This window comes from Sarcophilus harrisii, chromosome 2 (assembly GCF_902635505.1).
Source record: "Sarcophilus harrisii chromosome 2, mSarHar1.11, whole genome shotgun sequence".
Lineage (NCBI taxonomy): Eukaryota > Metazoa > Chordata > Mammalia > Dasyuromorphia > Dasyuridae > Sarcophilus > Sarcophilus harrisii.
In genome coordinates, this window is record NC_045427.1 from 57,042,711 (window position 1) to 57,166,713 (window position 124,003).

At 41.8% G+C, this 124,003-nt stretch overlaps 3 protein-coding genes and 1 pseudogene across 6 annotated transcripts; 1 reads left to right on the top strand and 3 right to left on the bottom strand.

Moving 5' to 3' along the window:
• Window positions 1-8,423: 8,423 nt before the first annotated feature.
• Window positions 8,424-56,058, bottom strand: LRRC36 (leucine rich repeat containing 36). Its single transcript, XM_003758397.3, has 15 exons — window positions 55,915-56,058; window positions 53,545-53,672; window positions 42,682-42,874; window positions 41,767-41,866; window positions 35,746-35,828; window positions 31,173-31,300; window positions 29,211-29,262; window positions 27,503-27,952; window positions 26,692-26,978; window positions 22,940-23,105; window positions 20,657-20,808; window positions 19,897-20,020; window positions 18,891-19,005; window positions 11,302-11,468; window positions 8,424-8,599 (listed from the first exon to the last, which is right to left on the bottom strand). Exons 1-15 carry the CDS (start codon window positions 55,982-55,984, stop codon window positions 8,544-8,546), a joined length of 2,271 nt encoding a protein of 756 aa, XP_003758445.2. The 5' UTR covers window positions 55,985-56,058; the 3' UTR covers window positions 8,424-8,543.
• On the bottom strand, window positions 44,601-47,959 carry LOC105749107 (annotated as a pseudogene).
• Window positions 56,059-56,809: 751 nt separating the features above from the next.
• On the top strand, window positions 56,810-102,599 carry KCTD19 (potassium channel tetramerization domain containing 19). 4 transcript variants are annotated; one of them, XM_031950284.1, is made up of 17 exons: window positions 56,810-56,986; window positions 58,308-58,604; window positions 73,749-73,899; window positions 74,676-74,867; window positions 76,756-76,887; window positions 87,546-87,756; window positions 88,267-88,424; window positions 90,772-90,875; window positions 91,606-91,748; window positions 92,428-92,511; window positions 93,666-93,774; window positions 95,186-95,804; window positions 97,288-97,479; window positions 98,039-98,193; window positions 98,674-98,775; window positions 101,776-101,934; window positions 102,342-102,360. In XM_031950284.1, the coding sequence occupies exons 1-16, from the start codon at window positions 56,912-56,914 to the stop codon at window positions 101,899-101,901; spliced, it is 2,850 nt and encodes a 949-aa protein (XP_031806144.1). In that variant the 5' UTR covers window positions 56,810-56,911; the 3' UTR covers window positions 101,902-101,934; window positions 102,342-102,360. The 4 variants fall into 4 exon arrangements, with proteins under 4 accessions (XP_031806144.1, XP_031806146.1, XP_031806145.1 ...); XM_031950286.1 differs by having other exon boundaries at window positions 56,810-56,914; XM_031950287.1 differs by lacking the exon at window positions 56,810-56,986 and adding an exon at window positions 57,440-57,458.
• A 50-nt stretch (window positions 102,600-102,649) lies between these two features.
• On the bottom strand, window positions 102,650-113,064 carry PLEKHG4 (pleckstrin homology and RhoGEF domain containing G4). Its single transcript, XM_031949236.1, has 22 exons — window positions 113,023-113,064; window positions 111,860-112,673; window positions 111,565-111,684; window positions 111,238-111,361; window positions 111,059-111,152; window positions 110,815-110,889; window positions 110,446-110,562; window positions 110,211-110,309; window positions 109,945-110,093; window positions 109,718-109,856; window positions 109,389-109,505; window positions 108,998-109,180; window positions 107,310-107,971; window positions 106,757-107,003; window positions 106,217-106,306; window positions 105,584-105,826; window positions 105,213-105,383; window positions 104,868-105,045; window positions 104,478-104,594; window positions 104,085-104,318; window positions 103,821-103,984; window positions 102,650-103,696 (listed from the first exon to the last, which is right to left on the bottom strand). The coding sequence occupies exons 1-22, from the start codon at window positions 113,062-113,064 to the stop codon at window positions 103,691-103,693; spliced, it is 4,185 nt and encodes a 1,394-aa protein (XP_031805096.1). The 3' UTR covers window positions 102,650-103,690.
• Between the last annotated feature and the right edge of the window lie 10,939 nt (window positions 113,065-124,003).

Consider the following 124,003-nt stretch of genomic DNA (forward strand, 5'->3'; position numbering starts at 1 on the left):
TTTTTTTTAATTTAATAGCCTTTTATTTACAGGTTATATGCATGGGTAACTTTACAGCATTAACAATTGCCAAACCTCTTGTTCCAATTTTTCACCTCTTAGCCCCCACCCCCTTCCCTAGATGACAGGATGACCAGTAGATGTTAAATACATTAAAATATCAATTAGATACACAATAAGTATACATGACCAAAACATTATTTTGCTGTATAAAAAAGAATCAAACTCTGAAATATTGTACAATTAGCTTGTGAAGGAAATCAAAAATGCAGGTGGGCATAAATATAGGGATTGGGAATTCAATGTAATGGTTTTTAGTCATCACCTAGAGTTCTTTCTCTGGGCGTAGCTAGTTCAGTTCATTACTGCTCCATTAGAAATGATTTGGTTGATCTCGTTGCTGAGGATGGCCTGATCCATCAGAACTGGTCATCATCTAGTATTGTTGTTGAAGTATATAATGATCTCCTGGTCCTGCTCATTTCACTCAGCATCAGTTCGTGTAAGTCTCTCCAGGCCTTTCTGAAATCATCCTGTTGGTCATTTCTTACAGAACAGTAATATTCCATAATTTTCATATACCACAATTTATTCAGCCATTCTCCAACTGATGGGCATCCATTCAGTTTCCAGTTTCTAGCCACTACAAAAAGAGCTGCCACAAACATTCGATCACAAAGTTCTAATGAGGAAGCATGTTATCTGCCTCATTTTTTGTCTTATTGAAATTCTGTTAAATGTGATGTGGTATCTCATTAAAACTTATTATTATAGAGGATAATGTGGCAAACATGGAGAAGTGGAAATGACAGTCTGAGTGGGGATTGTAGTAGTTCCATTTTATGGCAGCCATTCTTTTCCTCTGAAAGTCCATATGGGCAATTATTTCCTTCTTTCCTTCCTTCCTTTTTTTTCCTTTCTTCCTTCCTTCTTTCCTTCCTTCCTTCCTTCCTTCCTTCCTTCCTTCCTTCCTTCCTTCCTTCTTCCTTCCTTCTTTCTTCCCTCCCTCCCTCCCTCCTTTCTCTTACTTCCTTTTCTTTCTTTTTTCCTTTCTCTGTTGTTAAACACTTCATTTGAATTTCGGTGTTCCATTCAAACAGGGTGGATGTGCTATGAGCAGTCTATTTTTTGAATGCTAAACTGGTCAAAAATCAACTCTATTATTATTCCTAGTTTATGAATAGAGACAGAAGGTTTAACTGCATTTTTTTCATTGTCAAAATGTCTCATTGCAATAATCTCTTTAAGGTGTCCACAGAAGTGTCATTGGTCATTTTTGCAAGTATTTTTCTATTGAGTAAAGACACAATCTTTTTTTTTTTTTTGTCAATCAGTTACTGTTTATTAAGTGCCTACTAGGTGCGAGATCATTTTGGAATGTGATTACTCTTGAGGAAATTGCCACACATTTTGCTATTATATAATCACACTTTAGAGCATATTGACTAGATTTATAAACCTTTCTCAAAAATGTCAGCTTTTTTCCCCCACTATGAATCCCAGATGGTCTCCACCTTTGGCCAAATACAGAACAATGTTAATCAGTGACTTCATTGCACTCGTGATATGGCACCATTCTCGTGTAGACAAAAATATTTCCTTACCTTATCTAGCAATACATTTCCCTTTATTAACAGTTCAGTATGAAAAAGATCTCAGCACATGAAATTTTGGCAATATCATCTTAATTTGTTTCTTTTCTAAACTAAATTTTATTTTTTCCAATTAACAAGCACAAGCATTTGTTCTCTTTCCCACTCCCACTGTTATAAACAAAAAGTCATTTTTTGTTAATAATTTGCACAGTAAAGCAAAACAAATTCCCATCTTATGTCCAGAAATGCGTCTGTTTCCTCAATCACCTCTCTGCCAGGAGGAAGAGAATGTCTTGTCAACCCTCTGTAATTATGGTTGGCACCTACATTGATCAGTTATTAAATCTTTCAAAAATCTTTAAAAAATAATGATGCTGTTACAGTACAAATTTTTCCTAGTTCTGCTCACTTCATTCTGCATTATTGCATGCCAGTCTTACTGAAACTATCCTTTTTATTTCTTACAGCATAATGGTGTTCCATTACATTTATATACCACAATTTGTTCTAGGTAGCCCAGTGGAAAGAATGCTGGGCTTGGACTCCCCAGACCCTGACTAGCTATGTGATCCTGGGCAAATCACCTGTTTGCCTGAACTTTCTCATCTGTTTCCAGAGTAATGGTACCAAGCAATATGGCTAAAGAGAGCTTAGATTCTTCCCTTTGGAATTTTCATGGAATTTCTTAACGGAGGCATCTGAGATATCTGTACATATGTACTACCATGAACACAATGATTCTAATCCATCTGTTTCTTTTTTTTTTAATTATAGTAACTTTTTATTGACAGAATCCATGCCAGGGTAATTTTTTACAACATTATCCCTTGCACTCACTTCTGTTCTGATTTTTCCCTCCCACCCTCCACCCCCTCCCCTAGATGGCAAGCAGTCCTATATATGCTGAGTATGTCGTAGTATATCCTAGATACAATGTATGTGTGCAGATCCAAACAGTTTTCTTGTTGCACAGGGAGAATTGGATTCAGAAGGTAAAAATAACCTGGGAAGAAAAACAAAAATGCAAACAGTTTACATTCATTTCCCAGTGTTTTTTTCTTTGGGTGTAGCCAAAGAAATCCACTTCCATCAGAATACATCTTCATTCAGTATTGTTGTTGACGTATATAATGATCTCTTGGTTCTGCTCATTTCACTTAGCATCAGTTCATGTAATTCTCTCCAAGCCTCTCTTTATTCATCCTGCTGGTCATTTCTTACAGAAGAATAATATTCCATAACATTCATATACCACAATTTACCCAACCATTCTCCAATTGATGGGCATCCACTCAGTTTCCAGTTTCTAGCCACTACAAAAAGGGCTGCCACAAACATTTTGGCACATACTGGTCCCTTTCCCTTCTTAGTATCTCCTTGGGTAAAGCCAGTAGAAACACTGCTGGATCAAGGGTATACACAGTTTGATAACTTTTTGGCATAATTCAGTTGCTCTCCAGAATAGTTGGATTTGTTCACAACTCCACCAACAGTGTATCAGTGTCCCAGTTTTCCGCATCCCCTCTAACAATCATCATTATTTTTTCCTGTCATCTTAGCCAATCTGACAGGTGTGTAGTGGTATCTCAGAGTTGTCTTAATTTGCATTTCTCTGATTAATAATGATTTGGAACACTGTTTCATATGAGTGGTAATAATTTCAATTTCATCATCTGAAAATTGTCTGTTCATATCCTTTGACCATTTGTCAATTGGAGAATGGCTTGGTTTCTTATAAATTAGAGTAATTCTCTATATATTTTGGAAATGAGTCCTTTATAAGAACCTTTAACTGTGAAGATGTTTTCCCAGTTTGTTGCTTCCCTGCTAATCTTTTTGCATTAGTTTTTTTGTACAGAAGCTTTTTAATTTGATGTAATCAAAATTTTCTATTTTGTGATCAATAATGGTCTCTAGTTCGTCTTTAGTCACAAATTTCTTCCTCTTCACAAGTCTGAGAATAAAACTATCCTATGTTCCTCCGATTTATTTATGATCTCGTTCTTTATGTCTAAATCCATGGACCATTTTGATCTTATCTTGGTATACGATTATTAAATTGGGTCCATGCCTAATTTCTATATACTAATTTCCATTTCCCAGGTTTTGTCAAATAATGAATTCTTATCCAAAGTTAGGATCTTTGGTTTGTCAAACACTAGATTGCTGTAGTTGACTATTCTGTCTTGTAACCTAACCTGTTCCACTGATCAACTATTTCTTAGCCAATCCAAATGGTTTTGGTGATTGCTGCTTTATAATATAGTTTTAGGTCCAGGTACAGCTAGGCCACCTTCATTTGATTTTTTCATTAATTCTTTTGAGATTCTTTGACCTTTTATTATTCCATATGACTTTTGTTTTATTTTTCTAGATCATTAAAATATTTTCTTGGAAGTCTGGTTTTTAACAAAATAAATAGATTAGTTTAGGGTATTGTCATCTTTATTATATTAAGCCTATCCAGGACACTTAATATTTTCAATTATTTAAGTCTGACTTTATTTGTGTGGAAAATTTTTTGTAATTTTGCTCATATAATTCCTGACTTTCCTTTGGAGATGATTCCAAATATTTTATGCTATTGACAGTTATTCTGAATGGAATTTCTCTTTGTATCTCTTGCTGTTGGATTTTGTTGGTAATGTATAAAAATGCTGAGGATTTATGGGGATTTATTTTGTAAGCTGCAACTTTGCTAAAGTTATGGATTATTTCTAATAGCTTTTTAGTAGAATCTCTGGGGTTCTCGAAGTATACCATGGTGTCATCTGCAAAGAGTGATAGTTTGGTTTCCTCACTGCCTATTCTGATTCCTTTAATCTCTTTCTCGACTCTTATTGACAGGCTAGTGTTTCTAATACAATATTGAATAATAATGGTGACAGTGGGCAACCCTTCCTCCAGATCTTACTGGGAAAGATTCAGTTTTCCCATTGCATATGATGTTTACTGATGGTTTTAAATATATCTCCTGACTATTTTAAGAAAAGATCCATTTATTCCTATACTCTCAAGTGTTTTTATTTGGAATGAATGTTGGATTTTATCAAATGCTTTTTCTGCATCTATTGAGATGATCATATGGTTTTTGTTAATTTGCTTATTGATATAATCAATTATGCTAATAGTTTTCCTAATATTAACCAACCTGCATTCCTGGTATAAATCCTACTTGGTCATAGTGTATTATCCTGGGAATAATTTTCTTAATCTTTTTGCTAATATTTTAGTTAAGTTTTAGCATCGATATTCATTAGAGATTGGTCTATAATTTTCTTTCTCTGTTTTCAGCCTACCTGGTTTAGGTATCAGTACCATGTCTGTGTCATAAAAGGAGTTTGGTGGGACTCCTTTAATCCTATTTTTCAAATAGTTTATATAATTAGGGTTAATTGTTCTTTAAATGTTTGGTAAATTCCATTAAATCCATCTGGTCTTGGGGATTTTTTTCTTAGGGATTAGTTAATAGCTTGTTCTATTTCTTTTTCTAAGATGGGATTATTTAGGATATTTACTTCTTCCTCTTTAATCTGGGCAAGCTATATTTTTGAAGGTATTCTTCCATTTCATTTAAGTTGTCAATTATTGCCATAAAGTTGGGCAAAGTAATTCCTAATTATTGCTCTAATTTCTTCTTCATTAGTGGTGAGTTCTCCCTTTTCATTTTTAAGACTAACAATTTGATTTTCCTCTTTCCTTTTTAAAATCAGATTTACTAAGGGTTTGTCTATTTTGTTGGTTTCATCAGACCAACTCTTAGTTTTATTAATTAATTCAATGGTTTTTACTTTCAATATTTTTGATCTCTCCTTTATTTTTAGAATTTCAAGTTTAGTGTTTGACTGGGGGTTTTTAATTTGTTCCTTTTTAGCATTTTAGTTACCAATTCGTTGACCTTCTCTTTCTCTATTTTATGCCAATTGAGCCTCTAGAGATATACAGTTTCCTTATTACCCTTTGGCTGCATCCACACATTTTGGTATGATGTCTCATTATTGTCATTTCTTGGGTGAAGTTATTAATTATGTCTATGATTTGCTGTTTCACCCAATCATTCTTTAGTATGAGGATTATTTAGTTTCCAATTATTTTTTGGTCTATTTTCCTGGCTTTTTGTTGAGTGTAATTTTTATTGCATTGTGGTCTGAAAAGGATGCATTTACTATTTCTGCCTTACTGCATTTGAGTTTGAGGTTTTTATGTCCTAATATATGGTCTATTTTTGTATAGGTTCCATGAACTAATGAAAAGAAAGTGTACTCCTTTCTGTCTCCATTTCGTTTTCTCCAGAGGGCTATCATATCTAACTTTTCTAGTCTATTTATCTCTTTGACTTCTTTCTTATTTTGTGGTTTGATTTATCTAATTCTGAGAGTGCAAGGTTGAGATCTCCCACTATTATAGTTTTGCTTCTATTTCTTCTTGCAGCTCTCTTAATTTCTCTTTTAAAATTTAGATGCTACACCACTTGGTGGATATATTTTAATGATATTGCTTCATTATCTATGACCATTTAGCAAGATATAGTGCCCTTCCTTATCTCTTTTAATTGAATCAATTTTTGTTTTTGTTGATCTGAGATCAGGATGGCTACCCTGCTTTTGACCCACCTGGCATAGTAGATTTTGCTCCATCCTTTTACCTTTATTCTGCATGTAGCTCCCTGCTTCAGGTGTGTTTCCTGTAATGGGGCTAAGTTTTGAAGAGTGCCTTTTCTCACCGCCCCGCCCCCCTTTAAACAGGCTCCCCTGAGGCTCCACTTTTGAATGCTTGTAGCCTGAGCTGTCATTAGGGACTCTGTCTCAGGGCTCATTTTCGATGAACCCCCTTTGGTGTGACCATGGCTCTCATGATTCCCTTCCTTACTCTTGTTCCCCTCCTCATTCTCTCCTCCCTTTTCCCTCTCCCCCTCCTTCCTCTTCCTCCTCCCGCTCCTTCCTCTTCCTCCCTTCTCCCTCTTCCTCCTCCTCCTCTCTCTCTCTTCCTCTTCCCCCCCCCCCTTTTTCCTCCTCCTCCGGCTCCTGATCCTCCTTCTCCTCTTTGTAGTCAGAGAGGGAGCTTGTGAGAACAGGGACTCCTCCAGCTTGGGTCCGAGTGTTTAGCAGGCAGCCGGCTCATAGCGCTTCTCCGGTCCTCGGGGTTATGCTATTTTGCTGGGGGACCTCATTGGCTCGTGGGGATTCTCCAATCTCTTAACTTCAGCCTCAGTATTTCTCTCCAATGGTGCTTCTCCAACAAGAACCTGTCTCCACCGTCCTTTCACTTCTCCTTCTCAGAGCCTGGTTTTTCTCTACAGCTCAGCTCCGGCAGGCCTCCCTGCCCTGGCAGCCCACTCACTGCCTTGAATTTATTTTCCATATGGCTATTTGGGTACATGCTACATCCCCCAAGACTATACGCTCCTAGGAAGCAGACTCATTTTGCTCTACATATTCCCGGGGCCTAGCACAATGCCAGGCACAAGGTGAGTGCTGCATAAAGGCTGGGCAGCCGGTGCAAAAGGGAAATGGGAATCTACACAGTTGGAGGGAGGGGAATGAGCTGAGAGATTTGGAGGCCTCATTATCCCCTTTCCCCGCTGCCCCCGCCTTCCCGGCAAAGGGCTGCCGCAAAATCCCACCCCTACAAGTGGTGACCCATCAGATCGTGGGCAAAGCTCCTTTCCCATTCACATTGGTCTCCACATATCTGGGTGCTATTCATACCATAAAAAGAGTTCAACGATTTAAAAACTGGATGGACCCTTAGAGATCCCCTGTCAATCCATCTTTCTCCTCTTTGGAGGAGAGGACACTGGAGTCGGGAGAAGAGTGGCACTGGTAATAGGTAGGGGAGTTAGGCCAGGAACAAGTCTTCTTACTATCAATCCACTGCTCCCTTCTGAGCATTCCTGGGAGGGAAGAATGCTCTTCTCCAAGGAAACAGTCTGGTATTGCTCTCATGGTTCCTCCTGAAGCCATTAATCAATCTGCTTGGAAATTCTCACAGAAAAATCTAGAAAACAGATTCTTAGAGCTGGCAGGAAGCCACAAGCTCACAGTAGGACTAAGCCATTTCACCCACTGCCAAAGCTCCCAGGTGGTGTTTAGAAACTCATAAAATCACAGGACAGGAAGAGGCAGCAGGAAGGAGAGAAGCTGGCCAGAGCTTGGACCAAGGACATTGAGACATCTCTAAAATGGAAGGTACGGATAGGAGGCATTGTAGTACAGGGAAAATAGCGGTGAACTGAGCATCAGGGAGCTAAGTGCAGATTCCAGCTCTGCTACTCATTAACTACTTGACCAAGTGCAAATCCCTGAACTTCCCCAGGCCTGTTTTTCAAATATAAAATGAGTGGGGTTAGTAGCTTTTCTAAGGTCCCTTGCAACCAGTGTCTACTACAAGACCAATGTCAATCTTATGGGCACGAGTCTATCCTCAACTGGACCACATGACAGTATACAAAGAGTTGTAGATGGATGGGTCTCCTAATTTCGTTTAGATTTCCAATCAACCACAGAATCACAAAATTCCAAAGCTAGATGGGACTTCAGAAGCCATCAAGTGCAACCCATATTTGAAGCACAACTTCCTTCTACAACATACTCCACAATGGTCATCTAGTCTCTGCCTGATGCCCTCCACTGGCAGTAAACTCCTTATGTCTCATCACAGTGTATTTATTCCTCTTCAGGTCAGCTCTCATTAGGGGAAAGGTTTTCCTAATAGAGTCCAAATCTCCATGGTTAGGAGACCTTACTGAAGACTCAGTTGTGGCTGGTACCAGATAGCTTTTGGCTTCTGTCCTAAAGCACTCTGGGAACTCAAGTGACATTCCAATTCAGCATAACGCCCAAAGTGGTCCATGGATTTATTTATAATTCAAATACATTGTATCTGGGGTATGGTCTTCTTCTTTACTGCCACTGCTTTCCTTTCTCTTCCACACAGGCTGCCTCCAAATCAGCGAAGCATATAAGTTTCTAATCCTTCGCTGAGCCTTTCTCTTTGACTTGACTCTGAAGATTAAGGAAAAGACAATGAAAACCATGTTAAACTAAAACAACTCCTTAGCCCCAGAACCTTTGAAGCAAGCGCCTCTTCTGGCCCTGGCCCTGCCCCTGCCTGGCTAAAGCACAATGGGCCCTACAGAGTTAGAGGCTTTAGCAGCTGGGATGGGGCAGCCAGGCCATGGGGGCTGTGATCCCTCCTTCTTTTGTTTTCCTGAATGCTTGATTGATGTTCTTTCCCCACCCCACCCCCCAGTTCTGTCATTCTCCATTAATTTTCCCTTCATTATTCAAAGCTAGCGAAGTGTCAAATTAATTCAGGAGCTGAGAGAGAGAATGTTTCCTGTATTTTCAATAGAGGATCCAGCCCATAAGACAGTCAGAGCCCAAAATGAGCATCCTCAGGTAAAAATTCAACCCCCTCAAACACTCCTGACACTTTGTAAATAATTTTTCCCTCAAAGATTACTCAGCATCAACCCAAAGGGAGACCAGCTAGCCTTAGTCATTTTTTCCTTCCTTCACATTTCAAATGACCTCCTTTTGGCCATGCGAGACACTTCATCTTCCTGGCCATTGCCCATTACTCTGCACCTCCTGCTTGGTTTCTCCTTCCTCGTTTCCTTTGCCCATCCTCCATCTTCTCTCCATCTCCTTGGGTCCACCAGGTTCTGCTCTTAATTCCTTCCTCTCTATATTCTTTCCCTTAATGATTTCATCTGCTCACAGGCTTCAAGATTATCTTCAGTTATCTTTATATAGGGGACTTCCTAATCTCTCTTCTAAACTTTAGTCCCACTCTGGAGAGTGGACAAGTCGAATCAGCTCTTATTGTCCCATACCCCCAATCCGCCCAGCTCCACATCCCCTTATTTCTGCCCAGCTCATGCTCAGTATCTTCTCAAGTCATGTAGGGTACCCTGGATTTTTCTACTCTCCTTCACCTCTCACATCCAACTAACTGCCATGTCATCAATTCTACTTCTATATCATTTTTTTCATCTATATTATCATTTGGGCCCTCATCACTACTCACCTGGATTATTTTAATAGCTTCCTAACAGGTCCCCTAAGCGCTAGTCTTTTTTTTTTTTAAATCATTACTCTATCCTCCATAATACAGCCAAAGTATTTATGGCACTGGTTTGACTCATGTTCCTAGACTGTTTAAAAACTTTCCATTACTTCTACGGGAAAATATTAACTTCTTGATTTGGCATGTAAGACCAGATGTCTACAATGCTGATGATACTCCTCTTCAAGTACCTTTCTGTCCAGCCAAACTGAACTACCAACTATTACCCAAAATTGAGAACATATCATTTCCCACCTCCATGCTTTTGTGCAAGCCATTCCTATGTCTGGAATACACATTCTCCTCATCTCTGCCTTTCACAATTTCTTCTCTTAGTTCAAGGTTCAGATAAGGTGCTCCTCTATGAATCCTGGAATGCTTCTCCCCCCCCCCCCCCCTTTCCTTCACATCTGCCTCTCAGAATCCTCAGTTTTCTCCAAGATTCAGTACAAGTACCACTTTCTTCTACATGAAGTCTTTCCTTGTATCCTTATTTCCCCTCCAAGGTGATATATAATTGTTTTGTTATGTTTTTTGTCTGTACACAGATATAGATCATTATGTATGTATATATCCTTATATGTACATTAAAATGTATTTTGTCTCCTCTATCAGAATATAAGCTGGAGGACAATGAGAAAAATGATTGTTTCTTTCTTATATTTATTAACTAATTACTGCATTACAAACAAGTTTGGGTTTTTGTTTTTGTTTTTTTTGCTTAAAATTCTCTAAGGCTAATGGGTGGATTCCTGCTCATTTTTTTTCCTCAAGTTTGCTCAAGTTTTTGCTCAAATAGATCTGGGAAAATGTGCCTTTGTCAAACAGGTGATATGGAAATGATAAGTCTCTTTGACCAAGGTGATCCAAGTTCCCCTCAAGACCTTCAAGGGAATATAGCCCATCTCTCATTATAATATTCATTCTTTCATTAAATGTTAATTAATCAGAACTGATTGATAATCTCAGGAATATCCACTCTTCTAACATGAGGGATTTTTGGCATCTGACAGTACTGCTGATCTCTTTTATTAAAATGCCGGCATTATTATTAAAATGACTAATAACCCAGAAATTATGTCTTCCTAACCTTTTAATTGTTACATGTACTGTTTTGTTTTTGTCTTGATACCCAGCATATGGTCTGACAACTTGGTTTCCCAGAGGTCCCTGTTCTCTCTCCACTTCAAATATTCCTAAGCCTCTCTGTCTAACATTGGTCTCCTTCACTTGATGCCTTTACTATGCACATCTGTACCCTCTTGGTAGAATGTAAACTCACCAAAGGAAGGGGATTTTTCTTTTTTATTTTCTTTACCCAGCCCCTGGCACAACACCTTATACATAGAAACTTCTTAATGTTTGTTAAATTAAGTTGAATTTCTAGGGGCAGAACTTGACTTGTTGGAAGAAAGTGAAAGACATAGAAATACAATTGTTTAAAAAAAAAAACTAGTCTTTAAAAAAAAATCATCACAATACATCCCAACTATAATCCCAACTAGTTTAATCAACTATAAAAAGCAATGGTGGTGCTGTTATTGACAGTAGTACAGGAACACAGCTGAGCAGCCCTGCTGGAACTACCAGCCCTGAGGAAGCCATCTACCAGGTCATTTGGGGTTACAGTACTGACCACCATCATGAGTTGTCTGAGATAAGGAAGGCTGTAAGGTTTTCCCAAAGGGTGATGTTCTCCCTACTCGATGACTCTTCTCAGGAGGCAGGACTGCTTTTCCCGGATAATTTTTTTGTTCTTTATTCAATTGTTGTAGCAGATACTCATTGGTTGTAACCAGGGACCTAAATTATAAGGGAAAGTCATCATCAATTACATAATTAGGCCAGCAAAAGCTAAAGTCCTCCTCTTGTGCTTTGTGGTATCCTGAAGGTACCTCATGGGTGTGCCCTAATGGCTAAGGAAAATAATTTAAGCTTTCAGATCCTCTCAAACTAGAAAAACTTTTGAGTATGGGTTAAATTATAGATTTAGATCTGGGTTTACCATTGCTTCAAGGCCACTGAGCCCAAGTCTCTTATTTTATAGTGCAAAAGGAAGCCCAAAGAGGTTAAGTGATTTGAAATCAGATTTTCTAACACAAATTCAGTATTCCTGCTAAACCATAATGCCGTTCCACTGGCTAATCTGCCCCTAGAATTCATGCCAGTGAAATATGATGAGGAAATGTCCTGATAATTTTTATGGTACTCTCACCTGGCCCATTAAAATCCAACCAGAACTGGAATGTAGCTCTGAGTTTGCAGATTTCCCATTAATAGGAAATACAAGATTAAGTTTTGGAGTCTTGGGAGTGTAGTTCTAACATGTCAAAGAAAAAAAATCTTTATTCTGCATTTAAAACCTAAGTCTGATAAACATATTTATTAATTAAATTATTCTAATTCTTAACATCTCTGCAGAAATCTTGCCTTTGAAGAACTCTGACCAATCCACTTTTAAATTATGATAGCAATATTCCCAAATAACAGGCAAAATTCTACAGTCAGATAAAAATATAATAACAAAATTCAAGTAATATTTTTATACATCAAACAGAACAATAGATATTCAGAGAATTGACATACTTTGGGGAATAATTTCCTTCTATCATTCAAACCTTCTTTAATCACTACTTCTAAGAATTCTCTTTTCTTCCTGGTCAAGGTAAATGTGAGAGAGAACCCTATTAAAAACTAATTAATCAAAGACTCTTCCTTTTTGTATGATCATCACCTTAATTCTATCAAAGAATGGGGAAAGAGAGGTCTGCTTGAAAGTGGATTAGCCAAGATTTCCCTGGCCTTCTCATGTCCCTGACATAATTTTTGTCTTTTGGGAGAACAGAATTTCTCTTTCAACTTGAATTTAGTTTCTTTTTAGAGAGTAGTTAGTTTACATGGATATATGTTTTGCATAACTGTATACTTATAATCTACATAGAATTGCTTTTTCTCAATGAAAGGAGGAAGGAAGGAGGAAGGGAGAAAATCTGGAACTCAAACATTTTAGAAAACCAATGTTAAAAATTGTTTTTACATGTAATTGGGGAAAAAGTAAAATATTGAATTTAAAAACAAAGAAAATAGTTTAGAAATAGCTAGGGTAGATTGTGAATAGAGTGTTACATTTGAATTCAGAAGAGGCCTAAGTTCACATGTGGCCTGAGACATTTCCTAGCTGTGAGATCCTGGGCAAGTCACTTAATCTCTGTCTGATTTGATTTCTTCAACTGCCAGACAGCACCTACCTCACAGAGTTGTCATAAGGATCAAGTGAGATAATACTTATGTTTTTAAAATTTTTTATTATTTATTTTTTTAAAAAATTTGAGTTCCAAATTCTCTCCATTCCTTATTTTCTCCCCAGCCCATTGATAAAGTAAGCAATATGTTACCAATTATACATATTAATCCATCCAAAATATATTTCCATATTAGTCACATTACAAAAAAACCCAAGAAAATTAAAGTGAAAAATGACACTTCATCTACATCCAGTTTGCCTGTTCTCTTTCTGGAGGTAGACAACATTTAGCATTGTCTTACATCATTTTCCCGATTAGAATGGCTAAGGCTTTCACAGATGATAATTATTACAATATTGCTTTTACTGTGTATAGTGTTTTCTTGGGCTCACTTCATTTTGCATTGGTTCACAAAAGTCTTTGGGTTTTGCTGAAGCCATCTTGCTTGTAATTTCTTAGAGCATAACAGTATTCCATCACTATCATATGCCACAACTTGTTCAGTTGTTATCCCCTCAATTCCCAATCTTTGCCACTACAAATATATTTGTACATATATTTTCCTTTTTTCTTTTTTCTTGTATCTCCCCTTTGGGGAGAGTTTGAATTGTTCTCCAATTTGGTTAGACAAGTTCACAACTTCATTAATAGTGTATTGGTGTCCCTATTTTTTCACATCCCCTCCAGCACTTGGCATTTCTGATAGGTATGAGATGGTACCTCAGAGTTGTTTTAATTTGTATTTCTCTACTCAGCAGTGATTTAGAGCATTTTTATGTGACTATTGATAACTTTGATTTCTTCTTCTGAAAACTATCTGTATATCCTTGCTATAACTTATTACTTGCTATTACTTAACCTCCCCCTACCCACAGATCCTTCTCTTGTCTTCTTCCCTCACCCTCTGCTTTCCTGTCCACCCATTATTTCTTTATAGATTTTGGAGAGTGCTATTTAACCCATTCCCAATGTGAGGAGGTTTTCAGAACTATGAGCCCTCTTCCCCTCTCTAATATCTGTCTATTCTTCCTCTGCATCTCATTTGTAGAATATAATTATTTTTTTAAACTTTTTTTTCTTAACTCTTTCTTTTGAACTGTCCTATTTTATGTCAGTCTTCCATCCCTTAATATCTTTTTCTTTGATGTCATCACATCAGAGTCCATTCACAACCATACCCTCAGTCCATATAATGGAACTCCCACCCCCCAAGTCTGCCCCACTTGACAGATACAGTTCTCAAGAGTTACACATATAGTTTTCCTATCTAGGGATGTAACCAGCTTAACCTTTAAATATTATATATATATTTTTCCCCCTTCTCTTGAGTACTGTGATCTGTGATTTAGGATTAAAGTTTTCGATTTAGTTTTGCTTTTTCAATAAAAATGATTGAAAATCTCTTACTTTATTGAAGCTCCATCACCTCTCCCAAAAGATGCTGAGTCTCTCTGGGTGGTTAATTCTTGGCTGTAACCTCAGAAGTTGGTTGTAACCTCCAATGCCTTCTGAAATATGGTATTGTAGGCCCTCCAATCCTTTACTGTAGAAGTTGCCAGATCTTGATCCTGATTGTTGCTCCTTGATATTTGAATTGTTTTTGTCCAACAGTTTGCAGTATGTTTCCCTTAGGATTAATAGTTTTGGATGGTTTTTATTTTTTTTCCCTCTATGACTCTCATTTGATTTTAAAATTCTTTTTTGAGTTCTATAAATTCTCTCTAAGCAGGAAGCCATTTCACATTACTCTTTGGGGTAGAAGCTTTTTTTTTTTTTTTTTTTTTTTTTTAACTTCATTCAGTGTATTCCTCTGAAGATGAACTCCTCGGTCTTCCTTGTTCCCATAGTAAGTTTCTATGGTGGGGTTCTTTCTTCTTTGCCAGTTCGTTTTTTAAATAAGGGCTAATAAGCACCTCTAATCCTGGGGTGGAGGGTTGGTACCTTTGATTTCTTTCATCTCTCCCCTGATTGGGAACCTCAAACCAAGAGCTCCACCCTCCCACAAGTGCCCACAGCCAGCAGCATTTCTGCCCCCCTGCTTCTGCACTCACAGGTGTGATGGCTTCTTCTTACCCAGGACTGAGTCCCTGTAGCACAGCTGGGCCTGGGTTTCCAATCAGCCAAGGTTCACCCAGTCTTCCCACACTGAGATCCCAACTTCACACTGTCCAGGAGGTGAAAATTTCTGTGGTTCCTGCTGAGGCTACAACCAAGCCCTGCTTAGCCTCCTGGCCTCCCCATTTGATATTTCTGCAGAGCTAGCCTGGAGGTGTTTGCACTTCTCTTGGATTAATTCCCAGCTCAGGGTCTTTCTCCCAATTTTCTTCAGTTGTCCCAGCAAGATCCCTGTTCTGCCCCAAGTCTACTTGATTTTTCACCTATGTTAAGCAGAAATTTGTTCTATTTGTAAGGGAAAACTTGAAATTTACCAACCTGCTCCCCATCTTCCCAGAATCCTCCAAGATTCTTATTGTTGATATTTGAATATAAACATTATATATTTGAAGAATAAGAGTAAGTTGCTATAAATTTTCCCCCATTTTCTACTTTTCTTCTAATCCTTTACCCATAGATCTGACAGGTAAGATTTTCTATGGTCTTTTAATTAGCTTATACCATCCTTTCTGTGTAAATCACATAATTATTTTGACCTTATCTTGTTGTAAAATGTGAGATATTGTTTTATATCTAGTTCCTGCCACACCAATTTTCAGTTTTTCCAGTAATTTTTGTCAAATAGTGAGTTCTTGCCTCACAAATGTGGATCTTTGAATTTATCATTTACTACTATGTATTATGTACTTAATCTATTCCACTGATCCACCACTCTGTTTCTTGGCTAGTGCCAGATTCTTCTTTTTTTTTTTTAATTTAATAGCCTTTTATTTACAGATTATATGTATGGGTGACTTTACAGCATTAACAATTGCCCTCTTGTTCCAATTTTTCCCCTCCTTCTCCCCACCCCCTCCCCCAGATGGCAGGATGACCAGTAGATGTTAAATATATTAAAATATAAATTAGATACACAATAAGCATACATGACCAAACCGTTATTTTGCTGTACAAAAAGAATCGGACTCTGAAATATTGTACAATTAGCCTGTGAAGAAAATCCAAAATGCAGGTGGGCAAAAATATAGGGATTGGGAATTTAATGAAATGGTTTTCAGTCATCTCCCAGAATTCTTTTGCTGGGCATGGCTGGTTCAGTTCATTACTGCTCCATTGGCATTGATTTGATTGATCTCATTGCTGAGGATGGCCAGGTCCATCAGAATTGGTCATCATATAGTATTATTGTTGAAGTATATAATGATCTCCTGGCCCTGCTCATTTCACTCAGCATCAGCTTGTGTAAGTCTCTCCAGGCCTTTTTGAAATCATCCTGTTGGTCATTTCTTACAGAACAATAATATTCCATAATATTCATATACCACAATTTATTCAGCCATTCTTCAATTGATGGGCATCCACTCAGTTTCCAGTTTCTGTAGTGCCAGATTCTTTTAATGATTATCACTTTGTATCATAACTTGAAATCTGGTACTATCAGGCTTCTTTCTTTTACATTTTATTCATCAATTCCCTTGATATTCTTGATCTTTTGTTCAACCAGATGAATTTTGTGAGTTTTTTTCCCATATGTGAGCTTTTTTTTAGTTCCATAAAATAATTATTTGAATAAATTAATTTAGGTAGAAATGTCATTTATATTGGCTCAACCTACTCATGATTTCTCTGGTTGTTTTATGTCTTCATATGTGTGAAGAGTATTTTGTAATTTTGTTCGTATAGTTCCTCAGTATGCCTTGGTAGACAGACTCAGTTTTCTGCAGTTGGTTTAAATGGAATTTCTTTATATCTTTCTCCTGCATGTTATTGACAATATATAAAAATGCTAATGATTTATATGGATTTATTTTATATCCTGCAACTTTGTTCTTTTATAAATTTTCTCTGGGCAGAGAGCCATTTAACATTACTTTTTGGAGTAGCTGCAACTTTGCTAAACTTAATTGTTTTAACTAGTTTTTTTAGTTGATTTTCTAAGTATACCATAATATTATCTGCAGAGTGATAATATTGTTTCCTCAATATGTCTATTCTTATTCCTTTGATTTCTTTTTCTTTGTCTTATTGCTACAGCTAGCATTTCCAGCACAATTACCTGAATAACAGATAATAATGGACTTCCTTGCTTCACTACTGATCTTATTGGGAAGGCTTCAAGTTTATTCCCACTATTGATAATGCTTACTCTTGATTTTAGGTAGACACTATCATTTTAAGGAAAGCTCCATTTATTCCTATGCTTTCTAGTGATTTTAATAGCAATTAGTATTGTGTTTTGCCAAAAGACTTTTCTATTCTATTATACATATTTCTATTATCTATTGAGATAATCATATGATTTTTATTGATTTTATTATTGATATGATCAATAATCAGTTCTTTATTCCTGAGAAAAATCCCACCTGGTCATAGTATATGATCTTTCTAATATATTTCTATAATCTCCTTGTATTTTATTTTAGAATTTTTCTATCAATATTCAATATGGAAATTGATTTATAGTTTTCTTTCCCTGTTTTTGTTCTTCCTGGTTTAGGTATCAAATCTGTTATTTATATCACAGAAAGAATTTGATAGGACTCTTTCTTTACCTGTTTTCCCAAATAGCTTATATAGTATTGAAATTGTTTTTAAATGTTTTATAGAATTCACTTATAAATCCATCTGGTGTTGGAGATTTTTTCACTTATAGTTTAATTTTTTTTCTATGATAGGATTTACTTAAGTATTCTATTCCCTCTTCTATTAATGAGTAATTTATATTTTTTAAAATATTCATCAATTTAACTCACATTATCATATTTACTGACATGTAATTGGGGTAGTTCCTAATAAATGTTTTGATATAATCTTTTTCAATTTCACTAATGGTATATTCATCTCTTTCATTTTAGATACTATAACTGTGTTTTCCTCTTTCTTTTTCTTAATCAATTTAACCCATGGTTTATTTTATTGATTTTTAAAAATAAAATCATCTCCTTTATTAATTCAATGACTTTTTAGAACTTTCAATTTTATTAATCTTTCCTTTGATATTTTGATTTTCCATTTTGATATTTGACGAGTTTTAATTTGTTCTTTTCCTGGTTTTTTTAATTGCCCAATTCATTAATTTGTTCTTTTTCTTTTTCACTGATGTGTTTAGAGATATAAATTTTCCCCTATGTTGGTATGTTGTCTCATTGTTGTTATTTATCTTTAACAAAATAACTGTTTCTATAATTAGTTCTTTGATCCACTCATTCTTTAGAATTAGATTATTTAGTTTCCAATTAATTTTTAGTCTACACTGCCAAGGCTTTTTATTGAATATAGTTTTTATTGCATTATGGTTGAGATAATATTTGTAAAGTACTTAACTCAGTAACCTGGCACATAGAGGGTACTTAATATTTGTTCCCTTACCCTTTGGTAAGGGTAGGGGAAAAGATTTGGTGCAGGACATTTTTCTTCCTACAAATCTGATTAAGTACTGATAAATTTTTCTTCATTCAGATAAGATAATTCAGATAAGACTAGAAAGAACTTCAGACAGGTGAAATATTTATTAATATTTGTAAGAGAGGGTGCAAGAAAGACCTTATAGTGTGCTGCCACACAGCTGTTACCCTTTACATTCTCACCAAAGTTATTTTGTAAATCATAATCACGAGAACTTATTTTGAAATATGACAATGATCTTAGGATATCCTCATTTATTCTTTCAACTAAGCACCTTCTTCTAGGTTGAAAAGCTTGTGATGCTAGATGCTAGAGATCTATAGATGGACAAAGACTCAGTTCCTGCCTTTAGTGTGCTCTAGTGTAGGCGTGTTCTTTACAATATACTGTGCTGTTTCACTAAAAGACAGTAAAAGGTCTTCCTCCCTCTCCCTTCAGAAGACATGGAGCCCTCCTTTACCTTTGACTTTCCTGAAGAAGGTGCACTGTCTCCTCTACTTTCTTCAGCTGGTTAAGTTCCTGATTTAGACAAGCCACCTGTAAATTCAGCTGTTGATTTTTACGAAGTAATTCATCTATAAGGGACATAATATTTCTAGGTTAGCAGCATTCCACCAAAAATGACAAATGAGTACTTGCTTTTCCTTTAACTAAGATGATAGATCTTAGAAAGCCAGAAAGGAACTGTTCTCTCTCACCTGTCCTTCCTTTTCATTCATAGGGGTAAGTAGGTCTCTGGCCACCTACCATTCAGTTCTGTGGCCCATGTACTCACTGCTAACATCCTAGAGTTAGTCTATCTTAGTATTTTTCTGCTGCTTACCAACACAGATATGAAAAAAAATTATAAGGCATCAGTTTAGAAGGGGTCAATATTTTAGTTGAGACACACTCTATCTGGCCCCAAAGTAGATGAGTGACAAAATGTGAATGTTAGGTAGAACCTTTTCATTTTCATGACAAATAAGCAGGACCCTGAGTCCCTATATTATATTGATTTTGTGATTATGTAGTTCCAAGATTACCTTTGAAAAAGTAACTGTTGGGTTAGTTGGTGGAGTGGATAGCACCAACCTTGAAGTCAGATGGACCTGAGTTCAAATTTGACCTCAGACACTTAGCACTTCCTGGCTGTGTGATTCTGGGAAAGTCACTTAACCCCAATTGCCTCAGCAAAAAATAGAATAAAAAAAGATAAGAAAAGAAAAAAGTAACTGTCTCCTGAAATCAAAGGACCTTACACAGAGAAGGTACTGGGCCTTCCGGATTAAGATAAATGAAAAGCTCTATGAAAAATACTAGTTGATGAATTCTCTAAGAAATAAAATGTGTATGGTGGTAGGGGAAGACAATGCTTGCTTTGACTCCTAAATGCTAGGGCTTATTAAGAGTTAAAGTAGCTGGGGAGGGGGAGAGGCTTCTAGACATATACATCTGAATCTGTATAAACATATGGATGGACTTACCATAACTGTGAGACTGGTGCCCACCCACACCAGAATTGGAAGCATTTTCCTCCAACAGCTGTACTTTTTCAGACAAAAAGAGATTTTCCTCCAGTACCCTGACCATCTTCTGCTTTAATGCTTCCTTAGGTTAAAAAACAAAAACAGAAACAAAGAGTTACCACTGTCCTTTACAACATCCTTGACAAATAGTTATTCAGTTTCTTGCTTGACCATTTCTGGTTATAGGCAAGAGCTGGCAAAGAACAAATGAGTTTCCATTTCCTTCCTTTGTCTGGAAACATGATAATCTGAAGCACTTCTCTGAAGTTTTTACAGTTAAAACCCTTAAAAAAACCCTATGACGACTGAATTTTCCTTGACATGATAGAATTCTCAATGGAGAAAACCCTAGGAAGAGTTAGAAATGGTTCTTAACCAAACCTACAGATGAGAGCTTAAGGCCTTAATAACTTCCATCAGGATTCCTGGATCCAACAGAAGGAGAAACAATTTAGAGAAGATCTTCCTCTTCTCATCAGACATCAACCTCTTCTGAACAGCATCTCACTTTGTCCACTGGAGGATTTTTCTGCCCTGCTTCAGGGTTGTTGTGCTTTTAAACAAGTCCCAAAGTCAAATGTACCTTATCTACCAGGTAGCTTTGGGAAAGGTTAGTATCAGAAATTTGGTCTGACTTTTCTCTTTGGTTATAAAGCTGTTCCATGTTCTATACTATAGCCTTCACTACCAAGGCCCAAAAGAGAGATGGGAAGTATACCAGATCATTCGGGATACCAGGGAACTGCCCTACATCCTTTAATTCAAGGTCTCTTCTTCGTGAGGCTTTCAGGCTTTCTTCAGGCAGTGAGCGGGTCCACTGTGGAGAAGGATTGGGAACCACCAAACTCAGAAGCATATCTCGGGCAGGACCTACAGAAAATTGAGTAGGGAAGAAAGATTAAGGTCTACAAGCAGCAGCAGCACTGACTTACAATTTGTTTTATAAAATCATCAAATACATATTCCTCTTTAAAGACTTAATCCCATGATTTCAACAAGTCTTAGTGGGATATTGGTAAATAATAAATTGTCTCCTTTTTCCAACTAACAGGAACAAAAAAACTCTTTGAAGAATGTTCTAGCGCTTCTATTTTTCACAAACTATAGTGTTTTGTAAGATATCCCAGATTTATGGTACTATTGGGAACAGGATATTACTTGTTCTTTGTACTTTTTTAAAGGTCCTGAGAATAGCTAACAAGTATACTAGTTAACATCTGCATAATGCTGTAATACATTTATGCAAATTATCTTTTGACTCCCATAATCAACTTTCTCCATTTTGTAAACTTGATGATTTCCTATATAAACTAAGCATTAGGAATGAAAAATAATGTTGTTTTATGAATAACAACCCTATCAGTAGGAAAGAATGCACTATCTAGATATCTGAGGAAAATCCTGATAATAATAATAACTGATAATTACATGGCATCTTGGATTTTACAAAGTACTTTCATATATATTATTTGATTTTTTCAATCATCCTATGCGGTAGATGTAGTATATTATATATTATGTAATATATTACAGCATAACATAGATGAAGAAAGTCAGAAAGTAAAATAAATAATTCACATTTATATAATACCTTTTTAAGGTTTACAAAGCACTTATACCAAAACAACCTGTGTGGTAAATGGTACAGACATTATTTTCTCCCCTAAAAAGAGAACTGAGTGGTAGTAATAGTAACAACAATGACTATAGTAATAATGGCCAGCATTTATATAGAACTTCAAAGTTATCTGTTATCTGATTTACTACAACAACAGTGCAAAGTAGGTCCTATTATTATTGCCATTTTATAGATGAAAAGACTGAGGCATGGACATGTTGATTGGATCATACAGCTATCACATGTAAGGCAGGATTTGAAACTGAGTTTTTCACACTGGTACTTTAAGCACTCTCTCCATTACACCAGATAGCTCTTATGATTCATCCATCCATCATCATACTATCTATTAAATAGTAGGGCTGGTGTTGCATCTAATTTTTTCTGATTTTTAATTCATTTGTTTCTATTATACCACTATGATCTAGTAAAATTCATATAAAAAATCAACTCAGAGATTTGTTAACAATAGTGTTCCAGAAGAGGACTGGTTAAAAAATTGTGAAAACAGCTTTCTCTAGGTTGAAACAGATTTGAGTTCATTGAATGCTCCGAAATTTACAGTTTTCCTCCTCTTCACTGGAGATCAGGCACAGACTGAGCAGGGTACCCTCTCCCATCCCTCCCAACTTTTGAATTCTATGAACAAGAGTTCTATCTATAATTTAACCCACCATTGGTCATCCAACCTTTTCTTTAAGTAAGTGAAGAGGAGCCCAACCCTTCTAAGAAATGCACATCCTTCCTTCTTTTGGACAGCCCTCCTTGTCAGAAAGCGGGCCTCTACAGGATTAAACTATACCAAAGCTTTTAGGATGCCTGCACATTTGCCTTGATGAAATCTTCACCGACTCAGCCCAGCTTTGATCTCTAGAAATAAAGGAATGCAATTCCTTTTCTACAGGACAGTTCTCACATCCCCCTTCCTAAGTCTTCTCTTCTCTAAATTGAACAACCTGGGTTTCCCCTTAAACCATCCTCCATTAATGCAGCATGACATCTGAGGCCTTTCACCACTCTGGTTGCCCTTCTAGCTTCTTTCAGAAAGGAACATATTTCCTAAGATATGACACCCAGAATGAAATATAAGGTCCCTAATACACTCTTACTAGGCTATGTCAAGCAGCACCATCAGCTCTCTAGTCCTCGGCCTACCTCAAAGCATCTGAAGCTGCATCCTGTAGACTTTGAAGGCTACCATATTCCACCATGACCCACACTGGGTTTGTAGTTCATTTATCCCCCTAGAGTTTTTCAAACCCTCTGCTGAAGTGGAATGGGGAAAAGAGAGCCTGTGGTATCTGAGCATATAGATTCTATTGGGAAGGGCTCAGATGACAGAGTAGAGCCATTCTTGGACTGAGAGGAGAAATGGTCACTCACCCAGGAACTTCTTGTTGATAATCAGAGACCCTGAGCCGTTCCAGTGCTTGTCTACTAGTTCCAACAGCTGCCGGAGCACCCTGGCCACATGGGAAGTCCTGGCAATGGGTGGGGGACTATGGTTTCCTTGCAAACCATGCAAACTGCCCAGGTCACTAGAGAGAGGCTCAAGAAAGGAAGAAAGCATACCAACCAATGTCATTCTTACTCAGAAAGGGCAGCAAAGATCCAGAGGCTAAAGAAGCACCATCACAGAATCTGTGGCCTTATTTTTCAAGTCAAGATCCAATATATTACATTATCAATAACTCAGATATAAGAATCAACTGTTCTAGGAGAGATGCAAAGATAAAATTCACTATCTGCTATACTGATATCTTTGGATAGTTTTCAGGGGGAAAAAATCTACTTTTTTAGTTCAATATTCTGCTGACCACTCCCATAAATTTTTCAGTCTATAATACTTTTTTAAACTATAGATCATAAGCTCTAAACCTATTATACCTAAAAAAAAAATTAAGGAGAACAACAATGACTGTATAAGACAAAAACTACAATTTATAGCAATTGAAATTTACAAAGCACTTTTATTATGATAACCATGCTTAGGAAGTTAATGTCAGTATCATTATCCTCAGGGCAAGGAAGAAGTAGAACCTGAGAAGTTACTGACTTGGAAAGAATGTCACCCACTTAGTGTCAGAGCTAGCCCTCCCACCCCTAATTCCAGGGCTCTTTCTATATCCTGTGCCTTCCACATTGTTTTGCATCTGTGACCTAGACTATATATATATATATATATATATATACCTAGAGTGATAGGTACAAGAAAAACTGACATTATTAATTATTTCAGTAATAATCCTTGAGCAACATTTCTATAGAAAGTGCACCATGCTAGGAACTGAGGAGATACAAGGAAATAGAAGTTACAGTTCCTGTTCTTGAGGAGTGCATGGAAGTTATAGAAATAGTAATAGGAATAGAAAATCAATAGGAAGTCAAGGCAAAACACATATGAAAAATTGAACTGATACAGAACAGTATGTGACTGAGTCTAAAATCAGTGTCAATGAGAAGGGATTCAGAAATAGGGAGCAATTTCTGTGGGATGGAGCACTCAAGAGAAAACTGGAGGAGATAGGACTAAAAATCAGCCTTGAAGAATGTGAAGAAGGTCAAAGATATGAGAAACTGAGGTGCAAGCAAAGTCAAGAGCACAAAAATGTAAGAAAAGTACATTACGGGAAAAGACAGACCCGATGAAAAACAGTGTGACATAACATTGGAGACTGTGGAGATAGTAGGGAGCTTGGAGGACCAAATTCAGATGTGTGGTGATAGGAGAGGTTTAAGAATGAAGAAAAAGTGAGAAAGGCCTTTGGAAGAGAAGGAAAACAGAAGCCAAGCAATTCAGGAGGTGAGCTCCAGAGAGCTAGTGACACTCTATATTCAAATGGCGTAGTATTCAGGAGTAGCAGAAATGGAAATGGGAAGAAAAAAAAAAAACAACCCAAAAGCACATGATGACATGTTTCTCCCTTTCTCACAAAATCCAGCCCCCAATCTATCATCCTGTAGCTCCTTTCATTGAAATCCCTCAACCTTTCATGGCTCAGCTCCTTGATTAAGCTGTCTATACCAATGCCTCCATTTCCTTTCTTTCAGTTTTTAATTCTCTATAATCTGGTCTCTGATCTCATCGTGCACCAAATCTGCTCTCTCCAAAGTTACCAGTGATCTCTTGCTTGAAACATATTCTCCAGGGTTCTGTCCTAGGTCATCTTCTCTTCTCTTCCTATTTAGCTGGGTGCTTTCATCAGCTTTCTGCAACTGATCTCAATTCTATCTGTCCAGTCCTAACCTTGCATCAGATCTCCAGTCTTGCATCTCCAATTGCTGATTGCACATTTTAAATTAAATGAACAGTAAACATCTTAAACTCAACATGTCCAAAACTGAACTCATTATCTTTCCCTTTAGTATCTCTTCTCTCTCTAATTCCCCCTAATACTGGGGAGAAAACCATCATGCTGCCAGGTACCAGGTTCACAGCTGAGATTTCAGACTTAACTTCTCACTCTCCATTTAATTTGTTGCCAGATTCTGCCAATTCTATCTTTCTATCATCTTCTAAACAGCACCCTGTGTTTCCTTTGACACTACCACTACCCTGATACAGGTCCTGCTCACTTTATACCTGGGTGATGGTTTTCTGGGTAGTCACCTGTGTCCATCCTCCACTCACCTATAAAAGTACAGGCCTGACCACATAAGTCCTCCAGTAGCTTCCTAGGATAGGAAGCTATCACATACAGGATCACATACATGATTTTTTTTCATTCAGTTTTTAAAGTTCTTCATTATTTTCTTCTTTTCCAGTCTTTTTTTTACCTTACCCCCCACATTGTCCTTGAAATGCAAGATATTCCAAAACTCTCTAATGCACAGGTTTTTTTTTTCCTGACTCTCCCCCATATCTAGGATACTCTTCCTCATCTCTGCCTCCTGGCTGCCTTTTATGTCACTTTTTATCTCTTGTATGCGCCTATCACAGTGGCCTACATATTTATTCAATAGATATTTATCAAGGGTGCCTGGCACTACTGAAAAAAAGATGAAAATTACCCAGTGCCTGCCCTTACAGAGGTTCCAGTCTCAATCTACATGCAGAATATGACTCATCAACAGATTAAGCACAAGGGAGAGTAGAAAGTGATGAATGCAAAGAAGTGACAAGAAAAGCTCCAAGGGAAATGTGAACAGGGAGAAAAAGCAGCTGGCAAGAATCAATGACAATTTATAAGGAGAGTGGCATCTGACCTAGGTCTGGAAGATAAGAGTTCTGAAAGGCAGAGGTAGAGGGAACAGCCATACCTGGCACTGAGGGTGTCATGAACAAATACATAAGTGCAGAGGATTATAGAGTTAGAGGTAGAATCCAGTCAAGCCCCTCATTGTACAGATAAAGAAACTGAGACAGACTTGTCCAAGGTGGTCTCGGAGGTATAAGTGACAGAGACTGAATTTGAACCCATTTAAAGGTAGAGAAGGCATATTTTAAATTCGGCTATGTCAAATTCCACTTTTAAAGGAACAAAAAAATGAAAGCAATGTGAAATAAACTATAGATTTAAAATAAGTTGGGACTTAGGCTTGCAAGGCCTTAAATACAAAGCTAAAAAGTTTATATTTTACCCATTAAAGACTTCTGAGAAAAGGAGTGGTAGGGCACAACCATAGAAAGATTAGTCTGGAGATAAACAAGACTAGAGCCAAAAAGACTCAATTCAATGGGGACTTAATTAAACTCCAATCCAATGCCTTCATTTTATGTCAAAGGAAACAAGTATGGGAGAGAAAAGTGCTTTGCCTAAATTAACACAAGGAGGAAGTTAGTAGCAAAACTGAGAGTTGAATCCACTCAGCTATAACTTCAAATCTAGTGTTCTCCCCTTTATACTACATTAACAAGTCTAGCCCCAGAGTAGCTTCTGCACCATGTTTCCTGTTTTTTTCACTCACATTTGTAGTGGAAGAATCAGTAGAATTCACTCCACTATAGGGATGAAGGAATTACATGAGACACAGAGAGATCACAGGAAAATTCACCAACTTTGGCCTTTCCTTTTTAACTTCTGATATCAAAGTCACCTGTATGTTTCTGGTTACACTATTTAAGAATTTATCCCTATAAAAAGGAACATGGTCCTAATGAAGAGTTTTTATTAAGAGCACAAACAAACACTTGCCTCATTGTTGGTAACATCTTTAAGACTATGATTTGGCACCATGCTTGAAAGAAGATTGTCCTTCCTCTTAAATCCCCGTCTAGTTGGGCTTATGGACCTTTTTGCCAAAAGTCCCCTGTCTTCTTGAGTCCCTTGAGACAGAAATGTCCGTAGAGAATTTCCCATAGCAGCATTACTTGTAAAGGAACCATGTGTTTGTGTTAAATCAGCAAGGCCCACAGATAACTGCTGTTCAATGCTGGCCAACAGAGATGACTCATTGCTAAAATGGCTTGTGTTGTATAGATCTGTGGAAGGAACATACCAGAAAATGAAAACTTTCAGGAGCAGGATCCAACACTTATTCAACAATCAGCTGCTTCTTGAACTTGGGGTCTATTGATATGGACAATTTGTTGGTGATGATCCTCACCCTCAGCCAATGTATGTGTGTGTGTGTGTGTGTGTGTGTGTGTGTGTGTGTATACACCCATACATATAGCTTGACAAACCCAACTAGAACTTGTCAGTTATATCTTTGAAGGTTTAGGATTACCAGAAAGCTCCTGGCATTATTTCTACTAGATTTTAATTGGTGAATTACAAAATTATATGGTCTGGAACCCCAAATTTCAACAATGAAAACTACTTTTTTTTAACCATATTATGTACCAATTCATAATCATTCTAAGCTAGAGATTCTATAGATCACTGATGATCCCTGAATCACAACTCAAGATACACTGTTCTAGATGCTCAAAATTTCCTTGATGTAGACCACTACTCTCCCTGCTTTGAAAAGGGCCCTTACACAAATCAAAAGGTTTGTTACCTGAACTAAGCTTCAGCAGTCTTCCAGTGGTAGAATCTGAATCACTCAAAGAAGTCATTATATCTCCACAGGAATAGGATGAAGGGGACTTTGTGTCATTCAAAGATTTTGTACTATAGTCTTGGTAATTCTTGCTTCTATGATGAGTCTGGGATTTCTTGCTATAACTTCCATGTGAGGTTATGGAGTGAGGATAGTGACTATTATAATTATCTAGACTAATATCTTTAGGTAATTGGTAGGGATGGATCTGGCTTGAATCACCCACATCCAAGCGTTTACTTGATAAGGCTTCATGGCTAAGCTGATAAACATCAGTCTTTGATATCAACTCTTTCTCTGGAGAAGAACCTATAGATTTATCATCTGAAAAGGTTAGTCGGTATGCTTCTTTAGCCATCTTGTCTGGAGATCGAACTGAAGACTGGAGAGATGGGTAGCATCTGAATTCTAACAACACAACCATGGCAAAGAAAAGAAAAACAAGAATGAGAATTTCTCATGGACCAGAGGAGTTATCACTGTGACCAGGGCACATTTCCTCTTAGCAGAGAAGGCTGTTAAATTAAGGAGATTTAGATGAAAGGGAACACCGAATCAAAGGACTCAAAAATTAGAGGATCATAAGATTAAGAGCTGAAAGGGACCTTAGGGATTCTCTAGAATGACCACTCTCATTTCACAGATGAGGAAACTGAGGTTTTTAGCAAAAGGAATTATAATAATAGAATATTAATAGATGGAAAGGAATGTAGTGGTTATCTTATCCAGTCTTTATTTCTTTATTCCATTTTACTGATAAGGAAATAGAGACAGAGAAGAGAGCAGTAACTCACTCAGTGACAGAAATAAAACTCACACACAAGTCTTCTGACCCCAAGTTTGTTGTGTTTGTCCCTCCACTATAGTGCCATCAAACCATGCTGAGTGCCTGTGAAAAGAATTTGCCATAGGCCAGATGGGAACCAACTTCTATTTGATTTATCAGGGACTTCCTTGGATAGCACCAATGGTATTATCCTCATTTTATGGGTGAGACTACTGATACTCATACAGATCAAGTGATTTGCCCATAATCCCACATAAAATGTGTGATAGTCAAGATTCAGGCTCAGGTCTTCTGATTCCAAATTGTGGAATTCCTCCTACATCATCATCATATCTACTCTCTCATCTCTGGTGAGACGGCCAGGCTTGAATTATCCCATTTGCTCAGCCTTAGAGAAATTCTTTGCTAAGAGAACTGTGGCTCTCCTCTAGAAATAAAAGCTAGGACCAAAGTGGGAACAACTTTAATGGAACTCAAACCACTGGGAGTATATCCTTTGAGGCAAATATTATTAAGTAGATATTGTATTTGTACTTATTCATAAGTTTTAAGCATAGAATAATACAGGCAAGTCATGACATTATGGCACATTTCAATAAAAAAGGGAATTTTTTCTTATTTATCTTTGTGTCTTCCTAGTTTCAAACATGATGTATTTATTACATATAAGAGATAACATTTTTGAATGAACATAACAAAAATCTAAGCATAACCAAAGAGATTAGAAATATTCTATCTTAAAGAAGGAAACCACAGAGGTCACTACCCCAAGTACTAATAAGAATCCCCCACAAAAGGATTTCCAATGTAGGCATCTAGGATTGAGAACCATCATCCAATTCTTCTGAAACCTGTGGACTCTGAATGCAAAATATTTACCATCTTCCTGGTGACCATCACCCGGTAGCTCCCTTCTTGCCACCTCTTGTAACTGAAAAATATTTGAAAAGGTAAATGTGAGACATGGAAGGATATAGAAAGCAAAAGAATATAAAGTGCATATATTAGTTAAGTACCCTTTGTTAAAGAAGAAATTCTTGAAAAAAAAAACAGACATCTAAGTAAAGGTCCAGTTTTAAGTCTACAAGAAATTCAAAGAACTGTTTCAGTGAAGACAAAAGTCAAATAAGTATTAATAAGTTAAAAAGTATTAGAAAAGGTAAGAATGTGTTAAGAAAGCTGCGAAAAACATATATTCTTTGCTTTGAATACTTTAGCATAGAGATGTGGCATGAAATGCTTCTCTTGACAAAAAAAAAAGGTGTGTGTGTGGGGGGAAGTACATAAATTTTATCATCTTCCAAAGTGACTTGAAATCTACTGAGGTAGACTGAAGTGAGGCAAGATAAGGTTGGGATATCTTATTTCTTTTTGGGAGAATCTGAAACCACACAGCTTCCTTTCAAGGATGAATGTTGGATAAACTTAACATAATCTATTTATCAATTTGAAGTAATATTACATGCTATTTAATTCCTTCCTGTTCCCTTAATTCTAATTCAAATTCTAACTCTGACTTCAAAATTGAAATTAAATTCTAAAGTGAAAATTTTGAAGTCCTTTAAGTCAATTTCTTAAAACAAAGTCAATTCAAAGGTAAAACAAAAGTTAAAGACATTTCCCAGAGTTTCCAATTAAAATCTTCAAAGATTTCCTCAGAGATGATACCAAATATGTGCTTTTCTATCCATCACCACTAAGAAAGTCATTTGTTATTGTAGAAAGGACCTTAGGCTTTCAAGTCAAAGGTCTTGGGTTTGAATCTAAGTCCTGCTACCTGCTACCCATGTGATTGTGGGCAAGCCTCTGTTTCCTCATCTAAAAAATAAATTGAACTAGATGATCTTTAAGGTTTTGTCCAGCTCTAAGTCTAATGAGATGCCATCCCCAAACTGAGAAAAAATATTATTACAATCCATTTTGATTCATCAGGAGTTGATGAATCCTCCTAATTTCTCTGCTCCATTACAGAAAGACCTAGAATAGTTTTTTACCATAAGGACACAGAAGATTGGAATTGAAAAGAATTGGGAGATGAGGTTTAGAACTAACTTACAAAAGTACTAGTTATGTTCATGAAGCTTGTGGCTCTAGTGCCAGGTTAGGTGGGTGAAAGGTTGAGATGAATAGATGTGATACTATCTTTTCCATCTACAAGAATCATAGAATCAATCTTAAAAGTTGGAAACATCTGTTGGAATCTGTTGGAATATTTTTCTATAAGTATCTTCTACAGCCAGCCTTATAGTCTTCTAAGGAAGTAACTATCTCAGAAAGCAACGTATTTCACTTTGAGATAGTTCTAAATATTGGGAAGTTCTTATACTAAATCAGTCTCAGATTCTTGTGTCTTCTTGCATCATTCTGTATACATCATAGTCCTACAACTACATAAAGAAAACTAACATGCTCCCAACTTAACACTATTATGCCTTTCCTAGATTATATACCCCAAGTTTTTCCCAGAGTCCCTCTTAAGCCATGGTTTTGAGTCCCCAATGTCCTGGTTGCAGTACAACTTAACAACATCCCCCTTCCAGTGTGGTGCTCAGAGCTAAACCTTAGAATGATCTGACTAGGGTAGCATACTGGTGGGAGAATCACCTCTCTTGTCTTGGATATCAGATTTCTATTATGGTAGTTTATGATCATGTTATCTTTCTTGGCAGCTGCATCACAATGCTGACTCAGTTTCACATGAACTGCTTTCAGAAATAAATACCAGATAAAAATGATTCATTTATTCAAATTCTCTCAGCTCCTTCATAGATATTTGAGATATTTGATATTTGAGTTTGCAGTGATTGATTTATTAGAACAGAAAGAAAGTGAACACATTACCTGGGTCCCCAGTGGGAAAGTGTCTAGCTTCGGATCATCTTGATCACTGGCTTGGATTGAAGAAACACTTGTTAGTGAATCCTTTATTTCCCGGTTGGGGAGAGGAAGAAAAAGTCCTTTGCTTAATTCTGTGTTAAAAGGAAAGGCACCCAGTGAAGCACTGACCACACTTCAGAAGCACCATTCCCAAGAAAATATACTATAAATTTTGACCGCCAAGTAGGAGGCCTCCAGACACAAAATAGTGGTTAGGTGAGAAACATGGAAATAATCTATAACATTATACATATATATATATGTATATACGTATGTATGTATATATCTATGACCCTGATTCACCTAACAATCCTGGGTCACTAACATTAAGAATAATCAAGATCTATTTTTATAGGGAGGAGAACTAAACCTTTCAGTTGCCTGACATTTTAGTTCAAGATTAGGGAAACAGCCAAAGAAAAAAATGAATTGTTTCCTTGTCCTGTCTATCAATATAAACTGTCACTAAGGAAAGAAATAAAGGGAAAAAAAGCAGGACAGCAACCACTGGTTATTCTAAGTATTTAGAAACTTACAAATAGTGTTTCATATATATATATATATATATATATATATATATATATATATATATATATATATATATATATATATATATATCAAGGGAAAATATACAAACTATAGAAGAAGGCATTTAGATTTCATAATAAAGGAATAATTCTCTGATAAAAAAGGTCAGACTTGGGAATGAGTTACTGAGTAAGCATGTAGGGCATCTTTCTTTGTTTTCTAAGATGGCTGATGTGGTAATATCTAGAAATGGGGAAATAAGAACCACCCAAATTCCTTTTAAACTCAAGAGATTACACTAAAACATTGGTTAACTTTTCATCATCTTTACAAACTCTTGTTCCACACTCCTTAGCTTGGTGTTTGAGACATCCCAAGACCCTGACTCCAGTCAATATTTCTCATTTCCTAATCATTTCTTACAAGAATTATTATATGTTACTTCTAGGTATCTGTAAAACTTTGCCCTTGACCTTCTGGACTCCTTTCTCCTATATCCTTTGTTCATCCCTCCTTTCTGTCCAAGATCTGCCTGTCAGCCTTCCAATACCCAGCTCCAGTCTCACCACCTCTTAGAGACCTTTTCCAACCATTTAAATTTCTCAACCACTCTTGACATCTGTGTCATTCAAATGACTCAAGCTTGTGCATATTGTTCTGCTGCTTTTTTTCCCCATAATGGTTTGGTGTTCAATATAAATAACATTAATTATCTACTATGTTCAGGGCACTGTGCATCAGGGATGCAAAGAAACAGGAGGTAACTAGCAGCAGAATCTGGAAGAATATTATAGACATCCCAGTACAAGAAAGTGGCCAGGAAAAGGAGGCCGCTGGCCTCAACAATGCCAAGGGCCAATAAGACAGGGCCTTTGTATTTAGCAATAGAGGTCTTTGGTTGCTTTTCAGACTTTATAATGGAGAAAAGCGGTAAGGCAGTTTGCATGAAGTTAAGAAGGAAGTAGGTAATGGGTAAGTGAAGGCAGAGAGATAGCCTACTTCTAAAAATAAATAATGATGAAAGAGAAAGGACAATAGCTTGAGAGGACAGCAGGCTCAGATGAAGTGGTCTGTCTTTTTTAAAGGATGTAGAAGACTTAAGTATGTTCACAGGCTAGAGGGAAAAAACCAGAAGACAGAAAGAGACGGAAGATGAGACGGGAATGATCAATTAGAAAAACTCTCAAAGGTGACAAGAGAAGGAAAGGGCCTGGCAGCAACCCAAGGACATCTCTGAGGCTGCAGTTGAGTTACAGTGTGTCTGACTGTGGCTGATTAGACCAATACTAGCTTGGAATGCTCTGCCTCAGGTTGGACACAAATAGATCCTTTGAACATTTGGGGTAACTTCTTTAATTTTGCACATTTCACTTTTCTTTTGGGCTAATTCAATTCTGCTTTGTTCATAGAGCACAGCATCTTCTCTGATGAGAGTACACCATATTGGGTGTCTCCCATGTCATACAACTGATTCTAAAATTCTTAAGAGAGACCTTGAAAGTGTCCTTATATTGCTTTTTCTGACCATCTTGTGAGTGCTTGCCCTGTGTGAGTTCTTCATAAAATAATTTTTTGACAAATGTACATTTGGCATTTGAAAAATGTGGCCAGTCCAACAGAGTTGTGCTCTCTGCAGTAGAGTTGGAATGCTTGGTAGTTTAATTAGGTTTAATCAGAGAAAGGACCTCAGTGTCTGGTAACTTATCCTGCCAGGTGATAGATAGTAGATACTCAGTAAATAACATTAATTTTCATAGTGTTTTAATGTTTACAAAGTGCTTTCCTCACAGCCTTGTGAGAGAACGGGTCAATATTCTCACCCAGTTCCAAAGTATTTATTAATTGCCTATTGTTTGTGAAGTACTATGCTAGGTGCTGGGAATTCAACAACAAAACTGAGGAACAGTCCCTGACCTGAAAAGGCTTGCATTCTACATAATTCAAGTAAACAGACAAAAAGTTTATACTGGATTAATTGAGAAGTGATAGAGTATTGATAACTAGGGGATCAAGAAAGATTTCCTGTAGCTAGTAGAATTGAGCAGAACTTTAAAGAAGCAAGTACATTCTAGGCATGGTGGGCCGTCTGTCCAGATGTGCAGATGAAAGATCACTGTAATGATGCCAAGTCTGGAAAACAACCAATAGATCAGTTTGACTGGAACCCAGAATGTGTAAAAAGGAGTGAGTGAAATAAGCCTGGAAAAGCAGCCAAGTGTCAGACTGTGAAGATAATGAGATGTGTTTAGGGATAAAAACCAAGAGTGAGACCTTGTATAGAGAAAATTCCAGAAGACTCCCAAGCTTCAGTATTCATCTCCCTCCCAAATACCAATCCTCCCAGGAGCAATGGGGATTGGAAAAGAAGCCTGGGGGAAATGCAGAGGGAGGAAGAGGAGCATTAAGGAGGGACTTCTGTTTGGGAAGACAGGAAGGTGACAGAACAAAAATGGTTACTGGGGGCTTGAAATCAAAGACAAGTAAAGGAACAATAAGAGAATGACTGAGGGTCCCAATCACCTGCTGAGCTGCATTTCTGAACACTGAATTACTTCCAAGAATGCCTAAAAGATCCTAGAACATGGGAGAGGTACCACAAGGTCAAAGGAGGAAAAACATCCAGAGTCTTCAATAACAACAAAAAAAGGGAAACGAATAGTTCTAAGTAGTATTAACTGGCCAGTGAACAAAACTTTGATTCTAGTAGTTCAAACACTTTTTAGCTCTGTGACCATAAGCAAGTCACTAAACTCACCCTGTGCTCCCTCATTTTTGGAAGAGAGTTGTACTAGATGGTGCTTACTTAAGTAAGATCCCTTCCAGCTCTAATTTATATCAAATTTATGTTTCTATAATGAACAGGATTGTTGATGAGAATGTAGAAAGTGATTACAAAGAGTCAGCAAAATTTTTTTAATAATAGGTCATCTCAGGGTAAACTTCTTATAGTGCTGATTGGAAAAAATTGATTGGATTTTATGTACATTGAACACCAAAGTGCTGACAGGATGTTGAACTGGAGTTGTGCAGCAGGAATAGGGGAAAATTCCACTAGGAATATGGCACTAAAGTTCAGGAGAGATCAGGGCTTGGGAGATTTGGCTATCATTCACACAGAAATCACAGTTGAAGTTACAAGAATGGAGAGAGAAGAGATCTGAAAACCAGTTCCTATGAAGTGTGTACACTAAAACATTAGGAGAAAGGATAGGATTAGCAACAGATATAAAAATAAGTGAGTCTTTAAGAAAAGCACGAAATAAATCAGGATCACAGTGCTTTCTTATGCAGTGTAGGGGGAAATAAAACTCTATAGAAACAGCCAGACTAACAAGAACCATTCTCCAGACAATACTGTTAACTCTATGACATGGCAGTAATAGTTTATAACTTTGTTAGCCATGTCTGATTACCAATAGTGCTTGCAGTGAGCCTACTCCAGGGATTTGGCACAAATATGATTTTCAGCAGAAAGAAAACCTTTCAAAGCAGCAATGTGAATTCATTTAAAAGAAGTAAAACCCAGTCAACAACTAAAGCTTCTCAGGGCTTCCAGAAATGGCACTTTGTCCAGTAAAGCAATTACTTCCCAATCGCTTGAGCACTTTGGAATGCTTCATTAGTTCATGGAGGAAATTTCTGAGAGCAGCAGTTTAGCTCAGCCAAGTAAATGCAATTATAATATGTCTTAATATGTATAGAAATCTAATTTCCAGGATTGGAATATGCACTAAATTTTTTTCCACATATCAACCTAAAAGCAGAAGGGGAGATCAGAATATAGTTTATCTTGCATTAAATATTCATAAAATATTATGAACTTGAAATCAAAACTATACAATAAGATTTTCACTGACTTCAATTCATGGCCACTTTCCTAGACAAATAGGCAGCAAGAAATATTAAAAATATGTTACAGGCTGAGAATTGAAATTCTATTCAAACTAAATTCCAAACCTATTCAAACTAAATAAGATTTATTACTTTTTAACTTCAGAGAGAAACATACCTGTTTCAATCCGGTTATCAACATCTGTTTCAAGTTTTGTTGGTGACCTTTCATCCATCACACAGTTTTTCAAGGTTTTCTCCCTAGAGTTGCCATATTACAATGCTTTAAAAATCCAAAAGAGGTTTCTAAAGTAAAAAAGAATTTCTAACAAAAATACATATGAATTCATGATGATCAAACTTTTGAAAACTCACTCTCATTTCACATATGCAGTCATCAGATATTTCTATTTCCCTACAGGGCTTATCTTTCACAGATAGTCTTTTTGCTCTCCTCCCCTTCCCACTATTATAATTTTGACTCTTATCAGTTTCTCCCCTCTCTAATCTATCTTCCACCCAGCTGCCAGTGTTTTTGAAAAACCCAGATCCACTTATGTTATATTCCTTACTCAAGAAACTCCACTGGCTCTTTACTACCTCTTATATAGACCTATGTTATATAGACCAGAAGTTTATTGACCTCTTTGTTGTTTTTGAGCCATTTTTCAGATACGTACAACTTTTCATGACCCCATTTGGAGTTTTCTTGGCAAAGATACTGAAGTGGATTGCCATTGCCTTCTCTAGTTCATTTAACAGATGAGGAAACAGAAGCAAACAGGGTTAACCAGTCAAATAGCTTGGCACTCTAAGGCGCCACCTAGTACCCCTATTGATTTCTAAGATCAAACATAAACATTTATTTGGCCTTTAAAACTTCATTACCTGGCCTCTCCACTTTGGACACATTTCAGTTATCCTTTTCCCACCAAGACTTTCCCTATCATAGTTTTGATATATTGTGAGTCAACATAGAAAATTAAATGAGAATGGCGGGGGGGGGAGGGTTGCAGAAGCCGCAGATAGCACTAAAAGGTCAGCAGATGACACAGAAAAAATTTAGAAATTCAAAAATACATAAAAAATAAATATAGTACTATATCATATCAACATATTCATCTTTAATAATTCAGATTTCTTCTCTGGTACAAAGGGAGAGTCAAAATTTTTTACATGGACTTTCCCCACCTTGATATGAAAGGGATAACTGTATTCTTTCTCCCTCCTTCCCAGAAATTCTATAGTCTGGCCAAACCCATGTTCTTACTGTTACACTTCATGTTCTGTCACCATGCTTGGACACGGGCTATTTTCCAAATCTGGAATGCCCTCCTTCCACATCTCAACTTTTTGGAATCCCTGATTACCGTCAAAATATATTTTATGCACACACACACACACCCACACACAAAACTTTGCTGTGGAGGTAGAAACAACAAGAGATGATGAGGGCATGAACTAGAATGGTGTTCTAATAGCTGGAGAAGAGGGGAATGGATGGATGGATGGATGGATGGGAGAAAGGCTGTACAGGTGAAAGTAATAAGGCTTGGCAACTGTCTAGATTGGCAGAATGTGGAAGTATGAGGAGTGGAGGAAGGCTCTAATATGGCAAACCTGAAGGACCAGGTACCACCCTTGACAGAAATAGGGAAGTTAAGAAGCAGGCAGTTATCCTATGTGGTATGTAATACAAATAATTAGCAGAATCAGGTTCAAAACCTCAAAGTTTCCAAGCCTCTTTCCATTCCACCATGGTTCTGTTATAGAGACAAAGGTCCTAAAAGAGTGTATATAGTTAGAATATAAACAAACACTCAATTTACAGAAAGAAAAAGAGTTGATGTCTAAAAACTGATATACTATCCAAAGAAAAGACAATGTGTAGCTAACAGTTTAAAGAAATAAAGAAAATATTTTCTTTTTCATGAAATTGTACTTAAAAGCATGGGGGAATGCTAGAAACCTAATATTAGCATTAATACTAAATATCTGGCCAAGCATGTACTCAGGTTGGGGTTTTGGAGGAGCACTATCTATTTGGGGACACTAAGGTTTGGGGGAAAAATACCCTACCTCCAGTTACATTTTTATGTATACTATGAATATTTCTTAAGTCCATTAATAAAATATTTCTAAATATAACCCTATACCTGGATAATATTTTCCCTCATGATAAATGTTTTGTAATCATTTATGATATTGGAATGAAGGTGATTTTTTATAATGCATAGGTTTCCCCGCTTCACATAAATCCCAGATATGAAAATCTGAATCCACAAAAGAGATAAATTTAAAAGATGATAAATCATTTTACAAAAACATTCATCAAAGGGATTTTATTTACAAAAATATAATACATAAAACTTTTCAGGAACAAACCTATCAAATTCTAAAAAATAAAAATTACTGGTTTCAGAAATAGACAAAGAAGCATGTGTTATTCAGAATGTTTTTTTAAATTGCAATGCCCCAAATCCCAAGACAAAGCAGGAGAGAGTGAAGTAGGAGAGGAGTGAACTTAATGTCCACAACTTGTAGAAAACTGACAAATGCTTAGAACATGCACAAGCCAAAAAACCTCGAGAGTTTAGCTGTCTGAACAAAACTTTGCAAACATACCCAAGGCAAAGGATTGATATGTATATGTGTCATGTGTTGGCCCCTCCCAGAAATGTGGTTGACAATCTTTTTGATATTCATTTTATTCACTGATACATTTCTGCTCAGTTATTCTTAATTTTTAATTGGCAGTGCAAAATTTTTCCCAGAGAAGTAAAGCTGACAACAATTGTTCTCTTGGGATTTATTATGCCATTACAAAGCTGCATATTTAAAAGCCCAAAACAATGAATAGTGTTTTTTGTCTATGGACTTGTTATAGGGTGAAGCCATTAGAATCTGGTCAACAAACAGAAATCTGGGAATTGTGACTATTCTGCTATTTCAATGGATCCTTCATTTCATCAGTCTAGGGATTCCCTCTTACCAGGGTGTGTTACAGCCCTTCCTCACATCTTCTCAACTTGTGCAAAACCATAAATCCTCTGTGGAGAATCTACTCAAATGCTGAAAGCCTTCAGCCTTCTACCATTTCATGGATACCTTTGAACATGGCAGCCATTCCATCAATTATCTCTCATTACTTCTATATTCAACTCCCTGCTTTGAGGTTTACATGTCCTTGGTAATAATGTCTATGACATTTCTTATGCACCACTAGCAATTGTTGACAATATGCTATATAACCTTAGGACAAAAATATGATCACTGCCTTCTGCATCATTTACAATTAGTATACTTCAAAGACTTGTATTCCACATGACACAACTAATGCCATACAATATCACCAAGATAATAGGGAAATTTTTTAAAAGAAAGGCAGTAGGAGGGAGTGTAGCTTTGATAACAAACAAGCAGCATGGAATCACTGAAAAGTACCTCAATTTCCCAAGTAACCCAGTTCCTAGCATAGTAACTGGCATCTAAGAAGTACTTTTAAATGCTTGTTAACTTATTAATTGATAGAAAGCTATTTAGACTTTTCTGATTATTTCATTCTGAGCCCAGTTTATCACCATCTATCATGCCTATCCAAGGTATATTTTCCAGTATAATAAAACTAAATGAATTGTCCATTATCAATTCCATATTATTATCTGGACAATATGAATTCTCTGTCCAGTTAGTTTCCCTACTGGGATTGTTAGATCAATTGCATTTTAATGACAATAGTTATGGGATGGAATAAAGCTTATAAAAATAGTTTCACATGACAACATTTAGCGAAAAGTGTTAGAAAAGTGGCAGGATTATCAGTGAAAAATGGTGAGTATGAAAATACAAATGTAAAAATGTATTGTCTTGTTTTAAATAATTTAGAACTTTTAAGATAATTATCTTACTGCCACAAGAAGCAGGATGAAAAGAAAATAACAGTTTTTTGGATGTCACCTGCTTATAAACACTTCAAGTACTAAAACTTCTACATTTTACAGTCAGAAAGACAGTCTCATTCAAATAAGAATTCCTATTTTCTAATCCCAAACTTTTCATAATATACAGTAAAATACAGCTTTGGTAACTATTTCATTAATTTTTTTGTTATTTGAAATGAATCTGAATGAAGGAATAGATGATTTGGGCCCCAAAAGTCCATTTTAGACATATTACTAATTTGATTATCTACAATGATCTCTATTTCATTTTGTGCCATGTACAACACAGGATAAACAGAAACTTGCTATAATTGTGACACTTTATTATTTTTCCCTAATCCATAATTAATCTCATGGTCAAAACATTTTATAGCGTTGCTTTAAAAAATTGCTAAGTTTGGTCAAACATAATTTTTAAAGTTATATGATAGTAAGCTTAAATTGTCTAACTCTAAATTCTCTCAGATGGCAATTTATATCAGTTGGGAGAGGGTAGTAGGGTCATATATTTACTAAGAAATATAAATTGTATTTTACTTAATGATCAAGGTGGTAAGGATTCAGCAGATTAGTGAAATATATGTAAAATTTCCTTTGGAAAAAGCCAGCACAGAGGTTTGCCTTGACAAAAGTATATGTGTGTGTGGAAGGGGAGAGACAGAGACAGAAAGAAGAATTTGACCTAGCAAGCTGTTCCATTTCTTTTGGTTATTTACTCCTATGGGAACCTAGGCATTAGATGATCTAGACTTGATCGAAAAACCACTGTTTTCCTGGCAGAAGCATATCCTATTACCAAAAAAAAATATCTGAGAGAAAAGAAAATTGTATTTTGAATCCTGACCTTATAGTCTCCTAATATTTTTTTAAAGCCACTCTAAAGATTGAGTTCTTGGGCTTCATATTGGGATGCAAAATGTACAAGACCTATTTGAATATCAACATTAACTAAAAAAAGAAGATTGATTGGACCATTTAGACTTCACAACTTTGGTACTTTGTTATTTGCTTCATGGAGAAATAATTCTTCCTTTGTTTTTTTTTCTTTAATACCAAACTAGACAGAAAAGTTTACTTATATCCCTGCCTGACTAAATAGTAGTTATCAGCTACACAGATTCACAGCCACAAAAAGATTATTACTAAGAAGAAAGAGAAGAAAGAAATATGGCCATTATGTTCTCTTCATGGAGATAATAGAGATGATAGACTATCAAAACTGATTCTAAAATAATAGTCACTTTATGTAACATTTTAAAAAATTTACAAAGAGCTTTTACAACTCTATATAAGAGATAGGGCAAATGTTTTTTTCTTTTGTTGTTATCTTTTGTTTTTATACTAGTCATTTTCTCATAAAAAATTGTTAAACAATACTAAATATTGGTTGGCAGTTATTGAAGTGAGACTATTCATCTTTGTCCTTATAAAGTTTTATTTCTTTTTATTCATTATTATGACTCCAAATGATTGAAGCATTTCTACATTTCTAGCCCATCAATATACCATGAAATGATCCTGGGTTTTGTTTTTCCCTCACAGAAGCATATGCAACTTTCCAAACCTACTTTTTCCCTATTGAGAGAAAGGAAATGTTTCATTAGGTTTCTACTGGTTAATGCAAAATTTTTTCCACTTTTCAATGATTTTTTATTTTTAACACAGCTTTTTATTTTCCAAAATACATGCAAAGATAGTTTTCAACACTAATCTTTGCAAAACCTTGTGTTCCATATTTTTCTCCCACAGCAGGTAATCTAAGTTAAATATGTGCAAATCATCTAAACATTTCCACATTTATCACATTGCACAAGAAAAATCATATCAAAAAGGGAAAGAATGAGAAAAAAGCAAGCAAGCAAACAATAAAAAGGGGAAAATACTATGTTGTGATCCATATTCAGTCCCCATAATATTCTTTCTGGATGCAGATAGTTCTCTCCATCACAAATCAGTTAATTTGCAAATATTATCCCCATTTTATGGATGATGGACGGAGGTCATATAGCAAGTAAGTTCCAGAACTTAGATTCAAACTCAAGCCTATCACTCTTTCCATGACAATATATTACACATGGGACACAAATGTTCAAGATGACAGTAATGTTCACATGGAGGGGTCAGATACTCATGTGAGATCACTCTTTAGCTACTTATGCCAATAACATGATTTCGGGATTGTGATATCTGCTGGAAAGTAAAGAACTTTGATTGGAAGCACAATCAAGAACCAAATAAAATAAGATAAAACTCCTTACCTCTTATTTTCAACATCAAAGAGGAAATTTTCATTGCTGCCCAGTTGACTAAAATGAAGTTTGGCAGCTTTCCGCTCACTGTCCCGGACTACTCGGTCATCTAAAGACAAAAAAGATGGTCTGAGCATACTAATTGTTTCCTATGACATCAAAACAAATTCACACAGTGAATACCAGGAAGAGATTTCATATTCTTTTGTGCTGTGGGCAGAGACAGGTGACAGAATAGCGCTATTATGTTGTCACTGGGACTAGCAGAAACTCTTAGAGACGCTAAGAATATCATAGCAACAACAATTAGTACACAAGTGCAACCAAATCTAAGGAAAGGAAGTTTGGATGGTGAATAGCTAAAGTATTCTGTCCTCAGTTAAAACATGCGCTTAATGTCTAGAGGTCCAAAGAGCCAAGTCTAAGGGTTGAAAATAGTGGGCCCTGTTTGGAAAGAACTGTCTCAAATAGGTTTATTTTGCCCATGTTACTGATTCAAAAATTCCTTTCCCACAAAAAGACAAGATAATTAACTCATCAATTAAAGGATAAGGATGTACAATATTGGAAGAGATATATTTTTTCTTGATACTGATTTCTAAAAGTCCCAGAGGCCTTATCAGCCTGGAAGCATTTTTAAAAATGTGTTGGGGTTTTCTCTGAATAATCAAATAAGGCCAAACTAGAGAGAACTAAAATGAAGTAACAGATAAAAATGAAAGATTATCATTAAAAACACTAAAAAAAAAAAAAGCTCATATACTGCCAAAAAAAGATCTATATAAATACAACAAATAATGCACTCTTGACAGTTTTATACCTTGAATCAGTTTCTGAGATAGTAAAAGGCAATAAATTAACAATAAACTTTGCTGTTAAGCAAGGTCTTTGAAAGGATGGGATGTGGGAGGGGGAAGCTCTCACCCAACTTTTCCAGATTTTGTAGTACATGTACAGCAAAGAGTCTATAGTCTGTATCTTTCCTGACAACAGGATTGAGTCTCAAATCTAGCTCTTTTAGACAAGGTAAAGCCTGTAGGCGGGACACCTCTGCTAATGAAGGAATGTTGTTGTAATATAAATTCAGATCTTGGAGTGAAGATAAATATTCGATACCCTATTAAGGAAAAAAACTGTTAAAAGATGCCTATTGGAAGAGCTCAGTCCCACAGCTAAAAGTGGGAATATACTTGCTACATATCATATAGTAGAGGGCAGGGCTAGAATGCCATTCAGTTGTATGATGAAGCAAAAAAAGCAGCCTTTCAGAAGGAGCTAAACTGTCCTAACCACTTGAGGCTGTAGCAGAACACTAAATTTGGAATCAAAGGCCCTCGTTTCAAACAAATCACTCATCTAGGTCTCAGTTTTCTCCTTTATAAAACAAGGAGCTTGGGCAAGGTGTTCTCTAAGGTTCTTCCTAGTTCTAAGTCACGATCACAGATTTCAGAATTGAAATAGCTGTCCATGATCATCTAATCCAATACACAATACGACTCCAACATGCCTAGCAATTGGTCATCCAGCCTTAGCCTGAAGACCTTTAAGGACAGGGTAGAAGCCCCTCCCTCATATGGCAGCCCATCCCACTTTTGCACAGCTGTCACAGGTAGAGAGTTTTCCCTTAGATGACACTTCAATTATCTACTTCTATTTATTGCTCTAGTCAACCAGAACAAGTCTCACATATTTATCTTGCAGTAACCTTTTAATACCTAAATACAAACAACAGACTGCCCTTAAATTTTTAACATCTTAAACATTCCCAGGTCTTACATGAGCAGCTTCTTCCTATGGCATAAACTTAAAACAGTTTATCTTCTGGAGCATCTTCTAGATGCTTACTTCTCAGTGTTCTTCCTAAAATGAGGCATCTAGAACTGTATACAACACTCCAGCTATACCTTGACTAGACATGCAAAGGCAGAGAGCAAAGAAGCTCCTATCTGGCCTCTTAATGCAGCCTATAATTCATGTGTTCTCGTCTAGTATAACAGACATCTGCCACACTCATTAAAAGCCCTCCATTCAAACCCTCAGATCTTTTCCAAGTAAATTTGTCCAGCCACATACTTGTGAAGTTGATTTTTTGAAGTCATGTGCAAGGATTTACATTTAATTTTTATTAAATTTTGTTTAATTTGATTTGATGCAAATTGTAAAGATGTTTTTGAATTCTGTTATCCAATATGTAATTTAGTTTTGTGTCATCTGCAAACTAGATAAGTACACTTTCCCTGCCTTCATCTAAATCATTGATTAAACTGGGATGTCTCAGTAACGAACCCCCTTCTGGGCTATTAAACTGATTATATTGATCTTTTAGGTCCCCTCATTGAATCAGTTCTGACTCTAATTGCCTAGCCTGAATCTCTTCATCTTTGCCACAAGAACAATATAAAATACTTCATCAAATGCTTTGCTAAATAAAATCTAGATCAAAGGCTCTTGACCTTTCTCTGGTCCTGAATCTCACTGGCAATTTGTTGACACAAGTGTGTGAACTTCTTAAAATAATGTTTTTTTTTTAACTTCTTAAAGGAAATGCCAAATTTTAGTTTAGAGATTTGTTAAAATCTCTCTATGGACACATATGTAGCCCCCAGGTTAAGAATCTTGATCTCTTTTCACCTTTTGTTATTATTTACTTATTTTTTTTCATGTTTTTTTCCTTTTGATCTGATTTTTCTTGTGCAGCATGATGAATGTGGAAATATCTTTAGAAGAACTGCACATTAAACATTAAACCTATATTGGATTACTTGCTGTCTTGGGCAGATAGGAGGGGAAGAGGGAGAAAAATCTGGAACAGAAGGCTTGGCAAAAGTGAATGTTGAAAACTATCTTTGCATTTATTTGGAAGAAAAAAATATTATTAAAAAGAATCTTAATCTTCATAAACTATATTTACAGCATTGCTCTCATCTACTTTAGTAATCCTGTCAAAAAAAAAAAGAAATAACTTTTAGTCTCACCTGACCTATTCTTAATGAACTCAATGCTGGTTACTTTCCTGATGCCCACTAACTATCCCTTTAATAATGTTTCAGGATTTTGCCAGATAGTAAAATCAAGCTACCTGACCTAAGGTCTACAGATTTCATTCTCTTTCCCTTTTAGATACCATAACACATTTGTCCTTCTTTAAAATGCAATCTCCCTTTCTCATTCTCTAAAAATTTTCAAGGGTCTTGGGCAGTTTCTTCACAATCATCTTGCCTACTCTTCCATTACCCAAGGATGTAGATCATCTGAGCCAAATGATCCGAATTCACCAGGAACTCTTATTTCCTTACTTATTTTAGCTATCAATTCCCAATTAGATATATTTATTCTGTTCCTTCCAGTCCAAAAATAATCCTCATAGGCAGAGAAAACAGAAACAAAATGATAATTAAGCATCTTTGTCTTTTGTTGATCATCAATTATCATGTTTTGCTTATATATGTGCTTTCCAGGCCTGGAACATACTTCCTTTCCCTGTCTCCCTAATTCTCTAGTTTCCTTCAGAGTTCAATTCAAATTCCACCTCCTATTTTTTTTTTATTATTTGACATTTTTCTTATAGCTCAATTACTAGTGCCTCCCTTCTCCCAATTACTTTATATTAACTTGAATATATTTTGCTTCTCAATATAGGTCTACATGTCGTTTTCCCCCAATAAAATGAAAGTTCCTTGAAAGTGGAGAAAATATTTCATTTTTTCCTTTGTATCCCCAGTGTCTAGAATGTCACATGTGCTGAAATATTTGTTGACTGATTTCTAATTCTTGACTGTCAGCTGCACTTTGCACATTTATGTGCAGATACCTGAGGTTGTGGATTTTTAACACTTGCTTTTTTCTTGGATTTTGTTTTCTGGGAACTTCTAGATCCATTCTTCTATATTACTGCTATGTATGGTATCTAACTCATTGTTTCTTGCTTTCTTTCAGGTTAAAAGCTTTGAATAGAAATAAAAAGATACCAGGCAAAGGCAATTCTAAGACTCCACTCCATCTATGGAGTGCCTGTCATAAGCTATAGCACAAAACAAAACAAATTTCATTCTTAGATACCATCTTCTTTTTCATATGGTGCCAATTTTAAACAATTTTATTCTACAGGGCAAGAATTATATTTTCACTTGTTTATTACAATACCGATAAAGTACAATGTTGTTTACTTTTCTCTCTCTGCACACATTCAAGTATTCAGAATGCCCACATTTACATAGTAGCTTAAATGTTACTTTTGAACTGCTACTGCCTCAGCTACAAATTTGAATCCTTCAGTTTTTGGAAGGCTGTGTGGAATGCTCTTTCTTCAGGTGCATTTAATCAATCTCTTCAATGGTGGGTCCAGAATCACCTCCAGTTCCTTTACCACCTAGGAACCCACTGGATAAAAACTCATGGCATACCCCCTGAACTCTGATATAACAGTAATGATAGGGTTGTAGCCTTTCTCCAATTCTTTTTGCTGATGTTCAAATTCTTCCTTTTCAGCAGTCTGGTTCTTATTTGTCAAGGATCTTTTGTCTATACCACCAATTTTGCCCTGCAGTTTTTCATCCTCCACAGTAGCCTTCATGTTGAAAGATTAAGATTCTGCCTTGTATTTCTCAGCCTCTTGGACCATACATTGAATATCTTTGATCAAATGAACTTTGTCATTGGTGATGATGATTTTTTTTCTCCTTGCCTGTGCTCTTATGTATAGCAAAAACATTGAGGATGCCATTTGCATCAATGTCAAATGTTACTTTAATTTGAGGAACATCTCTAGGTGCTGGGGGAGATTCCTATTAGGTCAAACTTGCCAAGCAGGTTATCTTTTGTCATTGCTCTCTCATCTTCATAAATCTGGATAAGCATACCAGACTTGTCATCAGATTAATTGTTTTGTAAAGGTCTGTGTCTGCTTGATGGGGATGGTGGTATTATACTTGAACAAAACTATCATAACTCCTCCAGCAGTTTTGATTCCAAGAAAAAGAGGAGTAACATCCAACAGCAGCAGCAAGTCCTGCACATTTTTAGATTTATCTCCAGACAAAATGGCAGCCTGGAAGGTGCACCCTAAGCAACAGCCTCATCAGGATTGATGCTCTTGTTGAGTTCCTTGCCATGGAAGAAATCTTGCAGAAGCTTCTAGATTTTGGGGATGCGAGTTGACCTACCTACCAAGATGATGTCATGAATCTGTGAATTATGTAGGTTGCCATCTCTTAAGACCTTTTCCACAGGATCCAGTCTGCTATGGAAGAGATCACCATTCAGCTCTTCAAAATAGGCTCAAGTGATTGATGTATAGAAGTCAACATCTTCATAAAGGGAGTCAATTTCAATACTGGTCAGGGTCCTGGAAGAAAAGGTACACTTTGCACATTCACAAGCAGTGCACAGACAGCGAACAGATCTCTTGTTTTCACTGATGTCCTTTTTGTGCTTTCACTTGAACTTAGCAGTGAAACGAATGGTTGACCATGCGATTGTCAAAAGTTCTTCCCACCCAAGTGGGTGTCCCCAGCATGGACCTGACCTCAAAAATACCAACTTCAATAGTAAAAACGGGAACTCAGAAGTACCATTTCCAAGATCAAATATGAACATATTTCCCTCTTTTTGTCCAAGGCATTAGCAATGGCAACAGCCGTTGCTCATTGATGATTAGAACACATTGAGACCAGCTATGGTGTCAGCATCTTTTGTGGTCTGTCATTGGAAATCATTAAAATAGACTGATACTGTGACCACAGCATTTATAACTTTGTTCCCAAGGTAAGATTCAGAAATTTCTTTAATTTTTGTAAAGACCATAGAAGATACTTCTTTGGGATAGAAACTTTTGGTCTCCCTTTTGTAGGGAGGCCTGCCATAAAATGCTAATGCTTCCTATATGACTATACAACTGCATCATCAAATCTTTGACCAATCAGACATTTGGCATCAAAAACTGTGTTGGTAGGGTCCATTGCAACTTGATTCTTTGCAACATCATGGGTTAATCGTTCTGTGTCAATGAAGACATCGTAGCTGAGGGTGGTCCTATTTCCTTGTTCATTAGCAAAGATCTCCACTTTTCCATGTTGGAAGATTCCCACACAGGAATAAGTGGTGCCAAGATCAATGCCAACTGTGGGTCCTTTCAATGTGACTGCTGAGGAATCAGGAGTCATAGCTGACAACTGTGGAGAAGAAAGGGCTGCTGTTGCACTGAGTAGAACTTTTTTTTTTTTTTTTTGCTGAGGCAAGTTGGGTGAAGAGACTTGCTCAGGGTCACACAGTTAGGAAGTGTTATGTCTGAGATCAAATTTGAACTTAGGCCCTCCTGAATTCAGGGGTGGTGCTCTATCCACTGTGCCACCTAGCTGCCCCATAGAATACCATCTTCTTAAACAGCTTCATTTCCCAAATTTTTCTCTTCTCGTCCTTGCCCTTGATGGGTAGCAGTGATGAAAACACCCTTGTTTATGCTTCTAAGATCTTCAGGTTCTTGCCTAATACTTCCAAATCTTTGGGAATGCTTTCTAAATTCCTTCTGGCAGTATCATTTGTACTTTGTGAAATCACCAGAAGTTGGTATTAATCATCCATTTAGAAAACTTTTGGAAGATTCACTGCCACAGCTTAGATACACGTGGCAGGAAGACAATAGACCTCTCTGTTACCATTATCAAGTTGACAAATGGCTTCATTCAAGCAACAAGTATTCATTAAATACTTACCATGGGCCAGGCACAGTGCTACAAATATAAAGAAAAACAATTCCTGCTCTCAAGAATTTAACACATCAACAAAGGAAGCCACTATATTAAGGAAGGAAGATGAAAGTGAAAAAGGGGGAAGACTAGACAAAGTAATAGAACAGAAATACTGAAGTGCAACCTTGGGAAGAAAGACAACTAGGCTGGCCTATGTACCCTTCATAAATGGAGGCATCCACGTCATCCCTCCAGAAGGAGGGGCAGCAACAGTGGAGGATATTTTCAGTGTATAAATTCTAAGTCTGGAGTGAGGTTTGAGAATGAAGGCATGGTCAAAGAAGTCTGGAGTGCAGTTTGGTGAGCAAACGCCAACCACCATGACTTTCCTCTCTTTTCTTTTAATCCTTAATGGATAAATTTTCACCAGAGTTCTGATGGATCTACTATTTCATTCCCCTGAAGACATGCAGATGGTGCTTCTTCAGAGTATCCATGTACCCCTCTTCAAAAACAGCCTCATTTTTCTCTTAGTTCCAAGTGTTCAATGGGCCTCCCTTCCCTTCCTCCTCTTTGTAACATTCTTTTACCTTCCAATCTCCTGACACAGTTCAGGCTTCATTTTTGCTTCTTTGGATCCTTCTTGGTTTTTACACTGGAGGTTTACTTGTTTTTCTTGTTCTACTTTTAAAGGAATGTTTCACTAAGCTAGATGACCTGGGATGTGGAGAGGTATCACTTTCTCTCCTAGAAAGGAGCTCTGCCTTATAGTAAAAATAGCATGATTTGCACCATTTGCAGTGTAAATAGTATGTCTGTGGCAAAAATTACAAATTTTGGGTACTTGATGCAAATCACTGCAAAATTCACCATGCCCTTCTTAGTTATTAGCAATGAGCACCTCAAGTTTAGATGATTATTAATTCAAGTTGTCACTCTCAACTCTTTAGTAAACCTTAATATCTTGACTTCTATCATAAACTTTTTTTCCTTTTCTCACCAATTTCTTGTCTTTTGTCTTTTCTTTAACTTTTCTTACTGCTTTCTCCTTTTTCTCTCCTCCTACTTCTTCAGTTCATTTCTTATGCCCCATCTTTTGTTCTTCCTTCTGCTCCTTTATGGGTCCTTTTCACTGAATCCTTCTCTTTAAAAATGAACTTTCCCCCTTTTTTTTCTTTAAATTGAGTTCTCCTCTAGCTTTCAAATTCTCAAATCTTCCTAACTCAGTCTCTGGCCTTCTCCACAATTCTAAAGCCCTCCAAATCATCTTCATGATTATTTCATCTTATTTAGCTCAAGTCTTTCTCATTCTTTCTCTCACACTATTTTCTCCTTGAAAAGCTACAGGTAGAGTCTTATAAGATTTTAAGCATATAATAATTCATGTACAGATTTTGTTTCTTTCAAGAAACTCAAAGCAATTTATAAAATCTGACATTTAAATTGGGATAACTAATTGCCAATGGTGGCTGTCAATTTCTCTTTTTCAGTTATGCCCAATATCTATGTTTCCATTCCAACACTGCCTTGTGGAAGGGAAACAAATTACCTTTAGCACACCTTCTACCATGATTTAGTCCCAACCACATTCCTGAATTTTAACTGCTACTCCATTTTTAGTGTAAAGGTACATTTAAAAAAAATTCTTAATGGATATATGGCTGTATACCCTAGGAAACTGGGAAAGTTTTTACACACACACATATATACACACAAACTCCTTTTTTTTTTCTGAGGTAAATGGGGTTAAGTGACTTGCCCCCAGAGTCACACAGCCAGGAAGTGTTAAATGTCTGAGACCAGATTTGAACTCAGGTCCTCCTGACTTCAGGGCTGAAATTCTCCTGTCTTTTGAAATAAAGTTTTATTCACTTGGTTCATGCTTTTTCTGCTATCCTTTCTCTATCCCACATAACAAAAAAAATTTTTTTTGCTGAGGCAATTGGGGTTAAGTGACTTGCCTAGGACCATACAGTACAAAGAATATTTTTAAAAGAAAGAAATAGAAAAAGAAGAAAAGAAAGCAGCACAACTGATCTTTACAATTATCTCAATTCTTTTTTGTGGTGGTGATACTGGTAAAATGGTACAAAATTATTACTACATTATTACTGTGCATTTTAAAGCATATAATATAAAATAACCTTCATCTCTAATATGGTCATTCAGTCCTTATGTTACGCCTTCAATATCTTTCAACTTCCATTGCATCTAATATGAATAGTACCTGGGTCATCCTTTTAATTTACAGGGCTAATAGCTATAAGGTTATTATCATTTATAAATTTAATAGTTCACTAAAATGAAAAGATACAAATGAATTTCCTAAGTCAGGACCTAAATTTTTTTCCTCTATTGTTGTTCCTTTACCTTTTAGAATTGTTACTGCCATTTATCAGAATGGCATTATTCCTGAAGCTATAACTCTTTAGACATGGCTTATCACTGCCACTTTCTCATTACTACTATTTCTGCTGGTAAACTCTTTAATATACAGTGTGAAGCACAAAGTTGAAAGGGACCTTAGAGACCACTCAGTTTAAACTTCTTCATTTTATAGATGGAGAAATTGAGGCACAGAGAGGTTAAATCAATTCTAAAAACCAAAGTTATGCATCTAGGAGAGAGCAGAGCCAAGCCTAGAAAATAGAACTACTACCTTCTAGGTCAATTCTCATGAGTAGCTTTAATATCTATCTATCTAGAATGGAGATCATAAGAACTGTGGAATTTCAATGTAGGAGAACATCTATACCATTTTACAATTAAGAAAACAAAGTTACCCAAGTAGTATTTGGCAGAATTGGAATTTGAACCTATATCTTCTGAATGCAATAGTTCTCTCCTCTGTAGACAATTGACTGTAGCTGCTTTCAATTTTTCATAGCTATTTTATTAGAGTGTCAGGTTTGGTAGGTGCTTAATATAGGTTTGTTGAATAAATCAGGCATTTTTGCCCCATTTGTGTACAATTTTTCAAGATCTATATAAAAGCCCTCTACAATCGGGTATTAATATACCTTTTCAGACTTGTTTCAAATCCAAGCAAACTAGAATGATGTTTTTCACCGGCCTCCCTGCCTTAGCTCATGCTATTCCCTACAACTAGAATTGCTCTCTCCTGTTCATCTATTTTATTCCTATTCTTCCTGTAAAACTTATCTTAAATCCTGTCTTCTGCCCTAAAACTTTCCCTGATTTTCCTTACTAGTAATATCCTTTTCTCTTTGACCTCAAATAATAAATTTACTATAAAAAGGTATTTTTTGGAAGTAAAATCATTTTTTATTGACTAACATTGAATGATCCCAAAATCACAACTGCTGAGTTTATTTTCAATATCTTTTGGGTATTACAATCACTTGGTAAGTTTTATGCTCAATCTCAGGTAACTTTTAATTCCTTATGTTGTGAATGTCAAGTGAATAGTTTCCATCTTCTTTCTACTTATCTATCTCTTAATGGTTCATGTATTCCCTAAAGATGCATTTGCAATTATCACATCATTTTGTTTTCCCTAAAGCAATTAAGTAAAGTGCTTCTTGGTACTGAAGAGATGAATATATACAGAACAATAATATTAAGTATCATGATTGCAAAGTAAATAAGAACAATGAGAAATCTAATCCAACAGTTTTCTGACATCAAAGGAGCAAGATTCCTGCTAGAAAATTAGTCTTTCTTTTCAGAAGGTTTCCTTGGATATCCTCCAACAGGAGGTTAGAAAATTAAGCTGGTAAGCTTCAGATTGACTAGATCCTATGTAAGCTTTGTTTTAGGGGGTAACAGAGAGATGTACTAAGGATGCAGCCTGGAAATTATTTAGACCTCTGATCAAAATTATGATTTGTTTAGGTAAGCAGATATGCCCTGAAATATTAAAATGAGAAGACAATCTGAAACCTTTAGTTCATCTGGGGAGTATCTGGAAAAGTACAGAGAAAAGGCTTTTTGCATTGGAAATATGTGGGGCAAATGTTACCTTTTATGTGGCATTTGGGACACAAAGGGAAAGAACAGAAATTCTATATGTGTGTGTATTTAGAGAACTCTTGTGTTTATTAGTTAATCCTTACTTCCTTTGCTCTGTCCAGGTCTGCTCCTTTTTGCTTTCATGCCCAGGCTTTTTTCCTACACTGCCAGGTCTGGAATGTTTTCTTGATTTCCAGTCTGTCACCTTTTTCAAATCCCCCTAGAAATTCATCTTTTAGGGGGAACCTGTAGGCCTCAATGTACTTTCCCCCCTAATTAGGAAGAGACATTAATAAATGCCAGTAAATCCAAGATCTAAATGACAAAAATGAAAAGGCCTTCTCTTCTTTTAGCAGGCATTCTCTATGCTTTATTTCCTCTCAAAAACACTTCTAAAAATAAATTTGATGCTCAATATTTGCTATATTTTCCTCATTTGCCACAGAATATCATAAAATCAGATCTCAGAGTTGCATAGGTCTTTCGAGCTCTAACTTCAAATCTGATCAAGAATCTTTTTTTTTTCCAGAATCTTCAGATATCCATCCTCTATTTGAATACTTCCAATGATGAGGAATCCACAGCTTCATGAAGCAGCTCATTGTACTTTTAGGCATCTCTATTAATTAGGAGGCTTTTACCTACAATAAATTAAAATCTGCTACTCTGCAACTTCCTGATAATGCTCTTATTTCTGGCCCTAGACACAATACATCAAAACCTTCTTCCATATGCCAGTCCTTTAAATATTTGAAGACAACCATATCTCTCCTTAAGTTTTTTGTGCCTTCAGAGAAAATTAGGTATAGATTAGTCTTACGTCTGGAGTCAGGAAGATCTAAATTTGAATTTGGCCTCAAAAAGTGACCCTGGGCAAGTCATTTAACCTGCTTGCCTCAGTTTCCTCAAGTGTCAAAATATGGATAATAGTACCTACCTTGTAGAGCTGTTGTGAGGGCATAAAAAATATTTGTAGTAAAGCCCCTACTTAGCAAAATACCTGTGGCACATAATAGATGCTCTATAAATGCTTATTTCCTTCCTTTTTTTCTCAAGGTTAACCATCCCCAGGTCTTTCAAGCAATTCTACAGCATGGTCTACTGTCATCTCTCATCACATAGAACTTACCTGTAGACTAGAGATTAAATTTCTTGATAGATCTAAGGATCGGAGATTTTTAAATTTTTTGAAGGTCTCACCAATGGAATGAATTTTTCCTACATAGGATCCCTGCAATGAAAGAGACTCCACCAATTCTGAAAAGAGATCATTAGCAAATGTATTATATTCTTTCTCAGTAAATGTTCAGATGAATAGCTGAGTTAGTGAAAATGGACCTTCCTTCCTCCCCCAGCTCTTAGCCATGGTTTTGAGTGTTCCCTGAGAACTTCAAGAAAGGAAGCTGGGAATAATGCAGCAATTATCAAAATGTAGAAAGAGGACCCCTGGGAATCCCTGAGACAATGCCAAAGTGCATGTGAGGTCAAATTATTTTTATAATAATACTAAGACATCATTTAACTATTAAAATAGTTTTCTGCTTTCCAACTATACATCTGTGTGAAGCTGGATTTGCTTTATATACTTCAAAACAACATAATTCAACATATTGAATGTAGATATAGATAAGGAGAAACTAGCTATCTTCTGTTAGCCAGATATTAAACATACGTAGAAAATTGTGCAAAAGGACCATAAGATCATTATATACTTCAACAACAATCCTATATGATGATCAATTCTGATGGACATGCCCCTCTTCAACAATAAGATGAACCAAATCAGTTCCAATAGAGCAGTAATGAACTGAACCAGCTACACCCAGCAAAAGAACTCTGGGAGATGACTATGAACCACTACATAGAATTCCCAATCCCTCTATTTTTGTCCTCCTGTATTTTTGATTTCCATCACAGGCTAATTGTACACTATTTCAAAGTCCGACTCTTTTTGTACAGCAAAATAACTGTATGGACATGTATACATATATTGTATTTAACTTATACTTTATTTAACATGTATTGGTCAACCTGCCATCTGGGGGAAAGGATTGGGGGGAAGGAGAGAAAAAGTTGGAACAAAAGGATTTGCAACTGTCAATGCTGAAAAATTACCCATGCATATATCTTGTAAATAAAAAGCTATAATACAAAAATGTTTAAAAAAAAAGAAAAATATGCAAAAACAGCATGTCTTCTAAATTTTTTTGTTTTGAAAAAATTCTCTTTCAAACATTTGTTATATGTTATTGTAATTTTAAAATACAATTTTTTAATCTTATCAGTTTTAATTTCAAATATGGTAATTATTGAGAAGGTAATTCACACAAAGAAAACTCTTTGAAATCCCCAATAATTTTTAAGTATATAGAGAGATCCCAAGAGCAAAAAAGTTTGAGAAATGTTGCTATAATGGAAAAGGTACTAAATTGGAGCTGGAGGGTTCGAATTTCAGCTTTTTTGATTAAGATGTAACTTTTAGCAAATAATTTCTTCTCTTGGGCTTCCATTTTCCCATCTGTAAAATAATTGGATTGAACCAAATAATCTCTAAGTTCCCTTCCAATCAAGTCTCTAAAGCCCAAAGAGAGAAGCCCACCAAAGTGAAGTGGCTATTTGAAAAGTTCAACATCAAAAGATCATGTACAATTTTTCAAAAATTCTAAAAACAAAATCTTAATTGATTTCAACTATTTTAAAAAAGCAGACTACACTTTAGGAGTGCATTACAAAATTCCACCAATAATAATGTCATCTTTCAGAAAAAAGCAAGAAAGTTATTCCTATAAAATGGGGAGGGAGGATGGTGACGAAGGAGGGGAAATAACAGTAAAGTGATTCGGGATCTCTAAATTGTTATCAGATATCCAAGAGAGCTGGATTAGTTCTGAGCTGCTACGTATTATAATTTGTATAATTTGAGCCTCATCTATAAAAACGAAGAAGATGCACAATTCTGTGATCCCAGGATCCCTTGCACAACTCATTTCTAAAGCAACACTCAATGGAGCAGTGGAAACTCAAGCAAGTAGTAACTTTGTATTTTCCCCGCCAAAAAGAGGTGCTGCGGTCACTATCTCCGATCCCCCTCTCCCCCCCATTAACGCCCCCTCCGCGTCTGGCAAATTAAGAAAACCGATGACGTTTAAGAGGAGCCCGCCCCACGGTCGGCGGGACTGGTCAGCACTTTAATTCACGCCTCACCCCAAGCGGCGGCTCGGGCTAGCAGGCCAGCCCTGGCTCAATGGGAAGAACCCAAGCTTCAAACCCCAATGCCCACTCCAGGTGGGGGAGCAGCAGCAAGCCTCCGTCTGTCGCTAGAAAAATCGGCGTCCTTCCCGCCATGTCCCTGGGCCTTAAAGGAACCCCCAGAAGGAAACATTGGAGGCTGATGAGGGACCGCGCCTACGTGCCTGCTGCTCCCCCGGGGGCTGCCGTTTTCTCCTACCCGAGCCTCCCCCTCCACCTCCCGTCGGCCCCGCCCTTCCTCGGGCCGCACCCGGCTCCTCCTGGGTCAGCGCCCCCATGCGGCGGAGCACTTCCTCGTCCAGGCTCCACTGCTCCGCCATCCCAGGGCGGTCCAGCCTGGCCCCGGCCTGGCTGTAGAGGCCGAGGAGACAGCCTCGGGGGATGCCGGGAAACCGGCGCGGTCTCCCCTAGCCCCTCCCCCCGCCCCGACGCCCGGACTCCTGTGCCCCCTCCCCCTCCCGAGGCCCACCCCCGTGCCTCGAGCTCCGCTCCCCGCTCCCCTCCCTACTCTCAGGAGCCGCCCTTTCCCTCAATCCCTCACCTTACACCTTTGTGTCTCAGCACTCACGTCCTCGGTCTCCCCGCATCCAATCTGGACCTTCCCCCACACCCCCAAGCCCATCACTTGGAGCTCCTCCTCTAATCTTCCCCCCACTTTCCTCGTATCTCAAGCCCCTGCAAAGACCCCCACTGGTCGATCTCCTCTAACACCTTGTCTGCTTCTGGCGCCCCCTTGCGTGCTCTCCTCTATCCTCTCACCCCAGCTCATCACCTCGAACACCCTCCCGGGCCACGTGCTACTCTCCCCTAACATCGCACCTTCATCACCTCGAGCACCCTCCGTGAACTCCACGTGCTGCTCTCCTTTAATCTCATCCACCAGGCTCCCTCCCCCATCACCTCGTGCCCCCTCCCAGACTTGAGCACTTTAGGTTCCCCTCCCCCATCACCTCGTGCCTCTTCCTACACCTGCACGCGCTGCACGCTAGGTTCCCCTCCCCCATCACCTCGTGCCCCCTGCCGGACCTGCCGGCGCTGCTCTCCTTTGATCTCACACATTCTCCCCGCCACTTCAGCGCCCCCTCCCGGGCCGGCACGCGTCGCTCTCCCCTAGCTCCGCTCCCTCACCTCCCCGGATCTTGTTCACCTGCCACCCCATTCGACCCAACCCCCCAACCCCCACCGCTCCGCGTGCTCTCGCGGACCGTTAGTCGTAGGCAGCCCCTCGCCCCGAGGCCGCCGCGACCATGGTATGGAGCCAGCCCTGGCGGGGGGCGCCCCGTGACTGGAAGATCCGTGTGGAGAAAGGCCCGACCCTCTGGGTGGGAAGCATCTCCGCGACGGCAGGACCCCCGAAGGGAGGGGGGCTGGATGAGGACCGGGTGCCCTGGGGCGGGGTGTGTGGGAGGAGTGGCCTCGCGCCCCCGGGCCTCAGTTTCCCCATTGCAGCTAACAGCGAGGTGCTGACGGTGAAGGCCCGGAGGGGGGCGCCCCGCCCACCGGACCCTCTGGTGGTGCTCTCGCCCTTCGAGGGAAGGAGGGCAGCAATAAGGAACACCCCAGCCCCCTCGAGTGGGGGGGGGGGCATTGCTCCTGGGCCCCGCCCCCTCACTGCAGAGCGGGGAAGGGAAGAAGATGGAAAGTGTCCATGTTATGGTTCCTGATATCTGGGGCAGATGATGGAACGGTCTCCACTTTGGACACTCTCTTTTCTAAAATTGAGATCTCCCTTGTGAACCATCTTAGTCCCCGTGTTTGGACGTCTTCTCGTAACCTAAGGCTGTTCTGGACGAGGTCTGACCAAAATTTCAGAGATGGAAGGCGCTTCCCCCCCAAAGCAGAAGGCCCTTATCGGCCATTTAAATCTGAGCTTGCTCTCCAGGGCTCTGAGCCCTTAAATGGCTCAGTTGTGAAATAGAACAGTTTTGCGACATGATTTCTTCACAGCCCTGCGATGACGCAGTAAAGACTCAACCCATGCGTTTTACACATGGGAAAAAAAAAAAAAAAAAAAAAAAAAAAAGCTGCGGAGATTTGCCTGTGGTCTTACAGGAAACGTCAGAATCGGGATTCAGACTCAGGTTGCCCGCTTCAGGGTCAAGACTCTTGCCACTACAGATACTGTGTGTGGCAGTAGCCCCGGACTCCCCTTGGTTTCCCATGGATTGGTTTCCCCTTGGTTTCCCCATGCTAAGAGATGTCCTAAGCCCCTGGAAGAAAAGTGACAGGTCTGAGTAATTAGTTTTGATGGTGAGACTTGGGAACGACGGTTTTTCTTCTTTCACCTTGTTTTATATGAATGGTCGATTGTTTTTTTTAGTTGAACATTTGCCTTTGTAGATGCCCTACTTTTCCATCTCGTTCCTTTGCTGCGTCAGTCCAAGGTTTAATAAAGCAAAAAGTGGGTTAGATAGGAAATTGAATTATGACTAAGTGAACTTATGTTCTCAATGGTAGGGTTATTAACTGAATGGGCTCATGGCTTAGTGTTCTTTGGTCCACATTAATAACCACCAATGGGACTGAAAGAGTGCAGAACAAACAATGAACTCATTTCTTTATAGATAGGATCTCCAGAGAGGCTTGCATTAATGTAATGTATTCCAGTGCTCCAGGTCATAAATCTCTTCATTTTCCATTTAGGAGGAGCCTGGGATGTCTCATGAATCAGCAGAGGATTTGTTTCATTTTAATGTAGGGGGTTGGCACTTTTCAGTTCCTAGAAGCAAACTCGCTCAGTTCCCAGACTCCCTCCTGTGGAAAGAAGCATCTGCTTTGACACCCTCGGACAGCCAACGGTTATTCATCGACAGAGATGGATTCACATTTCGGCATGTGCATTATTACCTCCATACCTCCAAACTCTCCTTTTCCAGTTGTGCAGAATTAAATTTGCTATATGAGCAAGCACTGGGTTTGCAGTTGACGCCTTTATTACAGGTAAGTCCCTTTAGACACCAGCATTCAATTAACATATGGGTTTCCATCTAGATGTGTTTATGTGTATTATTTTTACATAGAACAGAGCAGAAGTCAGTGATTTGACATGTCTCAATGGGAGAATGCGATGAATAATTCATTGCATAAAATTAATTTAGAAGATGTAGGATTTTTTTCTTACAAGTTGCTTGTTCCATGAATACAGTCAGTAAAGGCCTTAAGGCAAGCATTGTGTCTCCTCCATTCTAATGTCTCAGAAGGCACTGATAGCTCCCTCAAATGCTATATTAGACTTTTTCCTGAAACTAAAATTGTTTTTTTTTTTTTAAATGAAAAGTTTGGGGTTAGTAAAACTTACTAACAGTGTTTTATGCTGTGTAATGTTGCACAGCTAAAGCTGTGTAAATTAAACCCCTTGAACATAGTTGGAACTTAATTTTTATTGAATTGGATCATACACACATCTAGTATTTTTTTCTTTGATAGTTGTGCTGAGAATTCACCTATTTTCCTCCAATAAATCCTTTCTACCCCTATAATCTTCTCCAATTTTCATTAGGCTCAAGAATTTTCAAAGATTATGCCGATAAGATCAAAATTCTGCTATATTTTATCAAACTAGAAAGTCCTCAACTGTGCACCATAACTCAGTCATCCAAGAACCAACCTACTTAGCTTGGAAAGGCTTATTACCAGGTTGACTGCAGGGAAGTGGGATTTTATTTTATTTTATTTTGCTACAGAAACTCATAAAGATTGTCTGCTTGGGACATGAAGATGATATAAAACCAAAAGATAATATTTTTTAAAAGATAGAGGCAGTACAGATAGATAGAGGATTACAGTTAGATAGATAGACAGACAGACAGACCGACAGACAGATAGAGGATTACAATTTGCTTTGGTGACTGGAAGTGTCCATTCTGATGAAATCACAGGTCTTTGAAAGTATTAAGTCCTTTAGAAAAACAATCACAAGTAAGAACAGAAAAAAAAAACCAGAAGCTTTGCTTTGTCTTTGCTCTGAGAGAAGATAGAATGATTTCGTAGAGTAGTGGTGCCAAAGAAATTACGGATCTGAATACCCACATGTACCTTCCTTGGGCTTCTTTTTCTTTGTATAAAATGAGAGGGTTGGTTTATATCAGAAGTTCTTTACCTTTTTGTGTCATGAATCCCTTGGGCAATCTAGTCTAGTGAAGCCTATGGGACGCTTATCAAAAGAATGTTTTTAAATATATAAAACAAAATACATGGAATTACAATGGAAGCCAATGATAATATTAAATTTTTTATTTATTTAAAACTGAAATACAAAATAAGAAAAGAAATAAAAAGAACCATTGTCATGTGCACAGCAGAATATGAGAGAATTCAAGATATGAAATAATAAATTTCCATTTCAAGAAAACCTATATAAAGAATACTACACATTGTGTTCAGAGCTATCCATCTTTTCTTTGCTTCCTCACAGGTTTTCTTTTGTTCACTGCTGTAGACTTTTCACTTTTTTTCCCCTTTCTCCTCACTTCCACCAAAAACCTACAATTAATCATGTATGTATATACACACACCATATATACATACACATGCATATACATAAATATCTATAATCACTGTATAATTGTGTAATCATATATCATATACAAATATGTAAGACCATACTATCTATGCTTAACCCATTTCTCTGAACATGGTAGTAACATCCTCTTTCAGAAGTTCAAGTCTTTTCATGTTTTTCTAAATCCAAAACCTCATCATTTATTATACCACCGCAGTATTCCAACCTTATATTGTCTAGTTCTTTTAAATAGTCTAAGACAATATTGACTAATATGTGACATAATGTACTTTCCCTAATTTTCCCTTTTGATTAAATCTATTTTAGCTTGAATTTTGTCAAAGATTATGATTACCACTCCTGCTTTTTTTTAACCTAATACTACTCCTGATCTTTATTTTATATTTGTGTATTCTTATTTCCTATTTCTCTTGCCTTCTCTATTTCACTTCTGCCTGTTACCTTTACCACCCTTATTTAGCCTTACCTTCCAGAATCCTTTCCTTATCCTTCTTCCCCACTCTTTCCCATTGCCCTTTTGTTTTATAGTCTTCCAAATACACACACACACACACACACATATACATACGTATATGTTGTTTCTTCTTTATTCTCTTCCCATTAACCTAAACACTCTTCATAATATTTTAAACAAGATTGTGGATTCCAAATTAAAATAATCTATGAATTCTGTTCCACTTATGGTAAAATGTAATTCTAATTATATGCTACAAAATATCAGAGAATGCTGCTTTCAATTTTTTATTGAAATTTAACAACTATTGAGTTCCGTGCACAGTACATATAATATCCTTTAAAATAATAAGGGGATACTATGAAGGGTATAGCACCCTCCAGAATCTATAATGAAATAAAAGGGGCAGTTTGGACAGAGAGGGAAGCAAAGGGTAGGGGCAGAAGATAAGAAGAGATCCATGGGTATGGGGAGGTTTAGTATTAGCAAGGCAAGTTAAGGAGCAGAATTAAAGTAGAAGAATTAGCAGAAATAATAGAGATATATACAAACACTACAAGGATTAGGAGTTGAATTTATTAGGAAAAAAAGTATGGCTAGTAATCACAGATCCTAGACAAAATCAAACTTAAAATATTCAATCAAGAGACAAATCTACATTATATGTCAGGCATAGTAAATGTTATTTTAGATGAATGTTTACATATGGGTAAATATGTGTATGTGGATGTGGATGTTTATATGTATTTGTGTGTGCATGTTTATATGTGGGTATATATATATGTGTGTATATATATATATACATATATATATAAATCTGTGCTTAACTATAGCCTACTTAGGGGAAAAGGGGAATAAAATAATAATAATAATAATAATGAGACAGCATGCATAGCACAGGAGAAAGTGCAAGATTTGGAATTTTCGAAGATCTAAGTTCAAATTCTGCCTCTGCCCTTCCCTGCTTGTGTGACTTTGGTCAAGTCACAACCCATGTAGGCCTCAGTTTCCTCATTTGCAAAATGGGGAGATTGGATTAAGATCACCTCTAAAGTTTCTTCCAATTCTGTATCTAGGGTACAAAGTCAGAATGGTTTATGAGAAGAAGCATGTTTGTCCATTTTGCCCAGGTACAACAATCTAGAAAATGTGCCAGCACAAATTCTGATCAGGAAAGCCAAGGAAAACTCAGTCATCTTTCCACTCTAGGGCAGCGTAGGAAGACTGAGAAATCTGTGGACAGTAGCACCAGTGAGGTAGCAGCAGTTGGAATGGAGAGCATTCTAACACTCAGGAAAAGAGTCAAGACAGAGCACTAGGGCAGGAAGCACCAGGACAGAAAGAGATCTTGGGAAATTCTTGGACTAGCACTGGGTTCAGGAACAGGTCCCGTATTTTGCCTATTATCCAATTCTGGGTCATAGATGCAAAGTAGAGAAGAGAGGTCATGAGGAAGCACAAAGCCTACCTGAATACTGAGCAAGAAAGAAACAAGTTCTAGAACTATATCTGTATGACTGAAGCCAAGAGCAGGGGAGAGATTCAATTCCAAACTTTAACTCAGCACATAAACATTCAATAGAATAACTAGGGCAGAATATTGCAATTCATTCAGAACCAAAACTTCCCAGTTGGCTAATAGCGACTGAGTACACTAATCTACAGAAATTCAGCTATATACAAGCCAACAGACCCAACTTGCAGAGCTCAGACTAGGGAGGTAATAAGCAGACCTCTCCCCAGATCACATCACTTAAAAAATAACTAAAATTTGCAGACCCCTACCCTGAGCTATGAGAGCTGCAAAAGGGCATAAAAGACAAAAATCCAGGCCAAATATCCTTCTTTTCCCCCAGAAGTGAGCAGATCCTAACACTAAAGTCCAAAGTCAAGAAATGGGCTGAAAAAATGAGCAAATAAAAAAAAAAATAATCCATCCATAAAGAACTACTATGATGACAGGGAAGCTCAAGACTTAAACACAAAAGAAGAAAATGACTTGAAAACATCTGCAAGGAAAGCCTCAAAAGAAAAATGCAGATTGGGAAAAGCCCCCCAGAAAGGATAATCAGAATTAAATAAGAAGCTAAAAATAATTTCAAAAACCAGGAGTGAACTATGGAAGAAAAATACAAACAAAGAATGAATAACTTGGTAAAAGAGGTAGAAAACCTTATTTAAAGAAAATAATCCTTTGAAAATTAGAATTGGCCAAATAGAAGGTAATTACTCCAAAGACAACAAAAAAGTCATAAAACAAGGTCAAAAACTAAAAAAAAAAAAAAAAAAAAAAGGAAAAGGAAAAATGTAAAATATAGGAAAAACAATTGATCTGGAAAACAGATCAAGGAGAGATATTTTAAAAATCATTGGACTACTTGTAACTCATGAACAACAACAAAAAGAGTCTAAATATCATATTTCAATACTTTATAAAGGAAAATAGCCCAAATATCTTGGAACCAGAGGGCAAAGTAGAAATTTAAAGAACCCACTGATCACATCTAAGAAATTTGCCAAGAAAATTCTCAGGAATGTTATAGGCAAAATTCAGAGTTCTCAAGTCAAGGAGAAAATACTGCAAGCTACTAGAAAGAATTCAAGTTCTAAAGAGCCACTATCAGGATCATACAAGCTCTTAACAGGCACCATCCTAAAAGAAATGGAGGAATTGGAATTTGATATTTCAATTCTAAATTTATAACACCATTATTTCATAAGATGGGGTCACTGTCATCACTTGATTACAGTCTCATAAGGGAAAAAAAACACAAATAGAGACAATATATTGTAATGCAAGGTACTATATCTGAAATCAGAGGACCGGCTTCAAATCTTGGCCTTAGATTTATTAAGTGACCTTAGTGGCAGCATGACACTTTGTGGCTCAAAGCCCATTTGCATGAAGTTGTCCATACAAGTGGAGCTAGATTACTCAGTGTTTCTCACTGCATAAGGGGCAGAGATAGCAAGAACCTGGAAGAAGTAAGATACTAATCTTCAGACTTCTAGTTTCAAGATAAAAGACACATAGTTTCAGATTATTTTTAGGTCCTTAAAGGGAAATCAAGACTCTAGGAAGCTGACATATCGAGGAATCAGCACTTAATACACTAGAGACTTCAGGGAATTATTCCTTGTGTAAGATTTGCAACTCTCTTCTTTGAGCAAAGATATCTGGATCCCAATGGGAGAAGTTATTCATTCAGTATTATCAGTATTGCTAATCTCTGAAACTTCTCTGATTTTTCTTTGCTATCAGTTTGGATAAATGAGTGTATTTGCATATGTTCTTTGTAGAACTGGTCTTTGGTGGGAATAGAATCATATATAAGGATATGGATATGGATATGTATGTATATATATGTATACTATATATATACATATATATATATATATATATATATATATATATACACTTATATATGATATATGTAGCTTGAGGCCCTAATTCCCTTATTAAAGGATAGTAATCAGAGCAGCTAGATGGGCAGAACACTGGCCTTGGAGTCAGGAGGATCTGAGTTCAAATCCAGCCTCAGCCACTTACTACTTCCTAGCTGGTTGATCCTGGGCAAGTCATTTAACCTCAACTGCCTCAGTCAAAAAAAATGATAGTGATCAGGAGCTCAGCTTTAATCTAAACTGTTTGTCATAAACATGATTATATTCTGAGGAGCAGATAAATATAAGTCTAATTCCTTTTTTCTAAGAAAAGCAGTCCATTCTCAGGTCTCATCCTCCCAATTTTCCTTTTGGCAGGAATCAGTCTCCCTGATGAGATGAGAATCTAGAGTCTCTATTTTAAAAACAGTGAATTTCCCTCAAATTCAGCAAATAACAATTTTTTTTGCTTCTAGTTAAAGAAATTCCACCCCTACCCCACCCCATGGTTAAAATCTTCCATCTTTCAGGATCATTTCATTCTTTAAAGATCCTAGTTTCTCAGGATATAGTAGTATGTCAAATCAAGAGTATATGCAATGTAGAGAAATCTTTCACAAAGATATGTAGAATGAAAGAATGGGTAGATACTAGATTGTAAACTCCATGAGAATGGAAACTTTTTTTTCATTTCTTTCAACAACTACCATAAGAATGGCATCCAACAACATTTGCTTATTTAATTCTTTTTAATCTCATAAAATCCACATACTTTTCCTCATTCCCTCATCTGTCTGTGAGGGACACACTTAGTTAGTTTAAACCCCATTTCCAATCTAGGTTTGATAATCTATTTCTAGATATCAGTCTTTCCATAGCATTTATTAACTACTATTTCCAGGTACTATGCTAAGAACTGGTAATAAAAAGGCAAAAACAGTTCCTACTCCTAAGAAGTTTCTGCTCTAATGGAGAAGACAGCATTAAATAAATGAAAACAAGATATATACAGAGTAGATGGAAAATAATCTCTTTTTAGGAAAGAAATTCATACCTGGAGGGGGGGGGGGGGACACCAGAAAACACTTCCTACAGAAGGTAGGATTTGAACTGAATCAGAAAGAACACCAAGGAAACTAAGAGAGAGAAATGAGGGGCAAGAAGCATGAAAGAGATGACAGTATGAAGATGTAGAGACAGGAAATGGAGTTTCCTGTCAGTGGGCCAGGATAGTCAAATCACAGGATATGTGGGAAAGAATTAAGTATAAGAAGACTGAGAAGGTAGGAAAGGCCCAGGTTACAAAGAGCTTTAAATACCAAACATAGTTTATAGTTGATCCTAGAGATAATAGGCAGCCTCCAGAGATCTAGAGATCAGGACAGCAACATTAAATTTACATTTTAGAAAAATCACTGTGGCAACTGAATTGAAAATGAATTTGAATGGAAGAGACTTGAGGCAGGGAGATCAATTAGAAGGCTATTGCAATATTCCAGGAGAAGAGTGATAAGGAACTATATGGGGTGGTGGCTGTATAGGTCAAGAAATGGGAGATGTATCTAAGATATTTTGTAAAGGAACAAATGACAGGATTTGGATTGGATTAAATGTGAGAAGAGTGAGAATGGAAGTTGAGGATGACACTGGAGTGGGTTTTGAGCCAGGATGACTGAGAGAATGATAATGTTTTCAATACCAGTAGAGAAATTCAGAAAAGGGAAAGTTTGGGGAGTTTTTTGGGGGGAGGGAAAGATGAGTTCTGTTTCAAATATGTTGAATTTAAAATGCCTATGAAATATCCCGTTTAAGGTGTCAAAAAGGTAATTGTTGATACGAAATTACACCTCAAGATAGAGACTAGCAGCTGGATATATAGAGTTGAAAATTATCAGCATTGAGATAATAATTGAATTCAGAAAACTACAGTTCTAAAGAGAAAACATTGCAGAATAGATCTCTATAAGGATTCCCACGTTTAGTGGAAATGTGGGATATTAGGATGAAGAATTTGAAAAGAGAATTGAGGAGGAATGGTCAGATAGGAAGAACTAGGAAAGAGAAATGTGACAAAAGCCTAAAGAGGAGAAAGTATCCATGAGGAGAAGGAACCAACAGTGTCAAATGTTGCAGAGGTTGAAAAGGCTAAGAACTGAAAAAGGGCCATAAGATTTGACAATTAAGAACTCATTTGTAATTTTGGAAAGAACTATTTCAATTGGGATTATAGCCAGATTGGAAAAGATTTAGAAGCAAGTGACAGGAGAGGAAGTGAAGGATTAAATATAGGTGTTTTTCTCAAGGAGTTTAATGCTGAAGGAGAAGAGAGATGTGAAATTATAATATTGGGAGATTTTTGTTTGTTTTTTAAGAATGGGGGAGATAGGTATGTTTGTAGAAAGCAAGGGGAAAAAACAGTGGATAAGGACAATTAAAGATAAGAAAGAGAAAGAGTGAGCATAATCGTGAGGGCAATCTGCTGAGAAGGGAATGGATGGGAAGAAGGGGGCAATACTTTATAAGTTGGAGAGGTACCAAGTCATAATAGATGGAGAGCCAGTTTTGGAATTGGGAAAACGGGTATGAGTTATGCCTCAAGACCACATGCTACATGACCTCAGGAAAGTCACTTCATTTCCTAGTACCCCAAGCAATTCTCCAAGGCCAGAAACCATCCCACAAGTTCCAGACTGACTTAATAGAAGGCATTCCTAATACTGAGGAAATCTCAGCCACAGTTCAAAAATATCTTAAAAGTTGTATGTGTGCATGTCTGTATATTATTACTACTATTGGCCATTTTGCATTCATTTTCTCTGAGTTCATTGGGCTAAGAAAAACTAATACTATGGTCTTGGCATATCATGTGTAAGCTAAAATTTAGTTACTTAGATACTCTACATTGTAATCCCAAAATTTCTTAAACTTGAATATATTCATGGAAAAATCCCTTAGCTACTTCTTTTCTGTCTTCAATTGAATCTCTCAGCATCACTACTATCAAAAATATTTGGGACAATCCATGTGACATGATGAAAATAGTTGTGGATTTGGAGTCAGAGGACACGGCTTGGAATCTTGGTTTTGCTACGTTGTGCCTATGTGATCTTGGGCAATTCACTTCTCTCTGGGCCTGAACAATGACCACTAAAACTAACTGCAAAACAGCTTTAGCCTCCAACAAAGAGTCACAGCAGAGGAACTCTTGTGCCATCCTGTGAAATCCACAGGGAAAGTGTATTTATAATACATATAGAGCTTATATTTCCTTTCTTGCTGCCTCCTAAGGAGTGCCAAGCTTGGAGTCTGTCACTGCTGCACTTGTGAGCAAGCAATCCGCTATCAGCCAGCTGCCCAAATACGCCTGCTTTCCATGTGCTCATTGGAGCCTGTTCTTGTGTTTATCACAAAGGATGCCAGCATGGGAAAAGATGAGCAGCAGTCTCTCATCCTTCATGGTGTTGGAACCGAGGTTTTCTTAGAAATGAAGCAGCATGACATGGTGCCGCGAGCAAAGGATTTGCAATCTAAAGATTTGGCTTTGCTGCTCCAATTCCTCTGTAAAATGAAGGGTGGGGGAGAGTAAATAACCTCCAAGATTCTTTGCAACTCCCATTGTGACCTACATTTGAGTATTCTCTCTGCTATTGACTACTATGATTTACTACTCATTGTGATTTTGGATCAGTCATTTTCCCACTTAGATTTTAATTCTTTAAACTCTAATATAAGAAACTGATTTCAAAGATCCCTTCCCTCTCTGTTCCACAATTTCTTCATCTGTAAAATGAGATCATTTCAAGCCCTCTTTTAGCTCTTAAATACAATGAGATTTCATGAATAAAGCCAAAATAAATCTTTTCCCCTCTGGCATAACTTGTTTGTGAATTTTGATAAATTCATAACTGCTCAAGATAATGATTCTGGCCTGCTGGAATCATAAAGGATAATTCCACTCAGAACTATCTAGTAAGTCTTCAGGCTAACATTTAGCTGCATCAACTCAAATTTGCAATTTCTTGCGGAATTCCCCCTCTAGCAGTTTTAAAGAATCAATCTGCAACGTGCACACAAAGCCAGTTTGTTAGTCCTGAGTATGGCTAAGAATTCACTATTTTGATTGGTACATTCCAACAGACAAGGACTGAAATGTGTCTTATTTTGTTTTATTTTAAATATAGTATGGTAACCAAGCATCTTTTTCTTAGAGGACAAAGTCCAAGACAAATGTTGCAGCATAATGTGGGGTGTGGGGGGGGGGGGGGGGGAGAGCATGGACTAGGAGTTAGAAAATTTAGGCTCAAATCCCTGCTCTTCCACTTGGGTGACTTAGAAGAAGTCATTTCACACCTGTGGACCTCAGTTTCTTCATCAGTATATAGTACCTCCTCTGCAGCGCCTCTCCACTTCATACTTGTGCTTGAACATTGGCTCCCTCAGAGAGTGGCTATTCTTACAAGTTCAGAGAGGTCACTTGATAATTTTCCCATCAGGGAGATTTCCTTTAACAGATAGCCAGACACAATTAGTTCAAAAGCATGACAAAAACATGAGAAATTAGTTAACAAATGGTCCCAGATTTATACATAAACTCAGGGCACACTCATGTGAAAAGAGTGGAATACAATAGCACATATGTAGAGAGTATACATAGCTAAGACAGCTCCCAACTAAACTTTTTTTCCTCCATTGGATGCAACATTTATGTTGGACTCCTTGGTTATGTTTCTGTTTTTCACCTCAACTCTGTCTGGGCCAATGCTTTCTTGAAATCATGGTTCTTTTCTCTGTTGCCAGAGAGTTACTTCTGACTTGAATGTTGTTCCTCTCTGTCTGTGCCTCCATAGAGTTTGTGCATCTGCTCCTAGGTGAAGACAATTATATCTTGAATTTGATTTGCCTGATCCTTTCACCCACTTTCCCAAACATCAATAGATGTAATATATTTACCTAGTAGTGTGGCTTCACAGTTCAGATGCCATGGGTGATGGAGGAAGGAGGCAGAAAAATGTGGAGTGATTCCTCTCAGAAGCTAGCTTTTTCCTTAACTTTTAGCTTCTGCCTGAGGAACTCCAGAATCTACAAGCTAGCTTTTGAAGAGTCATTCATGATGGCAAATCTTTTCCCAGATAATGGCCAAGCTTCTCTTCCAATTCAATCAGAGCTTTTTCACCCTTTGAGAAGGGATAACATTGTGTTAACACATTTTTGTATTTTGTTAACATGGTACTATCTAGTTATATTCATGACATCCCATTAAAAATGAGAATTCCTTAAAAGCAGAGAATGTGACATCGAGGCTAAGGGAAATAAATTTTAGGGACACAGTTTTCCCTTTCATGTAAAATTCAGGTTGAGCTAGATCACTTAAAAGTTTTCTTCCAATTCTAAATCTCAGATCCCATGAACCTTAAGTATTTGGTGTAAAGCAGAATGCTGTAGTAGAAAGAACATTGAATTTGGAGTCCAAAGACCTGAGATTAAAAATAGTTTCTGTCACTTATCAGGGGAACAAGAGAACAAAGATTTATTAAGCACCTATTATGTGCCAGGCACTTTATGAATATTCTCATTCGATCTTCACAAAAAAACTAGAAGATAGGGGCTATTATTATCTCCATTTTCCTGTTAAGGAAGCTAGTATCCAAGGCTGGATTTGAACTCAAGCTGCCCTGACTCAAGCCCAAGGTTCTATCATATCCTTAATTGGTCTTACCAGCTATGGGCCATTGAAAAAGTCACTTAACTTCTCTAGCTCTCAGTTTCTTCATCTATAATATGAATATATTGGACTGGATGATCTGTAAAATTCCCTCCATCCCTTCATGCTTTGATTCTGCTTCTGCTTTTCAGTTCAACAAATTGTCATTGGGATCTGGAAATACAGAAACTAACAGGTCTGCCCTGGAGGAGGAGCTCAGGTGCCACAGAGAAGACAAGGTGGAGAGGGACCAGGTGGATCCCAAGATAGCTAGGGAGGGCTTTATTGTGGAAGCAGCCCTTGAGCCTTCACCTTGGGCCTCCTAGTACTCAGTCTCCTTGAGTCTCATAATCTTCACAAGGATTGTCACATCTTAAATCCCATCATGATGTGTATTAGTATTTTAATAATCTGTCCCTATGTGACTCTGAGGCCTCAGCTTCGTTCTTTCCAGCTCCACCTCCATGATTCTTAAAACCCTAGCATCATGAAATCTGAAAACCCTCCATTTGAATCTTCTACATCCTTTCTAAGATTATTCTTTGTCTCATTGTGACCTACATTCCCTCCACAATTCCCTGTTCTCCCACATTACTGAAGCTTCACTTTTTTCCTTCACAGTCTTAACTATGATTGATCAGTTCAACTATAAATTGTTCTGTACCTTTGAATCTCTTGTTCCTTGACATCACTATTCACAGATTACCAGTCTGTAACCCTGGGTTACTCATCTTCTCTAATCCTACCCAAATGCTACTGATTTGCTGCTGGAAAAAGGCATGCTACAGTGCCAGCTAGTTCTAACACCAAGTTATGTTATCAAATGTCTACTAATCCCTCATTATCACATCAGAATCCTTTCATTCTTAACTAACTCCCTATCACAATCTCTACAATAGCTGTTGCAAACCTTTTCATTTTCCCCTAAAAACCTCCTCCTTCTCAACAAAGGACTTTCTCTTATTCTTATCTGAGAAAACAGAAACCATCAGTTGGGAACTCCTCCTTTGCAGTTTGTACCTCAAAAAATTTCCAGTCTTTAATTCTCCTTTCTCTTCTCTCAGGTTCCAGTCTCCTTAGAAAGAGAATGCCCCTCTCTATACCAAAGCAAAGATTACTCTCCTCTACCCCTTTCTCCCCTCCTCAATTTCTCAGAATACAAAACAAGACCAACAAAAAGTCCTTCGAGGATCTCACAGAGCTCTTCTAATGGGAGAGCCAATGGGCAGCTATGTGTAAACAAGCCTTATACAGGATACATTGCAGATAATCAACAAAAGACAAGGACTAACATTAAGGGAAAATCAAGAAAAGCTTTCCCATAGAAAGGGAGATTTTATCTGGGATTTGGAGGAAGCTGGTGATAGCGAATTCTAGGCACAGTCAGTAAAAAGGCAGGCAGTTGGAAGATTGGATGTCTTGTGCTGCTTGTGTGAAGAACAGCAGGAGACCAGTGTCACCAGAGCACAGAGGATGGAGTTGAGGAAGGCTGAGAAAATGGAGAAGGTCAATGGGATCATGGTGTGAAGGGCGTTGAATCCAAAGGAATTTATATTTGATCCTGGAGGGGATAGGGAGCCACTGGAATCTTTGAATAGGTGGAGATCATGGTCAGACTTAAGCCCTAGAAAGATAAACTTGACAGCCCAGAGGGGCACAGATCGAAATAGGGTGAGACTTGAGGCAGGCAGACCTACTACCAGGTTCCTACAGTAAGACAGGCAGGAGGTGATGGGGTTCTGCCCCAGAGGAGGAGTGGTATCAGAGAAGAGAAAGGGAATATTCAAAAGATGTGGTAAAGGTGAGATCTCTGGGCCTTGGCAACAGATATGAAGTATGAGAGAGAGTGAGAGGTGGAAGGTGACACCTTAGCAGTAATAAGAAAGTTCAGAAATGGGGGAGGGTTTGATTTTGTGTTTTCTCTACCTTTTAGTCAACTGTGTAACTATAAGGATGTGATCTACTATTCTTTACATGATTTGTGATAAATTTGTTTTATGTTCAGATTTTGGGGGGAAGATTATTATTTACTAGAAAGCATTACATGTTCTCAGGGAGCAAATTTCCCTGGTGGGGAAAATAAAACCTTTCAAGAGTTACCCATGATTTCATAATTGGTAAGTCAAATAGTCTATTTTTAACTATAGCATCACTGTCATAGATTTAGAAATAGAAGGGGTCTGAGAAGTTATCTAATTCATCTCCTTCATTTTGTCCTTGAGGAAATTGATACCCAGAGAATTGACCCCCACAAAACTCATAATCTTGTTGAGCCTTAATTTCCATATTTGTAAAATGGGGACAACAGTATCAATTCTGACTATCTTAGAACTGTCATAAAGACCAAATGACATATGAAAAATGTTCTAAACCATTATTAATTAGACAAATACAAATTAAAAACAACTCTTGAGGTACAACCTCTCATACCTCTTAGATGACAGAAAAAATGATAAATGTTAAAGGATAAATGTGGGAAAACTGAGACACTGGTACATCATTGATAAGAGTTGTGGACTGATTCAGCCATTCTGGAGAGCATTTGGAATTATATTTCAAACTATGTAGCCCAAAAGGCTATAAAATTCTGCATACCCTTTGATCCAGCAATACCAATACTGGGTCTGTGTCCCAAAGAGGGAAAGGGAAAGGACCTATATGTACAAAAATGTTTATAGCAGCTCTTTTTATGGTGGCAAAAAAAATTGGAAATTGAAGAGATGCCTATCAATTAGGGAATGATTGAACAAATTGTTACATAAGAATGTAATGGAATAATATTGTTCTGTAAGAAATAATGAGCAGGCTGATTTGACAAAAATCTGCAAAGATTTACATGAACTGATGCTGAGTGAAGTTAGCAGAACCAGGAGAACTGTACATAGTAATAGCAACATTGTCAGCATTGTATAATGCCATTTACATCCACAGAACTATGGAAACTGAATGCAGATTAAAGCATATTATTTTCTCTTCTTGCTTGTGGTTTTTCCCTTTGGTTCTGATTTTTCTCTTATAATGTGATTAATATGGAAATATTTTCAACATGATTAATACCTGTGTCAGATTACTTGTTCTCTTGGGGAGAGGGGAATGAAGGGAGAGAGGGAGAAAAATCTGGAATTCAAAATCTTACAAAAAAAATGTTGAAAATAATCTTTACATATAATTAGAAAAAATAAAAAACTATAAAGTAAAAAAATAAAATAACTGTATATAATACGAAAAAAAGGTTTTCTATACCAGTGAAATCACAGATAGCTAAAAAGTAAATCACTAACATTCAAATAAAAATGATTAAATAACATTACTGTATTTGAAAGAACTTTGAAAAAATAGTATAAATCACTTAATAGATTCAAATTAAGTTAGAAATGTTATTTTGGATATAATGTGGACTATATCTCAGGACTCTCATGTACTCTTTGGGGAAAAATGAGAAGATGCCAAACCTTTTTATTTTTTATTTTTTTATTCTGAACTTAGAAATAAAACACACATTTCCATGACAAAGTAGAATAGAAAAAAGAAGATTGCACATAAAATTGCAAATTAATTATATTTAACTTGCTTTTCCTTTTAAATACATAATGTTATATTTCCTTTCTTTTTTCTCTTTCCCACTCTAGAAATGTCTACCATTAGACACAAATATGTATATGCGTATATACATGCATACACACTTATGTAAATAACCAGTCAAATTTTTTTAGTGAGGCTACAAATCAACCTCCAATTAGTAAGAATACTTTGTAAATGTATGACTGTTATTCCTCAATAATATATTACTTAGTAGGAAATAGCATAAAATTGTTTTACAAATCAAAAGTAAAGAGATGAAAAGGTATTTTAGAATGACTGTCATCATGGTATGTTATATTCCTGGAAATGATTACTTTTTGATGACATAATTATCAAAACACTTTTCCCAATAAGTTGGATGTTATTTATTTTATTTTTTTTATATTAGGGGAGCTCAGATGCTTAAATATTACCAAATCAATAATCTTTTCTTTCCAACAGACTCTAGATAATTTGAAGGAAGGGAAACACCATTTACGTGTAAGGCCTGCAGATATCCCTGTTGCTGAGAGAGCGTCTCTCAACTACTGGAGGACTTGGAAGTGCATCAGCAAACCTTCAGAGTTTCCAATGAAAAGCCCAGCTTTCACTGGTATACCCCCCTTGGAAGCAACTGACTGTTTTGCTGTTCAGTCATATTCTCCCCAGCTGTTACCTTGATCAGTTTCTGTGCAATCTTCAACTGTCCCCATTCCTGTGTTAATCCTATAGGTTTTCTTTGCTTCACATTTCTTTGATTTCTAAGTTATCAATCTTCTAGGATCTTAACAATTCCACCTCCATAACATTTCTTGCGTCTGTCCCCCTTTTTTCTATTCATTTCTTCTTACTGCTCTAAGCTTCAGTTTCCTCATCTGTAAAATTACCTCATCTGTAAAAATCCCTACAACAATACTTGTAATATCCTACTTCTCATAGTTGCTCAAAGTAAAATGTTTCACAAACCTTAAAAGTGTATAAAACTATAGAAATTTGAGTAGTTATTATCAGTTAGTAATATTACAACTACACTAATGGCTAAGAGTCTCTATGTCACAAGTTATTTTGACAGCTTAAAAAAATGCTAAGCCCAAAACTTACCTGAAAACTCACAACAGTAACTGGGGTCCAAGGATGTCCTATCATCTTTCATTGATTGCTAAGTAAAGACAATTCTATTGCTGAGCTTTGCCACATTACACTTCTATTAATGAGCTACTTATTGACAGGTTTTATCTGCAGAGAGAAAAAAGTTCCCTTGCAGGGATTGGTTCCCTTGAGTTCCCAAGCTTTGCAAGGACTTCTGGTATAGGAGTAAGAGCAATGCTAGAAACTTAATAGTCTTTTCTTAACTTCTGTTCCAATTCTTCTTTGCGTTTTCTACTCCAGGGCTACATGATAAAGCTCCCCTGGGACTCATGGACACCCCACTCCTGGACACTGAAGAGGAAGTACATTACTGCTTCCTGCCACTGGACTTGATTGCAAAGTACCCTACACTGGTGACAGAAGACAATTTGCTGTGGCTGGCTGAAAATGTGGCTCTGATAGAGTGCGAATGTAGCGAGTTCCGTTTCATAGGTGATTGGAAAGATTTTTAGGCAGTGCCAAAAAGGGCTGGGCTGGGCTGCACTCCTCCAGATTTCAAACACATTTGCATACTTTTTCATATATGTCACTTGTATTTTGTTTTTAAAATTCTTTGCTTCTTTCCCTCCTTATTAGACCCCTAACCTTAGAAACCCCACAAATGAAAGAGAGGGCACATAGTAGCTATTTTCAAATAATGGCCCTTGAGCGCAGAATAGGGAACAATAAGTCTAACTTTCAGAAAGGAAATTCTGGTAGAATTTCAGGTAGAATAAAAGAATAACTTCCTAAAAGTGAAATATAGTTCTTCAGGATTTGAGATATTCAAAAGGGTGACCAAGTATCTGAGATTATGCAGAAGGAATTCCTATTCAAATTCACTTAGACAAGATGACTTCTGAAGTCCCTTCTGATTCCTGAGATTTCTATAATTCTGATCCTACCTAATGTTCATTATGAAAATATGGCAGCCAGACTTATACAATATCCTTATTCAGTGGAAGTGAGCACGTAAATCATGGCAGAACCCAGTGACTTGGAAATGATTCAGTATTGGGCTCCCTATGTGTCATCCTAAAGACTCTCTTTGCATCTTTATTTTGTGATTGCCTTTATTGCTTTATTTCATGAACAAAGGTTGCAGCTCTTGAGTTTTGTTGTCAAGTGTTTCTAGAGAGGGAGCACAGTTTAGTAAGAAACAATTTACTCTGAATGTCAAGAACTATCACTTTTGCAGTGGTCTTACTGTCATCTTGGAAGTAGAACTTGAAAAAGTTTTTTGCTGCTCAATTTTTCTCACTGAGATGAGTCTCAAATGATTATGTGGAATCTGTTCTCAACCTCTGCTGATGATTGAGTGAGAAAAAGAGGCTTTAAATTAAAATGAGTTAAATAGAATCATAGAACATAAAGGCTAGGGGGCATCTTTAGAATCATGGAACATAAGGGCTGGGAGGAACCTTACCAAATAGGAATTGATTTAAAGAGCTCACTGAATGATCAGTGACTCCTCTGATCATTCAGGTCCTATCCCACCTCCTCAGAACAGAGAATATTAGAGCTGCAAGATGCCTTAGAAATTATCTCGTCCAGCTCTTCTTATTTTCCAGAGAAGAGAAAAGAAGGATTGCCTATGAAATTAGCTGGCAGAAGATGAATTCACCTTCCCATGGGTTTTAAAAAAGAATATCCCCTCCTATCTGACAGGAATCTTATCTTTCCCCATTCTACTCAGCATTCTTAGAAAATATAAACAAGTGAAATACTCATCAAGCTTCTTGATTGTATATAGCTAGATGAAATAATAGTTGAGCTGGGCTTGTAGTATAAGGTATGATTACAATTCCAGTTATTATTCAATATAGCAATTACAGAGCCAATCAGTCATATGTTTCAAACTTCCTGATTAATTCATATGGGATTTTAGAGTTGACTCCATTTCTGCCAAACATATTCCAGTCCAGGCAGGGGCAACCTGCAAGTACAACATGCCAACCAAGGCTTCTCATCCAGCCAACTCTTCTCTAACTGGCAAGAGAACTGCCTCTTTCTGGAATGATCCAACCTTTTGCCAAGGGATTAAAATGGTAAGTGCCAGGGCAGGGTATGTTAATGCCCTGTTAGGCATAGGCTTGGGAGCCCCAAACCTGACCAAACTAGACCTAGCCCATCATACTTTTGCACAGGAAAAGAAAGTAATTTGAACATTTATCTCATTTAAAACTTCAAAATTAAAATACGATCAAAGTAATCACAAATTGGTTCATCTAGGAGAATCATCAACATTAGAAAATTGGGGAAAAGTATAGAAGATGAAAAGAACAAACACAAGATTAAAAACAAGTTCATTAACTCACTATATTTTCTTTTGCTTTTCAAGTGAACTTTCTCCGCTCACAGAAGATTTTGTTACCTGATAATTTTGCCAACATTGATATTTTGGAAGCAGAAGTGGACATTTTGGAAATTCCCGAGCTCACGGAGGCAGTGAGGGTACACAGGATGAACATGGGTATGTCCTCCAGGGGAAATTCCAACATTTCCCCACTCTCATTCTAGGATGGCAATGGCTTGGGCATTTTTTTAAATCTTCAAGTGTTATATAGCTGGGAGTTGCGAATGTTACATGAGAGACACCATGTGTTTGGAAAGAGTGCTAGCCTTAAAAATGAGAAGATAAACCTTCAGCTCTACAAGCTATAGATCTAGAGACAAGCTCAATGACTTCCTTGAGCCTCAGGTTTTTTATCTATAAAATAGGGGATAAAGTTATTTTCATTTCTTACTTTACATATTGTGAGAAAAGTGTTTCATAAACCTTAAAGCATTAAAAATGAATTGTTATTAATTAGAAGAGAAAAAAAGAACTAAAAAGTTTGCCTTACTCCCACATGCCAGATAGCCATCTGGCACTTTGCTTTAAGCAAGAGTGAAAAGAAGAAAATAGGTAATGGGAAACTGGATTCTAATGTGGACTTGGACTCAAATGAAGAAGTCAGATTTAAACAACCAAAAACTTTCTTGGAACCCTCCTCTTCTCTCCTTTCTACCTTACTCAACATAATGTGCTATCCATGTTTCTGGCCATGTGTTAGGATACAGGAAATGCCCACAGTGCTATACAGAGCATGTTAAGCGCCATCCTGGGACTCTTCCTTGGGAGAGTTTGTAGTGGATGGATGTTAACATGAGCATAGAGTGTGTTTAATAAAATTATTTGTTAAATGCATGGATGAATGAATGAGGAATGGAAATAAGACAAAAGATCCAGAGATTGAAGAAAATCTAGCAGAAACAGAGCTAAATGTTTTTAGGGAACGAGTGACAAATCAGGAAAAGCTGTCTAGAAAAAGTGTGTTGTGAAAGGAAACTTGCCCCCTTCTTTCTTTGTGACTCGGAGAGAAGCCAGTTTGATGAGTACACTTGTGCCTCTCCCCCTAGGTCTAGGAACATGACTGGGGACAGATCCTCCCACATCTTCTGTCTACCCTCCTGTGCTCTGGCTCTGGCCTTTCCCTCATTTGCTTGCCTGATCTGGTCCCAACTCTTATGTAGTTCGAGCCCCACTATCACCTTCTCAGACTCCTCCCATTCCAGGTTGCTGCTGCTCTGAAGCTCTCTACCTTCAGTATACCAGCTCCCAGGTGCTGTGGGTCTATTGGAACTACTTATTGTCTTTATTCTTAAGGAGTTTATGATATAAAAAGCCATCTAATTTGGAAATGATGTAAACATCCCATCTTTATAAGGTTTTGCATACAATACCCTTTTAAAAATAGTATTTCATTTTTTCCAGCTTTATGTAAAAGCAATTTTAAATATTTTTACATAAAATTTTGAATTCTAGATTTTCTCCCTTCATCCCTCTTCCTTACCCTTCTCTAAGATGGAAAGCAGTTTGATATAGGTTATATATATACAATGAATACACATATACTTAATAGAAATAAAGGTTGCCAGGATGTCAGATCATGGGTTTGAGGCTGGAACTTTAGACACTGTCTCATTCTTCCCCTTCATTTTATAAATAAGGAAACCAAGGCCCAGAGGGAAAGTGATTGCCCAAACTTCCATAGGTAGTAGGGAGCAAAACTGAGATTCTAACCCTGGTCCCCCAGTCTAGTGCTCTTTCTACCACACCACTATCCATTCTAAGCTGAGCAAACATATTTCTATTCGTTGTGTCTCCCTCTTGAAGATGTTTGGCAAAGATGATTTGCCTTCTCCTCCAGATACCTATAGCAGCATTTCCCAGCCTATAAATGCACAAAACAAATCCCACTTGGCTAGCGTCATTCCAGATGATAAGCACTCTCCCACTGTCTCTCTTCCACCAATTGATATCTTACCCCTTCTGGTCTATTGCCCTGTTCAAAGGCTACCTCCTTCATTAAGCCATCTCTCATCTCTGGCTGTCACCAAAGATGTCCTAATCTCAGTTGGGGTAACTTCGAGTGTGTACCAATCATTCGGTAGATAGTTATTTGACCACCAGAGGGTGTTACAACTCAGTGAGATTCACCCTTTTTAGCAATGAAGACCTACATGTGGGCAGTCTCATCTTTACTCTAGCAGTTATGTACTTCACCCAACACCAGAGAGAACTCAGGAAAAATGCTAAACCAAATAATTCTCAAAGAGAAAATGACCTCTATACCTATCTCCACCCTTTTGTAAGTGTTTGGGCTTCTTCATTAGTATAGAACAGAGGTTCTTAAACATTTTTGGTCTCAGAACAACTTTACCATTGTTTAAAATTATTGAGAATGCTAAAGAGCTTTTGTTTATGTGGCTTATAATATTTTCCTTATTGGAAATTATAAATGATAACTTTAAAAATATTAATTCATTTTAAAGTAATAAAAGCCCATTATCTTAATATAAATAAGATGGTTTAAAAAAAAAAAAAAGCTGTTTTCCAAAACAAAAAAAAAAAATTTGATGAGATGATTGGCATTGTTTTACATATTTTATAAATCTCTTTAGTCTCTGATTTAATAGAAGACAAATTCTCATCTCTCTTTCTGCTTTTAATCTGTTGAAGTATATTGTTTTGGTTTAAGTATATGGAGGAAATCTAGCCTTATATAGAAAAAGCTAAAGATACAGTTGAGAAAGAAAGAGAATAGGCAGATAACATTTTTGTAAATTTAAAAAACTTTTGGATCCTTTGAAAAGAATCTCTGAACCCCTTCAAGAACCCCTGGTTGAGGAGTATGGTTTATGTGGATATATGCAATTAAACTCTTGTCTCAATTGGACACTAATTGGAAAAATCCACCCTTCAGTCTTCAGTGTCTTTATATTTATAGGCTTCTTCCTCACTGTGTACAAACAGGCCCATGTCTCTCTCATCATTAAGAAAAACACAATAAAACAAAAACTCTTGAATCTATTGTCCTTGCTAGCTCCTATACTGATTTTCACCTTCTTGACTAAACTCTTGAAAAAACCATCCCTGGCTTCTACTTTCTGTTCCCATTCAATTTTAGGCCCTCTCCAAACTAGCTTTTGACCTTATTCAAATGAAAATAGTTATCATTGCAAACTCTGATGGCCCTTTCTTGATCCTTATCCCTCTTGACTTCTCTGTAACCTTTGTGACTTTTGATTACCTCCTTTTTGGCCCTTCATTACATTCATATACCATTTCACTTTCTGATCTCATCAGCTCCCATGCATTCAGTTATCTTATACAACCCGAAAGTCTCTGCTAAACTCCCAATCTCATGTTTTCAATTGTTCGTCAGACACCTCGAGTTGGTTATCCAGTAGATATCTTAAATTCTGCATATCCAAAACTGAACTAATTCTTTTTCTCTCCAAAACCTCTCTTCATCCTAACTCCACATTATCATCAAGGGTACCAACATCTTCTCAGTTTTCCAAACTTACAACCTAGACATTGTCCTCAATTTCTCATTCTTTCACCTCCCACATCCAATTTGCTGCCAAAACTGTTGGTTTACCTCTGGAACATGTCACAAATGTCTCCTTCTCTCCTCACACATTGCCAGCATTCTGGTACAGGTCCTTATGACTTCCTACTTAGAGTATTAGAATAGTCTACTGGTGAATCTCTCTACCACTGGTCTCTCCTCACTCCAACTCATCCTTCATTTATCTGTGAAATTACTCTTCCTAAAGCACAGGTCTGGACATGTCATCACCCTAATTCCCCTTTCCCTCATTCAATAAATTATAGTGACTCCCTATCACTTTTAGGATCAAATTTAAGATCCCCTGACCCTCACAATATGCCCCTTTTTATCTTTCTGGTCTTCTTACATTTTACTCCCCTCTAAATGTTTTACAATTTAGTCACACTGATTTTGCTGTTTCACACAATACTCCTCCAACAGCCTTTTCACTAGCAGCTCCCCACCTCCCAATTCCTGGAATGCTGTCCCTCTCTCCTTTTGCCTCCTAGTATCCTTTGCTTCTATCAAGAGACAAGTCAAATCTCAGTTTCTGCAGGAAATCTTTTCTAACCTTCTCTCCCACTCCTCTACTTCCCCATATTCCTCCAGGACCTTCCTTCTGAAGTTACCTATATATGTCTTATATATTCATAGATATTTACATGTTGTCTCCTCCATTAGAATGTGAACTCCATGAAGGCAGTAATCATGTGTGTTCTTTTCTTTGTATCTCCAGAGATTAGAGATTAATGTAATATCTGACATATAACAATAATAAATGCTTGTTTTCTAGCTCTTTTCCTTTATACTATATTTCAAAGGATTCAAAGCTTATGAATATGACAAAATAGAATTGATTGTACGATCAGATTTGACTATATATACATTTATGTATATATTACACATATATACATGTATGCATATATAAAAATATATACATACATATAGTCAAAACATTACGATGCGGCATTTTACATATATGTATATATATATATATTACAGTGTTTTACTTATTACCATAGAATCAAAAGGAATAAAACAATATATATCAAATAAGTACTACAATATTTCCGTGTATTTTTCTGAGATTTAATCAGCCCACAATTTATAGGTATGCTCCCAACCAGGAATTCCGTTTCTATTCTAAGTGCTTAAGACCAAGATCTACTAGTGTCTTCCATTGATTTGAGTTTCCCAAAATAAGTCCACTTGGGGAAGTTAAGAATCAAGGTTCCTTAGCTGGAGTTTATCTTCTCTTCAAGGGCAGCCTGGTCATCTGATTTTTCCTCTGATGACTCTCCTTCAGTTTTTCCCACATCACTGCTCAACTCATAATTCTCTTTACCAGAGGCATAACTTTGGCATCCTAATCTCCTAATAGAAAAGCAAGACCAAAAGCAGCTGTTCTTTGTGTCAGATAGCTTCCTTTTCTCTCTCTCCTTCGCCTCTTCAAGGTTGTGTCTAGGCTACACCTTTTGGTTTTTTCCATATCAGTCAGCACTGGATGGGCATGGCCACTTTTGGAAGCTTTACAAGAAAGACTGATTTTAAAAATATGGAGTTAAGTCCTTGACAGTTAGTGCATAGATATAATCCCTGTTACAGTTATTTTTGTATGTCTTGTATTCTAATATATCATGAGCTCCACAACAGTGAGTACTGAATCTTATTTTATCTTTGAATCATTACGTAAATAGATTGTTGCTGTTAATAAATATTCCACAAAGTTCACCTCTAAATACTGAGCAGCAATCCCACAAATATTTTCTATTACCTTACTTAGAGCATTAACTCTAATAATGGGTCTCAAGATTCAATAAAGTTCTACTCCAATACTAATAATGGTATGGAGTATGCCAGTTGAGATACTTTAAGTATAGTCCAGACAATAGACTATGTCCACTAGCTAAGAACTTAGCTAAATAAGGGAAAGCTCATCACTAGTAGGCTCGTTGGTTGGTAATGAATTCTTTGATCACGACAATATTCGAAATAAAGAAAAAATTTAAATGGCCTTCAGATCTACCCAACCAGCCCTCTTTCACTTCTACAGTAATGAGGACAGAGTAGTAGAGAAGCAAATAATTTGAATCACAGAGTTTTTGGACTGTCTATACTCAAGAACTTAACTCTTAATACCCTATATGTGACATCTTTGTCCAGTGGCCCAAAAATGGACAAATGGACCTAGAGGAAATGATTCATGTTGACCTTGACATTCTCACTATAAATGAAACCAGAAAAGAAAAAAGAAGGTCCAGCTACATAGAAAGATGATCTTCATAGAGCTTCTTCTTGGATAGGCAAATAAAGAAATTGATTTTGTCATGTTTCCGAAGGCAAGAAGAAATATCATTCATTCCATGGAATCCTTGGTCTTCTTTTATTGCAGTGCTTATGGTAAGTCCTTACAAAAAGATCATTGCAACTTATGTATCAACATCTGTTGCAGAATATGAGAAGTTAGAAAATTCCATGAAGAACTCGACATGATCTTCCAAATCATACTTTAATATTTTATGCCTTTAATGCTAAGGTGGGGCCCAAGGAGAGTAAAAAAAAAAAAAAAACCCACGATAAAAACGTGATTCATAAGTTTAAAAAAATGAGTCAGGCCAAAGACTTATAAATCCATATGTATATATGTGTGCATACATATATAATATGTTTGTATGTATGTGTATATATGTATGCATATACATATGAATCGGGTTGGGCACTGGACATAGCAAGGACTTCAATAACATCACAAAAAAGGAAAGTAATTACAATCTATCAGACAGGAAACAACTGGTTAACAGTATAGGAGCCATTTTCAAATTAACTATGTATAGTCAGTACAACAACTTGTTAAAGCAAAGATAATACCATAAAAATGAGGATCGAAATTGAGGAAATTCCAACTCTTTGTATTATTTAAGCTGTTGACACTAAAAATGGTTAAAAGAACAGACATAACTCAGGCTATTACTATTTTCTTGAGATGCTTAATCACTATAAATCAATTACCACAAAGTGGAGTTTTTAAAAAACCCAAAAATTGTCTTGGGCAACAAGCCCATGATTTTTTGGCAAAAGAAAGACAACTGACAACTAAAGAAAACTGTGATTTAGAATATAACTTCATTTATAAAATCTTATGGAAGAAGATGGTAAAAGTTATAAGCTGTATCACCTTATAAAACTGAGCTAGTAAAAGAAAAAAACCAGGTTTACAGAAAGCTTGACAAGAGGCCCAATTAAGCCAGATCACCCCCAAGAGCATTGAAGGATAAAAAATGCCAAGAGGACAACATGAAAAATGAAAAGTATCTGTTATGATCTCTACAAAAAATTAAGTTTTCCATTAATGAACAGTGGAATTACTTGTCCTAATTGCATTCTTAACATACCCCCTGGTATGCTGCATTAGGAAATGGAAATTTTGCTAAAGAAAATAAATATGGGAAAAATAGCTGGACTAGGCCAAGAATACACAAATGAGCCCTATGCTGTAGGCAATCAATTTTTTTAGGTCATTAAGGGATCAATTTTAAAGATATCTGAAAAGTAATGATAACAGGTATTGGAAGAAAAAATAATGGTTCATTACAAAAAGATCAAGAAAATTCAATAACTGTTAACCTGTAGAATAATTGACATTTTTGTATTACTTTTAAAGATTTGCAAAGTACTTTTCATAAATTATCTAATTTGAGCTTTCCAACAATGCTTTGGCAGAACTGTGTACTGCCAAGTATTATTCTCCCCATTTTACAGAAGAGGAAACTGAGGCTCAAAAAGATTAATTTACCCAGAGTTACACAGTTACTAAGTGTATTCTCAGATTTTCCTTGTTCTATTTATCATTTCACGTTACCTGCTTTCCCATCTACAAATCCTTGTGAAAATAATTTACACACGAATAGAGGCTGTCACTAAAATGGCTTTAGAAAGTTATAGCCTTTCATAAACAGTATTCTATAATAAACTATGTCTTTAAGACATGCAATTAAAAGGGGCAGCAAATGCAAGACTCCTCTGTGTTTAGTTTTGTACTATGACATTTTTTGATTCAATACAGCTAAATACTACCTTAAATGCTCTCCTCCAAGGAGATATCTTCCATGTCTCCCATCTGTTATAATTATAGATGATTCCTGGAAAGATGTCACAACTAAAAGATGACCACAACTACAGAACTTTGTTCTGTAACAATGATATTAACAAGGAAAGCATAAAATAGGTATGTCTGAAAAAGGTGCTTGTCACTGTCATGAATGATTCCCACAAAGTCCAAATAGAAGAGACATTGCTGATGTGATATTCCACATATGCTTTTGTTTCTATATGGATATGCTGATGGCACCAAGCCTAAAACACTGCAGAGCTTGCTAAATGAGATAATTATGCAAGAGAATTCAGTCTTAACTATCCACTCAGGGGAAAAGTGCAGGAAGAATACCTGTTGTTCAGGCTGTAATATATAATTGAATGGATAGTCATTAGAACTGATCCACCAGTACATCCATCTTGGACAGACATTACAGATAGATAATGAGTTGGGTGAAGAATTGAATAGGAAGAAATGAGACTGGGTTGTATGTGGAAAGTTGTGTAGCACTTTTATTGACTCCAAGCTTTTTCTTGAAATATAGGTCCATCATTTTAAAAAGTCAGTATTCTAATAATGAGGTACCACAGTTTCAAAAAGTTTCAGGTCACAGAAAAGAAAATGGAAAGGCACAAAGTGGATATGAACGGACTATAAAATATTACTAACAAAAAAAATTGCACAAAAATGGTATAAAATCAAATGCATCACTGGAGATAGGTGGATTGGTCATGGTTCAAGCTTGAAGGATAGATAGTCCACCTGCTTCACTGGGATCCAAGCAATATCAAGAGACCCAAAGAAAGGCCCCAGGCACATTTGGTGACCCCATTGTGGAAGATTTAGGGAAGGATATGGACAAATATTGGACTAAATAAAAAAGGGGGGAATAGATTTTATTTTATTTTATTTTATTTTTTTATTATAGTAACTTTTTATTGACAGAACCCATGCCAGGGTAATTTTTTTTTACAACATTATCCCTTGCACTCACTTCTGTTCCGATTTTTCCCTCCCACCCTCCACCCCCTCCCCTAGATGGCAAGCAGTCCTATATATGTTGAATGTGTCCTAGTATATATATCCTAGATACAATGTATGTGTGCAGATCCAAACAGTTTTCTTGTTGCACAGAGAGAATTGGATTCAGAAGGTAGAAATAACCCGGGAAGAAAAACAAAAATGGCAAACAGTTTACATTCATTTCCCAGTGTTTTTTCTCTGGGTGTAGCTGCTTCTGTCCATCATTGATCAACTGAAACTGAATTAAGTCTCTTTGTCAAAGAAATCCACTTCCATCAGATTACATCTTCATACAGTATCATTGTTGACGTATATAATAATCTCTTGGTTCTGCTCATTTCACTTAGCATCAGTTCATGTAATTCTCTCCAAGCTTCTCTGTATTCATCTTGCTGGTCATTTCTTACAGAACAATAATATTCCATAACATTCATATACCACAATTTACCCAACCATTCTCCAATTGATGGACAGCCATTCATTTTCCAGTTTCTAGCCACTACAAACAGGGCTGCCACAAACATTTTGGCACATACTGGTCCCTTTCCCTTCTTTAGTATCTCCTTGGGGTATAAGCCCAGTAGAAACACTGCTGGATCAAAGGGTATGCACAGTTTGCTAACTTTTTGGGCATAATTCCAGATTGCTCTCCAGAATGGTTGGATTCATTCACAGCTCCACCAACAATGTATCAGTGTCCCAGTTTTCCCGCATCCCCTCCAACAATCATCATTATTTTTTCCTGTCTTCTTAGCCAATCTGACAGGTGTGTAGTGGTATTTCAGAGTTGTCTTAATTTGCATTTCTCTGATTAATAATGATTTGGAACACTTTTTCATATGAGTGGTAATGATTTCAATTTCATCATCTGAAAATTGTCTGTTCATATCCTTTGACCATTTATCAATTGGAGAATGGCTTGGTTTCTTATAAATTAGAGTCAGTTCTCTATATGTTTTGGAAATGAGGCCTTTATCAGAACCTTTAACTGTAAAGATGTTTTGGGGGAATAGATTTTAACTACCACCCTGGAGAAATTATCCATATCATATTGATCATAGATTCGCCATCAAAGTATAGAGCTGAAAAAACAGATAATCTCTACCCCTTCTTTTACATTTGAGGAAACTTACAGCCCAGAGAGGTTGTCATTATCCCAATCACATAATTATTAAATAGCAGTATGCAAGTGGGATCTATGTGCCCCAGAAAGAAGTTTAACCCAAATAACCATATTGATCTTTATCACAGAAGAGCATCATGTTCCACTGGAACTTTCTACCTGTGTCTCTGATAGATCATATGAATCCAGAGAGCTCCCGTTTTTCATAGTGGCTGCTTGTGAGTTAGGAGTCAACTGATAATATTGGTATCCAGCTTTGCTTAGGAAACTGTTGAATTCAAGCTCTGAGTTGAATCTGGAAACAGAAGGCACAAAGTACACTGCAGTGTTGAAACTAGGTGTTTTCTGTGGTCATTTCTGAGTAAAAAACACAATTGACATAATAAGTTGTAAAAAAAAGTTTTGGTCTCTAATTTCAAATAATATGCTATCTATAGTGATAGGTGAGCTAAAATATGAACCCTTTATGAACTTCTATCTCATTCTTCTAATTGATCCATCTTATCTCAGAACTGATCCTTCCTTAATGAATTTGTCATATTCTAATTTGTTTGCTTACATGTCTTTCTTCCTTTCATTAGATTGTAACTTGCTTGAGGATAGGGAAAATGTCTTATTTAATTCTGTATTTCCTCTAGCCTTAGACACAATGAATTGTACTTAGTAGCTGTAGAACCATTGACAAATGACATCACTTCTATAAGCCTCATTCTTCATCTGTAAAATCTGACAATTATTCTTTTTTGACCTGTGTGATTTTACATGGTTATTATAAGGGAAATGCACTGTTTTTATATGTGGTAAACATTTGGTAAATATTGAGTGACTAAACAAATTGGGGTTTATAGCAGGAAACAGCATCTCTCCAATAACATTTTGTCAACAAGTAATACTTGATTAGAGTCCTCTGGCAAGTAAAAAATGGCAGAACTAAACTCAATTCATGGAAGCTTCAGTAAGCTGCTATTAGCTACTTAGGGATGTTTCCCTTACATTTTTCTTCCATGCAGGTAACTGTTCCCGAACCACCTGTCACCTTCCAAGTCCTGGAAAGGGGGGAAGAGCAGCCAACCTGGAATCTGTAAAGCCCCTATATATGATGGCCCTTGGCCTGCTGGTCAAATATCCTGATTCAGCACTGGGACAGCTCCACATTGAAAGCACTTTAGATGGAAGCAAACTGTATATTACAGGGAATGGTGTTCTCTTTCAGCATGTCAGGTAAATCCCTGAAGATTTCCCTTTGAGAAAGGTATACCATTGAAAATCTGATTTTAGCTTTTAGTTTTACTAAAAATAAAACCCTAAGCTGTCCAGAAAGGGTCCCTAAACTGCAGAGGAATGAGATAACTTCCATTTTCTTGCTTTTAACAAGTTTGGCCTATGTAACATTAGAATCATGGAAAGGACCTCTGTTTAACATGGGTTCTAATGTTGTCTTTCTAGCTCCCTAATCTCTTGTAAGGATAATAGCCAGAATAGCAGCACAAGAGAGTCAGGAATTGGAAGGAATGGGAAGGAGATCCTGAAATTTCTAGAGTATTTTTATAGAAAAACATAACCAGAATTTCTTAAATTTTAACCAGGGAAGAATATTTGGAGACAATAGATTAGAATTAGTGCTATGTTCTTAGTACTATTTGTTTAAAGAATCAATATCCTCAAAATTGAGGGTTTGGGGGAGAGGGGAAAGGATCAAGCTCTCCATGACAAAGTTTCTCTTTTGGATAGGAATTGGCTGGGAACCTGCAGACTGCCCCTAACAGAGACAATTTCAGAGGTATATGAGCTCTGTGCCTTCTTAGACAAGAGAGACATCACCTATGAACCTATGAAAGTTGCTCTGAAAACACATCTTGAACCCAAAACTCCAACTCATAAGTTGCTTGGTAAATGAGTATATTAATGAATCTGTAATTTAACATCAAGGGTAAGGGTGTTAATGATTGTAAAGATGTGATAAGTAATATGAAATACAGATGGGCCTAGGACAGTATATGAAAGAAATAAAAACCCCTTGGTGTTTTGATCAGAAATAAAAATTTCTGTGTAGCTTGAGGTCAGAGCTCCCTATGTTACCCAAACAACTACAGGTAGCAAACAGTTGATATTATTATAAAATAACATCTGTCAAGCAATCATAAGGTCCTGGCCACTATAGGACATGGGAAGCAACCATATCTGCTCTTAGCCTCATATTATTTTTCCTCATATTATTGAGCACTTAACCACAATGACCTCAAATGAAAAGTAAATAATTTAGTTTGGGTGCAGTTGTATTAAATGTATGTATCAATTTATTTTACACATCTAGTGAAATCTATTCCTCAATTAAAGCTGGAGATTCTGTTGAAACTAGTTTCCAAACATGCAAATGGAAGCTTAATACATTTATCCCAAGAACTAGGGGTTATACATTCATTTTTATGGAATAAACTTCTGGTTGTTGTTTAGTTGACCAGTTGTGTCCAACTCTTTTATGACCCCATTTGGGGTTGTCTCAGCAAAGATACTGGAATAGTTTGTCATTTCCTTCTCCAGCTCATTTTATAGATGAGGAAACTGAGGCTAACAGGGTGAAATGACTTGCCTAGGTCACACAGCTAGCACATATCTGAAGTCAGATTCGAACTTAGGATCTTCTGACTCTTAAGGTCTGTACCCTATCTATTGTACCAACTAGCTCCCTATAAAGAATTTACTATTCTCCATATATCTTCTCTCTGTAGAAATTATAGTGGCTCTAGCTTGATGATTCTACAAACATATGCATAACTGTTACTACAACCACAAATCCTCAGACAATGCTTATTCCTTTAAAAAAAACTTTTTAATTTTAAAAAATTTAATATTTTAGTTAATCCCAATTATATGCAAAAACAATTTTTAACATCTTTAAAAATTTTTGAGTTCCAAATTCTCTCTCTTCTCTTTTCCCTCTATCCTTTCCCTGCCTTTTCATTGGTAAGTCAAGCTATTTGATATAGGTTTTGTAAGTACAGTCATGCGAAAAATGTATTTTCATATAGAGTCATGTTGTGAAAGAAACATAGACCAAAAAAAGGAAAAATTAAAGGTTTTATTTAAAAGAATGCTTTGATCTGCATTCATAATCCATCAGTTCTTTCTCTAGAGGTGGATAGCATTTTTCATCATAAGTTCTGCTGAACTGTCTTGAATCATAATATTACTGAGAATACTCTTAAATGATTCACAGTTAGATTCCTTTTTACCAAGTCCTATGAAATGTCCCAAACACTTAAAGTAGCCACTTAAAAAAACAGACTCAGCCCCTGAGATGAAGTTGGAAAATCATTTACCTTAAATGTCTACTTGAATAAAGTAGATTGCTTTACAGACAATGTTTTCTGAAGGGACCAGGCTCCTTAGTTCCTGGCCACTTTCTCCAAAACAATACTAAATCACATTTATTTGATGTTTATTACTTATAGAGCACTTTTTTTTTTCACAGAAACCCTATGAAATATGAAGATATCCCTATTTTACACATTAGAAATGACCAAATGTCCACTATGTTGATATGTCCAAATCTTATTCACTGAAAGAAATCTGTAGAGAGAAATGTGGCTGGATCATTGTCTGTGAGGAGTATCAAAGGTCACTTTAATGGATAAGGAAACCAAAGTACAGAGAGATGAAATGACTTATGTGAGATCACACTTGTGTAAGATAGTGTGGACTGGGTTTGTGTGCAGGTCCTCAGAGTCTTAGCTTCTGTGCCCTCTCCATGGCATCTGTTAGAAAGCAGAAAAGGTGGTATGTGATGACCGTGCTAGCACCCTGGATGCCTTAGAATCAGCCGGAGTCAGGATAAGCAAAAGTCCTCAGTCTTTATTCTTGGTCTTTCAGGGTAGAAGTGAAGGGTATGGAGGCAGAATCTCTGCGACCTCCTTCTTCCTCGCTATCGTGACTCTGGCACATCTTATTCCACCCCTCCTACAATCCTCTGAATATACCAGTCATTGAGCCAGCACAGGATAGTGGGAAGGGCCATTTTCCAAGCATATGCTTATAGAGTTTTGTCCAATCAGTAGTTAGCCTCAAGTGCTAGGCTGTCCTGACCTCAGTGCATTGAATCAAGAGTTTCAACCCTCTACAATGGTGACTGATTCTGTGGGCTGTATCTCAGGGTATTCACTGTATAGGTTCTAGAAATTCCTGACCTCATTCCCCTTCAGGTTCCATGATATCTCCATTTTAATTGGTTTTCCTTAGATGAAGCTTGGACAGCAGAAATCACAGTCTATTCACCTCATCAGATTGTGAAGGTTTATGTAGGAAGTCACTGGTATGCAACCTCCCTACAGACCCTTCTGAAGGTACCACTCTCTATGGGTTTGTCTTTCTCTTCTTCCTTTCTGATTTGTTTTCATAAAGAACCAATCACTATGTTTCATAATAATGACAGTTTAAATTTTACAAAGGGCTTTAAGGTTCATAAAATATATTATTTCATTTGATTTCTACAACACTGAAATAGATACTGTAAATATTATTATTATTCCCATTTTCTAGACAAGGCTTAGAGGCTAACAATTTTCCCACCTTTCATAAGGGTAGTAATTGTGATCCAAACTGAAGTTTTCTGACCCTAAGTACACTGCTTATCACATTATGCCATTCATGGACAATTATAAAAAATTTTTAACAAGAGTCTACCTACATGCTTTTTCTGCCAAAATCCAGTGGCACTGAGGAGTAGGATGGGGGACTGAGTAGGGAGGATCCCTCTGTGTTTGGTTTAGGATTTAGAACACTGGGTCAAGTGTGATTTTCAGGTACCATCAAATAAGAGCTGATCTAGGGAACAGGGAGAAAGTAAGAAGCCCCACAGAGACAACACATTGAGATGTTAGTAGGAAAGATCTCCTGATGCTTTGGCTTCCTGCCAATCCAGTCTGGCTGAAAGGGCAGGTAGAAGATCTTAAAGTTTATCTTCTAGTAGAGGATGATGCAGGAACATGACATGGGAAACTAGGGAGCCCAGAAAAGATCTGTGTCTTACTAAGAGAACTAACTCTTGGAACTAAGGTTGGTTTCCTTCTCCAGTATCCAGAACTGCTGTCTAACCCACAAAGAGCATATTGGATTACATATGGACAGACACTTCTAATTCATGGAGATGGACAAATATTCAGACATATTCTCAACTTCCTTAGACTTGGCAAACTGTTTTTACCAACTGAATTTAAGTAAGTGAAATAAAAGGAAAGGCACCCAGAGAAGATTGTTTAGAGTGATATCAGCTCTCTCCAAAGGCAATCAATCTCTTAGAGGACATTGGGAAGGATAAATTTTTTCTCAGATGTGAACTGAGGTAGTCTCCAAAAGAGATGAAACAAGCATTCTGGTTTCATTACAGTAGGAAAATGTAAACTTTTAGAACTAAAAGGGGCTAAAGAGACAATCAAATCTCTATTTTATAGATGAAGGCTTCTGAGCCCAATAGATACTGAGAGACTTACTTACCTAAGGCCACATAATAAGATGCTCAGAAGTGAGATTAGAAATGAGATTTTCTGGCATTTGGTCCCTATTGGGTTTATTACAAGATGTTACTGATGCTGTAGCATTGATACTATAGAGTAGGGGTGGGAAATGTCTGGATGGGAAGCCATAGTGGAATATGGAACCCCAAGAGCAAAGTTGTATCAAAGACCAGGGAGATAGAATATCTACCTGTTCCAAATTTGACTAAAGCCTATGTGTGGACCTTACCTTTAATCCCTGGGCACTTACTGCTTCTTTGATTGTCATATCAGGATCTTAGTGTCACAGGTACCAAACGGAACTCAGAATTCATAAGCACAGTCCCTGTCCAGCCTAGGATTGGAACCATCGCCAAACTGACATGCCTATTATTATTTTCAGAGAATGGCCTCTCTTCTGTCAGGAGGTTGAGGAGTACCGAATCCCCTCTCTATCAGAAGCCCTTTCTCAGTGTGAGGCTTACAGGTAAAGAAAATCTTTTCAGGAAATAGAAGCAAGGGATTTCCATTGTGTCCCTTTAGGCAGAGTTCCCTAATCTCCAAAATATACTTGCTCTATATGATATAGACCTAGAACCAATGCAGAAAAATATCTAAAGGGGAACAATACTGCTGAGATACTAATAAATTCTTCTATAACATGTTTAAAAATAATAACTCATATTCCTTTGGCATTTTATGGTTTACAAAGCACTTTCTTCAAAGAAACCCTGTGAGGTAGGTGGTAAATCACTTATGTTGATGAGAACTTAGAGACAATCTATTTCATTTGACTGATATGGAAACTGAGTCCCAGTCAGAGTAAATCTTGTGCCCAGATTTACCCAGTGAGACTTCAGGCAAAGGTAGGACCAGAACCTTTGTTTTCACATTCTTAATTCAATGCCCTTTAGGCTATTTTGTGCTATAAAGTCCTATGTGTGACCAGAGCAGGTAGTACAAGGAGCATCACTACCACATTATGGACGAGGAAAATGACGGTGAGAGGGGAGGCAACTTGCTTAGGGTTATCTATGGGACATCTGAGTCCAGGTCTGAGCCCAAGGCTTGGGATTCCAAGTCAGGGTTGGTTCTCTTACACTGTTCAAATGCCCATTGAGTAAGCAAACATCCTGGAAAAGAGGAACTGCAATTCCCACTTAGGGAAAAGGAGATGAGATCCCAAACACACACACACACACACACACACACACACACACACACACACAAAAGCAAAACTGGGATAAAACCTTAAGGGATTCCCTCCCACAAGTGCCTCAGCCCTGGGATTCTCGTGCTTTGAAGATACTTGGGTAGTCAGCAATTAGACTAGATCAGGAAATCAAGAGTGTAGGACATACCATGGAAGAAATGGTTTGTCTGAATCAGTCAAGTCTAGATCAGATTCATTCTTGTTAAGATTTCTTGAGTTCCCTGCCTCACAGGGTTCTGTCCAAGTGCTGCAATAGTGGGTGAGGTCTGCCACGCCTCCCACAGCCTCACTAGCAGCCAGCTCTAGGCTCATATATGGCCTCTGCCATCCCTGCTTCTCACCTTCTTGAATGCCATGGACATTCTCACCTGTGGGGTGATGGGGGATGTCTGTCTGCTCACTAACTGGGCCCTAGTTGGGTTTTGCAGATCCTGGACCCAGGAGAAGGAGTCAGAGAATGAAGCAGCTTTTCCCATCCGGAGACTGCATGTAGTGACTGAAGGTCCACCTGTTGAGCTCAACCGTGGCTCTAAGGAAGTAAGTACTGGAGGCACACAGAGTTCCTTCCTGCCTTCCGCTCAGATTCTGGGTCGGTCACTTAATTTCTGAGTTTCAGTGTCCTTATGTGTGAAATAAAGATATGTGCACCACAGATTTCACAGGTGCTAGAAGCAAAGTACTTTGTTTGGATTAAGATATTCACTATTATCATCATAGCAGGTAGAATTTATATAGCACTTTAAGGTTGGCAAAATACTATCACAACAACAACAATAGCTAGCATTTATACAGCACTTACTATGTATGTTCCAGGCATTATATTAAGTGATTTACAATTATCTGCTCGTTTGTTCCAGAAGCCCTGGAGATAAATATTATTATTATCCCCATTTTACTGAAGAGAAAACTGAGGCAAAGAAAGATTAAGTGGCATGTCCCAGAGCTAGTAAGTAGCCAAGGCCAGGTTTGGACTCAAGGCCTTCCTGAATCTAGGCCCAAAGCTCTGTCCACTTAAATGCCTCAGTAACACCTCTTCTTTGGCAGGTCCCTCCAGCTTTGACTAAATTGTGATTTGTGATTAATTAGAGACTTCAGAAAACTCTGTCTCTTATGGACAGGGATCATTTCTGGGTAAAGACCCTTTTAGATTTGCTCTGTGCTTTCTTTCAGAGGAGCTCAAACTTTTTAAATAGGAAGCCAGTTCATTGTCTCTCAGACTGCTGGAGGGCCGGACTATAGTAAAAATAAAAACTTTGTTTTGTGGGCCTTTAAATAAAGAAACTTCATAGCCCTGCGTGAAGGGGATAATTGTCCTAAGCTATTGCATCTGGCCCGTGGGCCATAGTTTGAGGACTCCTGTGATAATACCTATTAATATCACTGCCGCTGTTGGAGAAAACCTACCTTTGTTTCAACCTTCCCTGGCTCCCCAGATGACTGATCACAGCCTAGATTAGAGTAATTTATCAAGTATGAGCTCCTTGGGGGACTGGACCAACTCATTAGTCTTTGGATTGAGAGGTAATGTGGAATAATAATGGCTCAAATGGCTCACTTCTAGAATGCTCTGTGAGCACTGGATTTGAAGTCAGAGGACCCAGTTTCAAATCCTCACTTTGCTTTTTCCCCCTCTTACCCTGAATAAGTCATGTAAAGTCTCAGGGCCTCAGCTTTCTCCTCTGTGAAATGAGGGGAGTTCTGCATTACCTTCAAAGTTTCCTGATACACCCCTTGAAGCAGGTAGTACAAGGAGCATCACTACCACATTATGGACGAGGAAAATGATGGTGAGAGGGGAGCTAACTTGCTTAGGGTTATCTACGGGACATCTGAGTCCAGGTCTGAGCCCAAGGCTTGGGATTCCAAGTCAGGGCTCGTTCTCTTACACTGTTCAAGCCCTGGTGAACTTGGGAATAGACCAAGACTAGTCTGCTTTCTCCTTTTCCAGACTGCCCCCTGTGTGCCTGTGGAATTTAGAGACTGCTGTGGGACTCCATGGAGCAAAATGAAGGGCGTGCCAACCAGGCCAGCCCTGACAGAGGAGAATGAGCAGTACACCCGAACGATCCACTTGTCCCTGTGCAGAGGCGTCAAGAGAGCCAGCAACCCCGGGGTGTATCCTCAGTGTCCCGGCCTGTTTGCTAACCCCAGGCACTGGAGCCATCCTGAGAGCCCTCCGAAGAAGAAGTGCTCCACAGTCAATATCATCCCCAAACCAGAAACTACAGAACCTCCTGTCACTCCCATGCAGAAATTGATTTCCCTGGTTCGAGAATGGGACATGGTCAACTGCAAGCAATGGGAATTCCCACCCGTGGCACCTTCAAGAAGTACAAGTCTAGAGGAACCCACTCCTCGGCCCCTCTCAGGGAGTGAGGCAGCTTGTCAGCTCAGTCCGGCCATTGCTTCTTGGAAAACTCGACCAACTTCCACAGAGAAGACTCCGAGTCCCCAAGCAGTGACCATTGCCAAGGAAAAGGGCTCCGAGCAAATATTCAGGCCATATCTCCCAATAAAAAGAGCAGTTGCCTTGAAAGACTGGGCAAGGCAGGGAGCAAAGGAGAAAGGCAAGTACCAACAAAAGCACAATTTATAAAGAGTCTGTTGTAGATAGAACACTCAGTAAGCATTGGTAGAGACACAAAATGTACATGAGCCCTCAAGAAGCTTACAGTTAGTAAGGTCCTCAGGCACACTTTTCTTGTAAAACCTAGGAAATAGAATGAGAGTAACCAAGGAATTCTCTCAGTTAAGTTTTCAGAAAGTTAGAGCCCAAAGGAACTTTAGTAATCATTTTGTTCAGGCATTACTCAGAGTACGCTGTGTGGATCTCCAGGGTTCTGGGAGATGGGAGATGGAGAGGGAGTCCTTGAGGAAGCTGGAACATCAGCAATATCACCCCCAAAGAATGAAATGTGAAATTCTACATCTGAAGGCTGACACATGTGGCATGAAAATAGCTTTACTTCTATATTGGTCCAAATACCCCCCAAATTCCTCTATATTCACAATGTGTTTCCCTGGACCAATATTTCTGGTTCTTACCCATATATTTTAAACTTTAAAAGAGTTCCATGACTATATAGCTTTTTTATAGCCTTTATAGCCTGTCTTCTGCAGAGGAAGAATAAGGGCCCAGGGGCAAGAAGTGACTTAAATAAAATTATATAACAAGTTAATGGAAATATCAAGATAATCTAATCAAGATTAGAACCCAAGTGTCTTGATCCCCAATTCAATATTCTTGTTTTCTACCACATTATCCTGTTAGATGGTCAGATGGACCCTGCAGTATAGACACAGAGTAGCCAGAAATCACAGGAAGAAAAGTTAAGTTCACCCCAACCCAGATGTCTCCATAACAAAAAGCTCTCCATCCATTAATTCCCTAATTTTTAATGAGATTTGCTGTTCCCTCTTCCCTCCCCACCCACGTTCCAGTGCCTCCCATGTTTCCAAATAATTTTCCCCTCCCTCTATTCAATTCTTGCTTCTGCTCCACTTTACCCAGCCTCTAAATTCATGTCTCCAAGACAGCCAGAGTTTCAACCAGACATCCACCATAGTGCTCTGGCCATCTGTGGAAGCAAAAGTGCATCTAAGAGTCCCATGTTTTGGTGTCTATGAAGAAATGTTGGCCCTAGAATCCAGGGGAGGGAAACTGGTGCCAGCCATAGCACTGGGAGCATATTGACAGTGTCTGTCCCCTTGAGGCTGCCTCTCTGGAGGAGAGTCTCCACTTCAAAAACACAGATTAAATGTTAGAGCTAATAGGAACCTGTGTGAATAGAGCAGTAGGATATGTTGACATAATAAAAAAGGTGGCGGAACCTTAAAAATCTCCTAGTTCAACATACTCATTGTACAGGTGAAAGAACTGAAGCTCCAAGAAGGGAAGGGATTAACCAGGAAGAGAACCCTGGCTTCCTAGACACTCTGTCCATTTATTTTCCCTTGGAAAACAGGACTAGCTCCCACAAAGACTGTTGAGTCTTCAAGCAGTGATACTTCACTTCCCTATGGAAACTAAGGCCTCTGTTTCCTCCACAGAAACCTCCCTCTCTGAGCCGCCTGCCCTGGAAGCTGATGAGCTGGACGACGTGGGGATTATTCTCCAAGTGACCCACCCCCCCGTGGTCGGGAGTGACGGCTCCTGCACCTTCTTTGAGGACAGCGTGGTGTACACCACCCAGCTCGAGGATGTCAGACTGGCCCCCTCCAAGACCAGCACTCTGTCCAGAGGTGAGGAGAGGACTCCCGGGGCCCTTCCCATGTCCTCTCCCAGGCAGGGAGACCAGCCTCATCCTAGGATTGCATTAGGAGGGGATCAGAGCTGAAAAGTAGAAATGACTCAGAGCCCCCTCCCCATTTTGTAGAGGAGGACACCGGGCAATTACAAGTCCAGTGACTTGTCCTGGGTTGCACAGATAGGACTGAGCAGAAGCAGGGTTCGCATCCAGCTTATTCTACTCTAAGTCCAGTGCTCTTCTTCTCCTCCCATACCAGGTTTCTTCTTGGAGACCAAGAACTTTCAGGACAAAGAATGGCCTTTAGAGATGGAGACTTGTAGAGAGGGCTAAGTATAGCCTGTGACTTGGGGAGGCATGTTTAGGAACTTTGTTCCATTATATAAAGTAGAAGCAGCAGGCAGAAGACTCGGGCTGGGATACATGGCCACAGTCTTTTCTAACTGGTCCTCCTTAAAAGAGCCTTATTCCAGGCTTCCATATGGAGACTGGGACTGCATAAGAATCTGTTGGTTATCATATGATATAACACTGGCCTTACCCTTTTTCTGTAGAGGTGACTTTCCTGAGTTTCTCTCTGTCCCGAGAGGAGATGTTTTATGCCCGAAAATGCCACTGTTTCCTGACCGATATCATCCTGGATTCCATTAGACAGAAGGATCCCAAAGCAGTGACGGCCAAGGTGGTATCCCTGGCCAACAGGCTGTGGGTATGTGTGACCTGCCTTCTGTCCTTGGACCTTGGGCTAGGGCTAGAGGCGAGCCTAGGATCTCTATTAGCTTTAGTCTAGGAATGTTACCCGTGGTCCTGTGAGAAGTGTCTGGGGAGATCTCACTTGGGTTGAGAATTCTCTAATTTTTCTATCCCCTTTACCCAGAAACAGTAAGAGAATCCAAACCAGGAGTGGACACCACATTTGGGCCTGGGAGAAATATGTGACACGAAATAGGGGAATAGGAGAACAAGTGGAGCGTTTATTAGGCAGGAGATTCCTTGGCAAGGAGGAAAAGGGAAAAAGCAGAGTGTCTGTGAGCTGGGAAGAGTATGCCTTGGAAGATGGAACATTAGCTCTAAAAGGAAGTGAAAGGCAGACCTCGGGGTGGTAGCCTAGGGCTTCCTCCCCCTCTGAATGGCGCCCTGATGGTATTGGGGAGTGAGGGACAGATGTTGAGCTGTGCTTTTCTTGCAGACTCTCCACATCACTCCCAAACAGTTTGTGGCAGATTTGCTGACCATCACAGGCTTTAAGGACGACAGGCATACCCAAGAGCGGCTGCACAGCTGGGTAGAGGTAAGATTCTCCCAGAGTTGGGCCAGGCCGGGCTAGGAGCTCCCCAAGGAGGCTTTGAAAAACCATTGAAGGGGCAGGTAGGCAAAGGGGGGACCCATCAACATCTGTGTGAGAGAGTTCTCTGGGGCTTAAGAGGAAACCCTGCATTCCCTGCCCCTCATCTGCTGAGGGGAAATGCCCAAGCAGGCAGGAATCCACATCCTGCCATTTCTACCGGCTTGCGGAGTTGAGCTCCACACAGGATAGAAACCTAAGTGAGAGAGTCTGGGATGTCCACAAACATGAATCCTGGGCCTTCCTCCCACACTCGCTCATCTCCCGTGCCATTCCAGGGAGACAGGCCTCTAGATGTGTATTAGTCAGACAAATTAAGGGCCTACAATGGACAGGCAGCCTCACAAGGTGGAAAGATAGCTGGATGTGGAAGGGGAGAACCAGGCCTATTCACTTGTCCACTTCAGGCATGAAGTCACTGTCCCTCACTTTCTTCCTCTGCAAACTGAGGTGGTTGGACAAGGTTGTTCTAAAGATCCCTTCCACCTCCAGCATTTTCTTTGCAATGCCCCATCCTGGGGCAAAGCCAGAAGTCCTGGACTAAGGGGCCCCGGCCATTGCTCATTCTGAAGCCACAACAGCACTTATTTATATGGCACCTTCTCTAGGTCAGGTATGATCCCTCTAAGTTACAGGTGAGTGCTTGCACAAGATATCGAAGTCTGGTAGTTCTGGGCCAGGCTTCAGACTCCAGCTTTGGTACCATGGGTACAAGACAGGGTCATGGGCCTCAGGAGTTCATAATCTAGTAGGATGGCCTGGCTGGCAAATACATTTCTCTCTGGCTTAGAGCCCAGGGGGTTCTTGTTGATTGCTGGGCTGAGCTTCCCATAGGGTCAGCAAAACTAACACTAAACATCTCCACAGGGATTGGGGAGGCGGGGACTGTATGGAGAAGAGAAAGGAAATGGAGGGGGAACAGAAGGAGTAAAGGCCCAGGTTATATTTCCTGTGCAGTACAGCCACTTGAGTACCTGGGCTTAAAAGAACCTAGCACAGGAGAGTGTACGTTCAATAAAAAATGCCCAAAGTTTTTTGAGTAGACTGTTAAGGATGGAAGAGATTAGAGTTGATTCTCCTCACCTGACAGAAAAGCCTTCAAAATTGACTTAAATGGTCACCTCAGAAAAAGGCAGCAAAAAGCTGCAATAACCAATATATTGAACAATAGTCAAAATTCCTAAACATCTCAGTGAACTAAAATGATGGGCCAAACATAAGAAAATAAGTTATTGTCCTACACTGGGTCAAAAAAGAGTTGCACAAGTATTGCATCTAGGGGTGGCCCAATAGGGAAATTGGGGGAAGAGAGGCACAGAAAGCTTGATAGTAGGCATGGAAACTCAGAAAGCTAATGTGGTCTTTGACTCAATAGAAAAACTGTCCAGCATGAGATGATAGCATTTATTAAGCATCTTCTATATAGCAGACCTGGGCTAAATGAGTCCTGGGGATGCCTAGAGACAATGGACAAGCCCTGCCTCAGGGAGTTACAATCTAATGGAGGAGACAACAGACACACAAATATGTACCAGCAAGCCATATATAAGACAAATAGGAAACAATGACATAGGGAAGGCATTGGAATTGACAGGTTGATGAAGGCTTCCTGAAGGAAGTGAAATTTTAGTTGTGATGTGAAGGAAACCAAGTATTGCAGAAGGTAGACTTGAGGAAAGAGCTTTCTAGGCACGGACAACAGCCAAAGAAAATAGCCTCGGGTGGAAAGATGGAGCAGCCAAGAGACCAGTTATCATTGGATGGTAGAGTATATGGTAAAGAATAAGGTACAAAAAAACTGAAAAGGTAGGGTGAGATTAAGTCAGTATTTAGTATTTGATCCTGGAGGCAATAGGGAATCACTGGAGTTTACAGAGGAGGGGGTAACACGGTCAGACTTATGCTTTAGGAAAATCACTTCGGTGACTGACTGGAAGACAAGTTGGAGTGAGGAGAGACCTGAGACAGGTACATGAGTGTGAGGTAAGGAGACTGTGCCAGAGGAGAGAAGGGGCAGATGTTGCAGTGGTAGAATCATTAGGTCTTGGCAACAGCTTGGAAAAGGAATGAGAAATAACTCCTAAGTTATGAGCCTGAGAAACTGAGAGGCTAGTGTTACTCTGTAGAGTAACATGGGAGGTAGGAAGTAGGGAGGATTTAGGTGGGAAAATGATGAGTTCTGCTCTAAACATATTTGAGGGTTTGAGATAAACATATAAACATATTTGGTTTGAGATGTTTATAGGATATCCAGTTGATATTTGTAAATCAATTGAAAATTTGAGATTGGAGATCTGCAGAGAGGTTGCAGTGGGGCAGGACAGGTAGATCACTAGCACAGAGATGGTAACTAAATCCAGTCGATATCACCAAGTGAAGTTGTAGAGAGGGAGAAGGGCAGAGAGCCCCTGACAGAACCACAAGGGACACCGTGGTTAGAGGGCATAATCTGGAGCAAAGGAGATTAAGAAGGAGGTGCCAGACAGAAGAAACAGGAGAAAAAGTCATAAATGCTAGAAAGAAGAGTATTGAGAGAGTGGTTAAGGGCCAAAGGCTGCAGAGTTCAAGGAGCATGAAGTGAGAGAAAGCCCATGTCTCTCTGTGCATTGCCCGGGTCACATCACACTAGGGAACTGGGCCATGTTCTGGGCACCATATCTTGGGGGGGTGTTGGCAAGTTGTCTTGTGATGATCAGGATGGTGGGAGGCCTCACAGGGCCATTCCTTGTGACTTTTGGCTCAAGAAAGTAGGAAAGGTCAGCCTGGAGGAGAGGTGGCGTGGGGAAGGACAATTCGGTGGGTGCCCACATAGGAGAAGTTGCAAACAAGGGAAAGGGGCAGAAAGGCGAGTTTGAGGGTTGGTGTGAGCAGGCTGCAGCACGTGACAGATGAGGAATTAACAAAAAGCAATGGGAAGGAGATGTCAGCCTAGACGTGTTTGATCAGGAAGAAGCTGGGCCAGGCAGGTGTGAACAGCAGACAGCCCGGGTGCTCCTGCAATGTCCACACAACATCAAAAGGAGGAAGACCTGCAGTCGGGAGCAGAATTGTCATCTGTGGCCAGTTCTTTAGAAAAGCAGACAAGAGTTCCAAAGGATAGTTGTGGTTGGTATCACAGGAGAGAAGACCTACTTTAGGAGATCATGGACCAATTAGGAAAAAGCTCTCCCCATGAGTGACCTTAGAATGAAATGGCTTTCCCATCGCAGGAGGCCTTCAACGAAAGTCAAGGAAACCTGTAGTCAGGAGTCTGAGAGTGGTCATTCCTCTTTAAGTAGGGCCTGTCCAAGACGAGTTTCCCACCAATGCTGGGGTTCTGCGGCACCCTAGCTCCTCTGTCCTCCCCTATTAGCCTTGAAGAAGTACTCCTAAGGGAGGGGCAGCAAGTCCAAGCCCTAGGTGAGAAGGGGCCAGTCCAGTTCTGTCCCCAGCTCAGAGCCTCCTGGGGACTAGCACCCATGGCCTCAAAAGGGCCTGCACTGAGGGCAGCACTGGCCTGGCTTGCGTTTCAGCTCACACTGCCGTTTGCCAGAAAATACAGCCGCTGTGTGGACTTGCTCATCAAGAAAGGTTTGTCCAGGTCTGTCTCCTACTCAGTCCTGGGGAAGTACCTGCAGGAGTGTTGAGAGCAGCAGCCAGCCACGGCCGGAGCTCGTGGGCATAGGTCCTTGTGCGTGAGAGTGCCCGAGAACCTGTGGGCCCACATGGGCGTGCTTGTGTATGTGCGCAGCAGAGCCTGTCCTTTTGTAAACAAATAAAGTTCTAAAGCAGAGCAAGGTGGTAAGCTTCCCTCTCCAAGAAGGCAAAAGGCTAAGTAACATCCAAATAGATAAACCTTTATTAGAGAAACAGTTCAAAAAAAGCCATCAGGTCAATGTTACAATGTGAATCCAGGGAAGAAGGCTAGGGTGGGATCCTGGTGAGCTTGGTACCTGGCTGGTGGAGGGCAATCTGCAGCAGGCTTGGGGCAGGGTGGGCAGATGACAGCTTCCTGCTGCATCCACCATGCCCTAGTCTTGTCCATTCCACCCTGCCTCTATCTCCCCAAATGCCCAGGGGTTGTAGAAACAAAAATGGTATTGAGATCCCAAAGGGGAACTCGGAAATATAGAAAAGGGCAGGTAAGCCACAGGACCACGTTGGGGGTCTTTGTCCCTGAGATTGGAGGAGACTTTAAGGCTAAGGATCCAGGCCAGTCCTAGAATGATGGTGGGACTCTAGCTAAAGGAGGAAGCACATCTTCGGAAATCCTTTCCCCAAGTCACAGGAGACTGATGGACTGCCACCTTTGTCACTGACTGCTGCAGGCGAGACACTAGTTCTGTGCCCAATAACGCCCTCCACCCCACCACCTACTCCTGCACATCTCCAAGTTCTGTCAGCCTGGCTAAAATAAAACATGAGAAACAACACACTTCCCTCTAGTCTAATTTTAACTTAAAAGCTGGGCCCAGCTGGCTGTCCAACTGTCCCTTAGTCTCCACCCAGATGGCCAGGGGAGAGGCAGGGAGCCCTTCAGACTACACGGCCATTTTTGGCCACCCTGGGACAGGCCCTTTGTCGAAAGCAACCATGGGGATTAGGCATCTCTTTGCCCCTCCCCAGCTCTTCCCCCTTAGCAGGAGCAAATAGAGCTAACCCAGACATTCCAAATGGTTAAGATAGCGATGTGTGGCTGACAGAACGTCAGGATGCAGGACGTCAGCTTGGATAACTGGAACAACTACATGGGGGCCTCCTACCCCAGACCAGGGTAGGAACTCCCCAAGCTCTAGGCCTCCGACTGAGGGGAAGGAGAGAGGCAGAGAAGAGGCTTCAGCCCCCCCGGGCCCAGCGGCCAGCATCCACCGCGCCCCTGTGCTCAGACCTGTGGAAGCCCGAGAGAGGTCAGGCCCAGGCTCCCCAAGTTCCCCAAGCCAGAGTATCTAAATGAGGACCAACCCCCCCCGCCCGGGAACGGGCAAGGCCTGAGTGCACTCCAGGATACTCACTGAGGAGACGTACTGACTCTGGCCACAGTGGGGCTTGTCCTCCAGTGGGGGTACGGGCTGGTCTTCGCAGCCACCGGCCGGGTTGGGACTGGGCACACAGCCGCTATCCGAACCACTGGAGCTAGCTGATGGGCACTGGGAGGAGGCCTCGGAGCTCTCGGGGGCTGAGGGAGCCACAGGGAAGCAGCCGTGAGCCACCCTCCTCCAGGGCCCCCACACTCCCCCTCTTAGTCCCCCTGTGCCCAGCCCTCGGGGCAGACATACTCAGCGAAGGCTGGCTTCCTGTTTCAGCCTCTGGATCCGGCTCCTCCTCCAAGTAAGCAGTGGGGTACAGGGGCCAGCAGAGTCCCACTCGAGCTGGGTCTCCACACAGGTGCAGGTTGAGAGGCCCCAGCAAGGAACAGGAGGAAGGACTAGTGGACAGAGTTGCTGGAGGCCCGGGAAAGGGGTTGGTGTGATCAAACAGAGACACTGCAATGGAGGCCCGAGTGCGAGCTCCTGTCCCGGACACAGAACTTGAGATCAGCCTTGTGAGGGGAAGACACAACAGCACCCGACCACCGGCCCGCGTATGCGGTGGACTTCTGTCCTCTCTGATGCTTCCCCACCTCTCTCCCTCTCCCCTTCCCAATAAGGACCCCCTGTGCCCCCCAGTACCTCGCCCCTTCATGATATAGTTGATGGCGCGGTCATTGATGGCTGCTTCACTGGGAGTAATGTCCAGGAAGGGTTTGCTCCCTACACCCATAGATACCATCTCAGCCATCCGGAGCTCTGGGGAGAGAGGCCCGGGGTAACCAAAGGTACCCCCCCACATACTGCCCCTTCCCAGCCCCCCCTAGAATTTCAGAGCCATAGTCCCCGTGGACAGGGGGCCCGCTGACAGGCTAATGGATGTGCTACCAGAGGGTGGGGAGGCCACAAAGGGCGGCAGGCACTTGAGAGACCGGCTCAAGCCCACTGGCTTTTACAGCTGGGAAAGGCCCCACGGGGCCCTCAAGTCCGGGGCCCCCCGATGCTCGGCGCGGGTGCTGGGGCAGAGGGTACCCTTATTGCGGGTGGCCTGTCTCCAGAGCAGGCTGGCGATGTCAGCCGTCCAGGCCTGCTTATTCTCAGGGGTGAGGGCCTGCAGCACAAACGTGTCGCCGGCCTTGCGGCGCCGGAACCAGATCTCGAAGCGCAGCCCGCTCTCTCCGCAGTTCTCCGTGAGACCGATGTCTGCCGTCTGCCCAGAGACAGGTGGGTGCCGGGTGAGTAAGGATGTGCGGCGGGGCAAAGGCTGGGAGCTGGCAGACTCCGCAGAGCCAGGGTCAGAGGTGGGACCAGGGATGGGGCAAGGACTCGGCTGTGGTGGCCCAGCCTGGCTGAGCCCCCGGGGAGGAGGGGGCCTACCTTAAAGGAGTGCTTGTAGACGAAAGAGTCAACGCCCCTGGGCCCGTGCCGAGATTTACTGAAGAGGATGAGCTCCTCGAATAGGAAGACGCGGCGCTGGCACTTCTTCCGCCCAGACCACACTGTGAACTCGTCCTGGCGAACCAGCTGGCCCTGCTCCTTGAGGTTCACCTGGCACGGATTTCTCGGCTTTAGTGAGGGATACCTGACAGACACCTTCCCAGGCCCAGCGGACTCTCTGTGCCCAGAGAGCCAGCCCCAAGCCAGGAGAAACCCTGTGCCACACGGGCACTGGCCCAAGGCCACAAGCCTGCCTGTGCCATGCAGGTGCTAGCTCAGAGCCACCAGACCCCACCCCCATGCCCACTCACATCACAGCCGCGGATGGCATCCATAGCTAGCAGGTCGTTGCCGTGTCTCAGCTGGAAGCGAACAAGGTGACAGGCAGCGCGCAGGGCAGCTAGGTCAGGCTCTCGGGTCCAGCCCGGCCCCAGCCCTTCCTCGCAGGTGCGGGACAGTTCCTGCAGCAGTAGCGCGTACTTGCTCATCCGCTGAATGGGCTTTAGCAGGTAAGAAGCCAGGTCCAGGTGGTCCCCCAGCCGCCGCTGTTTGTCCTGGGCCCCACCGGGGCAGAGAAGAGCAAGGTGGGCCTCCTCCGCCCAGGTCCCTCGTTCCCAGGTGAGGGGGATCCCAAGGCAGGCCCGGGCGGAGGTTACTGGCCTGGGTCCCACAGGGAGGAAGAGGCAGCGAGCAGGTTGGCGCTGCACCTCCAGGGCCGCCCTGCCCTTGGCCACTTGGAGTCTGGGAGGGGGTGGGCCGAAAAAGGCCTTTGATACTTGTCTTTCAGGCCTTCCCTTTAAAGGCTGGGAAACTAAGGGCCGCGGGCAGGACGTTGTCGGCCCAGCACAGCGAGCGCCAGCCCAGGCTCCCAAGGGGGGAGAGCCAGGGCCCCCCCCCCCCCGCCTTGGGCCCCTAACAAATGTGTGGGACTGACGGGCGCCCACCTTAAAGAAGGTGTTCCCGTGACTGGCCAACAGCGCGTCCGACCTGGGCTTGTTCTTGCTGTAGAGGGCGTACATCGCAAACTGCTCCCTCTGTGGGGGTAAAAGGCTCACCCAGGGCTGGCAGTGCCCGGCCCCACGCCAGCCTCACCCTCTGCTGCCCCCATAGGCCAGACTGTCTGAGGAAGACAAAGGGCCCTTCTCCCAGAACGCCTCCCCTGAGGAGACTCATGGGCAACAGCCCCTCAAGGAGCACTTGTGGACAGGGACACGCTTAAACCCACATTAAGCAAAAGGCCCAGGTTCCAGACTCAGTTAAACAGGGGACGGGCTGCACACAGTCCCCAGGGGCCCACCCAGAGCCGGCTCCCAAGGATTCACGTGGCAAAGCGGTGGCTTGTCCCTGAGAAAAGGAAGGGGCTCCCTGAGCTCGCCCTCCCCGTGCCCGGGCACCCCAGCTGTGATTGTGGCTGAGTAGGCTCCGTGCGGCCTGTAGCAGCGGAGAGGGGGTGTCAAGGCCAAGGGAGGGGGGGCGGGCCTCACGTGGCGCAGGAAAGCGTGGGCGACTCGGAGCGGGTGCTGGCTGCAGCTCTCTAGCTCCCGCAGGAAAAAGTGGCGGTGGAAGTCGCGGAGCTTCTCCAGATTGCCGAAGAGCCGGGCCCTCTGTCCCCGCAGGCCCTGGGGCACATCCGCCCGCTCCAGCTCGGGGAAGTAGCTCTCCACCACGTAGTCCAGGGCCCGCACGTACTCCTGCTCCGTGGCCACCATCTCGCCTAGTATCAGGTGCAACCTGCCCGGTGGGCGGGGCTCAGGGCCAGCCCCACACCGGGACCCTCTGGTCTCTGCCTTGACCCGCTGGCTCACCCTCCCACCTCCACCTCGCCTGGCAACCTGAGAGTCCTGCAACAATCCTGTCAGTTAGGGGGCTAGGAGTTATCCTCCCAGTTACAGATAAGGGAAACCAAGGCTGAGCCCGGGGGTCCTGGAACGTGAGCCCTCTGCCTCCAAGCTCTGACCCGCCAAACAGTTGTCTGCCCGTCCCACTCTTCGGCACCCCCCGGCCAGGATTTCTGCCCAGCTCTAAATGTCCCTTTACCTGTTCTGGGTGCTGGCCTCCAGGGTGGGACTGCTGGGCGATGCCTTTGGGGCCCCCAGAGCTCTCTGGGTGGGGGGCCCCGCCTGCTGGCTGCCTGCAGCCCCCACGGAACCACCCGAGGGGCGGCGGGGCGGGGACAGGGGGGAGGCCACGGCCAAGGGCTCACCCAGGCTGAGCCGGCACACAGAGCCCCACAGGCTCTGCTTTACCCTTGGCTCTGCGGGGTGCGTCCTCTTTGGGGGCTGGGAGGTGATGGAGCCCAAGGAGACGCTGTGCCGGCTTCTCTCTCTGACCTTCCTGCTGGAGGCCTGGGAGGCCTGCTCAGAGGAGCTGCTGCTGCTGCTGCCGCCACCTGGAGAGCTCTGAGGGCCCGCCACGAAGGCGGGCAGCACCTGCTGGGCCCTGAGCGCGGCCTCCAGCTTCCTGTCCAGCGCCAGCTGGGTGTCCTGGCACTGGGCCCACACCAGGTGGCACTGCTGGACTGGGAGCCTGGAGCCCAGCCCCGCAGCCAGCGCCCGCATCTCCTGGAAGTGGGATGGTGCCAGGTCGGGATGCAGGGCTCGGTGCCCCTCCAGGTGGCGCAGCACCCCCTCTGGGGACTCGCACTCCTCCTCCGCCAGCATGGCCAGGGCCTTCTGCCCGTCCCGTGCCCATAGCAGGGCCTGCAATGGAGGGAGAACACCCACTTGCTTTCTGAAGGAAACTCCCCTCCCCAGACCTGGGCTAAGGAGGGCCAAGAGGACGCTCTTCTCCGCGGGCATCCCCCTCCCCCAGCCTGCTCAGGGACAGGAGGGGGTGGTCCCCACTGGCCCCCGCCCACAGATGGCGGAGCTGAGAGGCCCCGGGTCACAGGCTCCCCACCCTGCCCCTGGACTTGCTCCCAGGCAGCAGAGCGGTTCCAGTCTGGACCTGGGCCTTGGCTTCCCCAGCTATAAAACGAGGTGGTCGGACTCTTATGTCCCGGGGCCCTGGGACATTCCACATCACTCCCTTCACCCCCAAATAACGGCACTCTCAGGGTAAAGCGGCGCCCTCCCTGCCCATGGACACGCCTGTCTGTGGGGAACAGCCCGAGAGCAGGCACCCACGTTACCCCCCTTCTGCAGAGGAGGGAGGGACCTGCCCAGTCACTTGCTGACCCCAAGCGCCCACTCCCTTCTCAGGGCTCCCAGTTCCTCTCTGCCCTGGCCCTGCCTTCCTTGCACCTCCAAGGCCACACAAACCCCAGGGCCGAAGACTCAGGCTGCCCGGGCCTTGGGAAATGCCAGGGGACGGAGGGCCCGGGGCCCGGCTCTGCCAACATTCCCCACCAGGATCCCTCTGCACACGCTGGCAGGAAGGACCCAGCAATGCCCAACCAGGGCCAACCTCGCTGGGGAGGATGGTCAGTGAGCGGGGCAGCGCTGAGGGCAAGGCGCCAGGGTCAGCCGCAGCCCGGCCCCTGCCGAGGCTGGGGAGGGGACACAGCAAGCTCGGGAGGAGCGGGGCAGGGTCTGGTGGAGAAGTGAAGAGCTCAGCAGCTGCCGGAGCCTTTGGGGCCTAACGCAGGACTGAGAACCGGAAGAGCTGCCAACGTTCTCCCCAAAGAGGGGCCCGAGGGGGGATGCACTGGACCACGCAGGCCTCCCGCCCTGCTGCCCGAGTCCTCTGCAGGAGAAGCTGGAGGGTGGCCCAGCCCCCCGGCGCACCTGGTCCAACAGCTGAGAAAGCTGGTGGGCATCCATGAGCTGCCGCCGGCGCCGCGCGAGTGCCCTCGAGAACTCTGACAGCTGGGCCCGCAGGGAGAGAAGGTGGGCCCCGGCAGCCCCCAGCCGGCCCAACTCCATGGCCTCCCAGCCAGCCAGAATCGCCTCGCCCCGACGGGCCTGCTCCTGGGACAGGGGAAGGGCCTGGTCAAGCCTGGCCCCAGGCCTGCCCCTGCCACCCCAGCGCCCAGGAGGGCTCCTGGGCCCTTGCGGTCTCATCTGGGGTCCCAGCAGCCTCCCCAGGCCAGGCCCTGTCTCCCCTCCCGTGACCGTCCCCACAAAGCCACCTGGCCGCTGCCTCCCTGCCGCCCCCCCTTCCTGGGCCCACCCCCACCTGGCCAGCCTGGTCAAGCTCCCAGAAGGCGTCCCGAGCCTGGAGCAGCACATCCAGCGAAGGCTCCTCTGGCTCCTTCAGTCCTGGCCAGCCCACGTTCTGCAGCCAGGCCTGAATCTGGAGGGGACGAGGGGCAGAGCCAGCAAAGGGGGATGGGAGAGGGGTCTGGGCGGGGCGGGGGCCTTAGGCTGGGTCCCAGGGCCCTGCGATAGGGAGGGCAGCTACCCCCACTAGCAGCATGCGTGAACCGGGGGTCTGGGGGCTGGCCCTGGCCGAGAAGAGGCAGAAAAGGACATGGGCAGGGGGCAGGGAAGGGAAGGCGCTCCCACCTCGCTCAGCGTCCCCGCCTGGGCCTCCAGCATCCTTCCCAGCTCCAGCGCACGCATCCGTTGGTTGCACAGAGTGACCAGCTGGTGCAGCAGCCCGTCCACCTGAGCATACAGCTTTCCTGCCTCATCCACCGCCAACCTGGCACAACAAGCAGGCGACCCTCCTGAGCCGGGCACCACGGGGCGGGAAACTGTGCCAACCTCAGCGACCACTCCCGGGCGCCCACCTGTAATCCGGGCTCTGAGCCACACCCGGATCTTCCCACTGCAGCTGTGCCAGTGCCATGCCGCCCTCCCGCTGGAGCTGGGCCAGCAGGGGGTAGTCCAGCACCTGCTGCATCAGTTCCCGGGGGTCCTGCAGCGGCTGCCCAGCTCCCTGCAGGGGGCACAGACACGGGGGGTGAGCGGGCAAGGAGGCAGAGCTGCAGGGGCTGGCAAGGAGGCTGGAGGGGCAGCTGGGCCCATGCTCCTGGTCACCGGCAGCCATACTCACCCCATGGCCCTCTGCCTCGGGGGCAGCCTCGACACTCTTGATGGCCCCTTGGAGCAGGGTGCAGGCCTCCAGGCAACTCTGCTGCAAGGCTTCCAGCCGCTGAAGGACAGGGAGCGCGGTGGTCCGTGGCCCGGCACTGGGCTCCCAGCACTGGGCTCCTGGTGCGGCCCCCCCAGGAAAGCTGAGAGCCCCGGGGCCGCTCCCTGTCCCTACCACCCCCTGCTACCCCACTGACCTTTCGGAAAGCCAGCCAGGCACCGTGGCTATAGGGCAGGCAGCCTTCCAGGCTGAGGGGCAGCTGGGAGTTCGGGATGAAGGAGAGCAGAGCTTGGCGGGAGGGCAGCAGCTCCAGCTGGGGAGGGAGAGGGAGCTGGGGCAGGCGGCAGGGAGGACATGGAGGGGGCCTGGGGAGGGGGCCTGGGGAGGGGAGCCCAGAGAGGGAGACCTGGGAGGGGGGGCCTGGAGAGGGGAGCCTGGGGGGGAGACTGGGAGGGGGGACCCTGGAGAGGGGGACCTGGGGAGGGGAGCCCGGGAGGGGGCCTGAAAGGGAAGAGGAAGCGCCGAGGGCAGGGCCCCAACGGGCACCCTCAGCCCAGCCCGGTACCTTCAGTCCCGGAGGGAGCGCCCCGGCCATTTTCCCCAGCAGCAGGACCTGGTGCACGGAGCCTGGGACAATTTTCTGAAACAGCCACGGCCGCAGCCCTCAGTGCCAGCAGCCTCCCGGGCCCTCAGCCCTCGCCCCGGCCCCGAGCCCTCCCTCATGGGTCCCAGACTGCCCGGCCTCCCCCGAGGAGCCTCCCAGGGCCTTCTCCTCAGAAAAGGGGCCCGGGACCCCGGCCCAGGCTCACCTGCATCTGGCTGAGCCCCAGGAAGAGGCTGGGGCTGGGCAGACAGTGCCGGGCGTCCACCAGCACAGTCAGTCCCCGGGCCTGGTCCTCGGGCCTGCCAAAGTTGGAGCAGAGAGAAGCTGACTCGGGCCTCCCCACCCCCATCCCTGCTCCTCCCCCCCGAAGGGCCCTGCTCCCACCTGGGGATGCTGTGCAGGTAAAGGAAGAGGCCCACAAGCTCCTGGACACTGCAGTGAGGGCCCAGCCAGGCCACGTTCCGGGTACAGACCAGCAGCACCGCCCGGCCCTGGGCGTCCCTGGTCCCTGCAGGAAGGCAGGGCTCACCACCGGGCCCTGCTCCTCTTTCTGTGGCCTCCGCCTCGGTGTCAGGCCCTCCCCCAGCCCCTGCCCCTGCCCCCCTGCCCCTGCCCCCCTGCCCCCAGCCCCCCTGCCCCCCTGCCCCAGCCCCAGTCCCCCTGCCCCCCTGCCCCTGCCCCCCGCCCCCTCCCCCGCCTCCGGCTCCTCACCAGGCAAGGCCGCTACACCACTGGCCAGCAGCTGGGGTGACAAGTCCTGGGCCAGGAGGGGCCTCCCGGCCCCAGGCGGGGCGGGGGGGCCCTGGGAGGCCTCGGGCTCTCCAGGCTCACCTGGGGAGAGGGCTTGGTGGCTACTTCTACTCTGCTGGGGTTGGGGCCCCCGGGGACATTGGGCAGAGCCCGTGACTCCTGATTCGGGGCAGGGGGTCCTGCAGCGGGTGGGGGTGGGGGGGAGATCTGAGCCCCGGGGGCCTCCCTCGCCACGAGCCCCAGCGGCCCTGCTCACCTTCCCCGGGGGGTGCCGGCCCCAGATCCTCGGCAGGCTCCCCAGAACCTCTCCTCCTCTGGACATCCTCAAGGGCAGAGGGGGCCGGGCTCCCAGGCCCCCCTCCCCCCTCCTCCGGGGTCGGCCCGAGAGCTGGAGGGCCCTGGCGGGCCCGGGGGTCGGCTCCCCCTGGCCGGGCCACCGCGGGGGCCTCCTCTGGGCCTGGCTCAGCGGCCCCAGGAGGCTCTGGGGGACAGGGGGCCCCCTCCGCGGGGCCCTCGTCGGCCCAGGCGTCGGCATAGCTGCACACAGCATACCTCCAGTCAGTGGCGTGGGCTTCCCCCGGGGGCAGGGCCGGGTCCTCCCCGCACCCAGCCTGGCCCTGAGGCTGGGGGCTCCCGGGGGGGCCCGGCGTGGGGGAGGGGCCTGGGGAAGCCAGGGCAGCTCCGGAGGGGCCCCCAGCACCCGGCGTGTCCAGGAAGCGAGGCTTCAGCACCCGCGCCCAGGGGACCCTCAGGACGCGGCCCCCGGGCACCGCCAGCAGGCAGCAGCGCAGCGGCCCCGGCCCCGGCCCGGCGTTGAGGGCGTCCAGCCAACGGGCGGTGAAGATGGCCGAGTAGCTGGCCTCGGGCAGGGGCAGCTGCCGGGCGCCGTGGCCCCCGGGCGCCAGGCAGGTCAGTGCCAGGCGGGGCCGGCGCCGGAAGGGCACCAGCTGCAGGTAGAAGTCCCCGGGCTCCAGCAGGCGCCAGTCCAGGGAGGCCAGGTGCACCACCACGCGCTCCCCGAGGCACAGGGGCCAGCCGGCGTGGGCAAAGAGGCGTCCGGGGTACTGCGCCTGAAATGGGAGAGGCGCAGCCCTGAAGGCGGGCCCGGGGCCAGCCCCTCGCCCCGGAGGCCCTCACCCCGGGAGGCCCTCGCCCCGGAGACCCTCACCCCGAGAGGCCCTCGCCCCGGAGACCCTCGCCCCGGGAGGCCCCCACCCCGGGAGGCCCTTGCCCCAGGAGGCCGCAGGGGCTCTGGCCTGCAGAGAAGATTCTAGCAGGACGGAGCCCAGAAGTCACCCCACCTACCTCTCTCTCCCCTTACAGATGGCCCCAGAGAGGTCAGAGGGCCTAGAGATCATTTCCTCTAACCTCTCACCTTACACATGACCCCAGAGAGGTCAACAGGTCTACATCCCTCACCTTACAGATGACCCCAGAGAGGTCAAAGGGTCTAGAGGTCATCTTATCTAACTTCTCTCCTTGCAGATGGCCTCAGAGAGGTCAGAGGGCCTAGAGGTCATTTCCTCTAACTTCTTACCTTGCAGATAACCTCCAGAGAGGTCAGTGGCTGCCCAGGATACCCAGGCTGGGGGGAAGGGAACAAGAAGGGACTTGGAAGTCACCTGATCTAACAACCCCTCACCTTACACACGACCTCAGAGAGGCCAGAGGGCCTAGAGGTCATTTCCTCTAACCTCTCACCTTACACATGACCCCAGAGAAGCCAGAGGGCCTAGAGGTCATTTCCTCTAACCTCTCACCTTACACATGACCCCAGAGAGGTCAGAGGGCCTAGAAGTCATTTCCTCTAACCCCTCCCCTTGCCCATGACCCCAGAGAGGTCAGCGGGCCTAGAGACCGCCTCTCTAGCCCCTCCCCTCACAGAGGGGGCAGGGACTGCCCAGGTGCTCAGGCTGGGGGGAGGGGAGCTGCCTGGCCCCGCCCCCCAGCTGCCCCCGGGGCCTAAAGGCATCCTCCTCCCCCTGGGCCCCCAGGGAAGCCAGAGGGGCCGGGCCCTCCCCCTCCCTCTCCCCAAGAGGCCTGGCCCCTCCCCCCCGGGCCCGAAGGGGCGGGCGGGCCGCTGGCCTCACAGGGGGCCAGGGGCCGGGTCCCCTGGGGAGGGGCCGGCCCGCCCCCCGCCCGGCCCCCCAGGGGCCGGGGTTCCTGCAGGCTGGGGCGGGACAAAAAGCCCCCCAGGGGCGCGGCCCTGCGCTGGCCTCCCGGGGGGCGGGGAGGGGCCCCGGGGAAGGGGGTCAGGGGGGCCGGGGGGGCGGCGGGGCAGGTTGGGGGGCCCTGCCCAACCCGCCTGGGGGAGGGGCCGGCTGCCCGCCCCCGGACCGAGGGCAGCCCCCCCCCCCCCCTCCCCCCTTTTGCCTTTCCCCTCCTCCCTTCTTCCCCCCCTGCCTCCCACTTTTCTTCCCTCCTTCCCGGGCCCCTTCCTTCCTTTCTTCCCCCCTTCCTTCCTTCCTCCCTCCCCCCCCCCCCTCCCTTTTCCCCTCCCCCCTTTCCCTCTCCCTTCCTCCCTTCCTTCCCTCCCTCCTCCCCCCCTTTTTCTTCCCTTCCTCCCTCCCTTCCTTCCTTCCTTCCTCCCTTCCTCCCTTCCTTCCTTCCTTCCTTCCTCTCATCCTTCCTTCCTTCCTTCCTCCCTTCCTCCCTTCCTTCCTTCCTCTCATCCTTCCTTCCTTCCTTCCTTCCTTCCTCCCTTCCTTCCTTCCTTCCTTCCTCTCATCCTTCCTTCCTTCCTTCCTTCCTTCCTTCCTTCCTTCCTCCCTTCCTCCCTTCCTTCCTTCCTTCCTTCCTCTCATCCTTCCTTCCTTCCTTCCTTCCTTCCCTCCTTCCCTTCTTTCCTTCCTTCCTTCCTTCCTCCCTTCCTCCCTTCCTTCCTTCCTTCCTCTCATCCTTCCTTCCTTCCTTCCTTCCTTCCTCCCTTCCTCCCTCCCTTCCTTCCTTCCTTCCTCTCATCCTTCCTTCCTTCCTTCCTCCCTCCTTCCCTCCCTTCCTTCCCTTCCCTTTGCTTTTCCCTGGGGCAGTCGGGGTTGGGTGCCTTGCCCAGGTCCCACAGCCGGGCAGTGTCAGAGACCACGCTGGGACTCGGGCCCCCCTGACATGGGGCCGGGGCTCTGCCTTCCCCTCCTTCCCTTTCCGTTCTTTTTCCCTTTCTTCAGAAGGCCACTTCTAATTGCCAGACCTCGGTTTCTTTATCTATGAAATGGGGGCCCTTGTAGTTCAGCCAGGCTGGAGGGAGAAGCCAGAGATTGTCGCATCCCCTGCTTTTTACGAGTGACCATGTTTTCAGAGCCGGCTTCGGTGAAAAGCCAGCGAGAGGCTTCTCTAACGCGGGGAGGGGTCGCTGGACGCGGTGGCCCCTTGCGATCGCCCTGCTCTGCCTGTGTCTGTGCGGCCGGGCAGTGGCGGGGGCTCCCGGGGCGCTGACAAGCCCCCAAATGCCGGCCACGATTCTGCCCCGTCCCGTGCCCCGGGACTCACGGCTGGGAGGGGCTCGAGACCGTCTCACCAGCCCCTCTGTTTTACCGACGGGAAACTGGGGCTCACAGAAGCCTGCGGCTCATGGCCCCCAGGACTCCGGGACAGACGCGCCGGCGCCGGGGGAAGGTGGATTTTGTCAGAGAGGCCCCGGGGGCTGCGGGTCCGAGCTCCTGCCCCGATTTATAAGCTGGGACTGGAGCAAGGTCACGCTTGCCGAGCTTGCCCGGAGGTTTGCTGCAGCTCCTCCCGGGCCCCGTGCAGCCCTCGGCGCTCAGAGCCCCCCCCCGCACTTTGCGTCTCTGAAGGCCCCCGGGGTGGGGGGGGGGAGTGGAGAGCACAAAGGTGATGCGGCTCCTGAGGGCAGAGCTCGGCCGAGATGCCCTGGGGACCACTTAGTCCAGCTCGACCTTTTTCCAGGCGAGGGTTCCCGAGGGCCCCCGCGGCAGTGACTGACGGAGGAGTCAGTGAAACCCGGGCCGACTCCCGGGCCTGCTCTCCCCCGGCCCTCGGGGAGCCTTCCCCTGCCCCCGGTGGGTGGGGCAGCACACTTCCCGGGAATCGGAGGCTCCGGGACCTCCGGGCCCCCAGCCCCACTCAGACCCAGTCAGGCCCAGCGTGCCACGGCCCCCGAGAAGCAGCGCCCCCGCTATGGTGTTTCCTACATGCCCGAGGTCCCCAAACAGGCAGCTGTGAAAGGGGCATTGTGTGCCAGGGCCCGGGGGCAGGGAGAGAGGGAGAGGGAGGAGGGCCCTGGAGGTCCAGCCCACAGGAAAGAAGGAAGGGGAGGCAAGTCCGGACCCCCCAGAAAAGGACGCCTTTCTCCCGGGGCACTTCCTCGTAGCCAGAAATCTGGGTTCCTCTGCCCGGACAGTCCCATCCGGGGCCTCTGCCCCATCCAAGCCTCCCCTTCTCAGGCTCCTCCACCCCAACCCGTTGCCCTTCCCTGATCACGGACTCGGGGCTGGGGCAGCTGTCAAGGAGCCCGGCTCTGCCCCCTTCCCACAGGGACCCACCAGGGAAGCTGCCCCCCGGGAGGCCCTGGAAGCTGAGGGAGAGACTCCCGCTGCCCCCTCCCCCCAGGCTGGCGCAGGGCTGCGCCTGCCACGAGCTGGGAAGGTGACGGTCCCTGTGGGAGGGGCACATGGACCAATGAGCATCCGCCAGCCACCCCCACTCACCATGCCGCCCTCGGAGTCGGGCCCCTCTCCTCGGGCCTGCGGGGCCCCTGCCCCGCTCAGCACACGCGGCGCCCCCACTGACCCAGACCCCCAGCAGCAGCCCCTGCCCCGGCACAGCGCGGCTCCCGGCCCGCCTGCGGCAGCTCCAACTGGAGACGCTCTGGGCACTGCCCACCAGGCTCAGCTGACGGGCAATGTGGGTGGGAGGGGAAGGAGGGAGGGGAAGGGGAGATGGGAGGGGAGGAGAAAGGAGAGGAGCCACCAGGGATCACATGGAAAATCCAGCTCCCCCCACCCATGCTGCCGCTGCCCTTGCCCGGGGAGGGGGGACACGCAGCCTCAGTGTAAGATGCAAAAGGCGCGATTCGAATCCAGAGCAAAGCTCCAAACCCAGGACTCTTGCTCTGCCACAAGAGGAAGAAAAGAAAGTGCTTAAGGAGAGGAAACAGATGGTCCGGGCTCTGAGGGGATGGGGGGCAGCCCCGTGTCTCTGCCCCCATGGTCCCACCCAAGCAGAGGCCACAGCCCCTGGGACAGGCCCTTCTCGCCCCAGGATCCTGGTGGGGACAGGGCCAGGGCCAGAAGCTCTAGCAGGAAGGAGGGTCCGGCCGTGGCAGGGCCTGCTACTAGTGCACTCCTGCCCTCTCTTCCCTCCGTCTGTCTGTCTGTCTGTCTCCTTTCCTTTTCTCTCTCTTTCTCCCCTTCCTCAAACACACACTCTCTCTCTTCTGCCCAGTCCCTAAAGATCCAGAGTCCCAGCCCCCAGCCCAGAGCCAGGTAAGCCCAGAGCCCGGGGCAGGGGTTCAACCTCCGCACATACATGAGAGACCATTCTCTCCCCCGGGAGGCAGACTTCTGCTGCCCGTTTGTGGGCAATGGCCCGGCACGTGGTGGCCCTTGTCTCCAGGCCTCGGAGGCCCCTGCAGCAGAGGGGGGCGGTCTCGGGGCCCCCGGGCTGGGCCTCTGCGATTCACTCTCTGCGCCGCATCAGGCAAGTCACTGACCCCAACCCTCAGTTTCCTCGTTTGTAAAGTTAAGAGACCGGGCTCCCAGGCCCGCGTAGGCCCCTTGTAGCCCCAAAAGTGCGGTTCTCCATTCCTTTCCATCAGTGACTCGGGCCGAGGAGGGCACATCCCCAGCCCCGAGCCTGGGCTCTCCCCCCACGTCCCACTCCCCCAGATCTCCGAGCCCTGCCCCTTCCCCTCCAGACTTCCAGAAACCCCTCCTCCAATCCCGGGCCGAGGAAAGGCTGGGGACGCTCAGACAAAAGGAGGCTGGGGCTGGTCATGAGCAGCCCCGGAGCCCCCGGAGCGCAGTGAAAACCTCACACAGAGACTTGAGAGCTGGTCGTGTCCGGCGGCGGTTCCGGAGGAAGGAGGCACCTGGTGCCCCCTCCTGCCCGAAGGCGACGGACCCAGCAGAGCAGGACACATGGCTCTGGACCGGCCGATGTGGGCTCTGTCCTGCTTGACTATGCAAGTTTTCATAAGTTTTTTTTCCAACAGGGGAGAGTAGGAAGGAAGGGAAATAAGTATTTAACTGAGAAAATAAATTTAAGCAATTAAACAAATTTAGAGATAACCTCACCCCCACCTTAACTCTGTTCTAGACAGGGCGGGAGGATCCTCGGGCCCAGGGTCCAACTGCTCAGCCTTTCCCCTTTGGTTCCTCCCTGCGCCGTCACCGTGCGGACAGCCAGAGGGAAGCTGGTGCCAGAGCAGGACAGAGGGCCCAGGGTGACCCCACGGCCCCACAGAAGACAGGAAGAGCCTTACTTAGCCAAGACGGAGCAGGGCACCTGCGGGGCAGAGAGCCGGGACTTCCCGGGGAGAGGAGACTGAAAGCCGGTCACCCAAACAGGAACATGGTGGGGAGGGGGCTGGCACGTCCCCTGCTTCCGAGCCCACGGTCAGCTGGGACAGAGAGAGAGGGAGGGGGGTGATGGGGGCAAATGATGGGGGTCGGTCAGCGCAACTCCCCACATGCACACACCCCCTCCCCTCCTAAAGAAACCAGGCTGGGGAGGGGGCTGTTAGACCGAGAGGAAACGGGAGAGGACCTCTCTCTCCCAGCCCCTTTCTCACCCTTTGAAAAGAACCAAGAAGTCCAAGCCCAACACTCGGCTCTGCCAGCTCCCTTGGCCAGGACCCTCCACCCCTGCCCCGAGGGCGTGGCTGCCACATAGATACCCGGACTCGATTCCGCCCCGGCAGCCCTGCAGGGTCCGAGCACACTCACCCGACTGAAGGATGCCAGCCTGCTCACCGGCTCCTGGGCTTGGGCTTGGGTGGGAACCAGGGCACCGGCTCGCTCTCCCTACACGGACCCCCAGCCCGGCCCATTCTGCATCCTCCAGCCCAGCCTTCCCCCAGGCTTTGTCCCAGGACGTCCAAATGAGTCATCCCCCTCTTCTCCCTCCTCCTTTCCTTCAGTGGCTTCCCCATCGCCCGCCAGTCTCTGTCCTTCCTCCTTGGGGGCCCTCAGGAGGCCGAGGCGCAGGGGCCAGCACGTGCAGGGCCACGCAAGGTGTCTGACTCCCTTACCTGCCTCAGCCCCCCAGGGGGACAGGGGAGCCTGGGCTGGGGAAGGGGGAGACATGGGACTCGCTGGGACAGCTCCGGTCCCAGGAGCACCGAGACAGAGGCAGACTCGGGGACTAAAACGGACAGAGACAGGATGGGAAGGTGCTTGTGGAGACAGAGGGAGACACCAAAAATGCTTCTGGGGAGCCCGGGGGGGAGTGGGGCCAGGGGTGGGGGGCTCAGTGAGTCGGCTTCTGTTGGGAAGATGGGGAAGAGTTAAGCAATGACTCAGGAGAGCCAGATGCTGTGGCCAGGCTGGCAGCTGAGTCTGCATGGGGGAGCATTTCCACTGAGACCACAGAAGGGGGGGCCCGGGCTCTTTCTCCATCCCTGCTCCAGCAGCGCCAGAGCCAAGCCGGGAGATCCAGCCACAGCCCACAGCCCAGCCAACTCGCAAGCTCCCCATCCTCCCCGCCCCAGGAGGCCTTTCACTCCTTCCACCCTTTGTGCCCTTCCCAGAAATTTCACCAAACCTCAGCCCTTTTCTCCCCCGGAATCTGCTGGTGTTCCCACCCCCTTTGGGGGCTGCAGAGCAGGAGTTTGCCCTCAGATAGGGCACAGGCCCCCATTTCCCTCCTTCAGGGATAGAATATAGGAGGGGGCTCTGGGAGGAAGAGGTCCGGAGGGGGTAGCAGCATCAGAGAGCTTGCTCTTCCCATCCTGGAGGTCGACCAATGGTTACAGGCAGACTTTCTGCTGATCACCTGAGGCACTTCACTGCTCTGGGTCTCAGTTTCCCCATCTGTAAAATGAGAGGCTTGGAGCGGATAGTTCTAAGGCACATTTTAGCTTTTAAAAAATTATATCCTTTGTGGATAGCCTTGCATAGATAGACAGACAGACAGACAGACAGAGATACATGGAAGGAGAGATAGAGATCAGTGGAGAGATAAATAGAGAGATGATAGAGAGATAGATGGAGAGATAGATATATAGATGGAGGGAGAGATAGAAAGAGATAGGTGGAGAGATAGATGATAGAGATGATAGACACAGAGAGATGGAGAGATAGATTATGTATGTGTTTAGGCATCAGATGCCTCTACACTATTCTTCATACAAGGCATTTCTGAACTCTGGTCATTTTCATTGACTATGATGTCATGCCTGGAATGCTTTATCTCCTCATCTCCACTTCCAAGTTTCTGTGACTTCCTTCAAATTCCATCTTCTTCAAGAAGCCTTTCTTTCTTTTTAAAATCTATACAAGCAAAATACTTATTTCTTTTCTTTGTTTTTTTTTTAACACATTGCTTTATGAATCATGTTGGGAGAAAAAAAAATCAGAGCAAAAGGGAAAAACCATGGGCGAGATTAAAAAAAAAAAAACAGAAAAAAGAAGTGAACATAGCATGTGTTAGTTTACATTCGGTCTCCTTAGTTCTTTTTCTGGATGCAGATGGCATTTTCTGTCCCAAGTCTATTGCGATTGCTTTGAACAAAATATTTATTTCTAAGATGAAGCAACTTAAGGATTTTGCAGTTCTCTAAGAACAATATGTTAAGTCAAAGAACCTGATTACCATAATGCAATAAATAATATGAGAAAACCACTCAGGACTGACATAGAAACCAAAAGCCTCATTAAAAGAATACACAAATCACCCTTAAGAAAACAAAGTAAAGCAGAAACTCTGTGCTGAAAACTCCATAATATGCAATGGTTGAATATAATATTTCTAATGACAAACAATGAATTTTAATAGTATTTTCTTTTTCCAAACACATGCCAAGAGAGTTATTAAATATTCACCTTTGCAAAACCTTGTGTTTCAAATTTTTCTCCCTCTTCCCCCTCCTACTTCCCTAAGACAGCAAGCAATTCACTATAGATTAAACATGTGCAATTCTTCTAAGTGTATTTCCATATTTGTCATGCTGCACAAGAAAAGTCAGATCAAAAGGGAAAGAACATGAGAAAGAAAAAAAAAGCAAATAAACCAATAGTAGCAACAAAAAAAGTGAAAATGCTATGATTTGATCCATATTCAGTCCCTATGGTCTTCTCTCTAGATGCAGATAGCTCTCTCCATCACGTCTATTGGAATTGCCTTGAATCACATCATTGTTAAAAAAGAGCCACGTCCATCACAGTCGATCATCATATAATCTCGCTGGTGCTGTCTACATTTTCTCTTGGTTCTGCTCATTCCACTCAGCATCAGTTCATGTAAGTCTCTCCAGGCCTCTCTAAAAATCATCCTCCTGATCGTTTCTTATAGAACAATAATATCCATATAAACATAACTTACTCAACCATTCTCCAATTGATGGGCATCCACTCAATTTCCAGTTCCCTGTCACTTTAAAAAAAAAAAATCTGCTGCAAACATTTTTGCACATGTAGGTCCTTTTCTGTCTTTTATGATCTCTTTGGGATACAGGCCCAGTAGAAACATTGCTGGATTGCTGGACAGTTTTATAGCCCTTTGGGCATAGTTCCAAATTGCTCTCCAGATTGGCTGGATCCATTCATACATAATTCCACCAACAATGCATTAGTGTCCCAGTTTTTCCACATTCCTTCCAACATTTATCATTATCTTTTCCTGTCACCTTAGTCAATTTGAGAGATGAAAAGTGTTGCCTTAGAGTTGTCTTGATTTGTATTTCTCTAATCAATAGTGATTTAGAGCATTCTTTCATATAACTAGAAATGACTAATGTCTTTGAAAATTGCTCATATCTTTTGACAATTTATCCATTGGTGAATGGCTTGGATCCTTATAAATTTGAGTCAATTCTCTCTATATTATATATATATATATATATATATATATTTCAATATATATTTTAGAAATGAGACCTTTATCAGAAACACTGGCTATAAAAATTCTTTTTCCAGCTTTTTGCTTTTCTTCTCATCTTAGTTGTCCTGGTTTTGTTAAACAATGAATTTTTAGACAACCCAAAGAAACCATTATAAAGCAAAACAGATTCAGATGAATTGAAAGATACGTTATAAAATTTCTTTATTTTTCTTTTTTTGCAACATGGCTAATATGGAAATATTTTCCATGATTGTCACATGTACAATCAACATCAAATCCCTTGTCTTCTCAGAAAGAAGGAAAAGGAACAGGAAGAAGTGAAAGGATTTGGAATTCAAAATCAAAAAAAGAATGTTAAAAAATTTTATGTGTTATTTGGAAGTAATATAATAAAAAATACTTATATATATATATATATATATATATATATTTAAAACTTCCAGAGATAGTCTTTGTGAGGACTTTATTTTCTCTCAACTTAGATTTATTTAAGGGTTTTGATAAAGAAGCATATGCTAGACATGAGCAGGCTATAACACTCAACAGAGGAGGATGTGAACAGAAAAATCTGCATAAAAAAGTGATCAAAGAAATAGTGATTGAGAAAATCTATAAGGTGGTCATTTAGTAGAAAGAATGAGACATAATGAGATATCCCACAGTTTCCAGCTGGTATCAACCTAATTTCAAAAGAATGTCAGAAAGGCTTAAAGCTCATTGAGTGGACTGCTAGTAGTAGATTTGTAAATGGCCATGGACAAAAGGAAACTTGGTGGGAAGGTATGGATAGGTTGAAATTGAAACTAATGGAAGTATTGAAGTATCCTAAATCTACTGGATCTGTTGAAGTGATCACTGAAGATTGGTTCTTTTTAAGCTCAATCTTTAAGGTTACTTTTGTAGGGCAGGCAAGTTCAGGGCAGTCTTTGTCATCATACACAGGGGATTATAACAGACTTTGTCCTAAATTTAGTTATATTTTTAGTTATCACAACAGGGACCTCTGTGACATATGTTCCTTCTAAAGACTTCCTTGACCCCACTTAATTCTAGTGTCTTCCCTCTGAGATGATCTCCCAATTTATCTTGTATATTCTGGCTTATGAGCTGCTAGGCGGGGCACAGTGGATAGAGTGCCGGGGCTGGAGTCAGGAAGCCTCATCTTGGTGAGTTCAATCTTACCTCAGGCATTTACTAGCTATGTGACCCTGAGCAAGTCACTTCACTCTGCCTCAGTTTCCTCATCTGTAAAATGAGCTGGAGAAGGAAATGGCCAACCACTTTGCCAGGAAAACCCTAATAGAACTGAAATAAAAAGATTTTGCTGGTATGTCATTGTTTGCATCTTATCTCTCCCAAAGATTGTAAACTTCTCAAGAGTAAAGATGGTCTTTTACTTTTCTTTGTATCTCCAGGGTTTAGCTGGAGGCCCAGCAAGTGGTAGATGTTTAATAAGTATTTATTGCCTAATTGGCTTGTAGTAGTTGATAAGATAATCTAACTTTATAGGTCCCATCACCCTACTACATTCCCCTTTATTTTATTATGTATCACTCCCTGGGAAAACAGAATTTTCTTCCCAGACCTCCCTCTCTTTTGTTCAATCCAACCAAAATGTGACAGACTCTTTAACTGTGCAAGGCTTTGTGCTCAGTGCTGGTGATCCAGAGACATAGGGCTTCCCTCAGACAGAGACAGACAGAAGCAGAGAGACAGAGAGATGGAGAGAGACAGAAAAAGAGACAGAGACAGAGAATGTGTCTGGGGAAGATAGGGCAGTGATGTGAAATAAGGCTAGAAAATGAGGTGGGAGCCAGATTAAAAAGGTCCCTCAGTGCCAGATTAAGGATTGGGTTTTTATGTAAAAATGGTAATAATTAACATTATTTCATTTAATTTTCCTAACAGCCCTGTGAAGTGTTGTTGGCAGTTCCATTTGACAGATGAGGGAACTGAGGCAGAGAGTAGTTAAATGACCTGCCCAGGATCACACAACTATTAAGCCTCAAAGGCACGGCCCAAAAAGAAATCTTTCTGATTCTCAATTCAGGGCTCCAAGAGAGCCCACTGTGGTGGTGGATTAATTTTGTCCTTCTGAAGACCTGGGTTCAAATCTTACTGTAAGTCACAGGTAAATTACTTCACATCAGATTAGTAGAAGGAACTTCCACACTGGGAGTTTGCAGCAATATCACAGGTCTGGATTCCCTCTCCCCCCCATCTGAGAAGTTTTCTGAGTGGGGAGTGATCTGCTCAGACTCTAGCTTAGAAGGCTCTTTGGTTCCCTGGAAATCACCTGCCAGCAGTTTTCAGGGGGTCCCTTTAAGTTTTCTGAGTTTGGGTCTAGGCCCCAATTAGGATTTATTTCCTTCACATCCTCATT

Bases quoted from the DNA above. Each gene is read 5' to 3' on its own strand.
- LRRC36 (XM_003758397.3), bottom strand. From the start codon at position 55,984: ATGGCGGAGCAGTGGAGCCTGGACGAGGAAGTGCTCCGCCGCATGGGG. The intron at 53,673-55,914 runs GTGCGGCCCGAG...ATCTCTTTTCAG, and splicing joins GCTGACCCAGGAGGAGCCGG to AATTGGTGGAGTCTCTTTCA. The intron at 27,953-29,210 runs GTAAATATTTTG...TTGTGTTGTTAG, and splicing joins TGATGGTCACCAGGAAGATG to AATTCAGATGCTACCCATCT.
- KCTD19 (XM_031950284.1), top strand. From the start codon at position 56,912: ATGGTATGGAGCCAGCCCTGGCGGGGGGCGCCCCGTGACTGGAAGATC. The intron at 90,876-91,605 runs GTACCACTCTCT...TTCCTTCTCCAG, and splicing joins CCCTACAGACCCTTCTGAAG to TATCCAGAACTGCTGTCTAA. The intron at 93,775-95,185 runs GTAAGTACTGGA...CTCCTTTTCCAG, and splicing joins TCAACCGTGGCTCTAAGGAA to ACTGCCCCCTGTGTGCCTGT.
- PLEKHG4 (XM_031949236.1), bottom strand. From the start codon at position 113,064: ATGACCTCTAGACCCTTTGACCTCTCTGGGGTCATCTGTAAG. The intron at 111,685-111,859 runs GTGAGCAGGGCC...CCCTCTCCCCAG, and splicing joins GCCGGCACCCCCCGGGGAAG to GTGAGCCTGGAGAGCCCGAG. The intron at 110,310-110,445 runs GTCAGTGGGGTA...CCTGTCCTTCAG, and splicing joins CCTGGCTGGCTTTCCGAAAG to CGGCTGGAAGCCTTGCAGCA.